Here is a 117,682-nt window from a genome sequence, read left to right on the forward strand (position 1 = left end):
AAAATCCTCAACAAAATGCTAGCAAACTGAATCCAATTTAGCCTATTAAAAGGATTTACACCATGACCAAATGAGATTTATCCCAGGAATGCAAAGGTGGTTCCACAAATCCAACATCTTTTCATGATAGAAACACTCAGCAACTAGGAATAAAAGGGAACTTCCTCAATGTGGGAAAGGACATTTATGAAAAGCCCACAGCTCACATCTTACCAGATGGTGAAAGACCGGAAGCTTTCCCTGAGATCAGGAACAAGATAAGGATGCCCGCTTCTGTCCTGCTAGTCAACATTGCACTGGGAGTTCTAGCCAGAGCAATTAAAAATCTTATTTAGGAAGGCTTCTTCTTCCTTTTTTCTAGTGTTTATCTTCGTAATTATAGCATTATATAGAACAGTTAGTTCCCTACTTGATTAGACAGTATCTGTTAGTGCCCCAGAATGAGCAATAAAAAATCAGTACATTTCCCCACCTCCCCATCTCTTCCCTCAACACAATGCAAAATGATCTCTATACATGTTTATCTTTGTATTCTTAAGTATGCTATATTAAATATATTAAACATATTGCTATTATTTAATTTCTCTACTTGCGATGATCTTCCTTATCTCCTAGCTCTTACAGACAGGGCCATCAGAGAACATACTCTATTGTCATCTTCTTTCACTCCCCCCACCCCATTTTTTACTAGATATGTCATTTCTACATTGTCATAGCATATACAAATTTACACTCAGATGTCCACATTTCTTTTTGCCTCCACTCTACATTTAAGTGCATTCAGTGCTTTCTCCTGGTCCTCCTTTTGCTGTGGCTTCCCTAGTCACCACTTGGTGGTTTGCAATTTGTCCTCTGGTAGTTTTCTCAAGAAGAGTTCATGGGAACAGTACTCCCTGAGTTCTTGCATGTCTAAAAAATGTTTGGAGCTTTTATACTTGAGGAACATCTTGACAGCATATAAAATCCTTGGCTTACCCTTTTTTCCTTAAATATTCCATGAGTATTGTGCCACTGTTTTGGCACTGAAAATTGCTGGGGCTAGCCTGATTTTATCCTTTAATGAGTGATGTGATTTGTTTTGTGGGGCCTGTCTGCTCAAAGGATATTTGTGTTATCTTTAAAGCCCAGTAATTTTATTAAGGGAGTCTTGGAGTTTTCTGTTCTAGGTCAACTTTCTCTGGCACACATAGTACCTTTTACGTAATTGAAATCTTTTATTTCAAGAAAGTTTCCGTTAATTCTATTTTTTAAGTATTTTTTGTGTTTCATTGTTTTGTTTTTCTTGTCCAGAGACTCCAATTATGTGTATGTTGGCTCTCTTTTGTCTTTTTTTCTATATTTATCATTTTCTCTCTAATTAAAAACAAAACACTTTGTACCTTTTGCCTCCTTCTATTCACTTTCCTTATTTATACCCTCCTTCTTATTTATACCTCCTTCTGATTGCTTCATTTCTGAAATTTCTGAATTTGTGAAATTCTGCCCTCAGTTCTTCCAGCTCTTGTTTCACCTCCTCCCGTTGCCTTGCCATCTCTTCACTGAGTTGTTAGATGTCTGCTTTGTGTTCTTCCTTCACAGAGGCAATTATTTTATTAAGATTTGTTAATTCATGAAACAACGTTTGGTCATATTTTTCATCTATTCCATGGTAACTTTTTTTTTTCTAGCCAGTGTTCTTTATTGGTAGGTTTAATGACCTTTCCCATCCTTTTGTGAAGTATCTTTGTATTGCTTCTGTGCTAACTCAGTGTTAAAAATTACATCTCTTGGAATGAGTTGGATTCCTATGCCCCAGCTATTGTAGAAGTTTCTTTCAGGCAGTGTAATTTTGCTGGCTTTTCCTGAGATTTGCTGTCACTGGGCTACTGTGCTATTTTCTCTGTGCATTAGTTGCCTAACTCCACCTTCCATCACCCACAATGAGGCTTCTCTGTCTCTACTCTGTGCTTCTCAGCTCTGTATGTAGCTTGTGTTGAATACAAGGGATCTAAGTTTATTATTTTAGACCAGTGGTTCTCAACCAGGGACAATTTTACCCCTCAGGGGGTATTTAGCAATGTCTGGAGACATTTTTGGTTGCCAAAATTTGGAGCGGGCAGTGATGCTGCTGGCATCTAGTGGGTAAAACCCAGAGATGCTGCTAAACATCTTACAATGCATCAGCCTGTACAACAAAGAATTATGTACCCAAAATGGCAATAGTGCTGAAGTTGAGAAACTTTTCTTTAAAATGAACCCTCAACTAAAGGTGAAGTATTTTTTGCTGGAGTTGTTTGAAATTGGCCACTCCTGGGCTGGCTTGCTATTCTGCTCTCCCACAGCCTCCACCAAGCAATTTCTGTTTCACTTCATCTTCCTAGCTTTTGTGTGAAATCTTTGCTTTTGCTAGTCTCTGTGTATTTTTGAGGGATTGGTTAATATAATAGAGTCTGCATTATTTTTTCTGTTTACCTTTTTTGCTTTTGAACATCCAGGAAAAGAAGAGGGAATTTGCTTCTTCCTGCTTCTCCATTCACACCAAAATCTCTGGGTGGATACTTTAAAACTTCAGCTTGTGATGTTTCAGTTTAATGTGAATTCAGGCTTCAAAACCACTGAGAGCCCATGTGGGATTATGAAATCTCAGGGAAAATGCTTTTCCCCTCAACCCAGTGCTAAGGTTTCTTTCTAGGTTTGAGTGGTGGCTTCCGCCTTTAGTCTCTCCTTAACCTAGTGGAGAGGCCACTGGAGGTCCAGCTTTGTGCAGGGCTGGGTCTTCTGTTAGGGCCCCACCTTGGGTGGGTTCTGGGAGTTCCCTCTTCTGTTTCTCATCTCTATCAATCAGCCCATGAGAACCAAAACCAAGGTTCATATGACTTGGCAAATGCTCTCAAGGTGAAAGGCAGCCTCCTTCCCTGCCCAGCTCTCTGGGTTCCTGATTTCACCTATTTTTTTGGCTTCCGAGTGTTCCATACTTTCTTGTCAGATCACTGATTAATTTTTTTAAAATTCTTATTTTAACCAGCTTTTAAAATTGCTTTCAGCATAAAAGTCAGTTAACAGATCTATCCCACTATAGTGCCCCAAACAGAATTTCTCTCCTTACCTCTCTAAACCTCTATTTCTTCATCTCTATGGGATGAGGGAATAGTAACAGAGGTTATCTCTAAACTTTCTGTGAGGATTAGTCAGGTTAGTATATGTAAACCACCCAGAACAGTGATTGGCAGATAGGAGGTGCCTGGCCAATATTAGTTTTTCCCCTTCCCTACTTCCCAGTCCCTTCCAGTCCCTCATTCCCCTCTCCCTGTGGTGGGAGAGAGCCCAGGGGCAGTGAATCTCCTGTCCCCAGCAAGCCCTGCTGGCCCACAGATCCTGCCAGGACCCCACCTCCTGCCCACGCCTCGGCTTCCCGGCACCAGTCCTCAGGGACCAGCTCCTCAGCCTTACAGAGCTTTCACTGTTTCCTCTTGTTGTTTCCTCCCGCCCTGGAGAAGGGCCAGAAATAATGTTTCTCGCTGTCGGCACCCTTTCCTGCCAGCCGGAAACAACTCTGTCTGCACAGAGGCACAGCTCCCTGGGTCGGTTTGGCAGTTCTAAGATCTGGCCTTGGATCTCTCTCTCTCCTCTCCCTCCGCACACCACCCCCCATACCCTGAAACAAGCATGGGGGGAGTTTTTCTTGATTTTTTTGATAACTTTTCATTTTAAAATAATTTCAGGTTTAGGAAAAAGAGGTGCAAAAATAGTACAAAGAACTTCTGTATATCCTTAGCCCTGATTCCCCAAATATTCACATTTTACATTATTTGCTTTATCATTTTATCTACTGATTTATCTATATAACCACATATGTATATTTTACACACATACCTCCGTATTATTATTTTCTGGACCATCTGAGAGATAGTTGCATATATGAAGCTCCTTTACCCCTTAGTACCCCTTCATGTGTATTCCTAAAAACAAGGACATTGTCTTTCATATCCACAGTGCAGTTATTGAAATCAGGAAATTAATATAACTATAACACTATGATGTAACCCATAGACATTCACATTTTTCCAGTTGTCCCAGTAATGTCCTTCATGGCCAAAACAATTCTTTTTCTAGTTCAAGAGCCTATCCAGGATCGCATGTTGCAATTAGCTGTCAGGTTTCTTATCTGGAACCTTTATCTTTTGTGATCTTAACATCTTTGAGGAGTACCAAGCAGTTATTTTGTAGAATGTCCCTAAATTTGAGTTTCTCTGCTGTTTCTTCATGATTAAATTCACGTCATGAATATTTAGGAGAGATACTACAGGAGCAATGTTGCTTCCTTCTCAGTGCATCATATCGGGAGGTACATGATGTGAGTTTGTCCCATCACTGGTGATGTTAACTTTCATCACTTGGTTAAGGTGCTGTCTATCAGGGTTTTTTTGTTATAAAGACGTGATTTTCCTTACTGTAATTAACAAGTATTTTGAGAGTATGTAAATATTCCATTCCTTGTCAAACTCTCACCCAGTGGTTTTAGCATCCATTGATAATTCCTGCCTGAGTCAGTTATTGCTATGATATTTGCCAACTCGTTTTTTCCTAAAACTCCATCATTTCTTCTACATTCATTAGTTGGCATTCTTTTTGTGTTTTTTGGCTGCATTGGGTCTTCATTGCTCCGCGTGGACTTTCTCTAGTTGCAGTGAGCGGGGGCTACTCTTGTGACGCACAGGCTTCTCACTGCAGTGGCTTCTCTCATTGCAGAGCATGGGTTCTAGGTGCTCAGGCTTCAGTAGTTGCGGTGTGTGGGCTCAGTAGTTGTGGCTCGCGGGCTCTAGAGCACAGGCTCAGTAGTTGTGGCACACGGGCTTAGCTGCTCCATGGAATGTGGGATCTTCCAGGACCAGGGATCGAACCTGTGCCCACTGCACCATCAGGGAAGTCCTAGCTGGCATTCTAACATAGCAAATAATTCCACCACCACCCCCATTTATTTACTTATACCAGTATGGACTCATAAATTCCTGCTTTATTCAACCCCTTATAATTGTTGCTATCAGTACTTATATGGAGGCTCAGATTGTCCCAGACTTAGTCAATGGGAGCCCAGTAGTATTTTAACTGTTCTTCCTGCGTCTAGGAGCAGGGCCTGTGTTTGTTTTGCTCACTGCCAATCCTAGCTCCTAGCACAGTACCTAACATATTTTTAAATGAATGCTTGAACTCTTATCTAAAGCGTAATTAGCAGTAACTATTACAGGTTTTTTGCAGGAAGTAAATGAGCTATTACATATAAAGTACTTAGAACACCAGTTATATTAATAGTAAATATTTATTCCCCACTTACTATGTGCCAGGTACTGTTTTAATACTTTGACATGTATTAATTCACTATACTGATTCTGTGAGGTAAGTAATATTGTTTTCTTAGTTCACGGAAGAGGAAACCGAGAGATAAAGCATCTTGCCCAGAGTCACAGAGGCAACATGCAGTGGATCCAAGATTTAAAAGCAGGTCCGTTTGCTCCAGAGCCTGCATTTCTGACCATTGCACCATATTGCCCCCTTATCCCTATCATGAGAGTGAGACAGATAAATTAATGAGCATACAGTAGGAAGGGTTTTGATACATTGAGGATGGAAAGAGGGACCAGCAGGAGGGATGTCACACCGATGGCAGAGTGCAAGGTCCAGACCCCCAAAGAGCAGCTCTGGGTCACAGCCCTCACCAGGGCTCCTTGACAGTTAGCTCCCTGCCCACTGGTCCATGACTTTGACCATTGACCCTCTGCTTCTTAGCACTGATCACTGTTGCAACTTCATAGTTATTTATTTGGTTAGTTAGTTCATGTCTGTCTATCCTGGTAGACTCTGAGACCCATGAAAACAGACATCATGTCTGCTTTTGTTGCCATTTTATCTCCTGAGCCAACCTGACACATAGTAGGTACTCAATAAGTACTTGTTGAATGTATGAATGACTGTAGCCCTTTACTTTCTTTTCTTTTTTTTTTTTTTGTGGTACGCGGGCTTCTCACTGTTGTGGCCTCTCCCGTCGCGGAGCACAGGCTCCGGACACGCAGGCTCAGCGGCCATGGCTCACGGGCCCAGCCGCTCCGCGGCATGTGGGATCTTCCCGGACCGGGGCACGAACCCGCGTCCCCTGCATCGGCAGGCCGACTCTCAACCACTGCGCCACCAGGGAAGCCCACCCTTTACTTTCTTACCCACTCTTTCATTGACTTTACCCCAGAGTTTTGCAACGGAGCATCCTCAGCTATAAAGAATGAAGGTATTCTTGATGATTCAGAGAAAAAAATGGGCCTGTTTCCAAAATCCCACAGCAGGCAAGTAACAGAGCTAAAACCCAGGCTCATTCTACCTTTGTGACTTGTGTCTCCCACTGCCCTTCACCTCAGTGTTCATGTTCCCAGCTCCATGGAAATAGCTCTGGATTTCTAGAAACCCATGCAGAAGGACTCTGGGTAGTAACTAGTTCTCAGGAAAATGAAGTCATTTATATTCCTAATACTTGTTTTTGAAATTTGTATGATTAAGGTGTTTCTGGTGATTCACACTGACACCAAGAGTGGCCTTAGAACCCATCTCAAACTGACAGCTAGACTTGGCTGTGCAGTCATGCAGGTGACCAGAAGAGACCTTTCTGGGCAGATAGTCTCACACCCCCCAGGAAGTCTGGACCCACCTGGTAATATTAGGTGTCAGGGCTAAACCCAGAAGATTAGGAGTATACCCTGGGATACAGGTGATTTGCTGTCACTGACAGGCACAAGTAGAGAGTTTCTGTATTAGGCTTACCAATAATCCCAAGTACAGACTGAATATAAATTAAAAGGGAAAGGTCCCATGTGACCCAAGCAACAAGCCAGAACTTGTGGAGAACAGCCAGGAGCAGGGTTTCTCTGCATCAGAATCACTTTGGGAGCTGGTTAAATGCAGACACCTCAATAATGCTAAATCACAACCTCTAAGCAGAATTTTTATCTTTTATAAGCACCCACCCACACAAACTGATGTGGATGACACTGGACTTTGAGATCCAGTGTCTTAGAGAAAAGACTGCACAGTGTGACCTGGAATGAGACACAATTAGTGCCAAATATATGGGTGTGGACACAGATTTTGCGAGATAATCCAACACTATTTATCCCAGGCACTAAGTAATTGTAGTACATGTTCTGTGCACAGCATGATTCTGAGTGGTAGGTTTAATGTGTGAGTGTTCCATTTATGGATTCCATATGCATATATCATGGAAGTTTTTAAAAATAAATGTAGATGCCTTGTTCCTTGGTGTTTTTTTTTTTGTGGTACGCGGGCCTCTCACAGTTGTGGCCTCTTCCGTTGCAGAGCACAGGCTCCGGACGCGCAGGCTCGGTGGCCATGGCTCACGGGCCCAGCCGCTCCGCAGCATGTGGAATCTTCCCGGACTGGGGTACGGACCCATGTCCCCTGCATCGGCAGGCGGACTCTCAACCACTGCGCCACCAGGGAAGCCCCCTTGGTTGGTTTTGATATATATGCTAGAAAAGAAACTTCAGTATATGTAATCATAGTTTGCAAAACAATAATGCTTAATCAAATACCATTCACCTGTTATTAATATTCTAAAATATTACTTTGGTCTGCCTTCAACCCCTGCAGTGGACTGGAGTAGGGCAATTTGATTGCAGTTGATATAAAAGGGGACTCCCAGATCAGGAAAGAAAAGAGAAACATCTGATGAAAGGAAAAATGTGGAGGAGCATTGAAGTGGTTTCAGTGAGTGTTGAGAGAGCTGTTCTTGAATCCTCACTTAAAGAATGAGGTCCTAAGCATAATTCACTCCCCGTGTTTCACTTGAATTAGGCAATGTCATAACATTCACTATTTCTTCATTTATTAAATGCAAACTCCCACCTCAGAACTTTCTGTCTTAGTTTTCCTCCAGGGGAATGTATAGGATCATTATAACATGGGGGGTTTGAAGGACCTTAAGTACCAAGATATTGAACTGATATTCACTAGAATGAAAGCTCCATGAAGGTAGAGATTTTTGTTTCCATTGTTCACCGTGGTGTCCCAGGCACTGAGAACAATGCCTAGCAAGTGGTAGGTGTTCCATACATATTTGTGCAGTGGCCACTACGAGATTGCAAAAGGCAAAAAGAGGAGGAGATTTATAACTCAAGATACACAGCTTTGAATTTAGAGCAAGAATCACACTGATGGGCTGACTTCTTGTGGTAGCCAGCTGTAGTGGAGTCCTCAACTGCTAGAAATTAATATGTTGGCAGGGTAGATTCCTTCTGAAGACTCTGAGGGAGAATCCATTCCATGCCTGTCTCCTAGTTTCTGGTGACTTCCAGGAATCCTTGGAGTTCCTTGGCTTGTAGACACCTACCTCTAAAATTTATGAGAATACAGATAAACTTCCATTTCTGTTAATGGCAAGCTAAATAGTTTGGATAAATCCTTCTACTGGTGACAACTTAAAAAGCTGGGTGAAATATAAATTAATTTGTTAAAAGCATTAAAAAGTTGACAAAATAATGACGAAGTATTGAGCCTAAATCTAGAAGGTGAAAACTCAAAGAGGTAAGCCCAGCACTCAAAACTATCTTCACAATGAGGTCATTTGCTAATCTAGCAGAATCACTTACAAAACTGGTAACTCTTTTCCTTCAAGTTGGAACCTCAAATATCTATAACTTCAGGATAAGGGTGAGCAGAAATAAACCAGTCCTTGAGCAGATTTGCAACTCAGATTTGCTTGACTGGGTAGCCCAGGAAATCTCAATCCTTGAACTCAATTAGGGTAATCTCAGACTGTTCATACCTCCAGGTGCCCGGCAGAAGTAAACAAAAATATTTTCTGAAGGAAAATCTTTTATGACAAAGAGCACTGCCATACTGTTCTCAAATTATTTCTACAATTAATTTTTCATATACAATGTCCAGCATGCCAAGATAACCCATTGCATAAGGAAATATGAAACAATGAGTGAGAACCAACAGAAAGAGACCTCCCAAAGACTTGAGATGTTGACATCATTAGACCCAGAGAATAAAATAGTGATGCTTACTGTGTTTAAAGAAATGAAATGTGAGTTGAAAATCTGTGTAAGAAATAAGAAACTATAAAAGTATTATAGAATATTTGAAAAAGAACCAAATAGAATTTTTAGAAAGGAGAAAATACAGTAACTACAATTGATTAACTCAGTGAATAGTTTAATTGTAGATTAGCCACATCTGAATAGGGAATTTGTGAACTCAAGATTAGTCAGAAGAAAATATGAAGACTTTAGCAAGGAAAGATGAAAAATATAGAAATGATGATAAGAGATATTAAAGGGTGCAGTTGGAAGAGCTAATGTATATTTCATCAGAGATAAAATGTAAGAAAAAGAGAAAGAGTAGGAGGCAATATTTGAAGAGAGAATGGCTGAGAATTTTTCAGAACTGAAGGAAGATACCAATCTACAGATCCAAAAAGTCCAAATAATCTCAAGCAAGATAAATGAAAAGAAATCTCTATTTGGACATATCATAGTGAAACTGCAGAAGGCCATTGAAAAAGAGAAAAGTTTATTAAAAGCAGCCAAGGAGAAAAGAAGGATTACTTTCAAAGAAGCCATTTAGACTGTTCCCTGTGCTATACAGTAGAACCTTGTTGTTTATCTATTTTACATATAGTAATTTGTATCTGCAAATCCCAAACTCCCAATTTATCTCTCTCCCCAGCCCAATTCTCCTTTGGTAACCATAAATTTGTTTTCTATGTCTGTGAGTCTGTTTCTGTTTTGTAAATAAGTTCATTTGTATCATATTTTAGATTTCACATATAACTGATAGTGTATGATATTTGTCTTTCTGTTTGACTTACTTCACTTAGTATGATAATCTCTAGGTCCATCCATGTTGCTGCAAATGGCATTACTTCATTCTTTTCTACGGCTGAGTAATATTCTGTTGTATATATGTACCACATCTTCTTTATCCATTCATCTGTTGATCCATTTATCACTTAGGTTGCTTCCCTGTCTTGGCTATTGTAAGTAGTCATGCTATGAACGCTGGGGTGCACAGAAGTAATTTTTTAAAAGGAAGTAAGTGATCTGGTAGGTCCCACAATGCCCAGACACACTTCTAGCTTAGAGGTAGTATTTGGCATCATCCCTGGCTCAGGTTATCGATCCTGTGGCTCTCCTTGGGTCACCACCAAAGGGAAGGGTGTTATATCTCCAGTGAGCCATTCCTAAGTCAGGGGCTGCTATCAGGTAAGTCAGGTGCGTGTCTGGGTGGGAAGATAGTGTGGACTGTAAGGACAGCATCGAGATGCCTTTTGTGTGCATCAGTCCTGCCTGAGCTAAAGTTGATGGATGGTGTTAGTAAGTCCCTTGTTCACACCTGACTTGTCTCAGCAGGCTTTGGCAGAGATCAGGGGCTGTCAACCCAAAAGTCTGCTCTGAACTGTCCTAACCCAAGCCAGACCTCAGTGCAGTAAGCCGAGCTGGATCCTACACCTTCTCTCCTCCCTTTTAGCATCACCCTGTGGTTGTGAGGCCAGGCCTCACCCTGACCCATGGGCTGATGCTTCACTGGACCTGCTTTGCTTGCCAAGAGAAACAAGAAGCACTGGAGGACACACACAGGTGGTGGAGAGGAGGGTACTGATGCTGCAGATGAAACTTAAAGCAGCCGCTGGCTAAACCCCTCAAGATAACTCTCTCTGCTAGGGCCTTCTAAATAAGTTCCTTCATAGCAACAGATTGGCGGGTGCCAGTACTTAAAAGGTTATCTTTTCAGCCAGCACCTGCATTAACTAGGAAAGATCAGTGCTTAACCCAAAGAGCTGAGTCCTAATTAATTTAATGCAGCTTTCTGGATCCAAACCTTCAATTGTTCCTAAATCGTCTACTGAATTCAGTACAGACACCTACTCTGGCATTCAAGGCCCTTAACCTACCTTTTCAGCCACATCTCCATTACTTCCTACATCAGCAGTGTGTTCTAACCTAGCTGGACCACTAGCTCCCCCAGGCCCAGGCATACCTTCTGCATCACACACACCTGAGTTCCAATGCCAAGAACCCTGTCTGTTCACAGTGGGACCTTGGGAAAGCCATGTCAAATCTCTGAGCTTCTGTTTCCTCATCTGTAAAGTAGGAATAAAATAGAACTGAAATGTCTTGGGGAGGAATCCCTGAGATAACATCCAGGGTGTGGAAACAGCCCAGAGCCTGGTGTGTAGTTACTGTTCACTCAGCATGAGTTCACCCTCCCCACATCACTTTCTGTTGAACTATCTCTTCACTTCTCTCAAAATCTGCACTTATTGCCCACGCTTCCCTTTACCTGGTTGGTATTTTTCTCATTGGAAACTTTCCTTTCTTTCCTGACTGTCGCATTTTATGCGGTAGCCATTGGTACTAGGTTTAGCCCACTCTATTTGCCTTAAATTTTGTTTTATTGTGGTTAAATATACATAGCCCGAGTCACCATTTTAACCGTCCAAGTGTCCTGTTCACTGGCATTAAGTACATTCACAGTGTGCGTCCATCACTATCAACTATCTCCAGAGTTTTTCGTTTTCCCAAACTGGAACTGGAGCTATTACACACTAACTTCCCGTTCCTCCCTCACCCCCAGCCCCTAGCACCCACTGTTCCACTTTCTGTATCTATGAATTCAACTACTCTAGGAACCTCAGAGGAATCACGTAGCATTTGTCATTTTGTGGCTGGCTCATTTCACTCAGCATAATACCTTCAGGGTTCATCCATGTTGCAGCAGGTGTCCAAATTTCCTCCCTTTGTATGTCTATACCACATTTTCTTTATCCATTTATCTGTCAGTGGACACTTGGGTTGCTTCTAATGGTCTCTGAAGGACCAGGGTTGGGTCTCCTGGCAGAGCCTGGCACATAGTAGGTATCATCAATCTTTCAGAGTTGTCAAGATATTTTCCTGGAACTGGAGCACAGAAGGTGAGAGAAGCCACTACCACCCTGAGGAGGAAGCCAGGGAAATTCAAGGCAAAAAGTGGGTGAGAGCAGCTTTCCAGCTGGTCCCACTGCTTCCACTCAGCCCTCCAGTCCCTCCTGTCCATGGCGGCTAATGCAAAGATCACCATGTCAATCCGTTTTCAGACCTTCAATGGCTCCCCAATGTCCTCGGGATACAGTTCAAGCTTTTGATGATGGTCCACAAAAGCCTTCATGCCAGCCTCATCCAGTCTCCATTCTCATCTCTTAGCACTCGCCACACCAGCTAAATTCAACTTCTCCTAAGTCATAAAACAAATCATGGGCAGGTACATGCAACTCTGTCTGCCTGGAACACTCTTGTTGGGGCTTAACTCCTATTCATCCTCAGAATCTGAGTCTGCCATTTGAATCCTTGCCTCACTGGGTGAGGGTTAAATGATAAGAAGCATGTTTTCAGTTGCAAGTAACAGGAGACCCAATATACAGTGGTTAACCAGGAAGGAGTGTTTCTTGTCATCACGAGAAGTCTAGGGTTGGTTAACCCAGTGGCTCAGGGATGGCATCCAGGGTCCAGATAGCCTCCATCTTTCCTTTCTACCATCCTCAGGCAATCGACTCATCCTTTTGGCCTGGCTGTCCTCCTGGTGCCAAGATGCTTGCAGTAGCTCCAGGTAGGCTCCAGACTTGTGTCTCTTTTTAGACACAAAGAAAACCTTCTCAGAAGCCCCCTGTCAGATATCCCTGAACATTTCATTGGCCAGAATGATGTCACATGCCTTTACCCCAGCTAGTCACATGGCCCAGGGAATGAGATCATGTTGAATACTCAGGCAGACAGGGACCTGCTCCCCGCGTAGGACGGGGAAGGACTCGGCACCGTGCTGCATGATGGTTGAACAAAATCATTGTCTTTTAGCAAGGAAGGAGTGCAGCAATGGCTTTTTCTTAGTCTCTCTCCTCTGCATCCCCAGGACCTAACCAGTGCTTGGTACACAGTAGGCATTTAATAATCATTTGCTAAATGATGTCACAAGCCCCAAAGGAAGGATGTGGCATCCTTTACCCTGCTCTAAGCAGCACGAATATATTGCCACCAGATGCAGGATCCATGGTGGGTCAGGGATAGTCCTTTGAGTGTTTGCATCCCATGGATATCCCTCAGGATCACCCATTCCCTAAACCGTTGTACTGCGCTCACCGAAATACTTCATCCTGTAAGCAGAAACACAAACGACCATTATATCTCATTAATACTCATGAGGGGCTGTAAGCCATGCCAAGAGAAATAAGCTACCATTTCTCTTTTTTTTTTCAAAATTCAAAAGTTTTATTACTCATCTATTAATTCTATTACATTTATTCAGTTTTATTGGGGTTTTTTATCCTTTTTTTTTACATCTTTATTGGAGTATAAGTGCTTTACAATGATGTGTTAGTTTCTGCTTTATAACAAAGTGAATCAGTTATACATATACATATGTTCCCATATCTCTTCCCTCTTGCGTCTCCCTCCCTCCCACCTTCCCTATCCCACCCCTCCAGGCGGTCACAAAGCGCTGAGCTGATCTCCCTGTGCTATGCGCTGCTTCCCACTAGCTATCTATTTTACGTTTGGTTACCTAACACGCTGGCAGAAATGAAACAGTTGGTGGCACATAGTACTGACAAGGGTTTGGGAAAACAGGTACTTGTATTCGCTATTCATTAGAGTTGAAATTGGTACAAACTTAGGGGAAGGCGATTTGATGATAATCCTTCAGAACGGGGGTATGAGTGAGCCTTTGGCCCCAGCAGTTCTCCTGGTGGGAACACAGCCTTCAGAAATCTACACTAGGCTGTGCAGAGGTGGATGTGCAGGAACATCCATGGTGCACGTTATTCATAATATCAAGAAACTAGAATCATTTGAAATATCCATGAAAGGGGGACGAGCCAGGTAAATTACAGGACAACCTTACACCAAGAAATTTGATAGCGTTAAAAAAAACTAAGTAGCTATTACACTTAATCTTAGCCAAAAGTCTGAGAAGCAGTAGTGTCCTGTCCATAGTTAACAATATGGTATTGTGGACTTCAAAATTTGTTAAGAGGGTAGATCTCATGCCAAGGAAACACACACACACATACACACACATAAACACAGGAAACTCTGGGAGGTGTTGGATATGTCTATTATCTTGATAGTTTTCATATGTCCAAACTCATCAAATTGTACACATTAAACATGTGCAGTTATTTATGTATCAGTTTTACCTCAATAAAGCAACTTTTTAAAAAACAACTAAGTAGATCTACATGTACTGAAAGGTGCCCTTGGTCTACTGCTAAGTGAAAAAACAAGTTGCAAAAACAGCATTTGTATCAAGATACAATTTCTATATTTGTCTTATAAGTATATGCTTTTTATTTGCTTGGTAGAAACAATTCTGAAAAATTTAACAAAACTGAAGTGTGCAAGTATTTGTTAAGGTAATGATAGCTGGTGTAACTAAGTGCCAAAGCTGCCTGGCATACACAGTGGAAGTTTATTTCTGGCTCATAATGTCATATACAGGTGTCCCAACCAGTGCACCTCTTTCCTCCAAGTGGTCATCCAGTTCTATCCCGAGGTCTGCCATTTTCTGTACTTGATGTCCCAGGAGGATGGCTATAGGAGGATTCCTGGGGCCAGGCTTGGAGGTGGTGGACTTCACTTCTGCTCGTTCCCATTGGCCAGAACATGTCATGTGGCAACACTGGACTGCAGGGGAGGCTGGGAAAAGAGGGCCAGCTGTGTGTCCAGTGAGAGCCAGAAACAGGTTCTGGTGGACACATTATAGGGCCCCACAGTCACACACTTCTGTGATGCTTGCATATTTTCTGTGAGCAGATATCACTTTTATAATGGTAACCATAAGTAAGAATGGGTGAATAATCCTCATGCTGGGTCTTTCTGACCCCATCAGGACCAGGACAGGGGCCCTTCCCACTGTGATAAATCACTGATGTTCCTAGCTTAGGAACTGGTTTCTTGGACATTTTGTTCAGGGTGAATCAGTTTCTCAACCCCCATGTGAAGGTGAGAACTAGACCCTGTGTTTGGTGACTCCATGGAGTCACAGTCATTCTGAGTGTGGGCAGAATGTCCCTACCCGTCAGGCCACATACCCAGGGTATCCATGTCCTAATCCCCAGAACCTGTGAATGTTACCTTACATGGCAAGGGGGAACTAAGGTTGCAGATGGAATTAAGGGTGCTACTCATCAGACTTTAAGGAAATTATTCTGGATTATCTAGGTGTGCCCTGTGTATTCACAAGGATCCTGACATGGGAAGAAGGAGGCAGAAGAGTGAGAACCAAAGAGACGGCACAATGGGAAAGACTTGACTGGCCATTGCTGGCTTTGAAGGTGGTGGAAGGGGCCACGAGCCAAGGAATGTGTGCCCTTCTGGAAGCTGCAAAGGACAAATAAATGGATTCTCCCCTAGAGCCTCCAGAAGGCAATGCAGCTCTGCCAACACCTTGACTTTAGCCCAGTGAGACCTATTTCCTACTTCTGAACTCTAAAAGAATATATTCTGTTGTTTTAAGCCACTAAATTTGTGGCAATTTGTTACAGCAGCAATAGGAAATGAATATACTGAACGTCCTGCCGAAGGAACCCGCCAGGATGGTTTGGAGCCATCTCCCTCTGAAGCTAACCATAGTCTTTGGTGGTGGAGGCAAAATGACCTGGGTTGGAATCTTGACCTCACCACCGGAGCAAGTTGCTCATTTCTCTGGGCCTCATTTTCCACACCTGTAAGTTAGGGCTGTTGTGGGTAACAAATGACATCATTATTGTATAACATTTAGGCTATGCTCCATAAATAATGGACAATAACAATGGACACACATGTCACTGGGTGGAAAGGGCCCTTCTATTACTTGCCCCTGGGAAGCCCCGGTTCAAGCCAATCAAGGCCTGTCCTTGGCCTGCCATTTTGTCTAATGTTTCGTAAGGCCTTCATGAAGTATGGTTAGAAGACATAAGCCTCAATGTACTACAAGTTCAAACAGATCACTGTGTAACAGAGGCTCTCCTGAGGTTCTGGCATTGTGGAGAGGGAGGGGCCCAGGAGCTCCCTCCTTGGCCTACCCCTGCCGGGGTCTCTTCTGCCCATGCCTACAGGTGGGTTTTGTTCCCACCCAAGCAGGGAGGCACTGAGTCTCCCATCACCCCATGCTTCTGAGGTGGCGAAACTTGTTTGTCTCTCCTGCTTGAGACTATGGTCACCAGGGTTGCTGAAACACCGCATCTACTTAATGCCTCAAAAACCCACATGACTTGGATGAAACTTCCTGATGGAGAAGATGGGGTTTTTAGCAATAAAAGGGAGACTGCTCTTCTCCAGGAATGGTGCCCCTCCTGCTTTCCAGTGCCAACTGCTCTGGTAAGGAGTTTTCATTCCTTTAATTACCGGGCACAACTTCAGCCCTGAGTGGGAGAGGCTGTGATTTGGGGTTACATTAGGAAAGCCTTTTGGTACTAATTATTGCTGTTATGGTCATTTCTGGGTAAGGAGTGTTTGCAATTGTTGTCCTTGAAATCTGGGTGAGGGGCCAGGGAGGAACCCTCACGAGCAGGTTCTGGGTGGTTTACATCTGACCAAAGTAAAATCACTCACCGTTTCTATTTCATCAAAACCTAATCCAGATAGAAGTTTGGTGAGACACAGGCCACCTCGTGAGGGCTGTGGGATGAAGGCCTGGTTGTTTGTGGCAGTTTGGGCTTTTTATTCCTAGTAAAAAGGCTGCAGGCACTCAGAGAAGCTTTAGATCCATCTAAGGTGTCCTCTGTTTGATCTACATATTGGCATATAGTGATCATTTTTTATTTTATTTTATTTTTTTTTGCGGTACGCGGGCCTCTCACTGTTGTGGCCTCTCCCGTTGTGGAGCACAGGCTCCGGACGCGCAGGCTCAGCGGCCATGGCTCACGGGCCTAGCCTCTCCGCGGCATGTGATCATTTTTTAGAACGTTCTCACATATCCCCTAAAATTAGTTGAGACCACTCCAACTTGATGACATCTCTTTTCAAATCCATATGCTTTGTTTCTACTTAAAAAGTAAATATTTTCTCATTGTAGAAAACGTGACAAATATAAAACAAGTAGAAAGAACAACCAAAAAAAATCACCAATGTGCCACTTCTGTCAATATTTTGCTCTTTTCTTCTTCCAGTTTTTTTCTTGATATTAATAGTGGCCTTATTAATTAATTGTTAATTCATGAGTAAGGTTAATTAACTAATAATATATTAAAATATAAATTAATATTAACTTTATGGTGCATGTACCATCTTATGAGCTTTCTAAAAATGATTCCGTCGTAGGGCTCCTCCTTGGTGTTTAGAATTACACGTGGTCTTGGGAGGTGGGGTGGTACTGCTTGCACCGTGTCCTGCTAGCTCAAGAGAAGAGGGAGGACAGATTGGCATGGATTTTTCTAATTATTTGCCCGTTTCAAAATTTTAAACATTATAGAAATGTGTAACTTATATATACAAAACCCCTATAATCTGAACCTCGGAAATGATCTCTACTACTTGGTATATGTTATTTCCAGATTTATCTATCCAATTACAAAAATTTACAGGGGTATATAAAATTATTACTTAATCAGGGGGCTTCCCTCGTGGCGCAGTGGTTGAGAGTCCGCCTGCCGATGCAGGGGACGCGGGTTCGTGCCCCGGTCTGGGAGGATCCCACGTGCCGCGGAGCGGCTGGGCCCGTGAGCCATGGCCGCTGAGCCTGCGCGTCCGGAGCCTGCGCTCCGCAACGGGAGAGGCCACAACAGTGAGAGGCCTAAGTACTGCAAAAAAAAAAAAAAAAAAATATTACTTAATCAGAAATATGATCTTGCCGTCCATGGAATTTTATGCCTTCTACCTCATAATAAATCTCACCTCGACAACACATGTAAATCTCTCTTTCTTTTCAATGGCTTCCTCTTCGGTTGTTTGGATATACCATAATGCATTCATTTAATCCCCTATCAACCACATTTGGGTTTTAGAAATTTTTCCTGTAATGAATGTTGTAATGAATATTCTTTCACCCGAACCCTTTTTTGCACAAGTGTGGGATTTCTCTTTGAGGAATTCCCACAAGTGGTTTGTGAATTTGAAACTTGAATCATAGCTGCCAAACTATCCCACAGAAAGATTGGAGCAATTTGTGTTTTCATCAGCTGTTTTTGCCCCACTCTTATCATCATGGGATATTATCAATCTTTTAAAAATGTTGCCAACTGGATAATTTTTATGTGCTTGAATTACTGTGAAGTTAGGTTGCGCATCTTTTTTTTTTTTTTTGCGGTACGTGGGCCTCTCACAGTTGTGGCCTCTCCCGTTGCGGAGCACAGGCTCCGGACGCGCAGGCTCAGCGGCCATGGCTCACGGGCCCAGCCGCTCCGCGGCATGTGGGATCCTCCCGGACCGGGGCACGAACCTGTGTTCCCTGCATCAGCAGGCGGACTCTCAACCACTGCGCCACCAGGGAAGCCCAGGTTGTGCATCTTTTAGTCCATATATTGGGTACTTTTATTTACTCTTCTGTGATCGCTGATTCATGTCCTTTGACTAAGAACTTTGAGTCCTTTGTTAATTAGGGATAATAATCCTTTGCTTGTCTGTTGTAAATATTTTTATTGCCTGTTATTTGGCTCTCTGTTTTATGACCATCTATTAATTACAGCTAGTAGTTTTGGAGTGTTTACCAAGTACTATTTACTAAGAAAATTACTTTACATGAATTATCTCATTCAATTCTTTCAATAAATTGTTGAGTTCAGTACTGTTATTATCACCCTCATCTAACAGGTGAAGAAACTGAAGCTCAGAAGTGTAAGTCACCTAGCGAGGAGGGGGTGAGGTCAGGATTTGAACCCAGAACCCATTACATGATTTTGTTTACAGAACATCATCTATGTGGTTACTTTAGCTTCCCCCCAGAGGTAAACCCTGAGACAGGATTTGAGTGCAGTTTATTTGGGATGTGATCCCAGGATAGGGTAAGGGGTCAGGGAAACGAGATAAGGTCAGAAGGACACCAACACAGAGTGCATTATGGCTTCAGTCGGGCTGGGGACCTCTGAAGGACTGGGTAGTATGTCACATAGGCCCACAAGAGGGGCAACAAGCAGGGTATTTATCCATCGATTCCCTGTAGCACTGACTGAGGTCAGCTTCTAGGGCCCATTAACCCCCTGCAGCTTCTGGCCTGCCCCAAACACTGTTTTCCTTGCGTCTGGAGGGAAGCCGCAGCCAGAGAAGCACAGATACTTTATGAAGCTGCAAGTCAGGGTGTATGGGACACGGGCAGGAGAAGAGTGATCTACCACAGTAGCCAAGTTTATCTTTTTCTTTTAAAAAAACAGGGTCATTTTTGATTAATGTTTATACAATAAAGGCAAGTCCTTTTCTCCCAGTGTAACATTATATATGCCCTTCCCAATAGGAAGGAGACAACAACAACTTCCTATCACCCCTGGTCCACGGCATTACCTGGGAAGGATTTCATCTTTCTTGCTCTTACTCCGGGTACTTTGCCTTCCGAGGTCCAGGAGGCCAGCCCAGCAGTTAGGCTCTAGGGACCCTTTGCTCACGAGCCTCTCCTGGGATGTCTTGGCCAAACGCCCAGGCGGGGGAGGGTGCAGCCTTGGTGCCTGTGGCCGCAATCAGTTTGGGTCAAGATTTTGAGGGAGAGAAGCTGGCTTCCCTCTGCCCTAGCCGCTCTCCCTGCGAGGACACTGTCACCATCTCCTTTTCTCTTTTCACCTCCAGTCAAAACATTCTCCCTGCAAAGGAGCTGAAAGAGGAGGGCCAGTCGCTGGGTCTTGGTCTGTTTGTGTCTTTGAAGGTGTGGAGTACTCAGAATCCGTTTGCTGAGAAAGCTTTGTTTAACCCTGGTGACATAGGCAGCTCACTGGAGCAGACGGGGTACCATCGGTGGGCCTGAGGGGGGCTCCAATAACCCCCCTTCCTAATTCACAGGGTGACAGAGCCTGAGCTCCGCCCATGGTGACGGTAGCCAGGGAGCTGTGGATGCTCGGCTGCCCCATCCTCTCCCTTCACCTCCCTCAGAGCGGCCTTCTCAGGACCACCCATCTCACCTGCCTCTCCCACCCCAAGACCCTCTTGACCAGTTCCCCCTGTTTCTAAACTTTTCTTTATACAACATATCACCACTGTATATTACTGGCTTGCTTTATTGGTGTGTGTGTGTGTGTGTGTGTGTGTGTGAGACTCTGGCATGGGGGAGGGAGTAGAGATGCATCTTCTGAGCACACGTGTCCCCCACGCTCAGGCCTGGACCTGGCGCACAGTAGCCTGAACTCTGTAATGGGGACCTGGGAACCAGGCGTCCCAGACTCTGGTCTGGACTTGGCCATGGGGTTGCCGGTGGACCTGGAAGTCTATCCTGTCGTGGTCAGGTCCCCCCGGAGCCAACTCTGAGAAGGAGATTCATGTGCAGAGCCACAGTCAGGGAATGATTCAGGATCCACACTGCGGGATGGGAGGGAAGAAAGCAGGGAGTGGTCAGCAGAGCTGTGGGTGCCACCCGCCCAGGTCACCCTGAAGATGGGTGGCCTTGCGGACTGAGGAACAAGACTTTACCCCCTTGTGAGTCAGACTATGGGCGCATCACCCAGGAAGGGGCAGGACGCTGGGAGGAGGCCCTCTTCAGCTGGGGCGCTCCCCAAAGACAGCTGACCGTGAGGTTGGGGGGATCAGTCCCCCAGCCTGAAGGGGGATCTGGGGGGCAGCTTCTACCCACAACCCTCGTGCCCCGTTTGGCCCATCCTTCTATGGGGATGGTTGTATCTCCTCTTCCCAAGCGCTCCAGGGACGCGAGAAGGCAACGAGGAGAAGAGCCTAGGTTAAAAGGTTTAGAATAAAAGTGCTCCAGGGAAAATGCACTTACTGCTTGGAATTAATTAGAAATGGGAGCCCAAGTTTGAATTACAGACAATTCTTTAAAAAAAAAAAAAAGGATTTCATTGCTCTCATTTAATTCATTCGTCTAGAAATATCTATCGCACACCTTCTATGTCCCTGGAGCAAGAGATATGGTCCTTGCCTACGTGAATGTACATTTTAGTGGGGGAGACAGACAATCACCAAATCAGCGTACAGGATCCGTTTGGGTGTTGGTCACCGCTATGAAGGGCAGAGGAGGGAGTGACAAGGCTAGGGAGCTATTTCAGAGGCTGGGGAGGGAGGCCTCTCTGAGCAGATCCGAGCAGAGGGAGGGAGGGAGGAGCCAGCAGGCGCGTGGGGAAGGGGCAGGTGCAGGAACAGGATGGAGCTCAGGGTCACCGGGCGGGAGGGCAGGCACAGGGAACGCTTTGGACTGAGATCACGAGGGGACACGAAGAGACACGAGTAACTTTTTAAGGAACACACGGAGCAGATGGAGGTCAGGGTCACTTGTAAATCACACGTTAAGTGTTGTTCTGAACGATAATCATAAGGGGCCTGGCGGAGGGCAGGGAGACTCAGACCTGGCCTGGATACCAGCTTCTTAACCCACCAACTATGGCTCGAGGGATTCTGTAATGTGATGGGGCCTCAGTTTCCTCATCTGTGAAACTAAGAAGAAGAAAGAACACACATGACCAGTATAAGGAATGAAAGAGTGGACATAACTAGAGACGCTACAGACATCAAACGAGGAAGGGGATATTATGAACAGCTTTATGCCAGTACACTGAAAGTGCAGATACAAAAAGTTCTCTGCAAGGCATAAATTCCAAACGGTATCCAAGAAGAAAAAGAAAATTTCAATGCCTCTAATCAATGAAAGGCATTTTTAAAAAAACCTGATTCCAAGCCATTTCTGGCACACGGTAGTTGTCTAACACACACAGCCATTATCATGCACTTATTCCAAATAATGATGCAAATATTTCATCATCGTCAGAAACACCTTACAGTATAAGAAAAAAATACTCTATATAGTTTCACCATTAAACCCTCTCCTATACCTACTTCTGCCCCTACTAGCCTCCAAAGACATCATCTGCTTTATTTATTATACTTGACACAAAAGACTTTCACTTGTTACTAAAAATATGCTATATACTTGCTTGTCTCGGGAGACGACGCCCAGATAAATGTACTGCAGGCTTAGACCACCGCTCAGTACAAACAAGAGGTTTGGGTGTGCAGAAGCCAGAAAGGTGGGTTACGCACTGCCCCTGAAATTCCACATGTACTCCACAATGACCTAGCAAGGCTCTGTATTCAAGGATGCTGCCAGGACATGACGCTGTAGCCAGGGTCTGAATAAATTAGCAGTGACCGGGAGTTAGTGGTGCCCAAAGGACTTTTGTCTGTCGACCTTGCCAAGATATTCATTTCAAAGAAGGCCCTGGCTCCTTCAGGCGGCTGTTCCCGTCGGTCACGTGCCTCCCCTTGCAGGACTGTGTTGCACAATTGGCTTTCCAAGCAGAGGTCAGGTCTTGTCCCTTTCCTGTCACAGCCTTGCCCAACTGAGGGAAATTGTTCCAAGCCCGGGCCATGGGACTTAGACGTGGAGAGCAGGTGGTGTGTGTCTGCTGGACTGAGCAGAGGCTGCTGGGAAGTGGCAGGGGCTCCTGTGGTAGACTCAAAGAACTGCAGGGTTGCCAGGGACCTGCCCAGTTGCATCCAACTTCCCGTTTATCAGACGGGGAAACTGAGGCCCAGGGAGATGAAGGAGTCGGCCAAGGCAGCACAGTGGGTTCTTTCCAGCCTCCTCCCACAGATGGGCACAGATACTGCCTGGGGCCTGGGCCACCTCCATGGCCTGCGAGGAAGCTCGACTAAGAGGACGGCAGAGCAAGCCTGGGAACGTGGGTGTCTCTATGGAAGAGGCCGGAAAGAACCTGCTGGTGGGCGCTGTTGTCAGGTAGAGCGTGAGCCTGGGTTGTGGAACACGGAACAACACAGAGGGAGGCTGGCTGTCCCACAGAGTCCTTTCAACGTGGGGAGGGGCTACGTGGAGAGGGTCCCCGTGCATGTCCCCAAGGGTGCTTTCCCCAGCCTGCACTCCTTTTCAGCCAGATGTCACAAAGCCTGGCATGCCACCACCCACACTCCTCTTTGGGGCCTTCCCTGCCTTCCTGTTTTAAATGCAACGTCCCAGGGGAACAGAACACTCCAGACTCTTCTCGAATTCTTGTTATGCCAACAACGCCCTAAATGCTTCCTCCCTTGTTTCCTGTGGGTAGCAGCAATCAGGTGGGCCCTGCCTCTGCCCACCTCCCAGGGTGGTTTGAAGGACCACTCAAGATAATGGCAGGCAAAGTGTTTTGAGGCCCGAAGTGCAGTGCCTGTGCCGGCATAAGAGGTGGTCCTAGTTAATGATTTATACCTGGGGGCTGTGTTTCCTGGCGGGAAGCTGGCAGAAGAGGAGACCAAAGTGAGAGATGGGAAAGCCGGAAGCCAGCGGCCGAGTTTCCCAGGGGACCAACCTGGACAGTTTCCTCAGGCAGTGTCTGTCACGGGGGGCTCGATTTCCAGCTCCATCGACACACCCAGCAGCCTCTCCCCGTTCAGTTCATTTCACAGAGATTTACTGAGCACTTCCCTACCTCCCTGCCCACCAGGCTCCAGCCCAGCACTGGCCGCAATGCTGAGAACAGGGTTAGGAGCCAAGCCAGGCTCAGCTCCTGCCCTCGAGGGGCGAAGGGAACAGGAAACAGAAACACGAGTCATCATATATGAGCATCACAATTATTGTCACTGCTGTGGCTATCCAACTGCCTCCTTCACATCCCCTTGGATGTCTAAAGGCATCTCTAACTTAGTCTGAAGCCAAGCATTCCATTTCACTGTCCCCCAGTCTTACTAAATGCCATCCGTCAGGTTACTAGAGCCAGAAGCCATTCTTGCTTCTCCCCCTCTCACAGTCACCAACTCCTCAGCAAGCCCTGTCACTTCTGTCACCCAAAGCTCTCTTCAGGCAGTCCGCTTCTTTTACCATCAACACTGCCACCCTTCAGGTGACAGCATCGTTCATCCTGATCATTGCACAGCCTCTTAACCAGTCTCCCTGCTGCTTCTCTCTCTCTCCCATCTCACCCTCATCCGCCCTTTATTCAGAGCAAAATGTGCTCTTAAAACATAAATTGGATCCCATCAACCCTCCTGCTTATACCCTTTCCCTGGATCGCTGGTGCTTTCAGAATAAGACTCAGGCTTTACACCCTGGTCATGAAGCCCTGTGTGGCCTGGCTCCAGCCGCCCATTGTGGGCTTTCTTGGGTGACGGTGCTGAGCTCTTGCTGACCCCCGGGCACTTGCACCTGCTCTTTCCTCTGCCTGGAAAAGCCCTTTCTCTAGAGCTTCACCAGGCTGGTTCCTTCTCTTTCTGTGGGCTCAACCTCAATGCCACCTCTTCAGCGAGGCAATGCAGACCCCTCCGTACCCTCCTTTCCACCAAGTGCGTCCCAACCCTGTTTGCTTCCATCACACGGGTGTTGCAGTGGGTCATCCCTCATTCCTTTGCTGGCTTGTTGGTTGGTTTTCTCTCCCACAAGTGCAGGGACCTTGTCTGGATGGTTTGCTGGGCAAATTCCCCAAATTAACTTTTGTTAACTGGATAAAGGAATGTGTTCCCTCACCACTCCCATCCCAGAAGAAGTGAGTACATTCTAGCCATGCCCCCACTCCAAGAACTGGCATGGTGTGGGCACTGCAGGACCCCAGAGCTCTGCCCTCTCTCTAGTGTCCTGATCCCCTAGATTCTTCTTTAAGAAGAGCAGCTGAATGGATTCTTGATTCCCCTGTCACTGTGGTAGGGGCACATACATCAGGGTTTTCACACATTTATTCAGTCACGCATGCATTTCTTCTGAACTTCCTGAGAACCTGGAGTCAGAAGACCTGGGCCTAGTTGTGGCCTCTGCCACCAACTCACTGTGTGTAGCTTTGGTCATGTCTCTGCCGCATCCTGTGTTCAGTTTGTTCCTGTGCCAAAAGGGAGACGATGGAGGCTGGACCTGATGGACAAACTCTTCAACTCCATCAGAAAGAGCGGCCCAGGTGGGACCAGGTGGGCTGCATGATGCCTGACTCCTAGCTGAGGCGAAACCTGAGTCTCAAGGCCTCACAGCTAGGAGACGACTGTTGGCTTCCTGCTGGCCCGTGGTCTGTGTCCAGCCCCAGCTGGTGTCTGGGAATGGAGGGAAGCGGGACCGGAAGTGCAATGTGGGTCACCAGCCCACCCAGCCTCCCCGTTCCACCACCCACGTTCCCAGGCTCGCTCTGCCTCCGTCTGAGCCAAGCTTCCTCACAGACCATGGAGGTGGCCCAGGCCCCGTGCAGCATCTGTCCCCATCTGTGGGAGGAGGAGGGAACACAGGGCAGGAGGCCTAGCCAACTTCCCCCAATAGGCCCACATCTCTTCCCAAGTGAACAGAATCCAGATAATGCAGCCTTCTGAAGTTCAAGGCCAAGGCAGGGCGGAGGTCCCAGCAGAAGCGGGTCTGAGGCTGGGATACAGCAGGAACAATGATGTGCACTTGGCAGGCAGAGAAGATTTTTCCTTTCAGGCACTTTAGGCGGATGCCTCTTACCCTGCCCCCCACCCCAAACCTCCTGCAGGGAATTTCCTTGGGCCAAGGACCAGCAGACCCTGGAAGAATCTGCGTGGAAACTGGGCTCCCTGGTGTCTGTCCCAGAGGTCAGATCTGCATCCTCGCTCCGATTCCAACAAAACAAAACAGGATGGATGAATTCCCCTGACGCTCTAGGCTCAGGCGAGAGTTTTCCATGGTGTGAACCTCTTTCTCCTACAGACTTGATCTCGCTAGAAACTTCCCTTCCCCCTTTCAGAGACAAGTGGTTTATGAAACTAATTCATACTAAGGTGTGAACAGCACCCTGCTGGCTTTCACCTGCCCTGTGTATTTGACTATGAACTCCTAGAACACAGGGGCTGTTTTACTTCTCTTCGTAGCTCCAGTGCCAAGTACAAAGTCGGTGTAGCATGGATAACCATAAAGATGACGGCAATGGCAATAATAAATAATAACAGCTAACAAGTACTGAGTGTTTTCTAAATGCCACACAATCTGGTAAGGGCTTTATGTGTGTTACCTTATCTTCACCCCAAGTGGTAGGTTCTCTTCTTATTCCCATTATACAGAGGAGGAAACCGAGGCTCAGAGAGGTTAAATAACTTATCCAGAATCTAAAGCGATGGAAGTAGGGTTTAAATCAAGGCAATCTGACTCCCAAATGCACACTATTACCTAACAAGCTAAGTTCTAACCAAGGTTAATTAGGCACGCTCTAAAGTTCTTCTATAGCACTTAACATGCCCTCCCCTCCGAGATGTGTCTCTAATGATGAATTTTAGGCTTCCATGAGTGTGGGGGAGTGTAGTTTCTTCCAGGAAGTCCCCAAATCCCCATCAGAGTGATTCGGGAAAGGATTGGAAAATGTCAGTGGATACGGTTGTCCTCCCTACCCTACCTCCTGCTCCCAACTGCCTGGTGAAAATCCGGGAGCCCCTGGGATGCCCAGCTTCACGGCGGCCTGGAAAAGGCTCAGGGAAGCCAAGCCTTTGCTGGAGGGTGGGGAACCTCACTCTGGGTTTGCTCTAAGACCCCATTTTCCAGAGGGCCCCTGTTTTCCCTTTTCATGGCTCCGTGGTTTCCCTAGGCTCACTCAGCACAGGCGTTCAGTCAATCATGCCTTTACTAGATCGTCTCCCTCACCAGACACTGTGCTCCACAAGACCAGGCTCTGTCTAGTTCACCAGAGGATCCCCAGGCAGGGGCACCCGGTCTGGTGCACAGTAGATCCTCAGAAAGTGGCAGCTATTTTGAGAACTGACCCTGGAGCCCAATGCTCCCTACCAATTCCAGCCCTCTCTGAGGCCCCAAAGCCGGGAAGAAGGTCCTAACCCAAACGATCTTCACCTAGACCTCTCATTGAAAGGGAAGCCCACAGACACGCAGCCTCAGGGTGAATGTACCTGCAGAGGCTGCCACCAGCCCCGAGCCACAGCCTCCATGTCCATCTCCATCACCTGGGTCCTGGTTCCCCTCCTCCAGGAAGCCCTCCCTGATGAGCCCCACCCACATGCCCTGCTTTTGCAGCTCAGGTTCCAGGAATCTCAGGGCGGCCACACACACCCTATGGGGAGAAGACTGGAGAGAAAGACTCAGACTTCTTTAGGGTTCAGAAGTGGGCTTTCAGTTCAAGATCTCAGTTTCTGGCCTCCTCTCTCTTCTTCTCACACAGAGGCTCTCCCATTCATCCTTCCTTTTCCCTCTCTTTTTCTTCCTTCTTTTCTCTTCTTGTCTCTTTCCCTTCTCCTTCCACCTCCCCCTCATTTCCTTCCTTTACTCCAGCTATGTTTCAGGGAAGGCCTGAGGCCACTGTTACCTCCAGCCCACCTCCAGACCGCTGGGTGTTCAGACTGGCCCAAAGTCTGCTCACAGGAATGCCAAAAGCAACACCAGCCTTAGGTGCTGCTGGTACTTCCTCTGGGCTGAGGGTCGCGACAGGGCAACCTTGGGGGTAACACTCAGCCCCAGCAGCCCACACCCTACCACCCACACTGCTGGGCCAGCACTGGAACCAAGGCGCCCCTCCTCCCACCCCCCGGCAGGTGCATGAAGGAATCCTGGGGCCGAGGAAAGAGCACTGGAGTAGGCGTCCCGAGACTGAATTCCCTGCACGCGTGGCCCCCATTTATATCCCCGGGCACAGCATGCAGCCAATGGATATTTGTGGAGTGACTGCCTGAAAGCCAGAGACTGAAGTCCCAGCGGGCTGCCTCATTTCAGATGCATCCCTTCACCTCTCTGAGCCTCAGGACCCTCGGTTAAAATGGGGAAGGATGGCCTGGCCCTTGTCCAGCAGGTGTGACGGTGCCTCCAGTTGTAAAGCCCAGGCCAGCAGGTTGTGTGGGTGACAGTGGGAGCAGGTGGGAGAGGGCTGAGCCGGGGCCCAGCTTTGGGGATGGAAGAGGATCGAACACTCTGTGCTGAATGATCCCAAGGAAACTACCGAGCATGGAAGAACTGCAAGTTTCACGTTAGGGATCCCTCCTTCCACCCCAGCAGAACCCTTGCGGGGCCTGCCGGCAGCGCCCCAGTCGCTCTTCCCTACCAAGCCTCCCATTGCCCCGGCCCTCCCAGGGCAGGCGGGCCAGTGCCACCGGGCTGGTCCTCGCTGGTCTATCCCTGGTAAGTCACGAACTCGACTTTCAGGAGGAGCTGGTCTAGGTTAGATTTAGCCAGAAGGCAGAAGACTGCTAGCAGGTTCCAGGGTGGGCAGGCTGTAGACCCGTCAGGCCTCGTGTCTCAGCCTGGGACTCGGGCCTACTCAGCTCTGCTGCTTGCCAGCTGTGTGGCCTCGGACAAGTCACTTTACCTCTCCGAGCCTCAGCGTCCTCACTTGCCACGTGACACGAATCCTTGCCTTGGCAGCCACGCCGTGAGTGTCCACAGAAGATGAACAGAAAACCTGGCAGGGAGAGGCACTGGGCGATGGTGGGTGTCTGCTTGGCTCGGGGGAGCCTATCCACGCTCCGCTCTCCCCTCCCCCGCCTCTCTTCCGGCCCAGGCTCGGCCAGATGGTGGGAGCAGGGAAATGCAGGCGAGCTGCGTGCTTCTGGTCTATTTTGAGACGCCTCCTGTTTCCTTTACTGCCTGGGGCCATGTGGTGGCTGCGGGTCTCTGCTCCCAGGATGGGCTCAGAGATGGACCTTGTCCTTCCTCTGCCCTTCACCCCCAGCCCTTCCCTTCCACCGTGGCCTGGGCCCTCTGAGCCTCCACATCCTGGCTCCCAGCTCAGGCACCACAGCCTCACCCAGTAGGGGCAAAGGTCAGGTGCCCAAAGGGGCTTTGGGGTGGTGGCTGGTCGCTTGTCAGCAATATGGAGAAAGTGGGGAGCTGGAGCTGGCCCCTCATTGCCAGGCCCAGCCCCTGGCAGCTCAGCCCCCGCTTCTGTAAGCCTGGGCCTCCACGGCTGTCAGCATCCTCGGTTGCCCGGTAGCAGTTACCACTGCTGGGGTTGAGCGTTGGGTGGAGTCATCTGTATTCCACACACAGCTCCCTTCTGAGCCACCTGGGGGGCCCCCAGAGAAACACAGCCACCCAGAACGCTGGCCCGGCCAGGAGGTCAGGCAGTCCCCTGGCTTGTGGCCTGGCTCGTCTGAATTCCAGGCCAGTGGGGAAGCCGAGGACCTACGTCCCTCAGTCACCTTGCCAGAAACCTGACAGCCACGCTTACCTCCGCTCCCACCCTTCCTCCTCCCTGCACAGAGCTCTGACCTGGGTGTGCCTGGCTTTGAGTCCCACATCCCTCACCTATTAGATCCATGACCTTTCACCTCTCTGTGCCTCAATTTACTCATCTGTGAAATGGAGCTAAGGGGAGTCCCTATTTCATGGGCCTGCAGGGAAGAGATATTGAGTTAATACTGGTAAAGTCCGTAATTGCTCAGTAAATTGTAGCTCCTGTTATCTGATTGATCAACAAAGTCTTCCCACTCCAGTTCTCTTACATCACTTCCGTCTTCTCTACTGCTATCCTAGTCCAACCTCTCCCGGGGCGTTGCCAAACCTTCTCGCTGGCTTCGCCACCTCTGTTCTCCATCCCGCTAAAGCCAAGGGCATCTTTCGAAGTAAAAAGTCTGATTAGCGCTGCAGGGTTTTGAAATTAGTTTCATTCATTCACCCCCAAAATATTTGAGGGCCTACTCTGTGCTGCTGCAGTAACCTAAACAAAGTAGGACTCATATTCTACTGAGTTCAAGTCCCTGCTCTCCAGCTGGGTGGTGTTGGGCCAGTTGCTAAACTCTTGGAGCCTCAATTTTGCCATCTGCAAAATGGGATCACAGAGAACCTGCCCCATGGGCTTGCTGTGAGGATTCAGTGTTAGCAGAGTATGCGGCTCTACAAACGTAGCATATGAAATATTTTCAGAGTGGTAGCTCTGGAATGAGGATGGTAAGGATGGTGTCATTCCATTCCTCACAACCTTCCAAGGTTCATGCTGGACTCAAGCATGGTGTTCAAGGCCCTCCATGATCTGATCCCGGTAGATGTCTTCCCCGTCCCCCACCAACCCTTTCTCTAACATGCTGTTCATGGTATTAGGATGCCTGGGCCACCCCAGACTTCTCACCACTCCCGCAACAACTGGGCCCTTTCTCACCCCTCTGCCTTTTCCTGAAGCCTCCTCCTTTCTTGGAATTTCTCCCTCCCTCCCCTTCTTTTCTTTTCCACTCCCTCCTCTTCTCAAGGCAGCCCCAGTTACCTGCCACTGCTAGGTAATGTCTTTCCAGCCTCTCAGACAGGACGAATCCCTCCTGGATCTGGGCTCTTTCCACCAGGTATTCACGCCCCCAGTACATCCCTTCCCGTGGTCATCCTTACTGTGTGTTCTCAGCCCCTCGGCAGGAATGTGTCATATCTACCTCGTGCTGTCAGAGCCTGGCACTGGCTTGGCATATCGTGGCACTCATTGACATTGGATGAACGTATGCACGGCTGCCGAGATACCTCTGAGGATCAGCCTCAGGTTAGCCAAGGTGAAGGTGGGATCAGTGTTAGAGATTCACACTCTGCTGGAAGGGAAGGACCCTGACAAACGCCGTCCCCACTGCCATCTGCAGCAGAGGTGACCTGAGAGGCTTCTACGTGCTGGTATAATGGGACGTGTTAGCGAGCACAGACCACAAAATGTCCGATGGTGCGCACACCATGGAAGGCTGAGGGGCGTGCTCCGGTCTGCATGTGGCTTCCTCCACACCGGGATCTGGGGATCCTGGCTCCCTCCATCTTGAGGCCCCCCCCCCATTATTTAGGTCCTTGTCATCTGCATCCAATGGGCAGAAAGAGAAAGTGAGGATGTGGAGGCGGTATACAGCTACCCTTCAAAGCCTCAGCTCGGAATTGGTACAGGTTGGTCCCATTGCCTAAAACCCCATCACATGGCCACCCCGAGAGCAAGGGAGGTGGGAGATGGAGGCTAGTGTGTGCCCTGGGAGACGGGGAGGATGCGGATTTGGGTGAACACTGACCATCTCTGCCAACGCAGCCACCAATCTAACTTCATTTTTCCAGCTCCTGTGTTTGCGTGGAGACTGCAGGGCAAACCCTCAGGCCACAGTGGAGGGCGCTGGGCTACTAGCCTGGCTGCCCGCTGTGCCACACCACGCTGGACTGGAATAACTGGAGCAGGTCGTGGATCCCAGCCCCTCCTGGTCTGTTGGGCAGACAGAGACAGAGGCTGCGCATCAGTCAGGGCGGAGGGGTGGGTAGCTCAGGGAAGCCTGTCGGGTTGGAGGGTGTCTCTAGGTCCAGCACCCTTCCTGGGGGCCTGAGGGCTCTCTCGGGGGTTCTGGGACAGGGTTTTGCAGCTGCAGGAGTCCAGAGCCCGGCAGGCCGCAGCTCTCCTTCCTTCGTGGAGTGGGCCGGGCTGAGTCCTGAGTAATGTCCCGGCCTCTCAGAGGGTCACAGCTGCTTAGAGGGCAAATTTCTACCGCCCCAGCACCAGCCAGTGAGCTGAGACCAGGCATGTTTCCACAACCGAGTGCACTCAGCTGCAGTTTGAAAGGCCCTTTGGAAGCTGAGCCTCCCTTTCCCCCAACACTTGTAAGCCACGGAAAGCAGAAGGAGCCCCCTGGCCAGCGCCTGCCGGGGTGAGCAGCATGGCTTGGCCAGGACACCTGGCACCCCACTCGGCTCCTGCCCTGCCTTCTTCTCACTCCAACGCCTGTCCCCTTCTCAGCAGGTCCCACGCCAAGGTCAAGAATCTAAGGAAACCTGGGAAGAGAGGATTCCTATTGACCATCTAGCCCAGTGGTCTTTAGCAGGGATGTTCGGAACTCAGTGGGTACATTTTGGATGGCTGCAGAGACGGGGTGGGGGAGGGTGGGCACTGGCCAAGGATGCTCTGGATTCTGGGCTGGGTAAGAACTGTCCTGCGTCCCACACAGCCTCTCCGCACCCAGCTGCGTGCTCCTATAGGGCAGTGCTTCCCAAACCTGGACACACAGGGCCTGAAAACGCAGATCCCTGAGCTCCACCCCAGGTTCCTGATTCATCGGGTCTGCGGTGAATGTGTGTTTCTAAGAGTACCCAGGGGATGCTGACACTTCTAGTCCAGGGACCACACTTTGAGAACCACTGTTGTCGCGGGAAATCTGTTTTTAAGCATCTGAACCTGGAATGTAATTCTGTTTAACATCTAAACGTACTTTTTGCAAAGCACTTTTTGCATTTTCATATTCACTTAATTTTTCTGGATTGCAGCTACTATATATATTAATCTTTTTTGTTCTGTTTACCAGAAAATGGAGTCCTCCCTGGCAATGCCACTGGAGGTATCTGAGTCGCTGATTTAACTCTCTGTGGTGGTTTGCATTTGCAGCTGGGATGTTCGCGGTCATCTCTCAAATGTATACCTTCATCATGCCTTCAGTGTAGTCATACCATTACTGAAATGGTTTTGAAATGGCCATGACTTTAGTATAAAATATTTTCCTTTTATTCTCCCTTATATTAACATTAGAGCAGTGTGTGTGTGTGTGTGTGTGTGTGTGTGTGTGTGTGTGTGTATTTCAGTTTAGTGAGTGGATAGTTTTTTGTTTCCAAGAATTTCATCTTGGGAGGTAAAGGGGATGTTACTAAATATTTACTATAAAAAGGGGGCATCGGGCTTCCCCGGTGGGGTAGTGGTTGAGAGTCCTCCTGCCGATGCAGGGGACATGGGTTCGTGCCCCGGCCTGGGAAGATCCCACATGCTGCGGAGCGGCTGGGCCCGTGAGCCATGGCCGCTGGGCCTGCGCGTCCGCAGCCTGTGCTCCGCAACGGGAGAGGCTGCAACAGTGAGAGGCCCATGTACCGCCAAAAAAAAAAAAAAAAGGGGGGCATCGCATCCGTATGTCAGAATTGAGACCACTGCTTTAGTCCAACTCCCACACTGGATGGAGTAAAATACACCCCAGACAGAGGGAGAGGTGGGCACGGTGGTACCGGAGTCCCTGCCCCTACCCGGACCCCTAGTGCTGCAGTCTTTCCAGGCAGAGGAGAATGAACCCCCTTGAGAGCTTGCTGGGCACGGCACCAGGTGTTAGTGGGGAAGGGAGTGGGTGTCATTAAGCCCATTGTTCAGTGAGGACTCGTGCTCAGGAAGGTTAGGTGACCTGCCGTGTCTGTTCCGTTGTGGCATTGGGATGCCAACCTGAGACTCTGATCCCACAGCCACTAAGAAGGCTGCTTTGTCTCCATATTGGAGGACGACGTCTTCATGTCGTACGTGTGATACTCAACACACATTGAGGACATGCACGAGACCCCAGACAGTTCAACAGAACTGATTTCGTGCCTGTCCTCAGGGAGCTTACCTTCTGGTAGAGAAAACAGAGCATAAATAGCTCGTTGCCATGTAGATGTCCTAAGAAGGTATAGAGGACAAGGAGAGTGTGTCCCAGGGAGCATGACCTGACCTGGGAGTGAGGGCATTGGGGCTGGGAGCGGATTGGGAGGGCCAGAAGCAGCTGGTAAGTGAGGAGGCGGGAAAGAGAGGTGAGCTGAATTTAAGAGGAGGGAGGCCAGGGAGTTTGGAGCACAGAAAGCAAGAGGGAGAATAAAGCAGGAGAGGTGGCTGGGCCAGACCTCAAAGGAACAGAACGGCCATGGGAAGAGGTTGGTCTTTATTCTAAAAACAAAGAGAAGCCTGTTTAGGGTTGAATTGTGTCTCCGCCTCCCCCTGCAAAAGATGCTGAAACCCTAACCCTTAGTACACGTGAATGTGATTTTATCGGAAATAGGGTCTTTGCAGATGATCAAGTTAAGATGAGGTCATTAGGGTGGGCCCTCATCCGATATGACTGATGTCCTTATAAAAAGGGGAAATTTGGACATGGAGACAGACACAAGGATGGGAAAGACCTTGTAGAGACATGGGGAGAGCCATCTGCAAACCAACAGATGCCCAAGGCTCCCAGAAGCCTGAGGAGAGGAGAGGCATGGCACAGATTCTCCCTCACAGCTCTCGGAGGGAGCCAACCCTGCCCACACCTGGTCCCAGCCCTATGGCCTCCAGAATGGTGAGACAATAGATATCTGTTGTGTAGGCCTCCCGGCTGTGGTTCTTTGTAATAGCAGCCTCAGGAAACGATACACCATGGGTGGCTTTTAGCGGAGGAGCAGCATGACTAGCTTTGGTGTTTAGAGATGGTCTTGCTTGGTGTGGACCATTCTCCATAGAGAATGGACCCGAGGGACGTAAGTGGCTGCGGGGAGACCTGTCAGGAGGAGACTGTCACATTCTACTGACAGTTGATGGTAGGTCGGTGTGACTGGGGCAGATGGAAATGACCAAGTGGACAGATGTGGCAGGCAGATGCTCAGAAGATAGAGTTTATAGGGTGCGTCAAGGATGAGTCCTAGGATGCTAGCTTCTGCTAAGGAGTGGACAGCGGTGCCAGTCCCTGAGCTGAGGGACAAAAGGGCCAGGTTTGACGATAAGCATCATGAGTTCGTGTCGGATTTGAGGTGCTTTTAAGGCATCCAGTGGAGCTACAGGTTCTGTCCCTCAGGAGAGTTTGGACTGGAGATAAAGTCTGGGTCCTCATTTCAGATGTTTCCAGAAGCCTCTGGCTTGGGGACTCAGCTAGGGCAGCTTTGATGGGTCTCATTGGGGAGACTCATGTGCTCAATAGAAGTTCTCTGCCTTGGCTTCACAGTATACTCACGTGGGGAGATTTTAAAATCCCCGTGTCCAGGCCATCTCCTGGACCATTAAACCGGAATCTCTGGGGGTGGGACCCAGGTGTCACGGTTTTGTGTTTCGTTTGTTTTACTTTTTTAGCTAAACAAAGGGTGCCACATTGCTGTTTCACTGTGGGCTGGTCTGGTTGAACTGTTTCTGGGAACCCCTGGTGTCAGTTTCTTTTGGTTTGTGGGAGTTCCAGAGAAGATTCTTCCAGGTTCCCTGCATCTTCTGCTAGGGTGGGGTCAGGTGGGCGGGGCAGGTCGAAGGGAGGTTGCCCAACAGCTAGGAATGGGAACGGGATCAAGGACTCCACCTGCTTTTCTACAAACCGTCAACCAATCCCTTTATTTCAGTCCTCCTCTATCCTCAGCCCCACTCCCTCTTCCAGAGACCCTGGGGGCTGGCCATTCCCAGTCCTCTAGGGGATTCTGCAGTGCCAATCAGGTTAATTCTCTGCTTTTCCCCAAGTGCTGCCTTAGGATGCAGCTTTCTGGGGGTCTGCTGAGTCAGCTGCAACCTGTTTGCCTGCCTATCAGCTGCAGCCTTTTTCATGCCGTTTTTCCCTCTCCTATTCGCCCTGTCCTTGCAGTTTTATGGCTAAAAAACATCCCTTGACTATCGTTTCAGTGCGGTTTGGGGAAGAATGAAAATTAGAGCGATGTGTTTAAACTTCACCCAGCCAAGAAACACGTGTGAACACCTTGAGATACAGATCACCTTTTGCCAATGGGTCCTCGGGAAGCCTTCTGGCTGCGTGTACTAGGAACCCCAAGGAACAATGGCTGAAGCAAATGTGTTATCTCACACAAGAGGCTAGACTTTAGCAGCTGAAGACTTCGGTTCAGGGGCTCAGCAGTGCTGGTGGCTGCCGCTCTTGGCCTTCCTTGCCTTGCGCGGGGAGAATGTGTCCCTTCTCCATCACCTCTGGAGGAACAGGCAAGGGAGAAGGGGCCGCGATGTGCTGGGTTGGCCATCCAATGGCGTCTCTCTCTTGCTTACCAAATCGCCGTCAGCATTGCATGGTGGTTAAAAGCATGGCATCTGGAGTTAGACAAAGCTTGGTTTGAACCCAGTTCTGCAGTTTCTTAACTGTTTTGAGCCTCAAATCCCCCACGTGTGAACTGGGGGTGACAGTAGGCCTCACAGTCGTGATGGTTGAATGAGACAAGGTATGTGAACAGTTCAGCCGGCAACTGTCCCATGGCAGTGACTAAATAGATGCAGGTGCCCCATGTCATCCTCACCAGCGTGTACAGACGTGAGCCTGGTTAGAGCTGGATTGCCACAGCCCTTTAATCCTCTACTTGACCGTGTGAAGGAAGTGCAGTCAGCCCTCCGTATCCGCGGATTCTGCATCCACAGATACGGGGGCCCACTGTACTACGCCACTTTATAGAAGGGACTTGGGCATCTCGGATTTTGATATCTGCAGGGGCGGGGGTGGGGGAGACTGGACCCAGTCTCCCATGGATACCAAGTCATGACTGTACTGTCAGCCCATTTCACAGATGAGGAGGCTGGGTCACAGGGAGTTTAAGAAAATAGAGCCTGGATTCAAATGTGATCCTGGAGCTTGTCCTTATAACCTTCACTTAAGCTGCCCCTTCAAGATATAGTTGCCATTATTATCGTTATTCAAACATTAACTAATCACCTGTTTTGTGCTAGGTCCTGTCCTGGTCATGGGGGTCACAGAGGCATATGTATAAGATACAGTCCCTACCGTCAAGGAGCTCCCAGTCTTGTAGGGGAGACAGAAAGAGAAACAAACAATACTGAGCCATGTGGAAACCAGGAACCATTTTACCAAGCAGAAAAGTTGGTGAATAATACTCATTATTTGTATGCAAAATGAAATCACAACCAGGAACTGTACTTGCATCCAGGAACAAAGGAAGCTGCCCAGCCCTGGGTGGCGATTTGCTTCCAAGCTTCCCCAGAGGTTTTTTTCCAGCTGTTCAGTCTTGTGCTATCAACAGCAACAAGCATCCAAAGTTTTAAAAAAAAATGGAGGAGAAATACCCAAATTATTAAAATTGGGAAATGTTGTAAGATTCTGGGGTGAGGCTGTATGGAAAAGAATGGAAGTGGGAGCTTCGTCTGCTGTGACTTGCTGGTGGCAGAGTCTAGCCTCAGTTTGTCCATCTGTTCAATGGGATTCATTCGTGCGTTCCTGTATTCATTCAAGAAAATAGGAGATCCGCTCCCCTACCTTCAGAGCTGATTTATAAATCTAAACTGTAAGAGGACAGACAGGAGGAATTATACAATGGAGGCTTGGCTTCTGCCTTAGAATCATGGCTGGGGTGGGAAGGAGGGAGGTGGAGGTGAAGGGGTGAGCATGAGAGTGTGTGTGTGTGTGTGTGTGTGTGTGTGAGGAGGCCACGCCCTGCTTCCCCACAGTCTCCCTCCCCGACCCCCTGGGTGAAAGGGCCCAGGAGGCACCAAATCCCTTTTTGCCCAGCATCTCCTCACCCCACTACAACCTGGTGACAGATCCTCTCCGAGCCAGAACGGCTCTTCCCAATATTAATGGCTCAGGGAGGGGGCCTTGGTGGCCGCTGGTCGGGGAGGGGATGGGTTTGCAATTAGAGGCTTGGTTTTTCTTCCACCTGCAGGCGAAGGAGGTGGGAAAGCGCCCCTGCGCCTTGGTCCCTGCTCGTGGGCCAAGGCGACACAGACTCTCCTCCCTCCTGTGTCCTGTGGCCCCAGACCACTTGGGGTGCATCCGGTGGGCGCAGAGACGGGGGCAGGGTGTGGGGCTGAGCCTCCCCACACTGCTCTGGGTCGTGTTTGAACCTGGCCTTGAAGACTCATCCCTGCAGATTCCTCCGCAGACTGTCCCCCACCCCCTCCATGCTGTGTCCTGCTTGCACCCAAGTAGAGGACATAGGACCCCTGGGAATGACTCACTCACAGGAAGAATTTGCATCCCCAGATGGTTTTCAAGCAAAGCTGATGGCATGGGGGTCTCTCTGGCTTCTGTTTATAACTAGTCCTGACACAGGAGGGCCAAAAGTCATCCCTGGGGCCAGTCCATCGTTTTACCGCTCATTTCCCAAGAGACTGGGCCTTGGGAACTTCCAGTGACTTCGGAGGCTATAGTCAGGCGATCACTCCCCAAGGGCCACTGCCCCCTTACTCGGGTGGGAGGGGCTCTCCTAGGCCCTAACTGGCACCTGGAAAAGGGCGGTTTGGGAATCTACCTTCCATGAGTCTGAATGCTGTGTGACATCAGGCAGGCTATTCAACCTCTCTGAGCCTCAGAATCCTCACTGGTAAAAAGGGGATAGTCACCTTACCTGGAGTGATTTTTGTTGTGGAGACTAAATGAGGTAATATGCAAAAAACCCTGACAAGGCCCCTGGTGGAGAAGCTACTCAATAAAAGGGAGTGGCTGCTATGGCCTTGCTGGGGGCTGGAGGGGTCCGCATGGGGCACTGTGATGGTGGCCCGTCCCAGTGTGGGTTATAGCATGACGTTCCGGGTTTCAGCAGAGAAAGGCCCTGGAAAGAACTTCTCAGGGCCTTTTCAGCCATTGCCAGCTTCTGCCCGCTGACTTTCCACCTGTCTTGGAAGTTCGCGTCATGGAGAGGCAGCCTGGGAAGTTTCCAGGAGCTCTGACCCTGCTGCTGCCCGTGGGCTGTGGGTCTGGGTTCTGCCGGGGGGGGGGCACCTGTCACCCACCAGGTGGTGAGTGTCTCACTCTGGAAGGCTCTCACCCTGTAGGCAGCAGCCCGTAGCAGGGAGCTCCTCCCTCCTGGAGAGAGGAAGGTGAGGGCTCCTGGGAGAGGCTAGGGTCAGGGTCACCAGAACCAGACATCTGGGACCCTGAGCAGAGACTGCCTAGCTCCCTGCAACCTTTAGTTCTGATTGGTACTGAGGACCAGGGATAGAGCTGAGCCTGCATGTAGGAGAGGGAAACTGAGGCAGGGTGCTCCCAGGAGTGAGTCAAGTGCAGGAGGGAAAGTGTCCCAGGCAGCTGGAAGCACGTGTACAGAGGCTTGGAGCCAAGAGAACCAAGCAGGTCAGTCAGGGGATGGGCGTCGATCGGGCTGTCCTGGGCCAAACTCTTTTTCTTGGTGCCTGCCCATCCATGTGCCTCCCTTGGGGACCCCCAAACCACCCACAGACCCCACGATTAAGAGGTGGGAGAAGCAGTCTCACCAGCCTGTTCTAAAATTTAAGCTCCGCTGATCCCTACCCGCATCCAGGGCTTTCTGGGCCAAGCTGAGGTCCGGCCCACTCCCCATAAATGTGGTTTTGCAGCTCCCAAGGGTGTGTTCACAGCAGTTTCCCATTCGTTCTCAGAGCAGCCCTGTGATGCAGGCATGATATCCCTCTTTCCCGCGTTAGGATAAGGAGGCTCTGGGAATTGAGCGGGCTTGCCCAATGTCACAGAGCAGGAAAATGACCCCAGGGGTCTTCCCCTCCCTTCGCCCACCACATCCCCAGAGATGCACTGAAACCTCTCTCCTCAAAGTGTGGTCCAAGTCAAGGGCACCGGCAGCATGTGGGAGCTGGTTAGAAATGCAGAATTTCAGGCCCCTCCCTGGACCCCCAAATCAGAATCTGCATTTTAGCAAGAACTCTGATCATTTGCAAGCACTTTACAGTTGGAGAAACACTGCTTTAGAGAAGTTCTTTCCCTGTAGGGTGATGCAACTTCCTGCAGGCAGGAGAGGGTACCTACCTACTTCAGCAGGGTCGACCCCTAACGCAGGACATTCGGACGCTCGCAGGAGATCTGTTTTACGGGGACACACTGGGGTGACGAGGGTGGCCTTGTCTTCAAAGACCCTTCCCTCCTCGCCCACCACTTCTCCCCTGTGCCAGCCTGCAAGCGCACCCCCAGCCCTTCATTGTACAGGACAGCTGGAGGGGAGCCGTTTCAATAGCTGCCTCCCCAGGACTCCCAGTCTTGCCCTGCCCCCAGCTCCCTGCCTGGTGAGGCTGATTGTCCCGTTCAGCACCCCTCCCTGCATTGGCTGATGGGCTTTCAAACCCCCTCGCTGCCTAGTTACCGCCGATCAGGGGCTGCACGTGCAGGCTTCTGTGAATAAGTGATTCTGTAATTACTGCTTGCACCCACGCTGCCTCAGGCGGGGGCGGAGGGGAGGGTTCTGAGGACAAAGGGATTTCACTGTGGGGACAGGGGGGGACCTGAGGGCAGCACCGGGCTTTGTTCAGCTCCTGGGCTTGGGGGCTCAGGAGGCAGATGCCCTGTGCTGAGGCCGGGCTGATGGAGGGAGCCACAGCTGAGGAGGGGCCGCTAATGCAAAAACAGCTTTTGTGCATTGGGTGTGTTCTCGGCCAGGGTCTGTGCTCCGTGATTTGCATACCAGATTTCATGCCAACTCATCCTGATTGCCCTGGGACGTTCACAATCTTCACGCATCCCCAGAACCCACCCACCTCTACCAGTTCCAGCAAACCTGGACAGACGCTCACACTACAGCTAATTCTCTCAACAACTAGAAGAGACAGCAGGCCCCTTAACCCCATTTTACAGATGGAGAAACCAAAGCTCAGAGAGGTTGAGGATTTTGATCAGGGCCAAACAGCTGCTAAGTGCCGGAAGCTGGACTTGGACCCAGGCTTATCTGATTCCAAAGATCCAGAGGGCACGGAATCTGACCAAATGCCAAAGTGCAGAGGAGGGCAGGCCCTCGGGCCCAAGTATGCAGTGCATGGCAACTGCCCCATCTTTTCTTTGAACCCTGGCCTAGGCCTGTGGCCCTCACCCACCCTCCGCTGGCTGCCCATTAGAATTTCCAGCCTTTCTCTGTACAGACTGTCTCTCCTGGACCTAGGACTGGGCCAGACTCAGAAGGTGTGGACCGCGCAGAGCCGGGACCTGACTAGACCCTCGGGGACAAGGTGCTCAGGACCAGGGGCAGAGCTCTGGCCTCAGAGTCTGGGTGATCGAGGCCTGCACCTACCACCAAAGTGCAGCACCAGAGGCCCAGGCTCCTTTATGGCGAGGAGAGGTGGGCTTGAAGGCAGGCAGGCAGAGGCCCCTTCTAGGGCTGCGCGCCAGCTGGACGCAGCTCATCCGAGTGGCTGAGAGTCGGTGTGCCTGGCTTTGCAGCCCTAGCTGACTGTGTGACCTTGGGCAAATTATCTAACTCCTAGGTGCTCCCCAAAGAGGGGATAATGATGTTGCCTGCCTCTTTAAGGTCTTAAAGAGACAATGCATGGGGCTTCCCTGGTGGCACAGTGGTTGGGAGTCCACCTGCCGATGCAGGGGACACGGGTTCGTGCCCCGGTCCGGGAAGATCCTGCATGCCACGGGGCTGCTGGGCCCGTGAGCCATGGCCGCTGAGCCTGCGCGTCCGGAGCCTGTGCTCCGTGACGGGAGAGGCCACAACGGTGAGATGCCCGCATACTGCAAAATAAATAAATAAATTAATTAAAATTAAAAAAAAAAAGAGACAATGCATGGAAAACTCTTACTATGATGTCTGGCGGAAATAATAGCTGGTTGTTGCTATTCTTGTTGTTATTATTTTTAGTGATTTCCTTCTCCCTGGGGTTGGGGACTCAACCTAACATCTCCCCATCCCCACCCGCAGGCTGCAGCAGGGTCCTGGCAGGCCTGGCTGCTGTTTGAGCCAATGAGAGCTGAGGGGAGAGACCGACACTGGCCCAGGGACTAAAATAGAGACAAAGCTGTCTCCAAAGCCAGGCTTTCCAGGACAGTTTTGCCCATAGAAGGCCAGAGTCGGTGCCACCTGGCAGCCCCTTGGGGCAGGGAGCTGCGGGGCAGACTGCCTCAGGCCTGCTCTGGGTTTGGCCAGATCTGCCTGGGGCCACCCCAGTCACATGCTCCTTCTCCCTCAGATTGATGGCTCTCTGGGGGCCGAGTTTTATTGGAAATCAGTTTGAGAGAAGCAGCCCCGGGGCTCCAGGCCCCCCTCCTGGCCAGATATGCCAGAACCTGGATGGGAAAGAGGCCCTAAGGCCCAAGATGCCCCTCTTGGATGTGGAGCTTGCAGCCATTGCTTCTGGGAGTGTCTGGGCGAAAGCCGGGGCTTCAAAATCTCCCCTAGAAACAGACTTCCAGGCGGCCGTGCAGTCATGGGCCACCTAGGTCCTCTTAACCAACTCCTTGATTTTTTAGAGACAAGGCCCTGGACTGAGTTCAAGAAAAGGCACTTGAGTGTAGTGGGAAAGACAGCATTTGAGATCTGCCTCTGCCATGCAGAAGCTGTGTGACCTTGGCCTAGGCACTCAACCTCTCTGAGCCTCAGTCTTGATTTCTGGTAAATGGGGATAATAATGCATGCCTTGACAATGTGTGGTGAGGATTAAATGAGACGATGGCAGGATGGAATGAACAAGCCCAGGGCTGGCATACAGTAGGCCTTCTGTGCACGCTCACCCTTGGTCACAAGACGTTATGGGCAGGAGTTTGGATGGTGTAGTGAGATTGGTCTCAATTCCTTGAAATAGCACCTAGGATTCACCTCTCCCTCAAGGTAGGTCAGGCACCTGAGTGTAGGAAGAAGGTTCTTGCACAGACAGCATCCACCCAGCACTGTGTGTGTACGTGGGACACTGGTCCAGCCTGGAGGGGGATACGGCAGCGGATTCTCCAGCCAGTTTCCAGGCTACTGTCTCATTGCCCCATCGAGCTGGACATGCCAATACTTCAGTGCCCCAAGGGCATCTCCCAGATGCTTCTCACACCCCAGGCTGAGTCATCCTCTGTGGCTGCCACTTACTCCAGACCATAAGCAGATGCTCTCGGTGGTGGTAGTGGGGACCCTGACCACTGCAGGAATGAGACCCTTCTTCCCTGCAGGAAGCTAAGAGGTGGCACAGCAGCCACAGACAGCATGGCCGAGGAGCAGGGCCTGGAATACAGGGGCCTGTTCACGCTCTGGTCGGTGGGCAGCTTGCCTCTCGGGGACCTCCTTCAGCTGTCAGGGGACCTGATCAGCACCATGGGGACCATCCTTATTCTGTCATTGGGATGAGCAGGGCTCATCTGAGCCTTGTTTTTCTTATCTGTAAAAGGGGAGTTTGTCCAGACAGTGAGTGCAGGGGTTTAGAAGGTGGGCTTGGGGCCAGCCGCATGAGTGCTAAGTGTAGACCTCCCACATGTGACTTGTGTCCACCTGGGCAAGGTATTTAGCCTCTCTGGGCCACTGGGTATGGCAGTGGTGATAACACCTGTCTCCTAGGTTTGCTGCTTTAAATGGTCCGAGGCACCTGGTAACGCTGCTGACCACCCCCCTGGTGCCAGGCACTGCCCGAGCGAGTTACCTGTACCAGCAAGTTCCATCTTCCCAACAACCCCAGAAGTAGGTGCCAATATCAGCCCCGTTTACAGAGGAGGAAACCGCGGTCCAAGCTCCCATAGCTAAAAAGTATCGGGACCAGGATTCAAAGCCAGAGAGTTTGGCTCCAGAGCCCACACGCTTAACAAATAAATGTCAGCTCTCATTGTTATCGCTGTTGTGTTATTAAAATTAAGCACGATGCCTGCTGCTCCATAAGTGCAAGCTTCTGTTGTTGATGAACAAGACACGAGTGACATGGTCTCAGTGGCCCAGGCCTTTGCTCCCCCAGCTGCTGGAGAGGTTTCCGACGTTTCTTCCCTTCCCCAAACACACAGGAGGGTCTACGAGTGCCTGGCCTGCTCCTTGGGTCTAGGCTAGGACTTGGTTGGAGGAGGGGGATTAGAAGAGCCAGGAGAGGATTGCCAGAGAATATAGGTGTGAAACAAAATTGGGGGAAGACAAAACTGTACGTGGAAAGTGACACGCAGAGCTTACGAGTTGGTTCCTCTTAAGCACCCTTTAAGAAATGTGAGTTTTAGGGACTTCCCTGGTGGTCCAGTGGTAAAGAAGCTGCCTTCCAACGCAGGGGACGTGGATTCCACCCCTGGTGGGGGAACTAAGATCCCACATGCCGCAGTGCAACTAAGCCGGCACGCCACAACTACTGAGCTCGCGTGCCTCAACTAGAGAGCCTGCGTGCCTCAGACTACAGAGCCCATGTGCCCTGCAGCCTACGTGCCACAACTAAAGAAGAGAAAACCCGCACACCACAACAAAGAGCCCACGCGCTGCAATGAAATGTCCCACATGCCTCAACGAAGGTCCCACGTGTCACAACTAAGACCCAAAGCAGCCAAAAATGAATAATAAAATAAATAAATAATAAATAAATAAATCTTTTTTTAAAAATGTGAGTTAAAAAATCTATTAAATGAATTGTGAACCATTGAATTGTACCATTTGAATCCAATACCACTTAGAGACTGAGCCATGTGGTCCCGCCATCAGCAGGGTCATGCTTCATGTTGAGTGCAAATGTATGCCCAGGCTTCAGGGGACGCTTTGGATGCACAGGGAGATGAAGGAAGAGGGCTGACCTTTGGTGCCTCCAAACCACCCTTGAGTCTTGACACTCTCATGAATACCTTCCCCCTTAGTGAGACTACACACTCCACCTTCCCTTGTTCTACAGCCTTCTGAGGTCTACGGGGGCTCAGGCCCCTCCCGGGGACGGTAGACATGAAGGAGTATCAGCTGCATCCCAGTGAGGTCTGAAGCAAAGGCCCTCTCCAAGCAGCCTGTGGTGGGCAATGAGGGCTGGAGTCCAGGGCCGCTGCGGGGAGTACAGCCCCATCAATGTCCGGGTCGAAGGCCCAAAGAGCCCTTGTTCTTAACACTCTGGGGCAACCAAGAGGGGACTGTGAAGGACAAGAGCCACTGGGCAAGTGCAGGGCCTAGGAGTGGCCAGGGGAGCAGACAGCAGAGCTGACCACTAAGGCCAGCGTGCCTGCATCCCCAGTGGAGGGCCACGGTGTCTTGTAGGGGTTGATGTGCCGAAAGGGGGTGACTGGTGGCATAGTGTTTTAAAAGTGGATCTAGGGGCTTCCCTGGTGGCACAGTGGTTAAGAATCCGCCTGCCAATGCAGGAGACATGGGTTCGAGCCCTGGTCCTGGAAGATCCCACATGCCGCAGAGCATCTAAGCCCGTGCGCCACAACTACTGAGCCTGCGCTTTAGAGCCCACAAGCCACAGCTACTGAGGCCCACGCGCCTAGAGCCCGTGCTCCACAACAAGAGAAGCCACCGCAATGAGAAACCCACGCACCGCAACAAAGAGTAGCCCCCGCTCGCTGCAACTAGAGAAAGCCCGCGCGCAGCAACAGAGACCCAACACAGCCAAAAACAAACAAATAAATTTATTTTTTTTTAAGAAAGGGAATCTACTATCTATTTCCATCAATTGTAAGATAAACCATTGACTTTATCCTAGTTCTTTGGGCGACTAAAAAAAATGCTGCCTTTTATATGTGCATGTAAACTGGAAGGCCCAGTCAGATATCCAGGCTATTACAATGTGAACAGATCACGCATCTTGGAATCTGGGGGCTCTGGCTGCTCGCAGCAAGGCATCCCTGTGAGTGACGGATTTAATTTGTTATCTAAACCCAGAACCCTTTCCATGTCTTCCTAGAAATTATCTGGTCTGGAAAATGGCAAAAGAAAACTGGAATATAGAAGAGAGAACAAGAGGTACGAACAAGAGGGGGGTTTTGCTGACATGAAAGCCCAGATTGAGGAGTTTGCACTATATTTTTAACAAGAATCTGTACACATATCCATGTACGTTACCTCTATCCTTAGTCTGTGAAATGGTGACTCAGGAGAATTGCGTGATGGAAAAGCTGGGAAATAAAAGTCCAAATAAGTTGAAATATCGTGTTGCCCTCAGGGTCTGTAATCTGGGGCTCTTTCAGTCTCTCCACCCTTTGGAGAAAGAAACACAGGAATCCCCTACACCTCCCTTGCCTGTGATTTGACTTCTTAAGTATCTCTCAGAGGGTTTCCCATCTCCCCATCTGCCCTGCGAGCTATTTAGTCCATGCTGCCTTCACCTCTTGCCTGGACATTTGTTCAACTGGCATCTTTGCCCTGACCTCCCCCTCTCAACCCCCCCCATCAATTAGGCTAAATCCCCCATTGCTGGCTCTGACACTGGCTCTTCTTCATAGCACTTATCGTGGTCCTAACTGTGGATTTATCACTGAGCTTGTTTAAGTAATGGCTGCCTCCCTCCACTTCATCAGTGTCCTTGAGAGCAGGGACTACACCTGTTTTCGCTCATGATTCTGTCCCCTGCACTTAGCACAAAGCTAGGAAGGGGTTTGAAATGTGTTTTGACCAAGACTTTGTAAACATGTCCATATAAGTTAGCTCTGTCCTTACACCTAGCCTCTATCTCTCCTTATCCATAGCCATGGAAAGTGCTCAATAAATATTTGTGGAATGAATGGATAAATGAATAAACAAGCTTTAAACATAAAAAAAGAAGTAAATAATTTTTTACATGTATAAAATCAGTTTTTCTCCTCCCCACAAAACAAATGCTGCAGAAATATTTCAAGACCGTCCATTTGGAAGACATATTGGCCTGTTCAGAGCTCACATGTGGGTGGTGGAGACCCTCACAGACCGTGTGTGTGTACGTGTGTGTGTGTGTGTGGTTGAGAGGCTAAAAGAGTATTCCCTGGGGAGTGTAAAAAAGAGGAAGACAGTGAAGATTCTATCTCTATCTCATTACCTATTAAGATACAAATACATCCAACCAAGAATCCTGGAGCCTTATACTAAGTAGAAACCTACTAAATATTTGTGCAATGAGTGCAGATGTGAGGGAATCGCTCCCCTGGTGCTGATGCTATGCGAGGGTGCAGGAGAAAAGAGTCTCCCTTACAGTCTTTTCTCTCTCCAACTTGCCAAGGTCTTCTCCTGGGTGACCTGTGGGCTCCTGTGAGGAGGTGATGGCCCAGGCAGTGGTCAGTGGGGCTGGTGTTTGGCTCTAGATATATCCCCTCTTTATACCCACTTTGTGCTCAGTCCTCCATAAAGACCTGGTGCTGGCTAAGTGTGGCAAACAGGGTCTCTTATATACTCTTTTTGGGAGTATAAATTTGATCAACTTTTTGTGGGGCAATTTAACAATATCTGTCAAAAATTTAAAGACACATATCCTTGATGGGGGAAAATTCCCTTCCATGAATCTATTCCATGGTTATACTTGAACTTGTATGCAGAGATGGATATATAAAGATGTCCATTGCAGTGTAAATTATGCTAGCAAAAAGTCAGAACAATTAAATGTCTAACAATAGGGAAATGGCCTAATACATTGTGGTCCAGCCATACCGTGGAATATTATAAAGCTGCAAGATGGTTTTCTCCATGTTACACTCTCTTGGTTCTTCCCAACTTAAGAATGTTGCTTCTTAGTGTCTTCTTTTTGAGTTCACCTCCTCCCAAATGTCAATAGTGCTGAGGTTGAGAAACTTTAGGCTAGAACAGTGCCTGGAACAGAGGAAACAGTCACTACATATGTGATGAATGAACAGAGCCTGATATGTAGTAGGTGCTCAATAAATAATTGTTAAATGATTGAAGGAAAGAGAATGAAGTAGATCCATATGTGCCAATAAGAAAACGAGTTTAAGACACATTGTAAAAAAGCAAAGTTAAAAACAGTACGCATATTACTATCACTTTGGTGTTAAAAAGAGACATAAACAAATGGAAATGCTTGTCTATGCATAGGAAATTCATGTAAAAGAACATAAATAAGTCTCCATAATGGTTATCTCTATAAGTGGGACAGAGTTTGGAGTGGAGAATAAGGGAAAATATTGGCTTTTCATTTCATAGTTTTTGAGCTGTTTAAATTTTCTATTATGAGCATATAGTGATTCTAGAACAACCACCACCACCACCAAACCCAGTTTAATTAAAAAAAACAAAAACAATACCACAGGACTGCTTGGTACACCTTGGTTGCAACAAGACCTAGATGTAAAAAGTGGCATTTGAGGCCTTGCGGAATAAGCCCTCTAGGTCAGTAACAGCTGAATGTGAGTTTTTCATAACCTGCAGCTGTTCAGAGCCTGTGACCCACCCCCAGCTCTGAACTCATCTCTGTAGGTCTTCGTATCAACTCTAAGAAGAAGGCCTCTCTGTCATCATTTTTACTGCTAAGGAAGCTGAGGTCCAAATAATTTAGTACCTTGCTGAGGGAGAAACATCAGAAAAGCACCTTTGCTTTGACCCAGTGGGTGCTGGTTGGGGAGGAGGCATGTATTAGTTAGCTAGTGCTGTGAAACAAAATATCCCCAAACTGTATCTTAAGATAACCGACATTTAATATCTCACAGTTTCTGAAGGTCAGGGTTTCAGGAGTGGCTTAGCAGGTGATTCTGGTTCAGGGTTTCTCAGGAGGCTGCCATCAAGCTGTGGGTAGGGGCTGCCATCATCTGAAGGCCAGACTGTGGGGGTGGGGGGTGGGGATCTACTTCCAGACTCACTGTACGGTCATGGGAGTCCTCAAGTTCTCAATCGCTCTTAGCCAGAGGTCTCAATTCCTTTCCACATGGGCCATAGGCTTCCTAAATATCATTATGACATGTCACCTGGCTTCCCCCAAGGGGATGAGCCGAGAGAGAGAGAGAGAGAGAGAGAGAGAGAGAGAGAGAGAGAGAGAGAGAACCCAAGACAAAAGCCACAGCCTTTCATAGCCTAATCTCAGAAGTGACATGCCATCATTTCTGCCATATTCTACTGGTCACACGCACAGTGTGGGAGGGCACCACACAAGGCTGTGATTCCCAAGAAGTGGGATCACTGGGGGACATCTCGGAGTCTGTGACCACAGGGCAGCTCCTGGTAGAGCCTTATGCTGAAAGTCTGGATTCCATCCTTAGGTGGCCCCTGGGGCAGGAGCCTAAGAGGACCCACCTGGATGAGTCCTCTGGTACAGTGGGAGGCACCATGGAGAGACACCTGTGAGGAAGGAAAGGTGTGGGCCTGGGCCTCCAGAGCCCTTCCCCGACGTGGGCTCCTGCTCCAACCCCAAGAAGTCACAGGCAAGTCATTGTACTTCTTGGGTCTCAGCACCCTCCACCCAGAGCCAGTGATGACTCAACTGCCTACCGCCTTCCCTCCTCTCGGGGATGTGGTGATACAAATGCAGGGGGCACGCTGGAGCCAGTGGGCACTGTCAGTGCCATAATTACAGGCATGAGAGAACTGCTCTAGACACAGTCTCATCACGCTGGCCGTGTGATAGGTGCTTGATAAGCACTTGGTAATGGACTAATGGCTCCTTCTGTAAACACATGTATTGAATGCTTACTGCATACCAGGTCCTTTGATAGGGCACAATGCATACCAGTGTTTGTCCCCAGCACACCCAATAAGGTTGGTAACCACAGTAGTCCCATTTTGTAGACGGGAAACTGAGGCTGGGAAGGGTAAGCACGTTGCCTGTACACAGGACTTGCACCCAGATCAGCCTGGCTCCGAAGCCTCTGCTCTTGCCTGTGATGTGGCCCTTCCTCCTACCTACTCTCCTCTCATGGGAATCAGGGACTTCTGATAGAAAACATGAGCCTGGGACCTGTAAGGCACTTTATATAGGCCTCCAGGCCCTCTATTCCTCACTAAAGAGGAGGAGAAGGTGCAGTTCCCAGACAAGAAACACCTTCCCTCCTTGAGTGGGGAGGAGAGCCCAGACCCAGAGCCTCCTAAGAGCCAGGCCAGTGGTCTTTCACTTCTGTCTGCAAGCCCAGACCTGATAGCAGATCATGTCTGGGTTCACTTTCAAGGTTGGAACTGATTCCCAGAAGGGCAGCATGCTAGAATGAGCCTGGGCTGTGGCAAGAGGCAGACACTTGTTAAAATCCCACTCCTTTGTCCTTGGGCAAGTAGTTAATCTTTCTGAGCCTCAGTTTTCCTATCTGTACAATGGGGAAGTCACACTCATTTCTGAGTTCATTGTGAGGCTTAAATGAAACAGAAACAGTAAAAGTACCTGGCATGTTGTAAGGACCAAATCATATTCATTTCTTTGTTTCCTTTGGTCTTTTTTTGGTCATATTGTAGAAGCTCCAACTCTCCCTGCAATAAAAATGTTCCTTTTTGGGGTTGAAACAGGGGCCCTCAGTCTAGCCTGCTAGGTTTTTTTCTCTGTGGGGTCCTAACATCCCCAAACACCTCTTCCAACTAGTGAAGACCTGTACAGCATTGATGGGAACTTTGTATTCTGTGCCTTGATTAAAGCCAGGCCTGAAGCCCCCAGGAAAATGGGGCCTTGATACAGCTGGCTTAGTTTCAGCCAATTGTCCCTCTGGTGGACCGGGTCAGGGGAGGTTCCTGCAGTATTTCTGGAGTGGAAAAACCCCAGGTTGCAGGCTGGTGCCTGTGACAGCACTGCTGGCCAGCTTAGTCACTGGGGGCAGGCCTGGGAGGTGGTTGGATTCCAGCAACAGAGGTCCCTTGGGGAGTCTCTGCTTCTGTCCTAGCAGAGCTGGGAGAGGGGCCACGGGAGAGCAGACGTTCTAGAGACACTCAGCTAGTCCCCAACGGCACTGGAAGGGTCCCAAATCCTCTCCTAGCGACTTTGACCTGAGGTTTTAGGGGAAATCAGGGTCCTATACTGCTCGCTTGCTCACAGATGGTTGAGTTAATAGAACCAGAAAAGGATAGTTTCCATTCCTGTGGGAAGGCTGGCTCTGGGCAGAAGGTGGGGGGCGGCCCTCAGTAACTGAAGGGTGGCTGCACCAGGCCTTGAAGGTCCTTTCCAATCCTGAAAATACCAGGATTCGCGATGCAGGGCTTTCCTAGGGTTAAGCAGACAGGCGTGGGCGTTCAGAGACAGACCTGCTGCAGCATTTCTGGGGGAGAAGTGGGGCCGAGAACCAAGACCCAGGGTGGTCGGCGGAAAAAGCACTGGACGGGTGGGCCAAGCTCTGACTGCCCTTGTGACTCAGAGCAAACCGCTTCCCTCTCTGAACCTCAGTTTCCCCACTTATAAGATGGGGAGGGCGTGCTCTTTCAGAGAACCCCTCCAGCTCTGAAATCTCTGATTTGTTTCTGGGGTTTTTGCTTCATCCTTGGTAACCTGGAGACCTGCCAAGGCACAAGTATTTATAGAACCCTTGGCATCTTGTCAGGTGAGGTGGGAGAAACAAGTAATTTCAAAGCCAGCCTCTGCCCTCCTGGAGCACTTCAAGGGTGCTCAGATATATACAGGCTCACCCACAGAAGTGGCTACTCAGTACCCAATGGACAGTACCTATCTATGGGGGACCAGAGGAAGAGAGATCAAGGTGGCCTGGGGTGGTCCAGGAAGGCTGCTTGGAGGAGGGAGAATTTGAGCCAGGCCTTGGAAGATGGACAGAATTCACTGGGTTAAAAGAAGGGAGCAGGGTGTCCCATGCAAGGCCTGGTCAAAAGTCAGGGCTCACATATACATACAATTGTGTGGTATGTGCACTGCTCAACTCTTGGAGTCACCAGTCACATGTGGGCCATGTGACTAGCACTGCCTGTGTACAACCTATATGGCCTCACGAAAGTCCCTGGAAAAATTGCTGGAATAGATGTCTTCCAGGGCCACAGGAGTGGGGAAGAGTCTCTGCCCATTTGCCCCTTGGCGTGTGAGGTGGTACTATTCTCCCAGCCTTGGGGATCAGCCCTGCTCATTCACTGAACAAGGCTCCAAGTGTCATGAAAAGAGTATATATAGGATGGATACACAACAAGGTCCTACCGTATAGCATGGGAAGCTATATTCAGTATCTGGGGCAAACCATAATGGAAAAGAATATAAAAAGGAATGTATATAAGTGTATGACTGAGTCACTTTGCTGTACAGCAGAAATGAACCCAACACTGTAAATCAACTATAATTCAATGAAAAAACAAATTAAAAAAAAAAAGAGTACAGTCAAAGAGATCAGGTTCAGATATTTCCTCCGCTGCTTCGTGGGATCCTCAGTAAGTGACTACCTCTCCAGGACTCAGTTTCCTCCTTGAAAGCAGGCATCCTAAGAGTCCGTCCTTACTGGGTTGTGGAGGAGATGAAAGCAGATCGTGTACGTGAAGTGTCCAGCCCTGGGCTTGATAAATGGTACACGTTATGGTGACTGACTTGGGGGACAGAGTGAGAGAGGATGGGTGGAGTGGTGTCTGGAAGCTGCTGGGTGCTGGGGAGGGACAGGGTCGGAGTGAGCAGCTCACGCTGAGGCTGGGCATGAGCTATTGCCAGATACCGATGATTTTGCCAGAAAGTTTTAGCTGGTTTCCAGGGCAGCATCAGGGTCTCCCGGAAGAAGGAAAAATGTTTTGTGAAGAACCTTGGAGCCAGGGACCCAGGGGACCAGAATTCTTTTCCTCGCCCACCAGGGACCTTGGGCCACTCCCTGCATCTAGGCCCCTGTCTGTCCCCCACCCCTACTAGGGGAAGGACCCTCACAGTGGCTGGGCCCCCTGGATTCCCTGAGCACTGCCCAACCCAGGCTTGGTTAAGGAGACTGAAGATGCAGGTGCCTGGGAGAGGTGAGCTTCCCAGGGGTATCACGACTCCAGGCAGGCGGCTCCGCCAGCCTGGGATGTGAACTCACAGCAGCGGGGTCTATAACGGGAGTGTTAGCTTCACCCCACTCACACCAGCTCTGAAGACACAGGGCTGAGCAACAGGAGGCCCCAGCTCGCCCCAGCCCCACTCAGGTTTGCCCTCCTGACACAGGAGGCTGTGGCAGGCAGCACAGAAGCTTCTCGCACGGGCTTGGATTCAGCGCAGGCTCGACTTCCTCTTTCCTGGCCTGTGCAACCAGAGATTGAGGACACTTCGCCTGGTGGGGGCCACCAGCACACTCAGTCCTTTGAGGCCCATTATAGAAGGGTTTCCAGGCTTGGGGACAGGATAATAATAGTAACTAATCATCTTTTAATAAAGCAGCTTTATTGAGATATAATACAGATCGCAAAACTTACCCTTTAAAAATATACAGGTCAGTGGTTCTAAGTATACCCACAAAGTTGTGCAACTGTCACCATGATGTAGTTACAGAACATTCTCTTCACTCTAAAAATAAATTTATAACAATTTTTAAATTAAAAAAATTTTTTTAAAAATTTTTTGGCTGCATCACACGGCATGCGGGATCTTAGTTTCCCAACCAGGGATAGAACCCAAGCCCCTTGCCGTGGAAGTGTGAGTCTTAGCCGCTGGACCACCAGGGAAGTTCCAGAAATTTGTAACCATTAATAGTCATTCTCCATTCCTGCCTCCCTACTGCCCCTGGCAACCACTAATTTACTTTCTGTCTCTATGAATTTGATTATTCTGGGCATTTCACATAAATGGAATCATACAATATGTGGTATTTTATGACTGGTATCTTTCACTTGGCATAGTGTTTTTAAGGTTCATCCACATTGTTGCATGTATCAGTACTTCATTCCTTTTTATTGTTGAGCAATATTCCATTGCATGGATATACCACATTTGCTTATCCATTCATCAGTTGAAGAACTGGATTGTTTCCTCTTTTTGGCTATTATAAATAACGCTGTTATGAACGTTTGTGTATAAGTCTTTGTATTCACATATGTTTTAAATTCTCTAGGATATATACCTAGAAATGGAATTGTTGGGTCATATGATGACTCTAAGTAAACTTTTTGAGGAACTACCAAACTGTTTTCCCAAGTGGCTGCACCATTTTACAATCCAATCAGCAGTGTATGAGGGCTCTAGTCTGTCCACATCCTCACCAACGCTTGTTATTGTCTGTCTTTTTCATTCCATCCATCCTAGTGAGTATAAGCTGGTATCTCGTGGTTTTGATTTGCATTTCCCTAATGACTAATGATGCTGAGCATTTTTTATGTGTTTATTGGTCATTTTTATATCTTCTTTGGAGAAAAGTCTATTCAAATCATTTGCCCACTTAAAAAATTGGGTTATTTTCCTTTTATGATTGAGTTGTAAAACTCTTTACATCTTCTAAATACTAGAGTCTTACCAGATGTATGATTTGCAAATATTTTCTCCCATTCGGAAGGTTGTTTTTCACTTTCTTGACAGTGTCCTTTGGTAGCACAGTTTGTAATTTTGACGAAGTCCGATAAAATTTTTTTCTTTTGTTACTTCTGTTTTTGGTGCTGTATATAAGATATTGTTACCTAACCCATAAAGATTTATGTCTAAGTTTTCTTCTAAGAGCTTTATAGTTTTACCTCTTATATTTTGGTCTCTGACCCATTTTAGGTTAATATTTGCATATATAAATTAGGGGTCCATTTTCACCCTTTTACATGTATATATCCAGCTGTTCTATATCATTTGTTGAAAAGACTATTCTTGTCTCATTGAAAAAAAATCAATTGACCATAAATGCAAGGGTTTATTGTTGGAGTCTGAATTCTACTTCATTGATCCATACGTCTACCTTTATTCCAGGACCACACTGCCTTGATTACTGCAGCTTTCAGTAAATTTTGAAATTAGGAAGTATGAGTCCTCCATCTTTGTTTTCTTTTTAAGGATTGTTTTGGCTATGTGAGGTTCCTTGCATTCCCAAATGAGTTTTAGGATCAGCTTGTTAATTTCTGCCCAAAAAAGGGGGTGGGGGACAGCTGCGATTTTGATAAGGATTATGTTGAACTCGTAGCTCAGTTTGGGGCTTGTTGCCATCTTAACAATTTGTCTTCCAATCTGTGAACATGAAATGTCTTTTCATTTATTTAGGTCTTTTTACATTTCTTTCAGTGAGGTTTCATAGCTTTCAGTGTACGAGTCTTACACTTCTTTTGTTAAATTTATTCCTAAGTATTTTATTCTTTTGTATTGCAAAAACAGTTGTGAATTTATTTTCTTAATGTCATTTTTGAATTGTTCATTGCTAGAGTGTAGAAATATAATTGATTTTTGTATGTTGATCTTGTAGCCTGCAACCTTGCTGAATTCATTTGTTAGTTTTAATAGTGTGTGTGCATACGCGTACATGCATGTGCATTTTCCTTAGATTTTCTATATATAAGATTATATCATCTTCAAATAGAGATAGTTTTGCTTCTTCTTCTTTTTTTAAATAATATAGATGTCTTTTATTTCTTTTTCTTACTTAATTGTCCTGGCTAGAACCTCCAGTACAATGTTAACAAGAGATGGTGAGAGCAGACATCCATTTCTTGTTCTTGATCTTAGGCGGAAAGCTTTCAGTCTTCACCATTAAGAATGATGTTTACTGTGGATTTTTCGTAGATGCCCTTTATCAGGTTTAAAAAGTTCCCATCTATTCCTAGTTTATTGAGTGTTTTTACCATGAAAGCGTTCCACAAGGGAATGACATATTCAAAGTGTTGAAAGAAAAAGACTGTTGAACATGAATTCTATACCCAGCTAAACCCTCCCTCATAAATGAAGGAAAAATTAATATATCCCTAGATTGAAAACAAAATGCTTTTTCTGTTTCTATAGGACTATCATGTGGGTTTTGTCCTTTGTTCTATTAATATGGTATATTACACGGATCGATTTTTGGATGTTAACACAAACCTGCATTTCTGGCATAAGTCTCTCTTGGTCATGGTGCATAATTCTTTTTATATGTTGCTGGATTGAGTTTGCTAATATTTTGTTTAGGATTTTTCCATCGATATTCATAAAGCATATTGGTTTGTAGTTTTTTTTCTTGCGCTGTGTCTGGTCTTGGTATCATGATAATACTGGACCCTTGGGATGAGTTAAGAAGTATTCCTACTCTTCTGTTTTTTGGAAGAGTTTGTGTTGATTCTTCTTTAAATGTTTAGTATAATTTATCAGTGAAGCCATCTGGGCCTGGGCTTTTTTCTTTGTGGGAAGTTTTTTGATTACTAATTCAATCTCTACTTATTATAGGTCTATTCAGATTTTCTATTTATTTCTGAGCCAATTTTAGTAGTTTGTGTCTTTTTAGGTATTTGTCCTTCTAGTTTAAGTTATCTAGCTTGCTGGCATACAATGTTCACAGTATTCTCTTATAATGTTGTTATCTTTTCAAAGAATCATCTTTCGGTTTTGTTGATTTTCTCCAGTGTTTTGCTATTCTCTATTTCATTTCTTTCTGCTTTATTTTTTATTATTTCTTTCCCCCGTCTGTGTTGGGTTTAGTTTGTTCTTCTTTTTCTAACTTCTTAAGGTGGAAAGTTAGGTTATTTATTTGACATCTTTCTTCTTTTTTAATATGTGTGCTTACAGTGGTAAATTTCCCTCTAAACACTGCTTTAGCTGCATCTCATAAGTTTAGGTATGTTGTGTATTCATTTTTATTTCTCTCAAAGCATTTCTAATTTTCCTTGTGATTTCTTCTTTAATCCATTGATTATTTACAAGTGTGTTGTTTAATTTCCACATATTTGTGGATTTCCCCAATTTTTTTTTTTTTTTTTTTTTTTTTTTTTGCCGTACGCGGGCCTCTCACTGTTGTGGCCTCTCCCGTTGCGGACGCGCAGGCTTAGCGGCCATGGCTCATGGGCCCAGCCGCTCCGCGGCATGTGGGATCCTCCTGGACCGGGGCACGAACCCGCGTCCCCTGCATCGGCAGGCAGGGCTCTCAACCACTGTGCCACCAGGGAAGCCCTCATTTGTTATTGATTTCTATTGATTTTCATTGCGTTTAGAGAACATACTTTGTATGATTTCGATAATTCTAAATTTACTGAGACTTGTTTTATGGCCTAAAGTATGGTTTATACTGCAAAATGTTCCGTGTGGGCTTGAGAAGAGTGTGTGTTCTGTTATTGTTGGGTGGAGGGTTCTGCAGATGTCTGTTAGACCTGGTTGGTTTATCGTGCTGTTCAAGTCTTCTATTCCATCGCTTATCATGTGCCTACTTGTTATATCCATCATTCAAAGCGGGTATCAAAATCTCCAACTATTATTGTTGAATTATGTGTTTCTCCCTGCATTTCTCTCATTTTTTTGCTTCATGTAATTTGGGACTCTGCCGATAGGTACATATATGTGTATAATCATTATGTCTTCATGATGGATTTATCCTTTTAATCATTATAAAATACCCTTCTTTGTCTCCAATAACAATTTTGTCTTAAATTCTATTTTGTCTTATTTTAGTATAGCCACTCCAGCTTTCTTTTAGGTACTCCTTCTATCTTATATCTTCTTCCATCCTTTTACTTTCAATCTATTTATGTCTTTGAATCTAAAGTGTGTCTCTTATAGACAGCATAGAGTTGGACCATGTTTTTTTTTTATCCTTTTGAGTGTTTAGTTCATTTACATTATTTTAATTACCAATAAGATAGGGTTTACATCAGCCATTTTGCTATTTGTTCTCTATGTGTCTTATGTCTTTTTCTTTCTATATTCCTCCATTACTGCCTTCTTTTGTGTTAAATAAATGTTTTCCGGCATACAATTTTAATTTTCTTCTTGTTTCTTTTACTGTATATCTTAGTTATTTTATTAGTGGTTTATAATCTTAGTGGATTATAATTAACACCTTAACCAATTTTAAAACAATCTAGTTTGGATTAATACCAACTTAATTTCAATAGTATATAAAACTTTGTGCCAGTATATCTTCATTACCTTCCCCCTCCTTTCTACTATTATTGTCACATGACTTACATCTTTATACGTAAGATCTTCAGTAGTTTTGTAATTATTGCTTTATACAGTGTCCTTTAAATCAGGTAGTTAAAGATAAGTTATAAATTAAATACAACCTTTATGTTGCTTTTATATTTACCTATGTAGTTGCTGGTGCCCTATATCTTCATGTGGATTTGAGTTATTGGCTAGTGCCCTTCCATTTCAGCCTAAAGTGTTCCCCTTAGTTTTTCTTGTAGGGCAGGTCTGTTGGCAATGAATTCTGTTTTGTTTTCAATGTAGGGATGTATTGATTTCTCCTTCATTTATGAAGGAGGGTTTAGCTGGGCATAGAATTCATGTTCAACAGTATTTTTCTTTTCAACACTTTGAATATGCCATTCCCTTGACTTCTGATCTCCATGGTTTTTGATGAGAAGTTAACTGTTAAATCTTATTGAGGACCCTTCGTATGTGAGGAGTTACTTTTCTCTTATTTTTAAGATTCTTCCTTTATCTTTTGACCATTGGACTATGATGCGTCTAGGTGTGGAACTCTTTGAGTATATCTTACTTTGAACTTGTTGAGCTTCTTGAATGTACAGATTAATGTTTTTCATCAAATTTGGGTATCTTTCAACTATTATTTCTTCAAATATTCTTTTTGTCTCTTTCTCTTCTCTCCTCTTGGACACTCATTATGCATATATATTGGCATACTTTATGATGAACCACAGGTCTCAGAGGCTCAGTTCAGTTGTCCTCATTCTTTATTCTTTCTGCTAATCAGACTGGATAATCTCTATTGATCTGTTCTCAAGTTTGCTGATTATTTTGTCGGATCAAATCTACTGTTGAGTCCCTGTCATTTCAGCTATTGTGTTCTCTACTTCAGAATTCCTATTTGGTATATACACAATTTCTATCTCTTTATTGATAGTCTCTATTTGGTGAGACATTGTTCGTATACTGTCTCTTAATTCTTTGTAGTTGGCTTCCTTTAGTTCTTTGACTATATTTATAATAGCTGATTTAAAATCTTTTGTCTAATGCTATGGTCTGAATGCTTGCATCTTTCCAAAATTCATATGTTGAAATCCTAATGCCACTTTGATGGTATTAGGAGATGGAGCTTTTGGAAGGTGCTTAGGTCATGAGGTAGAGCCTTCATGAATGGGATTAGCACTCTCATAAAAGAGGCTTGACAGAATGCCCTAGCCCCTTCTTCCATTTAAAGATACAACAAAAAGTCTGCAACCTGGTAGAGGGCCACACCCAACCATGCTGGCACCCTGATCATGGACTTCCAGCCTCCAGAACTATGAGAAATAAATATGTGTTGTTTATAAGCCAGGCAATTTATGGTATTTTGTTATAGCAGTCTGAACAGACTAAGACATCTAATCCAACATCTGGGCTTCCTTAGGGATAGTATTCGTTGACTGCATTTTGTTCCAGTGTATAGGCCATGCTTTCTTGTTTCCTAGTGTCTTATGATTTTTGTTGTTGTTGTTGAAATGTAAACATTTAAAATAATATGTGACAACTCTGCAAATCAGATTCTGTCCCCTCACTGGTGTTTGTTATTGTTGCTGTCTGTTTCCTTAGTGACTTTCCTGGATCAATTCTTTAAAGCCTGTATTCTTTATCATGTGTGGCCCCTGAAGCTTCTGCTTTTTAGCCTGCTGGTCAGCTAATAATTGGACAGAGATTTCCTTAAATGCTAGATCCAGTAAGTCTCTCAGCGTTTGCCATGGGGCTCTGCAAATGTGTACTGGAGCATGTGTTCAGTGCTCTAGCAGAGAGTTTACAGCTTGGCCTTAGCCTTCACTTCCTTCTTGTGCAGAGGCTCAAGGTCAGCTAAAGGAAAGAGGTTAGGGCCTCTTAGATCTTCCCTGGGTGAGCTAACAGCCCTATGCATGTGTGGATTTCTAGATTCCCAGGGATACACTGGCACTTTTCACAGCCCCTCTATGGACACGCCATTCCTGTTTTTACTATTAAGCTTCTGCTCTGAGTGGGACTGGGGGAGGGGGAAAAAAGGGGGGAGGGAAAAGGAACTACGTTTGATAAACACTTACTGTGTGCCAGGCTCAGCTTTCATTGTAAACCTCTTTACCTGATTTTTATAAGGATTCAGTTGGTTCTTTATTGGAACATTTACTTTACAGATAAAAAACTAGGATTCAGAAAAGGTGAAGAAATGTGCTTAAGGGCACATAGCTGGTTAAAGGGTGAAGTCTTTTTCTGCTTCCAAAGCCCATGTCTCTCTACCAGTGCTTCTCAATCATGAGATGATTTGAGGTAACATACAGACAAGCATTCAACCACTGTAATTGCGTGTTTGTGTGTATGTATAATTTGTACACCCAACCCATGACTTTGTGCTTAGGATGAGGCATAAATCAATATCTAACTTTTAAAAGTTAGTCATTCTAAAAACAATTATTAAGTAAGATATGGTTCATGTGGTATGTTGTCAGGGCAAAAGCTGGGAATGATGGAAATTGGCATGACACCACATACTACCCATAAGCCCTCCACTCTGACATTGGGAGTTCCATTGGGGAGGGCAAGAAGGGTCGTCAGAATAGCACTGTCTGATAGAATTCTCTGTGATAATAGAAATGTTCTACTATCTGTGCTGTCCGTTATGGCAGCCACCAACCACATCAAGCACTTGAAATGTGGCTAGTGAGACTGAGAAATTAAAATTGTTAAATTTATTGTATTTAAAAAATATTTTTACAGTGTATTTTTTTGATTAATTGTATTAATTGTAATTATTTTAATTTGAATTTAAACAGCCATGCATGGTTAGTTGCTACTGTACTGGCCAGTTCAGCCACAGACCAAATTCATCACAGCTGCTCCAAAAGTCATCCTTAATTGAACGGAGAGTGTGGCTCAAGGGGGTCTTGCCCGGGGCGGGGGGGGGTGCCCAGCGGACATGGCTTCTACCTCGAACTCCTGGATTGTGTGGTTGTGCAGCCTTGCCTGAAACACTTAGCCTTCCTGTGCCTCAGTTTCCTCATCTGTAAAAATTGGAATAATAATGCCTGCTCCACATATCTCATAGGCTCGTGATGCAGGTCATGTGGAATAATACAGGGAAGAATGTTTCATACTCTGTAAAGTAGTAGAGAAATGAAAGAATTTGTTTAAAGAGTATTTTCAGAACGGATGAGTCCATTGGGACAAGTGTGTTCAGGCTGGGCCAGGGTGTGGAGATGTGGTATGAGTGAATTTGAGGCAGTGGAATGTAACATAGCCTTGACTTAGGCTGTTCCTGCCACACAGCCTGGGGCTGAACTTGGATGTGGGCTGCTCCAGACTAAATGCACCAGATGATCCGTGAAGGCCTCAGGGACCCGATTCTGATCTGAGGCTGGATCCACACACACAGTCCTGATCTTCCCCTCAGATTTACTCCTTCCATGGTTTCCTGGCTTCAGTAAATGGCAAGTCTGTCTTTCCAGTTGCTCAGGCCAAGGCCTGCATCATCCTTGATGCCTTTCTTCCCCTCCCGCCCCATGTCTGATCAAGCAGCAAATCCCGTGACCTTGACTTCCACCCAGCATCCAACCACTTCTTACCATCCTCACACCCTTAGCCATGTATGACCACCTCACCCTAGGGTTACTGCAGTGTCCTCCTATCTGGTCCCACCCTTGACCCTCTACAGCAGCATTTTCCCCACATGATAGAGGGATCCTTCCATATGCTAAATCAGATCAAGTCTTGCTTAAAACCCTGCAAAGGCTTCCTGCCACACTGTGGGGAAGTCAAGCTTCTTCCAGTGGCCTACAGAGCCCACCTGTTCCACCTCTGACCTCATCCCCAAATACTCCACTCCAGCCATCCAGCCTCTTGCTGGTCCTTGGACACACTAAGCCCCAGGGCCTTTGCACTCACTGTTCCCTCTGCCTGGAATGCTCTACTGGATATCCTCACGGCTCCCCCTTCACTGCCTCCAAGTCTCTGCTCAAATGTCACATTATCAGAGGGGTTTTCCGTGGTATGCCTGGCATAAAGCAGTCGTCTCCCACCTTGCGCACCCACCTGCCCGTGACAGTGCTTGGTGAATAACTGGTGCTCAGTCATACTTGTTGGACGAATGACATTCTGGGCAGAAGGGGTCACTAGCAGCTCTGCAGCACAGCAGCGTCAGGAGACTTGCTGTGTGACATGGACAAGCTGCTTGTCTTCTTTGGACTTCAGGTGCCTCAACTGCACAATGAGGCCTAAATAAGGGACTCGACAATCTTGAAGATTCTTCTTACTTTCAAAGAGCCCATGATCCTGAGCTCCTTAGGCTCCCCCAATTCTACCTGCAAGCTTGTCCTATGGCTTGGCGAGCTGGCCCTCCAGAGGAGCGTTAGATCTTGGGCTCACCAAGGGACCACTTAGGAAGGAGGATGGAGTCTAAGCTGGGGCCACTGGGGCAGGGACGGAAAGGGCAAGGGGACAACTTTTGCGGAAGGCGGGCCTCTTGGAAGTGGTTCCATTGGCTTGGATTCATTTCAGACACTCAAACCAAGGTCCCCTGGGCCTTGTTTCTGTTTCATCCCTTTCATCCCTGTTTCATCCCTTCCCTCCTCGTCTCCAAGCCCCAGAAGGGGCTGCCTGATGCTTAGCTATTTTTATCCCAGGAGCCTTCTCAAGGAGAAAGCAGTGTGGTCCCCGAGCCAAAGCACGCGGCTGTGTCCCTATGGAAAACCTCCCCTCATGGGGAAAGAATCCAGGGGATTTTTTCGGGTCCTGGCTGGAAGCCTCTGATTTTTGTTTGTCCCCTGCTCATTTGTCAAGGTTTCAGTTTGTTGGTGTGTTGTTTTCTTATAGGAATAAAGGCAACACCACATCGTGAATCAGGTCTGGATATCGACTCTTGTGCAACTGTGATCAGCCTGGGGTTTGGGATTTTCAAAAAAGTGCTTATCTCATTTGTGTCAATAGCAGAATGGCAATAGTGTGGTGTAATGGAAAACTGGCTGGCCTAGAGGTGGGGGTGTGGGTGTAGGGGCAGAACTAATATGTATTGAACACCCACTAGCTCCCGACTCCATTCGTTATGCTTACAGGGTCTCTAGGAAAAAGGGATAATTAGTGTCCAAGTTTGGGGAAACTGTGGCTCAGAGAGGTTAGGTAACTTGCTCAAGGTCTTCCTGGAACACATGAAAGAGCAGGGATTCACACCCAGGATTTGGGAAGCACCTGACCATTCAGCTTCCCTCTACCTGGATTTAAGTCTCAGCCCTGCCACGTGGTAGCTGTGTGACTTGAGGCAAGTGGCTTCACCTCTCTGGGCCTCATGTCTTCACTTGTAAAGTTAGGGTTGTAATACTGGCTTTATGGGCATTGGAGAGGGTGCAGTGAGATGCTGTGTGTAAAGGGCTTGGGCAGAGACGAGAATAAATGCTACCTTGTCACCCCAGCCCCCCTCCCTGTCGCCATCATTCCTTCTGTGGAGGCTCCCGGGTCATGTCAGTTCCTGAAGAGCCAGGTGTCTGTCTGCCTCCCCCAGGCACGTCTGTGGCGGTTCCTGCACCTTGTTTTCCTTATCCTTGGAGTTTCCCTCTTCTGTGGCCTTAGAGCTTCTGAGGTCTGGAGGGTGGCGATCTTTGAAGATGCCTTTTCTTCCTGAGAGGAAAAGCATCTGGACAGAAACAAAAGGAGGCATCAGGCCGAGGTTCCATGTGTTCGAATCTCAACTTTCCAACGTGTTAGTTCATGTCCTCCGAGAAGCAGACGCCAAAATGGGATTCAAAACGTAATGTATTAATTGGAGGAAACACCTGTGAAGGATAAACGGGAGGGAACAGGAGTGGGTGGGAGAGCCTTTAGGCTGTGGTCCTGGTAGAGAAGAAAGAAGCAAGGGGCCTGAGGCAGGAAGAGTCTTAGATCGCAACACGGTTCCCAAAAAAGCTCAGCCCCGTGATGGGGAGTCCTGGAGCTAAAGTAGGCTGAGGGGGGAAGTCCGCACCTCCTAGGACCAGGCCTGTGCCAGTCCCCCTGCCACAGCCCACCACAGGCTGGGCGCAGCCCGCAGGGAACAGGAAGCCTGCCTCAGTGAGGATGCGATGGTGGGCCCGGCGGGACAGAGCTGGGCTGTGGTCCACTCGGCTCCCTCAGCGGGAGATCCAAGTGGTTCACCTTTACCACATTTGCTCACTCAGTAGGCAGACTTGGGAAACATACTCATGCTCTCCGAAGCTCGGATTCACCATCTGTAAAATGCGGATGATAATAATAGCTTAAAACAACACTGATTTATTCTCTCTCACAATTCTGTGGGTCAGTGGGGCTCAGTCGGGGGGCTGGAATGTGCAAGGTGGCATCTCACCCCCCAGGTGCTCCCTCCACAAGGCTCGTCACCACTCCACAGCCCGGCCTGAACTTCTGTGCAGCATGGCGGCTGGCTTCAAAGGGCAAGCGGTCCAAGAGGACAAGCCCCAGGGGCCAAGCACTTGTCAAGCCTCTGTTTGCATCATGTGGGCTAATGTCTCATTGGCTGACTCCTGACGCATGGCCAAGCTCAGAGTCGGCACGGTGGGGGAGGGGGCACTACACAAGGGCATTCATTGTGGTCTCCAGTGTTACAGGCTGCCACAGGGCTACGGGGGTGGGGGTGGGGTGTGTGTGACAGGATGATGTTGCTAAGTGCTCAGCACAGTGTCTGGTCCGCCTCTATATATGTGCCCAGGACACAGTGACTGACGGGATGAAACCTCCCTCTGAAAGGCTCTGGCTCTGAGGAGAACTTAGCAGAGTGGGCTGATTGGAGAGGGGACACTTGGGTCTTGTCCCTGCCCAAGGATTCCTAGGAAGAAGGGAAGTGCTGGAGCCCAGCTTTGTAGATTCTGGGTTTGGGGGAAGACGCAGGTCAACAGAAGCCCAGTAGGTCAGAGCAGGCCTCCCAGGGGATGAGGAGAAGACTTCCTGCCAAGAAGATTCCCAGTGGGAAGGAACTCACAACTGTGGAGTAACTGGGAGAAAATGTCCTGTGGAAACTCTCAACCCATCATCTCTAGGTCTCCCGGGGGAGAGTGAGAGGAGTCATCTCCTTCCAGAACATTCCGTGTAATGACTTCAGTCTTGGGAGACTGGCGGGCGCACAGTAGGCCTCAATAAACATGGACTGAAAGAATGAAAGTTGAGATGATCGGGGGAGGAATGGTGTGGTGGACGGCTGGGCAGAATTTGGCAGGGAGAGGCTCAAATTTATATTCATCATTTCACATAATGCTATCCATCCCTCTTTCCTCACCTCTCTTCACAGATGAGGAATTGCTGTCCAGAGATGCTTAATAACTTACTTACAGCCACACAGTTTCTAAGTGGCTGAGCTGGGATTCGAACTTGTGACTTGACACCCAGACTCTTGACAACCACTCCATATAGGTCACACCACACCGCACCATACCTCACTCAGAGAAAGGGACATTTCAGGGGATCACAGCAGCCAACAAGGTCCAGACAACAAGCGGATGAGTTCAGAGCCTGCCAAAGCCAGACAGCACCTTCCCCCCGGGGAGCAAGGCCACCCAGTCACCCCATGGTTGCCATCTCCTGCCTGCTCTCCCCCAGCACCCCCAGGGCTGAGGACACTCAGTCTCCCTCCCAGAACCAGGGCTCCTGAAGGGGGCCCCTTGGCTTTGAAGTGTGGGTGACAGGAGTAGATAGTGTCCATGGATAATGTAACAAAACCCTTTTCTTTGTGCCCTGAGCAGTATCCTGGGTCTTGGGCAGAGGGAGAGGGGGGTGGCTGGAACAAACTCCTCTTTGACAGCTGAAGCAGAAAGACGCTGGGGAAAAGCAAACAGAAAGCGCCCAGAAAAGACTGACTTAACTGAGCCACAGCTCTGGTAAGGAGAACAGCTTATTCATATTTGAAGAGGTATTGAATGCTGGCAGCATACTAAGTACTGGAAGGAAGGGAGATGCTGCCATCGAAATAGATCAAGGCAAAGTAATGAGATGGAGAAGCCAGAGGAAAAGGCATTGGCAGGTGGGGTAGCGGGGGCAGGAGGCTGGGGAGGGAACGAATGGGAGGGTGAAGGGGGCAGTGGGCCGTAATCGTGCTTTCCCTCACAGACCTACTTTGTTTGCCTTAGAATATGATTCTTCATCTTTGGGGGATTCTGATGAAAGCCTGGTCCTCATCATTCCTATAACAGCAAATGTACTTGCAGAGAAGATTCGGAGTGGGATGAGAGGTCCCGGGAGGCCCATCCCCAGCCCCGCTAAGACAGCATTGTTGTTGTTGTTTTTCTTGGCCACGGCACACATGCGGGGGTCTTAGTTCCCAGACCAGGGATCGAACCCGTGCCCTCTTCAGTGGAAGCATGGAGTCTTAACCACTGGACCGCCAGGGAAGTCCCAGACAGTGGGTTCTTTTTTTTTTTTTTTCTTCAATATACCAAAATCGATTGTATTTCTATACATTTGCAATGAACAATCTGAAAATGAAATTAAGAAAACAATTCCACTCACAATAGCATCCAAAAGGATAAAATACATAAGAACAAAGTCAACAAGAGAAATGCAAAATGTATCTCTGAAAGCTATAAAACATTGCTGCAGTAAACTAAAGATCTCAGTAAGTGGAAAACATCACGTATTCACGGGTAGACAACGGGCTCTTAACGAGTGGCATTCATCCCCATGGTCCACCCCAGAGTCTCTGGGTCAGCGAGGCAGAGGTGGAACTTGGCACTGGTTTGGGGAAAAGCTTCCCAGGGGACTCCGACGTGGACCCTGGTTGAGAATATTGTCCTGGGGCTCCAGGAATCCCAGATGAAGACCTCAGGCTTTCAGGGAGCAAAAGTGTTCTACTCTAGCATTGAGAACAAGTGAATCCAAGCCAGGAGTGGACCTCACACAGCCCCCCAGGTGTCCTGACTGGTTTGGGAACCTCCAGTCAGCCCCACAAGGCAGTTAGTCACTCAGATACGAGCTCAAGAAGATCTGTACTGTCTTCCCATGTGCTCAGAATAAAAGCCTAAATCCTCATCAAGATTTACAAAACCTTGTGAGATCCTTTCCTCAAAGTCAGCAAATACAAGTTCTCACCTCAGGGCCTCTGCACTTGCTGTTCCCTTTGCCTGGAGCTATTCCCCCAGAGATCCATGTGGACTCTCTTTCAGTTCCTGAGGGTCTTTGCCTAACTACCCTATCCAAATAGCATTCCTTCTTGCGCTTAATCCCCTGCCCAACTTGCATTTTCTTTATAGCACTTATCCAACTCTGTTGGTTTATATACGTTGTTCATTTTCTGTCACCTGTTTTAGAAGGTAAATTACAAGAGGTCTGCCCCTTTTTGTTGCCTTCTGTGACACCAGTGCCTAGAACGGTGTCTAGCACATAGCAGTGGCTCATTAAGTGTTTGTTGAATGAATGAATAGTGATAATTCTTTCCTCTCTGTTATCCCACAGGACACAGATGTCACTTTCAAATTCGGTTAAAAACTCCCTGGAAACACAGAGCTGCTTTTTAGAGGCGTTTTCCCATGTAATCAGCAAATAAGTAAACAAAAAGCAGCTCCTTGACACCTACTGTATGCTCAGCCCCCATAGGCTAAAGGGAGGTACAAACAAAGAGTTAGTCTCTCTCTTCAAGGTCTTTACAATCCAGCTGGGGATGAGTGCTCCCGTCGTAGAATGCCTAAGCAGACAACTGCTCAGAACCTTGAAGGATAGTCGTTGGAGCTCTGAGGGGCTGGAGTGGTCAGAGAGGCTTTCTGGAGGAGGGAACACCTGCAGTGCCCTTTGAAGAATAGGGCCTGCTGGGTAACTGGTTGGAAGAAGAATGTTCCCCAGAGGGCAACCAAGTGGCAACCTTCTTCAGGTCCTGATGGAGGAAGGTGGGTTGAGCGGGTCACAGCCACCATATCCTGACATTATGGCGTTCCTGCTCCTCAGGCTGTCCACTCCAGGTCACCTCATACAACCTGGAGACCAGGCCAGACCTAATGGAATCGTTAGGGTACTATTGCTGTGGCCCAGGAATCCAGGAAGAGAACACATGGGATTCAGACACACCTGGAGTCAGGCCAATGCCAGCAGCGTGAACTTGCACAAGGCTGAGGAAAACTTGCTGGGCCTCAGTTTCCCCATCTATAAAATGGAACCAAGGACACTTTCCTCATTCGATTGTTGGGATGCCCAGTATGTGAAACTCTGGATCCATGTCCTCAAAGAGAGCCCATCACTATGGACTCTCAGGTTCTGGCCACAAGTGTGCATGGGCCAGGGTTTTCTCAGGTCACCTCCTCTCTGGGCCTCAGTTTCACTGCTGTCTATCTCTGAGATGGGTCAGGGAACCCTTTGCAGTTTCCTCCCCTCTTGTCTTCACCTCTGTGCTTGCCAGGCTCCTCTTTCCCAAGTGAATTTGCATGTGGCCAGGTGGCTATTTCAAAGTCCAGGGAACTGAAATCAAGGGAGCAAGGGTGATACAAACCAGGGTGGGAGCGAGGGAGGGCAGGTGCTCAGGGCAGCTGGGTCCGCGTCCTTGGGGGAGGAACTAGGTCTTTTCCCCACCTCCCACTGCCTACCTCCATGCTTTCCCCACCAGGAAAGAGGACTCAAGGGCCTTCTAAATGAGGCCAAGCCGGACACTGGACTTGGAATCTTGCTCTGCTTTAGCCCGAAAGAGCTGGGGAGGAGTGGGGAGTGGAGCGAGGGAACAACAGCGTTCAGCACATCTGGATTCTAATCCTACCCCCGAGGTTTTCTAGTTGTGCGACATTGGCGAAGGCACCCAGCCTCTTTGAGCCTGGGGTCCTATCTGAAAAACAGATCCTAGGAGACCCTAAGAGCGCAGGGGTCGTGCTGAGTTAGGTTGGGATGGTATTGCCGGGCTCGTCCGGGCCCCGCAGTCGGCGCGAGCTCGGTCCCAGCCTTCCGTGCGCGCGCGCCACGCGGCCGGGGCGCTGGCTGCTCTCGGAGGGGGTCGGGGCCTTCGCCCACCTTTCCTCCCGTCCGCGCTTTCTCTGCGTCTGCAGAGGCCCCTGCCCTGAGTTTTCCGCGCCAGGAAGGAAAATAGGGGTTTAGCGACCCCTCTTGGCGAATGCATGTTACAGCTGTTGTGGTCGCAGGCGTCCCACAGGCAGATGATGGGAAACGCGGGAGGTTGGGGGAAATGAGGGTTTTCCCTCTGGGCAAGTCTTCATTCCACCGTCAGCAGTCACCTGGCGACTGCAGTGATTGGTTCCTTCATTCCCGTCCTCAGTCACTCATCGAATTGCTACCAATAGTCGTCAACAAACACTGACCGAGAACCACCTCTGTGCCTTGGAACCTAAGAAGCTACTGCCCAGAATGGACCCATTGCATTATGGTATACATTCGTTCGTTCACTCGTTCGTTCCTTCCTTCATTAATTTACCCACTCGCTCACTCATTCATAAATGTGGTTGAGCTCCCCTATGGGCCAAGCACCATTCTTTACATTTGAGAAACAGTAAGCAAACAAGCAAAGACCCTTGCTCTCATGAGCTTTAAGTTTTAGAAGGGGGCACTGAAAATAGTGCACATAATAAACAAGGATCGAGTACATGGGAAGGAGAAAAGTGCTAGAAAACATGAAAAGTGGAATGGGGGGCGCTGCAGTGTGGCAGGGGTGGAAGCAGGTTGCAGAATGAGGTAGGTGGTCATAATAGGCCTCCGAGAGAAGGTGATATTTATGCAAAGAGTCGTAGGAGGTGAGAAAGGGAGCCGAGCAGGTATCTGGGGGCGGAGCAGTCCAGGCATTGGAACCCAGCTAGAGCAAAGGCTTTGAGGCACTGCTGTGCTTTATACTGTAGGCATGAGCAAAGAGCCTGGGGATATAGGTTGGGGCCCCTAAACCTGCCTAAGGAGTCAGGGAGGAAGTTTCCTTGGAGGAGGTGACATGCAGGCATAGACCTGAAGGAGAAGCAGGAGTCTGCCAAGTGGGTAGCTTTGTGAAAGTGCTCTCTGAGTGGAGGCAACAGCACATGGAAAGACCTGGAGGAATGAGAGATGATGGTGTGCTGGGAGCGATACAGGAGGTTCAGTGTTTTGGGGCTGTTGGTGGTGGGGGAAGAGAGGTGCAAAGAATGAGACTAGGCAGAAATTTGTGATTGATTATTCTAGAGGTCTGGTATGCCACACGGAAGAATTTGGATTCAGAGGTTGCAAATTGATGGCCGAGGGCTGAAATCAACTGGTAAAACCATTTTGCTTGGCAGTGCTTGCCTTTTTTTTTTTTTTTTTAACTTGAAGGCATAGAGGAGGGATATGCAGGCTTCTGTTAGTCAACAGTCTCCCCAGTCCTCCCCTTTGCCTTAAGCCAGCTTTGCACATTTGTTACCATTGTGTCCTTGAAGGTATTTGGGCTTATAACCCCTGTAAGATGAAGGGGAGCCACTGAAGGATCTTGAGCAAAGATCAGACTTTTCCATTGGAAAATGTATTCTGGGACTCCTTGAAATCGGGGAACTTTTCCTTTATTTTGATAGTCTCACGGTCTAACACAGGGCTGGGTACATGATAGGTGCCCAGTGAATTGTTTTTTTGAGTGGGGAATGAACAAATAAATGACAGAAGAGGTGGGTCGTCAGTGCAGGCCAGGCTGTGGAATACGTGAGGTCCTAACGCTCTCGGTAAAGTGCCTGCCCACTGCTCATGCGTCCTCTCAGTGTGGAGTCCACGAGGACAGCGTCTCTCCAAGAGGAATCCAGAATCACCTGCCATGTTTGTTTTAAAATGCAGACTCCTGAGCCCAATTATAGACCTACTGGATCGAAATCCCTTAGTGGAGCCCAGGCACCTGCATTTTAAACAAGCACCCACTGAAGTTGGAGGACAGGCACAAGACAGGGTATTCCTTTTTTTTTTTTTTTTTCTTTTTTTTTTTTGCGGTACGTGGACCTCTCACTGCTGTGGCCTCTCCCGTTGCGGAGCACAGGCTCCGGACGCGCAGGCTCAGCGGCCATGGCTCACGGGCCCAGCTGCACCGCAGCATGTGGGATCCTCCCGGACCGGGGCATGAACCCATGTCCCCTGCATCGGCAGGTGGACTCTCAACCACTGTGCCACCAGGGAAGCCCAAGACAGGGTATTCTTGAACCACAAGCTGCTTTTGGCCTTGCTTCTGTTTGTCGACCCTCAGGGAAGGCAGACCAGGAAGCTCGTTCACCTAGGCCATTCCCATCGCCCTTTGTGAGGTAGTTTTCATGACCTCCCCCTTTAACAAAGAGAAACTGAAGACCCCGAAAGGCTCAGTGGGTTTGCCAAGGACACACAGTCAGGTAGGGCTAGGGGGATTGGGACCAGCCCTCCTGGCAAGCACTCCAGTGCTTCCTTGTCAAGCTGCCCTTCCTGCCTGAGATTAACCCACTGCAGCCTGCTCTCAACTGTGACCTCCGCAGAAACGGGAAAGGTTAGTAGCTCATTTGTGCTTTAATTGAGGTTCCCTTGCTCCAGTTGTTCTCAGACATTGCTAAGTATCCAAATCACCTGGTGGTCTCAAGATACTACTCAGGCCCAGGCCCTCGCCCACTTCCAAGAGCCTTCCTGCCCTTTATGAGCCCTCCAGGTGATGCCAAGACCTTCAAGGTTTGAGAACCACAGCTCCAAACTGTGGTTCTCCCAGGTGTGGGCATTGCTGAGCCTCTCTCTGTAATGGTGCAAAGAAGAGTCCATTTTATTCTGAATTTTTTAATCTCCATCCTGTTTTCCATAATGGCTGCACTAATTTACATTCCACTTCTGGGTGTTTATCTAAAGAATACCAAGACACTAATTTGAAAAGATACATGCACCCTTATGTTCATCACAGGATTATTTACAATAGTCAAGATACGGAAACAACCTAAGTCCCATCAATGGATGAATGGATAAGGAAGATCTGGTATAGGTATACAATGGAATACTACTCAGCCATAAAAAAATGAAATCTTGCCATTTGTGATAACATGGATGGACCTTGAGGGTATTATGCAAAGTGAGATAAGTCAGATGGAGAAAGACAAATACCGTATGATTTCACTCATAGGTGGAATATAAAAAAAAAACACGAAAATAAATGAACAAACCAAACTAAACAAACACAGAGAACAGAGTAATGGTTATTAGAGGGGAAGGGTGGAGGTGGGGTACGAGTAAAGGGGATCAACTGTGTGATGACAGATGGAAACTAAACTTTTGGTGGTGAGCACACTGTAGTGTGTGCAGACGTTAAAATATAATGTTGTACCCATGAAACATATAACGTTATAAACCATTGTTACCTCAGTTAAAAGTAAAGCAATAAATTAAAGAAATTTTTTTAAAAAGAAAGGCCATTTTAGGTAATTGAGAGCAGCTGGGGGAGATCCCTTTGGAAAGGGCAAGGTGGATCTTGTCGCCCTTGAAATCATCTGGGCTTAAAAGCAGAGCATGCAGGCCCAAAGCAGTAAGCAAGCCTAGTGGGAGGAGGAGGTGGTGGAGGGGTCCTGGGCCCCAAAGATTAAGGACAATTTCATCAGACATAAGGATTTTATTTGTTTTTGGTTTTGGTTTTTTGCAGGACGTGGGCCTCTCACTGTTGTGGCCTCTCCCGTTGCGGAGCACAGGCTCCGGACGCGCAGGCTCAGCGGCCATGGCTCACGGGCCCAGCCACTCCGTGGAATGTGGGATCTTCCCGGACCGGGGCACGAACCCGCGTCCCCTGCATCGGCAGGCGGACTCTCAACCACTGCGCCACCAGGGAAGCCCAGACATAAGGATTTTAGACCAGAGAAGAAATGAGTGAAAACAGGGACGGAGGTAAATGCAGGGTGGCTCGTTCGGGAGCCGCGGCTGTGGAGTGAGAGGGGGCTTTAGGCCAAACATTGCCGGGCTTTACCTGGGCCCCTGGACCCCCAGTGGGGTGGGGCAACGATGGACTTAGGGGGCTTCTGGATCCCTGAAAGTGAAAGCCAAGCTTTGAGGGGATACGCACCCTTCCAGCAAAAGCCTCAGGGAGGGATAGTTAAGAGGGCAGTGGGGCCTGGGGTTCAAGCCTCCCTTTCCCATCCTATTTGTGTGAGCTTGTGTGATTCACCTCCTGCTTTTGAGCCTCTGTTTTCTCATCTGTAAAGTGAGGCTAATGGTGGTACCCTCCTAATGGAGTGACTCTGAGGATTAAATCACGTGGGGCATACAAAGCATCCAGACCAGAGCCCGGCTCAAGGCAGCACCCAATCAGTGTAAGTTGTTGTTGATAATGGTGCGGTTTCGGAGGGACTGTGACCCCCAAAATAGCTTACACTGTTCATACTCATTCTGGGTGTGTAGGGGGGCTGCATTAAATTCAACAGACTATTATTATGTCCTCATTCACCCCATCTGAAAGTTGGGGATAACACCTCTAGGATTAAAGGAAAATGAAGCTGCATGTGGTTGGGGGTTCCAGGCAGTGCTAGGCTCACTCATTAGGTGAGTGCCCCCGGTTGAAAGTGCTGGTCTAGTGTTCACTACCGAAGTCTGGTCAGCATATATATGCAACATGGGTGTAGCTGCATCCCCATAAAACTGTATTTACCAAAGGATGAATTGGGGCCCTAGCCTATAACTATACTCAATTCTCTTGTAGAACGTCTGTTAATTCTTTTGCGTCTTCCAGGTAGACAGTAGGAATCTGTAGATAGCAATCATCCAGATTCCCTATTTTTAACTCTAATTTCTTTCCTTGCTCAATACTTCTGGCCGAGACCTCTGGTACAATGTTAGATATTTCACAGTGATCACGGGCAGCCTTAGCTCTTGTTCATGAATTCAAACCCTTCAGTTTCTAGATTGAGTAGGAGGATGGCTTTTTGGCTGAGAGATGTCTTAGTTAAAGAGGTAGGCATTCATGGCATCAAGTTGTCTAACTCAAGAACGGGTATCTGGGCTTCCCTGGTGGCACAGTGGTTGAAGAGTCCACCTGCCAATGCAGAGGACGCGGGTTCGTGCCCTGGTCCGGGAGTATCACACATGCTGCGGAGCGGCTGGGCCCGTGAGCCATGGCCACTGAGCCTGCGCGTCCGGAGCCTGTGCTCCGCAATGGGAGAGGCCACAACAGTGAGAGGCCCACATACCGCAAAAAAAAAAAAAAAAAAAAAAAAAAAAAAAAGAATGGGTATCTAATTCTGTCAGATGTCTCCATAGCATCTATAGATCAAGTGACTTTTATCCCCTTAGGATCTATTAATGAAAAGTTACTATAAATCATAGAATTGAGCTGTCCTTCCATTCTCAGTATGACCCCACGTGGTTATTTTGTTATGCTGATGGATTCTGCTTGTTAGGTGCTATTTGTCTTCTAAGTATTAATAACCTAATCATAGGTGAGATTTGTCCATAGTTCTTCATATAAACATCATCAAATCTACATATCACTGTTTATTTGATTATGAAATGTGGATGCTTTTCCTTTTTTCTAGAACAGTTTAATAGCACTGGAATAGTATTCTCCTTTAAGTACATGGTAGAATTTCCTTATGAGACCCTCTGGGCCAGATACTTTTTTTTTTTTTTTTGCCATACGCGGGCCTCTCACTGTTGCGGCCTCTCCTGCTGAGGGGCACAGCCTCTGGACGCGCAGGCTCAGGGGCCATGGCTCACGGGCCCAACCGCGCCACGGCATGTGGGATCTTCCCAGACCGGGGCACGAACCCGCGTCCCCTGCATCGCCAGGCGGACTCTCAACCACTGCGCCACCAGGGAAGCCCTGGGCCAGATACTTTTTAAGGGAGCTAGCTCTTTGATAACTTCTATGGAAACTGATTTGTTTAGATTTTATTTCTTATCTGGAATTAGGAATAATAAGCTATAATACATTTTAAACTGAATTATCCATTTCTTCCGGACTTAGGCATATCCATTAGAATAGTTCAAGATACTCTTTAGTTCATCTTATTTCCATGCACGTGCTTTCTCCTGTTTTTCTTGACTAAGTTAGCTTCTGCTTGCATTCTCTCTCTCTCTCAAGAACTGTCTTTTCATTTTTTTCTACTGTAAATTAATTATGCAAATATCCCTCTGTATACTTGGGGCCTGTTCCCATACTGGTCTTTACACTTGAAGGGCTAGCATTGGAAATGAACTCATTTAGCTATTTATAGTCTAATAGAGCCTTAAATTAGCTACAGCTGCATTTTAAAAACCTACTTATATATAGTAAAATTCGTAAGTGTACACTTTGAGCTTTGACAAATGGCTATAGCTGTGTAACCATCACCCTATCAAGATATAGGTCATGTCATCTCCCCAGAAAGTTCCTCCACCCCATTACAGTCAGTTTCCCAACCTCCTGTCCAGGGAGCCACTGTTCTGATTTCTATCACTACCGATTACTTTTGCCTGTTCTGTGAGTAGAACTGTACTGTATGTACCTTGTCTGCTCTCTATCACTCAGTTGGTTTTAGCTTTTAAAGGCAAACCTACTTGCTCTGATTAGTAGTGTCCTCTGCAGTAAATCCAGCCCCTCTAGGGGGAGAAATTGGTACTACCTATTGAAATGTTGATCTTGTGATGGCTACAAGATTCTAGGTTGGGAGTTATTACCTTTCAGTATATTGAAAATAGCATTTCACTATCTTCAGGTGTCTGCTGTTGCTAACACCAGCTTTTGGTCTATTATTCCTTTTAAGATAACTGTTTCTTTTTTGCTTGGCTGCTTTCAAAGTGTTTGTCTTGTTTTTTTGTAGCTTCACCATGATGTCTTTTTTTTTTTTTTGTAGCTTCACCGTGATATATATATATATACATATATATATATATATATATATATATATATATTTATCCTAATTTGCACTTGTTGGGCTTCTTGAAGCCATGCTTTGGTGTCTGGTTATTTGGCACTGATAAAACATCTTATTCAAATTGCTTCTCTTCTGCCCCATTTTCTCTTCCTTTGGGACTCCAAGCGAATGTGTATATGTGTATGTATATTTTAGATTTTATATCTTTTGTCTTTCTTTTGTGTCTTCATGCCACACTCTAGAAAGTTTCTTCAGCCTCTTTTCCCAGGTCACTAATTTTCTCTTTAGTTGTATCTAATATGCCATTAAACCCTTCCACTGAGGTTTAAAATTTTTGATCATTGTATTTTAACAACAGGAGATCTAGAATCTCCCGTTTTCTTTAAATCTGTCATTTAAGTAACTTCTAATTTTTGTCAACTTTCAGGCTTGGGTTTTGTCTCCTTGAACAGAAAAGCAATTATTTTACAATCTACTCCTAGTACCTCAAGTCCAGTTGGTCTTTGTTGTCTGTGCTGGTTTTAGCTCATGCTGTTTATTCATGTGTCTGGATTTTCTGTGTGCTCGACACTGTATTTGAAGAATTATCCTTTTTGAGAAATCTAAAATCTAAAGTATACTGCTTCCAGAGTACTTGTTTGCTTCTGCCCAGGGACTTTGAGTCACCAACAGTACAGGATGACAATATTGTTGGATGAAGTTAATCCAACGTCAGAACTTGAGACTTCTGGGGCATCATGTGATGTGAAGTCAGGCTGTAGTCTGTGTAGGTGCTGGTTTTCTGCCAGTTCACTCTTTTTCTAGGAGTTCTGGGCTAAAGTCAGAGGGCTTAGGTTTAAATCCTGGCTCTACTATGGGACACTAGAAGTTCCTTGTCTTCACTGAGCTCCAATTTTACCTCCAACTGGGGTAAGTACCTTCTCATCTTACATGAGTAACTGATACCCAGGGGAGATAATTCTTCCAACATCCTACAGTTGTTGAGTTGCAACTACAGAATAGAATCTGGGCTTCTCCAGGCTGCTTTTACCTGAGTTTTCAGTTTTGCAACTTGTATTTAGGCATCTGTATCCCCAAACACCTTGCTTCCCATGCACATAAAGAAGACTCGACAATCTTTATCATAATTACTACATTGAAAAGGAAGAATCTTAATTAGGTTAGAGTACTGAGACTCCAGGGGAGGCTGGTGCATGGCAAGGGGAAGGAAGGCCAAAGGGCAAGATAGAGCTAGAAGGGCTTGTAGGGCACTAAAAAAAGACACAGAAGTATCCTGGTATAAATGGTATACCCAGGTACTGGCATCCCAAATGAACAGGAGACAAGCTTGTTCCTAGTTCACTTCCCATGTTCTTTCCCCATTCCCAGTTTCTACTGTTTTAGATCTTTCAGCTCTTATCAGAGGGCACCAGCTGGGCTGGTTCTGAGATGCTGCTTCTATAGAAGGGCCCTGAGTGTGGTTTGGGAGGTAGATGGTTGAAGGATGAGAAATACTGAAACCAAGGATGTAGCCAAAAAGACTTAGCCAGACAGCTTAGGGCTGAGATCTAAGGACATTATGGCCTTTGTGGAACAACATCATTACAATAGACTTTTCCTGTGGAAAAGGCAAGTTTTGGCAGAGGTCCATCTTCTAGGTTTTCCCCCTGGCCTTGCAACATACTCAGTTCCTTATCAGAAAAAACATTTACCAGGAAAATACACTTTTTGCAGTTCCTTGCCTTGGCCCCACTTTCTGCTCCTTAAGCCCACCTGGAGAGGTTCTCATTCCACCTTCTTTAAACAGCCTCCCTCCTCCAATGGCTTGTTGGGCCACCTGGCCTCCAGCTTCCCTGCCCCATCCTGATCCCTGTTTCCTGTGAACCTGGAGTCCCTGGCTGAGGGCTGGGTGGATGGGACAGAGTAGTGAGACCTTGGTAACAGCAAGGACTTCCAGGATAAGAAGTCCAAGAGACTCCCTAATCCAGCTTGACCTGGAATAACTTAAATCCTGGGCCCATGTGCTGCTCTATGGAGCTGTCACATCTTTGATATTATTATTAAGGTAAAACAGAACAAACACACTCCATATGTGACATCCCAGGCCTGGGAGAAAGCAGAAGTGCCCTGGTGACAGCTTCTTGCCCATAGAAGGGAGGTCATCTCCACCATCTTGGCCCTTCCCACAGGCACTGATCAAGACCAATAAGGATGATGGGTACCACCTTTTGGAAGGCAAAAACAAAGGAACCTACTCACCTCCAGAGTTGAGAGCCCCGTTGAAATGACCCTCTTACTTCTAGGGGATGGAGCTTGGGCCAGAGCAAAGCTTTTGCTTGTGAAACAAAGGGTGAGTCTGGGAATAGGAGCTTATATTTGTTCAATTTCTTTCTAAGTATGTTTCTAAAAGTGGTAAGTAAAGTTCTTTGTATCACTGTTGATGAAATGTTGACATCCTAAGTCAAGACTTGGTACCCCTTTGTCCTATGGCTTCATCTGGCTGTTGCTCTGTCTTCCATAGCTTAAAGTCTTCAGTCATGGTTCATCTCTTTACTGACTCGGCCACATCCTTGTGGTTATGCCTCTCCCAATAGTTACCTATGTGCCAGGCACTGTGCTAAGGATGTGATGACGAAGTCTGACCTGGGCAGATACTGAACAAGTAACAAAATTAAGCGTCATCACATAGAAGTATAGGTTGCGATGGGAACATCACAGGCAGACCAAGGATGGTTTGGAGAGGTTGGGCGGAGTGTCTAGTACTTTGAAATGCTGGTGCCACAAACTGGTAAAAGAAGTAACAAGGTTTTGTATATGTGGGGGGAATGTAAGGGATGTAACATAGAAAAAGAACTTAGAAGATGGCATTTGGTGGGAGATGTGTAAGTCTAGATTCTTAGAAAAAGAGGTCTCAGTGACTGGGCATATGAGGATTGTCTTATAATGAATTAGAGGCAACTGTCAGCCTCAAATTTTCTTACCTCCTGGCTTCTTAATATCTGATTTTTTTTTACTCTTTGAGGCTTTATAAAGGTGTTTCTCAAGTCTTATCCAGCATTTTGACTTCTTTTCAGACAGAAGGTTGGTCTGAATAGTTAGAGGTTCGGAAAGTATAGTCCTAGGAACTTCGTTAAAACTGCAAATTCTTAGGCCCCACCCCAGACCTCCTGAAACAAAGTACAGTGATGAGGACTAGCCATTTGTATCCTCACAAACCTTCTAAGTGATTCTGGTGGACTTTAAAGTTCGAGAACCATGTATCTCGACCATGGTTACTGGTGATGGAAGTCCAAGGCAGCTGTCACCGTGAGCAGGTTGAAGGCATTTACAGGAAGTAACACAAAGTAGGAGCTTTGAACATCTGGTACGGCCAACTTGGGGAAAATGGCAAAAAGAAGGGCTGACGTTCTAGAACAAGAGCTGGCAAATGTCTTCTGTAACAGGCCAGATAGTAAATATATTAGTCCTTGTGAGCCATGTGGTCTGTGTCACAACTATTCAACTCTGCCGTTAAAGTACAAAAGCAGCTATAGATAATATATAAACAAGCAAACACAGCTGTGTTCCAATAAAACTTTATTTACAAAAACAAATGGAAGGCTGGTTTGGCCCTTGGGCAGTAGTTTACTTACCCCTATTCCAGCAGAATGACTTATTCAGCGTTTTGGTTTGGTGTTTTCATTTTTAGCAGCAGAATCCCTTTTCTTACTTAGAACTCTACAGAGCAGGAATTGCTCTGCTTGAAGAATCCACAGTCTACCTGTTCAGTTTCCCCTTTTTCTCTAAGTGGGCCCTAAGGCTCTTCCCCAGAACATATGTTAATGACATTTATGTACAGCGCTCCAATATCTGGGGTTGGGGCCACTTAGGCATTGCCCTTGAATGAGCAGGTAACTCTTCCTGAATTCATTTGGGCCTACAACCAAGGTGTGGAGGTAGGAGGAACTAGCGACCAGCCTGAGATCAGGCCCAGACCTTTGCTGCAGCGCATGGACTCTCTTTCTCTGCAGGTTCCAGCCAGCCTGCTGAGGCCAATAGGAATACCCAGAGTATGAGTGGCCCATCAGACATGCCCTCCATGCCCTACGGCCAGATGAGGGACCAGGCCCTCGGAAACCGTAGCATCCACACCCAGCTGATGGAGATGGTGCTGTCCTTGCGGCAGACGGTGGAGGATAACATCACGCAGCTGATGACCAGGCACCAGCAGCAGGACCTAGCGCTGGAGAAGCAGAGGCACAATCAGGCCGTCAGGGACCAGGAGGCCTTCCTGGGTCACAATGTTCCAGATGCTCCACTACCTGCAGTCTGGGGCCACAGGTGACCGGAGCTTCCAACCACATGACGCTTCCATGGACTCTAGGGTCGATGTCGGAGGTGGGCAGCAGGCCCAATCATCCAGGCAGACTTGCCAGATGTTTACCAATGGAGTGATTTTGAAGATACACTTATCAGCTATGACCTGTCCAACCGTGGGATTGACATCTCTGCCTTATACCACTCCAGCTTCCAGGACTACACCTACCAAGGAAACAAATACCACAAGGACGAGAACACCCTGGTGAGGATGGGGAGACATACTCTAGGGGCCCCATCACTAGGATTTACTGAGTCCCGTGTCACGTACTGTGCACTCTCACTGACTCTTCCAGCCCCATGAAGTAGGCACTATTTTCTTCTATAGGTAAGGGGATGGGCACGGAAGTAAGGTGATGTGGCCAAGAAAGTTGACAAGCTGGGTCTGGTTTCCCCTCCTGTCCCAGCTCTTACCCACTAGGAGTCACTCTGGTCACTGTGGTAAGTGAACCTACCCTCATGGAACTCAGTCTGGTGATGGATATCGTCGGCCATTGGGGAAATGAATGTGAATAATGTTTGCAAGAGCGCTAAGGGGATGCCTGCTTTGGGTGGTCAGGGAGGATGTTTTAAAGGTTGAATAAGCCAGCCATGTGGTGGAAGTCGGGGTGGGGGTCCTCCAGGCAAGAAGAACAGCATGTGTGAAAGCTTTAAGGTGGGAAGGGCTTGGAGTGATTGGACAAGGAGACCCATGTGGCTTGAGAAGGGACAGTGAGCACTGTGACAGAGGTATGGATGGGATCAGGCCATTGTGAGATGTTAGGATGTCATCCTAATGGTGGTGGGAGCAGGAGGATGCTCCCAGCAAGGGAGGTTCACAGCAGCTCTCCAGCCAGAGGGCGGAGGACCACACGAGCCACACCTTTCCTTCTGTTCCCATCTAAGTGACGTGTGTCTGGTGGCTGTCTGCTTTTCTGGGGGCCAAGAGAGGCAGGTATCCCCACTGGCCTCTGAGGGGTCATACCTCTTCCAGTAACTTGAAGGGTCCATCCATGGAAGTGGAAATAGCAGAGATGGATACACGCAGGGCCTGTGCTGGCTAAGGATCCAGGCTCTGGGGCCAGTCAGGTGGAATTCTGCCCATCACCAAGGTCACATGGCTAGTAGTTTATTCAACATTTCTGGGCTTCACGCTCTTTAAGTCGAGATCAGAATAGAGCTTTATTCTCAGGAGTTGTGAGAATGAAGGCAATTCACAGGAAGCACTTAGTCTAGTGTCTAGAACATAGGAGCTCAATGAATGATAGCTGGTACATAATACAACTATTATTATCTATTGGGCTGGCCAAAAAGTTCATTTGGTTTTAAGTAAAAATAAAAGACATCTTTCATTTTCACCAAGAACTTTATTGAACACCATATTCATTAACCAAACAAACTTTTTGGCCAACCCAATAAATGGCTCGAAAGAAGGAAACTTGCAAGCTGTGAGATCTTTAGGGTTTGTAGAATTTTATCTAATATTAAAGTTGTCAAACATGGATTGCATTGCCTCTTGGAGCAGGGAGACCCCCATCTGGGCTTGTCCAGCTTAAGTACTTGTGACCTGGTTAAAGGCGTCCATGTAGGGCAGGGCAAGAGGACTGACCTTAGATTCCTTCCATCTCCAGGGCTACATCAACCTTGGTACCAGTGAGAAGAAGATCTGTATTGATCTGCTGGCTGAAAGGGTAAGCCATGTTCCAGCGTGTGCTGGGACCCACCTTCAGGCCCAGGCCCCCTAGAATGTTCTTTGGCATGTTGTAGATACAGGAATAAGACTTAGAAGTTTGGGGAAGGGAGTGGGGAAATAGCTTCTAGAATAGCGCATCCAACCTCCTGGTTGGGCTGTGTTGGGAGGTGTTCTCTGGATGGATATATGATGGGTAAGCTGCTAAGGGAGCCTCCGGATCAAATGTAGGGTTGGGGAAGTTGTCAGACACTTCCCAGTGGATAGCTATTTGTATAATCTTTGACAAGAAGATTGAAGCCTCCGTTCACCAGGGAACATGAAGCATATATGCCCATTTCCTTCTGGGAGGCCCTGTGTTGCAGGGCAAACACCCATATGCGTCCTAGGAGCAGGCTGAAACTTCTTGGGCATCCCTGGTCTGGCTGGGCTCATGCTCTATTTGTCAACAGTTGACTCGGACTGACATGCTGTACATTGATGAAGACCTACTGCAGTATCCTGATTGGAGAGGGCAACCATAGTAAGTAGCCCCTTACAGAGCTGGGGTCTTCTGGTCCACAGGCACCTGTCCTCATCCAGGGAAGGACTCAAGGTGCCAGATTCTCTGCTGGGTGCCTACCTATTTTGGGGGACAATGACTTCTAGAAAATGCCTAGCCCAGAATATCATAGGAGGCAGGCGGGTATCATAGAGATAGCACTGCCCTATAATTCAAAAGGCCCAAGTTCTTGTCCAAACTCTTACAGTTAATATCTGTGTCGCCTGGGGAGTTGAGAGCCTCAGTCCCCTGTTAACCCTGTAAGGACCCTGAGGTTGGATGCTTTGCTCTTTCAAAAAGACCCAAGTCTAGACTATGGGGAAAGCCCACAGGCAGGCCTGGGAAACACAGGTCTCTCTGGGTCTGTCCACAGCCTGCGGAAAGAAGTAGCCCGGTTCCTGACCTCCGACTGTAAGGCACCTGCCCACCTTGACCCAGAAAATGAGTCTCTTTCCAGCCTTCTTGCCACCCTGGGGAAAGACCATATTCTTGGGGGCCTCTCTGCCTTTCCAGCACAGCCCCTCAGAGCTGGGGCAGAGTGAAGGCCAATGGGTCCTAGCTGAGGAGACTCCTCATGTCTGTCCTCCCAGGCGGAGAGAGACGGGGGAACTATCCCTCTTACGTGAGGATTGGTTTTCGACTTCTGCCTTCTGTGTATCTTCTTCAGGTGGTCGTTCTAAACGGCTGCTCCTCTGTCTTCTCCGGACTAGCCATGGTTCTGTGTGACCCAGGTGGTAAGTCAGTGGGCTCTGCGTTCCCTCAGGGAAATAGCAGCATGTGGGCATGAGTGCATGGGCACTGGGCCTTGGGGGAGAAGAGCAGCTTGACTGAAGGCCTTTCCCCTAAAGAACTGGGGTGCTTCCTGCACTGGTTAGAACGTCTTCCTACTCTTTGTGCTGGGGTGAGGGATTTGGATTCCCATTTAATATGGACATGTGACAGTCCTCAAGGAGGTCTGCCCCAGGGATGGTGACAACGGGAGCCAACTCATTACAGTATTAGTTGGACTTTTGGTCTCAGCTCCAATCCAGACAGCCCTAGTAAACTAGACAATATAGATCTCCATCTCCTCAAAAAACAAACAAAAACACCAAAATCAAAAACTGAGTTCTGGACCAAATAAAGCTTGAGAGATTTGTTCTCAGTCTCCTTCTTAACGATGCCTCCTCACAATCTGAAATAAGAATCTCAGATTTCTTGATGAACCTACTGTATGGGAGACTCGTTACCGAGACGACCATTTCACTTGAAGGGGTGGGTCCTTGATTAGCCCATTAATGAGGCCGAATGGACAGGAAGAAAAGAACTCATGAGATCACCAGGGTCACATGACCTGAGCCATGTAGAGAGATGAGAGCCCTCCCTGTGCGTGGACCTCAGCCTCCAGTGTCGGTATGGAGCTGACAAGACTTGCTGATGACCCGTGTTCTACCTGCTAGCAAGCCTGGCTTGAGTCCCGGGATTCCAAGTCACTTATAGCAGTATTCTTTCCTTTCTCCTCTAGTGTACCTGCAAAGAAGAGACTTGAGTGTTGTTTCCCCAAATAATGTTTAGAAGAGTGGGTTACTTTTATAGAGGCTGTGCCCCAAATCATTCATCCCTAAGTAGGAGGGATTACCCAACTACCCTTCTCTGAGTGTAGCGTTGCTGCTGGTCTGAGGGTCCTGGCACGTTCTGACTGGGAGACCCTGGACTAACAGCTCTGTCTCTCTGCTTCCAGAGGCCTTTCTGGTCCCCACCCCCTCCTATGGTGGCTTTCTCTTTAGTACTCACCTCTATGCGAAAGTTGAACTGGTTCCTGTCCACGTGGAGAGCCAGGTCAGTGAGGGGCCCCTTCCCTTGCTCAGCCCACCCAGGCGATGGAATGATCTTGGGGCATTTCCAAGGTGTAGGGGGTTCTCGCTTTTCTCCTACATAAATTATGGGAGAAGGATGGAGAAATCGGGCAAAGAGGGTATGTGGGACTAGTGCCCTGGGTATGAAGGTAAAGGATTGTTCACGGTTTATAGGAGTGAGGAATCAAGGCTTGGAAGCTTCCAAACAGGTGGTTCTCAGGCCGTGTTTGTCTTCCAGGTCACTGAGGCGAGCGCCTATCCATTCCAGCTCACTGTGGACAAGCTAGAGCAAGCCCTGCTCGGGGCTAAGATTGAGGTCAGGAGAGAACAAGGTCTTCAGGGTGGGCACTGCCACCCCAGAAAGGGACTGAGTGTGGACACTCTGGTATAACTTGTTCAGCGAGGCGCTGTGGGCACCTTCTTCAAAACAGATAGTGTCCCAGGGCACGTCACCCGAGGAGCCCTGGCTATGGCGGCCCCCAGAACTCCTTCCTGATCCCCTCTGTGGGCAAAAATATGATAGTTGCTCCTCCGAGAGCCCACTGAGGTCTCAATTAGGTGCTCGATACTCGGTGCCCTAACCTGATCTTTGGCTGGACCTGATGTCGATGTGAAGGACTTGTGTTCACTTGGTTACGTTTGCTTCTTTTTAGGAGAAAAAGGTCAGAGGCCTTGTGCTAATTAACCATCAGAATCCTCTGGAGACTTCTACTCCCGAGACTCAGTGATGGAATATCTGGAATTTGCCAAGAAGTATGAGTTCTACCCCCTTGAGACTAGATGAAGTCTGTAAGAAGGGTTCCAATCACTCGTAGTCAAGGAGTCAGAACCAGAAATAATATACCCTAAATATTCTTACTGCGTGGTATACTTTGTGACATTACGGACAGCTAACTGAAATTGAAATGAAGGAAAATGCACCCACCTGCTCACTACTTCAAACTGTGCCATTTCCTTTCTAGCCTTTGTCCATGTGCACATACCTACATAACAGTCATCATATAGTTCTGTTGCTTTTCCACCTCTTGTAGCATAAGCACTTTCTTCCCGCATCCATTTCCCAAACTACTTGGCTTGAGGTGCCGAGGAAGACAGCCTCTCAGACCTTGTGGGGTGAAGATGAGTCCCTGTAGAACTTTCATGTCTCATTTCTAAGAGCATGTTAACATGTTATCTCTGAAGTCTGGAAATAGCCCTCTGAGGGTAGATAATCTTCTTCTATCTAGAAGAAACCCTTATTCAAACTTCATAACGTATCCAGACCAATTAATGGCAGGGCAAGGGATAAGAGGAAGAATGCTGGGGGAGGTCTACACTCCAGCTCTAACATCTGCTAGCTGAGGGAATTAACTTTCTGTCTCAGAAACTTAGTTTCTTTCTGTGAAATAGAGCTAACAGTACTGCTTCAAAGGGCTGTTGGGAGAATAAAGGAGATGAGGCACATGAGCACTTAGCCTGCTTTATAAACCTATTTGATTCAGATCTTGGGTGGCAGATCCTGACTGTACCAGAAGAGACCTCTCTGGGATGCCCAGTCCCTTCCCACTAGTCTCTGCTTGATGGTTGAAGCGTGAGGTTGAATGTTCTCATGCATGTCTTTTGGGTTCTCTTCCTTCCTAGTATCCCCAAGTCAGGGTGAAAGGTCCTCTCTGGTGAAGGAGAGACCCTCTTCTACGTTGCCACACCTCCTGGAAGGGTTGGATGGGCTGCTGGGGCAGTAGGAGTGTCTGATCTGTGTCTAGAGAGGACCATCAAACGAAGCAAGCTAACAATTGGGGAGAACCTGGATATCGTCCTCCCTCTTTCACCCAACCTACAGGTACAACCTACATGTGATTATAGATGAGATTTACATGCTGTCTGTGTTTGATGAAGCCATCCCATTCCATAGTGTTCTGAGCCTGGAGAGGTAGGTTGGTCTTGGCTGGAATTGGGAATGAGAACCATGAAGTTCCTACTTTGCAGGGTGAGTCCATGGGCCATCAACTTAATTGGCTGCATGCCAGGAACTGAGCTCAGAGCCACTGGGAGTGTGAAAGTGAGCAAAGCATCATCTTTCCTCCCAAGTGTCTTCTCCAAACGCCATTTTGTACATGAGATAACTTGAGGGAGAGGTAGCATATGCATTGTCAAAAGTCAAGTTGAAGCCCTCCAGAAGGTCAGGGTAGGAACTTCTTGAGAAGTAGGGCACAGGGAAAGAATAGAAATAGAGCAGAACTTTCTTGAGGGTAGTATTCGGCCCTAGGATAGGATGCGGCAGGCAAAGCAAGAGAAGAGCGTGCCTGGAGGAAGGAAGAGCTTCGCCAAATGCGGGGCAGTAAGAAATAGGTGAACACATTTTAGAAATGGGGGGTGGCCCACTTGTGTAGGAGCCAACTGAAGGTGGCTTTGGACCAGCTGTGGGAAGACCCCGAGCCAGGCTGCGGGCCCTGGACTTCATTCAGTGGGCACTTGAGAGCTGTCCCATCTGGTTCCACGAGGATACCTTTTGTTGACTTCCTGGCTTAACTGGGGCAGCTGTTTCTTGACTGTGGGTCCCATAGGCCCTTCTGTCTAGGAAGGCCCTCAAGGCCACTTTCACCTTCCCTTCATAGACCCCAAGTCTTCATCCTTCAAATATTTCTCCATAATCTTGACTGTACTCTCTCCTCTCCAGTTTGCCTGACCCCAACAAGACCCATGTGATCTGGGGCACCAGTAAAGTGAGTCCCTGCTGCCTGTCCTTGGGTAGGGAAGGAAGTCGATCCAGGAGCAGAAGGCAGACCAACTGGGTATTTCCTTCCCTACTTCTCTTCCTCTAGGATTTCGGCATCTCTGGCTTCCGCTTTGGCACTCTGTACACCCGCAACAGGGAGGTGGCCTCTGCCGTGAGCTCCTTTGGCTACATCCACAGCATCTCTGGTGTCACCCAATACAAGCTGTGTCAGCTGCTCCAGGACAGAGGTACTGAGCCCTGTTCAGGGCCAGACCTCGTGGCCACGGGGAATTCCTGGGTCTGCTTGGGCCTCTGACATGCCTTCAATACAGTGAGACCCTGTTCACTGTCTTGGGTTTAACAGTGGCAGGACAGGAAGTTTACAGGAGGGCAGGCTGTAGCTCAGATGATGCAGCCGGGTGTTGACAGAAGATGGAGGTGCTGGTCTAAAACACTGGCCATCTGGTAGCTCGTGCTCTGCTTGGAAAGGGGATCATCAACTGTACTCTAGGACTTAAAGGTGGGAACTTCAGAAATGAGTCTTTATGTAAAGGTCAATTTTCCCTCCCCCAAAGCTGGCTTGCTTCAGGCAAAGATTACAAAGGGACACCCTGATTCCTCGAATATGATTTAACTTCATCTTCCAGTGTGGCCAAAGGAGAGCTGCCATTTGGGCAAGTTGGTGTGGCTACATCTATGGCACCTGAATTCACCTTCCCCTTGGATCTTAAGTGAATGCTGGCTTCAGAGGGAATTTCCCCCCTTTTATGCCATGGTATAAGGGCTCCTTTTTAAAATTCCCTGTAATACAGCAGATGCCAGGCCCGAGGATTTAAATTAAAAGCAGAGATATAATGAAACAAACTAATGTAATCAGATGATCTGGTTTAGAAAACAATTTGCTTTCAGCTTTGGGTGGAGAAAGGGGTAGGTAGGAGAAATCCAGCTGGATGCCTCCCTGCGTGGTGCCAGGCCCTCTAATAGTTTGGTAGAAACCAGATTCCCAGCTCCTTGAACGCTGGTTCTCAGTCTTGGACGCACATGGGAATTACCTGGGAAGTTTAAGTACTGATGTGTAGCCTGTATCCGTGAAGATTTTGATTTAGATGTCTGGGGATATAACCCGGGCCATCAGGCCTTTTAAAAGCTTCCCAAGTGGTTCTAAAGTGCTGCCGATGCTGAGGATAGTTGGGCTAAGATCATCCCCAAGCACGACGACGAGGTTCTTCAACGTCCATTTGTTAGGGTCTAAGGCAGGAAGTAAGGGAGCTATGAGTACCTGCTACTTGCCCAGTTGACAACAGAAGCATCAACCCCATTTAGGGGACACCTCAACTTCTTGCCTCAAGGGTGTAAACTCAAACAGAACTTTCCTACACAATTATTGAGAAGCCCAATGTCTCCGCCTACCTAGTGGAAATGGGTGTGTTGGGTATAAGTCAGCTCAAATATAATACAGTCAGGCTTGGATAGAATCGGCAGGCATGGAGCCCAGGTAGGGAGCATCTTGTCAGGAAGCCTCTGGCAGATCTTAGCCCTGAGACGTGTGACAGCCCTCTTCCTCCACCCATCCAGAATGGGTTGACAATGTGTACCTGCCCATTTATTGCTTCTGGCTGCAGGAGGCTCACAGGTACATTACTGACAAACTGAAGGTATTGAAAGTCCCTTTCCTCAATCATGGCTCTGGCCTCTATGTCTGGATCAACTTAAAACAGGTGAGTTCTGGGAATGAAGACAGGTGTTAAAGGGCAGATCTGCCTGATGGCTTTTGAGCTCAGCTTTGTCCCTCTGTCCTCCCCAGTACCTGGACCCATGCACATTTGAGGAAGAGCTGCTCCTCCATTGCCACTTCCTGGACAACAAGCTGATTTTGTCCCGTGGCAAGACCTTCGTGGTCTAAACCATCCTGGCTGGTTCCGCCTCATCTTTGCAGCTAGGCCCCTCCTGCTAAGAAGCGGTGAGTGGGGCTGACCTCCCAATCCTGGCATCCTTCAAAGATGCTCCAGCCACTCCTGTATGACGCAATAGCAGAGTCGTCCTTTTTTTGCCTTTAGCAGCCTATAGCTCCAGCCCTTCTAGGCCCTCTGTTTCCACTTTCATATCTTTAAGCTCCTTTGTAAACAGGAACTGACAGGCACTTGAGGTATATTATACCTTTTGGGTGTTTGGTCTGTGTCTGCCATTGAGCAGGTCATTGGGACTGTAAGCTCTCAAGAAATGGAGCTCTGCCCATGTGGGACTTGCTGGCTCCTAGGTGAGATAGACAGGGAGATGACCTAGAAGTCCCTGTATGCTATACTGTGGAGTTTAGATTCTCCTCTGAAGGTTATGGAAACATGACATTCATTTTATCTATTGTATCTCAATACACGCAGGTCACTGTTTTACCTGCTGGGAACATAGCAATGAATAAGAGAACATTTATGTTACACAAATATCTTTCGGGCTAATGTGGAAAATAGACCAAGTGAAGGGCCACTAGAGGCAGAGAGAAAATGATGAGGCCAAGGCCATCAGCTAGGTGACAAGATTTGATCTGAGTCATGAAGGTAACTGGCAGGCAGGGGCTGTGATGATGAAGCCAAAAAGAGCCATGGGGGATGCGGCAGGTCGACTTGGAAATCTATCCCAAAGAGGGGACGGCTCAAGTCCAGCATCCCTGAACGAGAGGCTCTGTGGTGGTCTACTAGGACCTGGCTATATCTGGGGCCTACAAGAAACCCACTAAGTATTGTTCTCTGTCCCCATTTGGACCCTCTAGCCATTCAGCGGTTCCATCAGGTGCTAGTGGAGCAGGGGCAAGATTGGGGAGTGAAGCAACTGGAGGATGCAAAGAAGGAGGAAGTGTCTACCTCCCAGCCAGCGGCTCCAGCCAGTCTCACTCTCAGGAAGTCCTGACGTCAGCCTAGGATCTGGAAGGCTGGTATACTGACCTGGAGCTGTGACCAAACAGACAGTGGGCTCCTCTAGGCATGAGCTCGTTTGACTTACCATCAGCCCCCCTAAGCTGAGCATCTGTCATTTTTGGAAGCTTTACATCTTTTTAGTCTTCTAGCCATTGTGTGTGTGCAAGATGCTTTTATGGCGATTCCGGTGGGAAAGCCTAGAGAGGAATAAAGGGAGGTCTCTGGGTCCCTATTTAGATGGGTTTACTTTTATATTTGATATCTAATAACTTCCATATTCTTGTAAATTCCAGGCCTGTTTTGTTTCTTATTCACGTGCTTCATATCACCTTTTGAGAGCTAGATGATTTTTAAATTTTTGATTACACTTAATTTAAATTTAATTAAAATTTAATTAAAAATTAAATTTAGGACTTCCTTGGTGGGGCAGTGGTTAAGAATCCGCCTGCCAATGCAGGGGACACGGGTTCAAGCCCTGGTCCGGGAATATCCCACATGCCGCGGAGCAACTAAGCCCGTGCACCACAACTACTGAGCCTGCGCTCTAGAGCCCAGGAGCCACAACTACTGAGCCCATGTGCCACAACTACTGAAGCCCGCGTGCCTACAGCCCATGCTCTGCAACAAGAGAAGCCACCACACTGAGAAGCCCGCGCACCGCAACAAAGACCCAACGCAGCCAAAAATAAATAAATAATTTATTTTTAAAAATTAAATTTAGTTTTTAAATTCTAAAGCAGGTTATATGTGAAGAACACTTCTGGGGCAGATCAGAAAGGAAGGGAAACCGTGATGCCTAATTGGCGGAGCATTTTCTAGGTGTTGGGTGCAACGTCCCACAGGATCCTTTCACAGTCACGACCACCTTATACACGAGTGGCTCAGTGGCAGGATGGGGGCATAACTCCAAATATGAGTTCTTTCCATTCTTGCCTTTTCGAAAGGCTTTTAAAGTGAATCTCTGGTGATAAGCCTGAGGCCTTCCATTTTCATCTCTAGTGTTTCCAGCTGTTCAAATCATACCTCCTGTGCATTTCTCTGCAAAGCCTTTGTACATCTGAGCTTTAGTCTGAGCACCAATGCTGTGAAATGGGCAGAGTGGGGACTACCACCATTTTATAGATGATGGAAGAGCTGTTAGCACCCACCAATGGCTTTGGTCAGTCGCTTGGGTTTGGGACCATTCTTCCTCTCTTGGGTAGGTTTGCAGCCTGATTCTTCAAGATGTTTTACACCAGAGAAGTTGTTTTAGAAATCGACTTGACTAGCAGACACAGAAAGGGAATTCATTGGATGCATGAGGGAGCTCATGGGACCAGAAGAGAGGGGGAAGTTAGGAACCAGAGCTGCTCTTGGCATCTCTGCTACGGGAGCTCATAGCCAGTCTCATCAGGGCGCTGTCCTGGGAGGAAGATATGATGCCTTCCATGGAAGCGATAGGCCATTGCCATCTTCTTTTCCACTCAAGATTCAAATGGTTGACTGGGAAGAATTTAATCTTTTCCTATCCAGGAACACAGAATATTCCTCCATTTATTTAGGTCTTTAATTTCTCTCAGCAAGGTCTTTGTAGCTTTCAGTGTACAGGTCTTAGGCATATCTTATAAATTTATCACTATATTATGCCTTTCATGTTATTTTCAATGTATAGATTATTAATTTCATTTTTAGTTGTTTGTTGCTAGTATATTGAGACAATTGATTTTGTATCTATCAAGAACTCTGAAGGCTCTGAGGTTTTACCTTACTTGCAAAATAACAGGTTTCATGGATACTGGTGGAAGGCATGAGAATCTTGGGTCAGAGACAAAGGACAACTTATTAACTCACAGCAATAGCAGTAATCAGTATTGGCTTTTGGTTTCCCAAACCCTGATTCCTATAGGGCAAAGTGAAGGGGACCAAGGGATGCCTGTACATGCAATGGGGTGTGTTGCAGGAGAGGATAACCCAAGCTTAAGGAACCTAATTCTTTTCTAATGAGCAGTAAACCTGCCTGAACTTTGGCTCTGAGGGAGAAATTATCTTTATTATACTTAGTAGTAAACAAACCTACCCTTTGCTCTGGAGGCAGACACTATCACTACCATCCAAGGTTGGTCACTGTACATATATGTGCACATATACACACACACGTATGCACGTACATGTATGCACGTACATATATTCATGTACTTACACACATATATAATCCTATACAGCCCAGAACAAAGGCAGTCAGTGTCTCTGCTTGCAAGACAGGCAGAAGCATGAGAGACCTGGGAAGAACCATCTCCTGACAGTACCTTGAGACCTTGCTAAATTCATTTCTTAGTCCTAGTCGTTTTGGAGGGGGATCTCAGTGAATTTTCAATGTACACAGTCATGTTGCCTGCGAATAAAGATGATTTTCCTTCTTTCTTTTCCATATTTATGTCTCTCATTTTTCTGTTCTAATTGCAAGGCCTAGAACCTCAAGTATAATATTGAATAAAAGAAGTAAGAGGATATTCTTGCCTTGTTCTCAATCTTAGCAGGACTGAGTTCTGTCTCTCATTCTTAAGTACTGGACATATTTTTCATACTGCCTTTACCAGATAGAAGAATTTCCTTCAATTCCTAGTTTGCTGAGAGATTTACCATGAATGAGGGTTCAATTTCTGTCAGATTTTTTTTTTTTTTTTTTTTGCAGTACACGGGCCTCTCACTGCTGTGGCCTCTCCCGTTGCGGAGCACAGGCTCCGGACGCACAGGCTCAGCGGCCACGACTCACGGGCCCAGCCGCTCTGCGGCATGTGGGATCTTCCCGGACCGGGGCACGAACCCGTGTCCCCTGCATCGGCAGGCGGACTCCCAACCACTGTGCCACCAGGGAAGCCGAAACACCATATTCTTAATCTTACCATTTTATCCAGTCTGATGATCTTTTAACTGGCCTTTGGTCATTAATTTAATGTAATCATGGATATGGTTGTACTTAAGTCAATTATCTTGCTATTTGTCTTCTCTTTGTGCCCTATGCTCTTTGTTCATTCTTTCCTTCCTGCATGCCTTTTGAATTAATCAGGCATTATTTGGTATCCCATTTATTCTTAATTATACCTTTTGACTTTTTTTTAAAAAGTGTTTGCTCGAGAGATTACAATATATATCCATTGCCCTCAGTGAGAAGTTCACAGTCCTTAACAGGGTTTATTAAGATTCATGACCTGATCCCTGATCGTATCTCCCACCTTTCTCCTGAACCCTGCAAGCTCCGGGGGTCGGTATTAGGCTTGTTGCAGTTCATTAATGTTCCACACGGACTCTAACCTTCAAGGCTCTATCAAAGGCTTTCTTCTGCTTCCAACACCCCACACTCCAGCTAGCTAACTAGGACTTGAGCATCACTTCCTAAGTGTTTAGGGTGAATGAATGTGTGTGTAAGGCTTCCTGTATGGGGCCAATGCATGTGTGTGTGTGTCAGGGAAGGAGGCCGTGGTGTTAAATCTCCCTGCCGCATGCTTCCCAGGCACCCAGTAATCTTTCTGATTAGTTAGCACATTTGTATGTCTGCCTTCCCAGTCAACCATGCAGGCCTGCTGTTTGTTTTGCCATCACTGTATCCCAGCACTCTGCAGAGATCTTGCACGACACAGGCATGCAATAAGACTACTTACCTGAATTAAACAGAATGATATGACTTAAATGGAGAGAACTGGCTTATTTTACATAGAGTAACAAAAAGTCTTGAGAGCTGCTCAAGGTCACAATGTTAGTGGCAAGGCCAAAGCGAAGACAAGAAGTGGAGTGATCCGGAGACAGCCAAGTCTTCCCAGCCAGATCTGTACTGATGGATCCTGCTCATTGCTTTTCATGGGGAAAAGGAAACTTTTCCTACTCAGAGGCTCGGCGCGGGCGTGGGACCTTGGTGGTCTAACTCATTGCCAAAGTCCCGGAATGTGCAGGGTCCCAGGCAGAGTTCACCAGATGTTCTGTAGAACGAAAAGAGGAGAAATTACAAACTCAGGTCAAAAGCTTTCATAGGGGAAGGATGTTTTCAGGATGCCCTTAATCGGAATTAATGTAAGTCCGGAAAGCCTTTTCCATGGGCCGCACCCAGGCATACATTTGTCCAGCAACCTCGGTGACTCTGCCTGTAAATGGGGACACTAAGGCCGGGAGGCAGAGGGAGGGGCCCCCGTGTGCCAGGGGCGGGGAGACCGGGGCTGGAAGGCCGCCAGGGCGCTGAGGCCGCAGAGAGCGGAGGTGGCAGTGAGCGGCCCGTCCCTTCCAGGCGGAGCTCTGGCCCTGGGCCCCCTCCCCTTCCGCGGCGTCCCCTCCCCGCCCCACGGTGCTGCAGCGTGTGCGCTCCCTGCGCGCAGGCCACACCCGGGCGTCCTGCGGCCTCGGGCGCGAGGTGACGAACTGTGCCCGGAACCTTCTGGGAAGCCCGACCCGGCGTGGACGGTCCCGAGTGCGAGTGCCTGGGCCCGGGTGCCCTGCGCACAGCGGCGGAGAGCGGGTCCGGGCGAGGATTCGGACACAGACTGCGCGTGCCTGAGTGCCGGCGGCGGCTCCTCCAGCTCCGCAAGTAGGTGCAATCCACGCTTTGCAGAACAGGGGGCCCGCGGGGTCTCCCTTGCCCGGGCTCGAGGCCTCGCTGCAGAAGTCCCGGCCCTTCCGTCTCGAAGCCCTCGGCCAGACTTAGACTTCCTCCTCCCGGAGGCCGGGAGCCGGCGCCCGCGAGGCGCCCGCCGCTCTGCAGGGGTCTTGCGCTCTGCCTTCCGCCCTGTCCGCCCTCTCGTGGATCTCCGAGGCCCGGCCGCGCGGGTTTCGGGCTCTGGACTCGCCGCCGCCCCGCTGGACGCCCCGAGCCCGCCCTTCGCTCCCGCACGGCGCGCGCGGAGCCGGGGCCCCGCCGGCCCCCACCTCCACCCCGCCTCAGCCCCTCTGACCTGCCGAGGGCCCAGGCATAGGATGAGGGGGGGCGAGGTGAGGCTGGGGAGAGCCCAGTCAGTTGGAGGAGACCCCAGAAAAGACTTAGTGGAGCAAAATTTAACCGAGGAGCCCCCTGGGTTTCTGGGCCGCTGGTTGGTCCCCCATCATTTGGTGTTTGGGGCTTGTGCATCAGGACTGGGGAAAGCGGCGAGGAGTTATAATAACGTATTTTACTGAAGTTTGTCCATGAGCCAGGATTTGTTCTAAGCCATTTACACTAACATATATTTATGTCCTCACTGCTACCCTATGAGGTAGTTACGGCTACACCCACTGTGCCCGCGAGGACGCTGGCTTAGAAAGTGGAGGAGTTCACATCTGAACGCAGGATGAGACCAGCCCCTCGCAGCGGCCACGCCTCCCCCACTTCGAGAGGGAGCGGGGGTGGGGCCTTGGGCTCTGCTCAGGGTCGTGCACTTGCACTTGTGGGAACCCCACTTGCTTCTTCTCAGGCCCCACCCATCATCGCCTCGAAACAACCAGATAATCTCATTTTATCCTTTACTTCTATTCGCAACAGTCACCACAAGACCCCTGGACTCCAGGCTCTTTCTACTTTAAGTCAGAGAATTTTAACTTGGCTTTTTGAAATTGACGTCGGCAAGAATGGAAAAAGAAGCTGGTGACTCTTTAGGCTGCAGAATGAAAAACTTCCGCAAAAGTAAAACAAGCTGAAGCAGCCATTTATTCAAGTTGTAGAAAAGTAGCAAGTACAGCCCCTGTCTGTAGATCCTTAGCAGAGTTGATGCCTTGAAGCGATTGCGCACATGGTTACAACTAGTAAGGGACACAGGAAGTGATGAGTATATAAACTTGAAGGAAGGGGCAGATAGAGAAGGAGGAGGGCGCCGTGACTCCCAGTTCATTTTTGTTGCTTGGTGCTAGGAAAGCCCTTGATCAGATCAGGCACTGAGTGCTTTTGTCTTTCTGCAGATGTTCCCACTCCCTCAGAAGGACTCCGGGACACCTACCACCTCTCCGGGTTCAGTCTCCACACAGGGCCTGCACAGTAACCATGGGGATGGTCTGGAAAGAGAATGCTCCGGAAAACCAGACCAGAAGCCGCTGAAGCTCTATGGAGTGGGTGATCCCACCGCCGTGTGCTCCTCTGACAGCCCCTACCTGTCCTCTAGAGGAAGCATCATTAAATGGTTCTGGGATTCAGCAGAGGAGGGCTACAGGACCTACCACATGGATGAGTATGATGAGGATGAGAACCCCAGTGTGAGTGAAGGCCCCCTTCCCACTGGGACACAAGAGAGCACGGGGGGTGATGGGGGGTGGGTACCCCACCTTGACCAACAGGGCAGCACACAGCTTGCTATTGTCATGTTGGAGTTGTGCCCCTTTGACTCCCAAGGGGGTGTCTTATGTTGCTCAGAGAGGCCCCTGTATATTACCTGAATCAGAAAATGGCCCATTTATAATTAAGGGAACCTTAATTTGTGAGGGAGGAATTCAAGAACCGTGGAGTGCTCTTACATGGATTCTGAGCCACAGCCCATCGACTATCCAACTTTAGATCTGGGACAGAACTAGTGTTCAGGTTGCAACTGTTTCACTTTTGGGTTGTGTATTCTTGAGCTAATTACTTAATGTCTTTGAACCTCAGTTCGTCTCTATAATGGGATAGTAATACCTCCTCTATAGAACTGTCACAATTAAATGAGATCAGGTATGTAAGTTACTAGCACAGTGCTTCCACATAGAGCATTCAATAAATGGTAGTTGCTATTATTATTAATATTACCTGCCCCAATTATTATAACTTATTACTAGTAATACCTTCAGAGGGTAGAGAGCTCTCATGAATAACCCTTTAATAATCTTTATTTGTTGAGCATGTACCAGGTGCTGGCACTGTTCTATATACCAGGGTTACAGCCGTGAACAAAAATAAAGTTCCTGCCCTCATGGAGTTTATAGTCTAGTATGGGAGACAGACATATATATATATATATATATAAAAAATATGTTGGGATAAGTCTTGTATGGAAAAATAAAGCAGGGTAATAGGATAGAGACTGGTGGGGTGGGCTGGGGATATTACTATTTTATGTGAGGTGGTCATAGAAGGTCACTTTAATATGGTGACATTGAAGCAGAGACCTGGAAAAAGTGAGGGATTGTATTAGTTATCTCTTGCTGTGTAACAAAGGACTTCAGGTCTTAGCAGCTTAAAACAAACAGTTCACAGTTTCTGGAATTCAGGAATCTGGGTGGTGCTTCAGGCTAAAGATCTCCTGGGAAGTTGCAGTGAAGCTGGGGCTGTGGTCTCATTTGAAAGCTTGGTGGGGTGGGGAGATGATCCACTTCCAAGCTCACTCACATGGTTGTTGGCAGGCCTTGGTTCCTCACCACGTGGTCTTCTCCATGGGGCTGACAGGGCCTCTTCTTGCGGTACATTGACCCTTGTTCCCGTTCCTGCCAGAGCACCAGTTTACTGTGTACATTCTTTCATCCTGTAAACTGAGGCTCTTGAGAGATACAGCGGTGTCTTGGGCATGTATCCAGCCTTCAGGGACTTCCCATCCAGTGGGGGAGATAAAGCCTGTACATCAGACCCTGTGACCTGGGACAGAAACTGACTAGTGCCGTAAAGGGGGACAGATAAAGTGCTTTGGGATCCAGAAGAAGAAAAGATCCCTTGCAGGTGGGATTTTGAGGAAGGCTTCCTGGAGGAGATGGCATTTGCACAGAGCTTTAGAAATGGGAAGATAGGATCAGGGAGCCATGTGGAGGGCATGGCTTGAGCAAAGGCCAGGAGGGGTGGTGGGAAGGGCGGGATTGCAGAGAGCTTCGCTTTGCTGCCTTGGTGCGCCCCCCGGGGCCTTCTGATAGCACCCTCTGCTGTGCTCACATGGCTCTGTACCTCTCACCTCCAGGGCATCATTAACTTGGGCACCAGTGAGAACAAACTCTGCTTTGACCTGCTGTCCAGGCGGGTAAGTCCCGGTGCACCTCTGGGTGGCATCCCCAGCTGCAAGGGGCTGTCTTCTCTGGGATTCCTTGGAACACTTCCCCCAGAGAGCCTGCTGCTTGCTTCAGCGGCCTCGGGGACCACTTTCTCTGCCATCTTGGGAGAGTCACTTCCCCACTGTGATCCTCCTTCTTCACTTCTTCTGGCTCTTTCCCTCCTCAGTTCCTCCTGCTGGCTGGGTCCCTGCTCTCAGGGGGAGATACTCGGTGATGTGTGGTCAGTATTTAACAACTGGCCCTGGGAGAAAGGGGCCCCTGATCGGTAGCTTTTCTGATTCCCATAGTGTAAATGCCCCCACTGTGGCCGATATCAGGCTATTGCCGGGACATCACTGCATGCAGAGCTGGGAAGAGAGGTGCAGGGGCACCATCACGTGGTAGTCCCACCATGCAGACACGTGGACGGAAAGAACCTCCAGAGCACAGATGAGAGCAAAGTGGAGTAACATAGACAGGAGCAATATTGTTTGAGCACTTTTTAACCTTTGTTTTTACATAATTTATATGTATAGTTTATATAATTTAATTTTTGAAAATGGTACAGTTTGCAAAATTCCTGAAATCAGATTTCCTTCTTTTATTTATTTTTTTAAATTGAAGTATAATTGCCGTACAGTATTATACAAGTTTCAGGTATACAGTAGAGTGATTCACAATTTTTAAAGGTTATACTCCATTTATAGTTATTATCAAATATTGGCTGTATTCCCCGTGTTGTACAGTATATCCTTGTAGCTTATTTTATACCCAGTAGTTTGGACCTCTTAATCCCCTACCCTTATATTGCCCCTCCCCCTTCCCTCTGCCTGCCAACTCACAGATAGAGAAGATAATCAGATTTCTTGAGCTGGTGTGAGCCGTCTCTAGTAAACTGCTGGGACTATCTGATGAATGTGTCTCTCGAGGCCTAAGAGTTAGAGTTGGGAACTGTGGAGAGAGTGATCCTTAACCCAAAGGAACATATTTCCAAAGGGAAACATCTAAGCTGCAAGGGGAGAGGGGTGTAGGGAGTGGACTTGAAAAGCCTGTTCTACCTGAAGCCAGCTCCCCACGCTAAGGCAGCTCAGCGCCATGCAGTAGAAATAAACCGTGAGCCACGTATATAATTAAAAATTTTCTATTAAATAAGTACAAAGAAACTGGTAAAATTCATTTTCATCATGTATTTTATTTAGCCCATTGTATCTAAAATACGGCTATTTCAACATGTAATCAATATAAAAAATTATTAATGAGCTGGTTTGCATACTTCTTTCATATAAGTCTTCAGAATCCAGTGTCTCAATTCAGGCGAGTCCCACATAAGAGCCACATGTGGCCAGAGGCCTCTGGATCGGACAGTGCAGCGCTCAAGGACGAAGGAGAGATGGAAGAGTCTGGGGTTATAGACACGTGCCTCATTCCCTTTCTTCCTTTTGGTCCTGCCGCCCAAGGCTTCTGCCTTCCCTCGACTTTGTGGGTGTGATGCCCTGGGAGTCACTAACCCAGCACCCAGGCAGGGTGGGGATGGTCTGGAAATGGCCACATTTTCCAAAGTGTGAGGTTGAGCTGAGCCTGCAGGAAGACAGTGGCCTGAGTCCCTCCATGACTTAGAGCCGAGACCGAGGTAGGGCACCTAGTTCTGGGACCTCTTCTGTCACCCCGTTGGAGGAGCTGAGGTGCAGGGTCTCCTATCGCTGCCTCTGCAAATCCACCCCTCTGGTTTTGTTGGCGGCGGTGTTGTATAAAGAGCACTGGACTAGGAGTCAAAAATTCTGGTTTGTTTTAGCTTCGCCACTGGCTGGTGCTGTGATGTTGGCTGAGCCACCTTTTTTTTTTTTTTGGTCGTGCCGTGCGGCTCACGGGATCATAGTTCCCTGACCAGGGATTGAACCTGGGCCCCCTGCAGTGGAAGTGCACAGTCTTAACCACTGGACTGCCAGGGAAGTCCCACACCCGACATTTTTAAGTCTCAGTTTCCTCATCTGCAAAATGGGCATGAGAATGCTGTCCCTGGGCTGCCCCTGTCTCAGTTTCTCTGATAAGCAGACCAAGCCCTTGGCTTTAGAAGCCCTGGTGCTGCGTGGATGCAGGTGGCAGGGCTGGCCCTCACCATGAGTGTGTGCGTTCCTCAGCCCTGCTCTCCCCTGTCTGTCCCCAGCTGAGTCAGAGCGACATGCTGCGGGTGGAGCCGTCCCTGCTGCAGTACCCTGACTGGAGGGGACATCTGTTGTAAGTAGCACCTGTAGGCCAGTGGTTCTCAACCCCAGGGCGGTTTCCTTCCCCAAGAGACAGGTGGCAATATCTGGAGACATTTTTGGTTGCCGTAGCTGGGAGGGGGTCGCTCCTGGCTTTTCTTGGGTAGAGGCGAGGGAAGCTGCTAAACCTCCTGCAGTGCCCAGGACAGGCCCCTCCACAGGAAAGAATGATCTGGCCCGAAACATCCATAGTGGCGCTTGAGAAAGCCTGCCCTAGGCTGAGGGCCTAGTCCTGGGGAGCTGGCAGTCGTGGGGTCTCCTGGAGCACCTGCAGGGAACTAGTGCCTCCTGCTCAGCGGCTCCCTGCTCAGCGGCTCCCTGGCTTGGTTTCTCTTGAGTCTGAGGAGTGGAGAGGGCCTTCAGGCCAGGAGCCTTGTCTCCAATTTCTCAGTAGCTTTAGAGGAGCCAGAATCAGCTTAGGAGATGGTTGGGGCCTTCTGCTGGTAAGATGGGAAATAGTAAGTAAAACTAATAAGAGTTTATGTTTATTGAGCACTTGCTAGGGCCCAGATGCTGTCCTAAGGATTTAGTGCTGGAGCTGGACTTGATTCCAAGAGTAATTCCAAGCATGTGCTCTTATAATAATTAGGATGGTGGCCCTAGAGACTGACCACTGGACTTGAGTGTGGACTCTGCCACTAACCAGCACGTAACCTAACTCCTTCAAGCCTCAGTTTTTTTGTCTGTAAAATGGGGATAATAATAATAGTAGTTGTGTCATAGGGGTTTTATGAAGAGTAAATGAGGAATATTCTCTAAATAACACCTGCATAAGGTAAATGCTTGTAAATATTAGCAATAACTATGATAATAGTTATTGTTATAATAATAATTATATTATCCTACATTATATTATATATTTTATTATATTAATGTGCTATTATTACTATTAATATTAGCTAGATCTGTATAGAGACTGTTACTTTTTGATATCCCTGCAGTCTGCTGATTAGGTGGGGTCAGGTGTCCTAGAACTACTGGAATGGAAGTTTCCACACATGCGGGTAGTGTTGGGACCGAGGAGGGAGGTGGGTACCAAGGAGTGGAGACAAATCGTGATCGTATTCCCATCGTGGGAAGCAGAGAAGGGTAATGGCAGCTGCCTGAAGATTCACCAGAGGAGCTTTGGGATGGACTTGGGGTCGGAGCCCCTCTGACAAGCACTGCCCATCTGTCTGTCTGATCTCCAGCCTCCGGGAGGAAGTGGCCAGGTTCCTGTCTTTCTACTGCAGGAGCCCCGCACCCCTTAAACCAGAGAACGTGAGTAGCCCCCTCCCCTGCTCCTTCCTGATCTTCTGCCCCCTCCCCAACTTTTGGCTGGCCAGGGGTAAGGTAGGGTCACTTAGTTTTGATTTGGAATTAGGAAGACCCCCTCCCTTCTTTCCCCTCATCCTAGATATTTAGAGTTTGGGTATAATTTCTGCCCTGCTCTGTTCCGTGGCCCCTCTTTGCCTCCACACCTTCGGGCAGGACTCTGAGTGACCAGCTCCCTCTTCCTTGCTCAGTTGATCTAGAACAGGGTCCCCACGAATAAGCCACACAAATGGACTTGGCTGTCAGTCAGGGTATGACCTGGCCCTCCCTCTGTGCCCTGGCCCTCCCTCTGTGCCCTCCTGGGTTAGAGGCTGCAGGCCCTTGCACCCTCCTGGGACAGATTCATCTGTGTCCCATGGATGTGTCACCCTCAGGTCGTGGTTCTGAATGGCTGTGCCTCTGTCTTCTCCGCTCTGGCCACAGTGCTGTGTGAGGTGGGGGGTAAGTAGGCCGCAGCCCATTCAGTACCAGGGGCTGCCCTGTGCCTGCAGTGTCCCTAGCTGCCTGTCCTCGAGGGCTGCATCAGGGTGCTTTTGCCATAATAGACTGCTAGACCACAGGGGGCTTAACTAAGGGGCCTGACAAGACACCAGGGCTTGGCAGTTCCAGGGGAAGTCAAGGTGATGCCAGGGTTCTGGGCCATTTCTCTGTGACGACCTCACGTGACAGCATGTCCTAAAGCAGGAAGAGAGGGAGGCTGTGCTGTGCCTGTCTCTTTTTTACTGGGAGGGAGGAAATGGGGCTACTCTTTCCTGGAAGAGTCCCCACAGGGCTCCCCTTGCATCTTTCTGGCCAGGACGGACTCACAAACCCATTCCCAAAGCAGTCCCTGGCGAAGGGGAAGAGAACCCTGGTTGGCTTAAACCAAACTTGCTTCATCCCCCGGGGCTGGGGGAAGGTGCACCTTCCTTGGACTTATTGCTGGTCGTAGCTGAAAAGTCTGGTGCTCTCTTAGCAAGGAAGAAAATTGGAATGGCTGTTGAGTGTCTAGCCAGCAGTGCTTGCTGCAAGAGCCATGGTCAAATCAAGGACATATTGACCGTAGTCATGGTCAGGGGCTGTTGGTTGCCAGGAACAGAGACCCACTCATATTAGCTTAATTAATAATCATAATTTAGAAACATTTATTGACCACATACTACGTTTCAGGCGCTGGCCTAAGGCTAGGCATAGTCTGTCGTTTAATCCTCACTCTAACCCCGATGAGGTAGGTTCTGTGCTTATTCCCATTTAACAGATGAGGAGATTAAGGCCCAGGGGTTAAGTTACTTGTTAAAATAACACAGAGAGACGTAATAACCAAGTTTTGAACCCTGAAAGGAAGATTCATCACAAGGATGTAATAGGCAATTTCCTACCCGTTCTAGAACCATCAAGAGTAGAATTAGCGTCACACTCTCTGTCTCTCACTGGCGTGTGCAGTCCCCCTCCCCCACTTCTTATGCAGGCCTCTCTCTGGACCCTGCTCAGCTCTGTTTGGCCCAGGTTGTTGGCTCAGCTCTGACTCCACAGGACCTTCACATTCAAGTGCATGTTCTCATCTCACAAGGATCTGTGCTGCTTGGAGCAAAGTCCTGAGACAGAGAGAACGTGATGGGTGTCTGGCCAGCCAGTGCATTGGCTCCTGGGGTCATTTGTCTACCTCTGGCCCAATCCCTGTGGCCGGGGGAGGGAACATGTAGGGCAAAGTCCGCCCCTTCCAGAGATGCGAGGCGGGGGTGGGGTTGTGCTGAAGGGAAAGCTGGGAAGGGAGCAGCTTGACCGATGCACCCTCTTCAGAGCTGGAGGAGCACCTTTACCTCTGCCTTAGAGCGGACCTTGGGCGTCATCTCATCAACCCCTGTGTCCACAGTGGGAGTCTTCTGCATGACACCCCCTCCCCACTGAGCGGTGTCAGCCTTTGGCTTCAGTGCCCCCAGCGGGGGAGCATTCACTCCTCCAGAAGCAGCACGTTCTGTCTCTGGGCAGTTCTGTGTCTTGTCAAGTTTTCCCATTTGTCACACCCAGATCATCACCCTGCAGCTTCGACTCCTGTTCCAAGTCTGTGCTTGCAGTAACCCAGCATGTCGTGTGCTTCCGAGGGATCTAAGCTTCAGTTTCCTCATCAGTAAAGTGAGGATAATAATAGGACTTACTCCACAGAGGGATTGTGAGGATCAAACGAGATTAAAAAAATAAATATTTAGCACAGATCCCCATACATATTAAGTGCCCGATAAATGGTAGCTACTAATTATTAGAAAAGGGACTCAGTGGATCCCAGCTTTAGAAAGGGTTTGGGGAATTGAGAGAGGGAGCGTGTTCCCCAGATGTTCCCCAAGCACACTGAAGGCTTGGAGAGGCGTGGGGTCAGTGAACGGGGGTCTGGGTGTTCCGGCCAGAGGGTGACGGGCCCTGGCCCACTCCTGCCCCCAGAGGCTTTCCTGATCCCTGCCCCTTACTACGGAGCCATCACGCAGCATGTGTATCTCTATGGCAACGTCCGACTGGTCTGTGTCTATCTGGACAGTGAGGTAAGAGTCCCTGGGACCCCAGGTTGGACCTGGGCCTTCCTGTAGGCCGAGGTGCTCCTCTGTCTGAATTTGAGGGTAGAAATGAGAGGAAGTCCATGCCGAGGCCTCTGGGGTTATGGCTGAAAGGAGGGTGGAGCCTTCTGTTGGCCACGGCTGCCCTTGCCTAGGTGCCCTGGGGACACCCGATCTTCCACCTCTGAGATCCCTGGGGTTGATGCAAAAGCCAAGGGCAGCCCAGGGAGACCACACCGGAAAGGTGGGGTGAGAACGGGGCAGAGCAGACCTCAACATGGAAGCCCACGGACCCCAATCAGTGGACCTCAGGGGGCTCTTCCCCAATCCTAGGAGCCGTGAGGGTGTCCCTGATGTGATGGGGTGGGTGGCAGTGAGAGAGGAGTGACCCCCCTGTGTTTTTCTGAGATTGTTCTAAGAGGAGGCTGGAGATGACAGGGGTAGGAGAGGCCCCAGCGTCCAGGTCTGGGGGGGAGGGTCACTGAATTTGGCTGGTGGCCCCAGAGTCCAGGTCTGGGGGAGGGTCCCTGAATTTGGCTGGAGGCCCCAGCGTCCAGGACTGGGGGGGAGGGTCACTGAATTTGGCTGGTGGCCCCAGCGTCCAGGTCTGGGGGAGGGTCCCTGAATTTGGCTGGAGGCCCCAGCGTCCAGGTCTGGGGGAGGGTCCCTGAATTTGGCTGGAGGCCCCAGCGTCCAGGTCTGGGGGAGGGTCACTGAATTTGGCTGGTGACCCCAGCGTCCAGGTCTGGGGGGGGGAGGTCACTGAATTTGGCTGGTGGCCCCAGCGTCCAGGTCTGGGGGGAGGGTCCCTGAATTTGGCTGCTGGCTTTTGTGGATCTTCTTCCAGGTCACTGGGCTGGAGACACGCCCCTTCCAGCTCACAGTGGAGAAGCTCGAGATGGCGCTGGAAGGAGCTAATTCTGAGGTCTGGGGATCAAATTAAACCCAAGGCTGGAAGGCGGGGGGGCCTGAGCAGGGCATGGACCCCCTTCCTGTGGCTGATCTCCCGGGAGTAGTGGTGGCAGTCCGTGATGGGGACGGGGGGTAGGGTCGTAGCATGGAACTGTTCTGGGGGTCAAGCAGGAGCCTGCCCATGGAGGGCTTCCTGCTAGAGAAAGACTGAGACTCTCAGTGTACAGAGAATCAACTAGAGAGCTTGATTAAAAATACTACCCCCCCGGGCTTCCCTGGTGGTGCAGTGGTTGAGAGTCCACCTGCCCATGCAGGGGACATGGGTTCGTGCCCCGGCCTGGGAAGATCCCACATGCCGCGGAGCGGCTGGGCCCGTGAGCCATGGCCGCTGGGCCTGCGCGTCCGGAGCCTGTGCTCCGCAACGGGAGAGGCCGCAACAGTGAGAGGCCCGCGTACAGCAAAAAAACAAAAACAACTACCCCTCACTTCTCCCGATTCTGACTCAGCAGGTCAAGCATGGAGCTTAGAAATCTGGTTCAGCAGTCTCTCTGGTGATTTGGGGAGGTGGTCCCCCTCACTCTGAGGGGATCTGAGGCCTCCCGAAGAAAGGCATAGACCAGCAGCCCTGCAGTGGTTCCTGTCCAGTCCACTTTTCAGAACTCTATCAATCTGTTTGTTTTTTTTTTAACCTTGGTCATAAAATCCATATATGCCCGCTGTGGGAATTTTAAAAGCACAAACCGCCACCCATAATCCTACCAACAAAGGCAACTTCTACTGGCGTTTGGGCATATTTCTCTCTGAGCTTTGTTCTCTGCATTTGTTCTCTTTATGGCTGATACGATGCTGCAGATACAGTTCTTTGCCCTTATTCGTTTTGTGTTGGGTGGTGAACACATCTCCCTGGGATCCGGCCCAGTGGGACCGTGTGGCCTTGGGGAGGAGCTGAGGGTCTCCTGTCCCACTGACGGTTTCAGGGTGTGAAGGTCAAAGGCCTCATCCTCATCAACCCCCAGAACCCTCTGGGTGATGTCTATTCCCCAGGAGAGCTGCAGGAGTACCTGAAGTTCGCCAAGAGGTGAGGCACCCCACGCTCACCCCGTAAAGCGTGTGACGGATCAGGGTTCTGATGTGAGCTTTGGTGCAGGTCCTGTTACCCCCTTTACCCCACTGTGGGTTTCTACCTGCTTTGGCCCTTCCTGGCAGTGGAGTCAGGGGGTAGGGCTTGGTGGGACGCTCCTTCTCTCTTGCTTTTTATAACAGCAGCTGCTATTATCGCCCGCTCTAGGGCCCCCGCCCCCTGCTAAGCACCCTGCGTGCTCCAGCTCATGTAATCCTCCCAGCGACCCTATTAGGTACAGATACTGTCATTATCCCATTGACTGCGGCTTAGAGTGAGGGGTGGAGCCAGCCGTGCATCTGGGTCCGCCTGTACGTAACTGTCTTGCACTTAACTGTGGCTGGAGGTGCCCGAGGGCTCCGCCTCCCCCGTCCCCCCACATTGCTTCAGAATCCCCACTGTCATCTGCCTTGTGTGTGCACGGCTTCTTGTTTGTTTGAAAGAAATAGACAAAAGAAGGGTGTTCCTGGAAAAAACAAGTTTGGTAACCCTGGGCTAGACCGTGGTCCTTCTGGATTTCTGATTCACTGCCATCCCACCCTGGGGGATGCATTTGGTCTACCAGCCAAGCTCTCTCCTCCCCCCGACCTGCCCTCCAGGCATGAGCTGCACGTGATGGTGGATGAGGTCTACATGCTGTCCGTGTTTGAGGAGTCGGTTGGGTACCACAGTGTCCTGAGCCTGGAAAGGTGAGCTGACTCTGCCAGTCCCGCGCCCCTCCGCCCACCCAGGACAGTTCCCCTTCCTCCCATCTAATCCTACTCTCCTCAGGTCCCCTAAAGAGAAGAAGGGAGGCTGGGCCAATCGGTGGTTTTCAGATTGTTCTGTGGTGGTTCTGAAAGCTCCAAGGAGTGGTCTTAGGATTCCTTGAGGGAAGGCTGGGAGGGTGGGAAATGGGCCTCCTCTGCCGTTTCCCTCATCTCCAGAGTGGCTCCATTTTCATTCATTCACTCATTCACTCATTCATTCAGCAGATACTTCTGGGGCCCCCTGCATGTGCCAAGCCCTTCCAGCTGTCGGAGCTTTTTCATTAGATGTAGTTTGAGTCAAGAATGTGTGGCCAGAACACCTTTGGAAACAGTTGGATCGGATCATCTGTAAAATGTGCACATCTGGCATTTAGGGATTCTGACAGTTCCTGATACTCGTTGAGATCTTTCAGCCCTGCTGAGTCCTTTTGTTACCGGAAGGGGGACCCCTTCCAGGACCCGAGAGTGGGCTCTTGTCTAACACTCCGCAATGAATTGTCTGAGGAGACACACGTACTGACAAAGCAAGAGACTATTGGGAAGGGGCACCTGGGTGGAGAGCAGGAGGGTAAGGGAACCCTGGGGAACTGCTCTGCCACGTGGCTCGCAGTCTCAGGTTTTAAGGTAATGGGGTTAGCTTTCCAGGTAGTCTCGGGTCCATCATCTTGCTTGTGCCCATACTGGATCCAATTCAAGGCCCTTCCTGGCGGTGCGCACATCTCTCAGTCAAGATGGTTTCCCGTGTGAGGGTTTCTAGGAGGTTGGTAGAACATATTATGGGCTGGTGCCTCCTCCCTCCTTTGGGCCCCTCCTAAAGTCTTCCGGCTGGCGGTAGCTTGTCAGCTCCATATTCCTTAGCAGGACCTCTTGTTGTGAGATATTGTGCAAGTGGTGATTATCCTGCCTGGCCAGGGTGGGTGGTTTCAGTCAGTGGTTCCCGAACAGTTTCCTTTGCTCTGCTCAGGCAGTCCTCGCAAAGCTCTGCCAGGTGGATGGCACGTAGGTTGTTCCTCCCCTTTGCTTATGGATTAGGAGAGTGAGACTCAGGGAAGTAGGGATTTGTCACTTCCTGTGGGCCAGACACTATGCTGTGCTGGACATACATCCATGAACAAGAAAGATATAGACCCTTCTTACGTGGAACTTGTCTTTCTAGCTGGAAAAAAAAACATCAAAAAACCCCCCCAAAACTTTTAGCAACTAGATGCACAGCTAATCATTTGATGATTGAAAAGCAGACGTCTGGAGAGCCAACAGAGGATCTGCTTGGGGCACCCAATTGGCCTGGTGTACTGGGAGGGGGTCAGAGAAGGTCCGCTTGAGGAAGCGATGCTTGAACTATGCTCTGCATCAGCGGCTGGCAAATATTTGTGGATCAGATGGCAAATATGTTAAGCTTTACAGGTCATATGGTCACTCACTCAGCTCTGCCATTGTAGCATAAAATCAGTCATGGGGGCTTCCCTGGTGGCGCAGTGGTTGAGAGTCTCCCTGCCGATGCAGGGGACACGGGTTCGTGCCCCGGTCCGGGAAGATCTCACATGCCGCGGAGCGGCTGTGCCCATGAGCCATGGCCGCTGAGCCTGCACATCCGGAGCCTGTGCTCCGCAACGGGAGAGGCCACAACAGTGAGAGGCCCGCGTACCACACACACACACAAAATCAGCCACGGGCAGTACGCAGGTGGGAGAGCGTGGCTGTGCCCCCTTAGAGGTTCGTTTACAAGAACAGGCAGGAGGCTGTAGCTGGCTGACCCCTGCTCTAAAGGATGTGTAGGAATTGGTGATTCAAGAGATGAAACCAGACTCATCTGTCTCCTCATTTGTTCAACCAAACATGTGAACTCCGACGGGTCTGCCTTGCGTCTGTTCCCACCCTGTGCTCTCCGCAGGCTGCCTGACCCCCAGAGGACCCACGTGATGTGGGCGACCAGCAAGGTGGGTTCCTGGCTGGCCTTGGGGGTGTCAGGGGGAGGTGAGAGGGCAGAGAGGTGGGTGGAACCGGCTTCCTCTGGGAGGGATGTCTACCTCCCACAGTGCCTTTCTCCTTCAGGACTTCGGGATGTCTGGGCTCCGCTTTGGCACGCTGTACACAGAAAACCAGGACGTGGCCACTGCGGTATCCTCCCTCTGCCGCTATCACGGCCTCAGTGGCTTGGTCCAGTATCAGATGGCACAGCTGCTCCGGGACCGTGGTGACTGCCTGGGCCTGGCCACCTGAGGATGGGGGAGGGTTGTAGTCAGACTGGGACTGGCCAGGGGTCATGGGTGCTTCTCCCATGAGATGAATTTAGGGTGGTGTTTGAGAGTGCCAGCTCTGAGCCCAAACCACGTTCATATCCTACTCGGTCACGTCCCAGCTATGTGGTCTATTCCTTCACCTCCCTGAGCCTCAGTTTCCTCTTCTGCAAAACAGGGATCATAATGGTACCTGTCTTGTAGGGTTGGTGTAATTTGTCATTCAATTAGAATAGCACCTGGCATACAATAGGCACTTAATCAATATGAACTCATTATTATTAGCTGTGAGCACTTGAAAAAGAGCAGAAGCTACTAAGGGAAGATTGTTATAATGGAAGTGTCTCTTTCTGTGCAGGTCTATTCTGTTCCTGGGTTCAGATAGTGAGTTTAGATAGCAAAGGTTACCTGTAATTGCCACCATTCATTGAGCTCCGCGAGATGCTCTCAATCTCATTTGTCCCTCCCCAGAATCCTAGGAAGCAGGTGTTTCTGGATTTTCCCCATTATTTTATAGATGAGGAAAATCAGGACCGGGTAGTACACACCTGCTATAATAGCTAAATTTAAAAAGCTCGTGATAGTATCATGTGTTCCTGAGGATGTAGAGCAGCTGGAACTCTCACTGCCAGTGGGAATGTTAAGGTGGAACAGCCACTTTGGAAAACGACTGAGCAGTTGATTATAGAATTCAACACACACTTACCAAATGGCCCAGATATCCTGCTCCTAGATATTTGCCCTTATGGTCACACAAAAACCTCTCCATGGATGTTTATAGCTGCTTTATTCATAATCACCCTAACCTGGAAACAACCCAAATGTCCTTCCACAAATGAATGGAGAAACAGACTGTGGTTCACCCTCACACTGGAATACTACACGGCAATAAAAGCCATGAGGACACAGACCCATCTCAGAGGCACTGTGCTGAGTGAAGGAAACCAGTCCCAAAAGATTACATTACTGTATGATTCTACTCATGTGACACTCTGGAAAAGGCAAAACTACAGTGATGGAGAACAGACCAGCGATTGCAGGGAAGGGGGTGTTGTGACTTCAAACAGATAGCACAAGGGTGTTCTTTGGGGTGAGGGAACCATTCAGTATCCTGCCTGTCATGGGGGTTACACAAATCTATGCGTGTGTTAAAATTCATCGAACTGGACACTGAAAACAAAGGTCAGTTAAAACAATGGGGATCAAGGAGGTGAAGTTGCCCAAGGCCTCACGCCTAGTCAGTGGCCACACTGTGATCTGAGCTTCCACCTGGGTGACTCAGAAGTGTCACTATGTAAGTGGGTACACCTCTGGTGAGGGTCTGAGTCCCGAGGGACTTTGTGTCTGGGCTCCTGAGAACGTCATGCAGGCCCTGGAGCCCTCAGGGCCAAGGATCTGGATTTAAGGTGCTTTTCACTGAATATTCCCGTTGCCCCCAATCAACCAGCTACAGGAGGGGCTCACCCAGCTTTGGCAGCTCATGGCCTTTTTCTTTTCAGCATTTAGACTCTCAGGCCAGAGCGGAGGGTTGATGGCGAGGTTGATCTTCTGGCTTCTCTTTCACCCAAACAGACTGGATCAATCAAGTGTACCTGCCGGAAAACCACGCCCGGCTCAAGGCTGCTCACACCTATGTCTCGGAAGAGCTCCGGGCCCTGGGGATCCCCTTCGTGAGCCGTGGGGCCGGCTTCTTCATCTGGGTCGACTTGAGGAAGGTAATGCAGGTGGAAATGCAGGTGGTGGGGGCAGTGTTAGAGCTCCCCCCAGCAGGCAAGGGCAGGGGGTCTCATTCTGCATCCTGAGCGCCTTTCACCCTCCCAGTACCTGCCCGCGGCCACCTTTGAGGAGGAGATGCTGCTCTGGCGCCGCCTTTTGGATAACAAGGTGCTGCTGTCCTTTGGCCAAGCCTTCGAGTGCAAAGAGCCGGGCTGGTTCCGCTTGGTTTTCTCTGACAAGACCCACCGGCTTCGCCTGGGTAAGCGGTCCACCTGCTAACTGCGTCCTTCATTCTGCCCTCCCTCTTCTGGCCTCACCTGTGGCCCCAGCAGCCAGAGCTTGCTCGTCCCCACCCCCCCAGCATCCGTGCTGACCCTCCCTTCCCCTTCTCACATCCCAGGGATGCAGAGGGTCCGGCGGGTGCTTGAGGGCAAATCCCAGGTGGCAGAAGACGCCCCTTCCTGCTAGACCGAGGAGCCGAGGGGTCCGCACAGGTGAGCTGGTCGCTGTCTTGTGGCCACAGGGCCTGGCAGCCCCTGTGAAGACTGATGGTGGATGAGCCGTTTGCCAGGCAGATACCCTTCTTGGCCTTGCCCTTGAAGAAGAAGTGTTCCTTGCTCTCCCGGTGGCAGCGAGCCACGCCTTGTCGTGGTCCATTCCCCTCCCCGGCTATTAAACAAAACCGGGAAAAAAACTAGAAGCCTCTGCTCTGAGTCATCTACGGAACAGGGGGAGTCGTGACTGCTCCTCCCCACAGCCCTCAGCCCCCCAGGACATGAAAACAAACTACCTGTACCCGCTTTTGTTGCTGCCTGCATTCTTCTGTCTTTGTTGCCAGGGAAACTAGTCAAAGGAGCAACACACGTTAAGAGAGCGTTTGCCCCCAAAAGAAAAAAGAGTGATGATTTCTACAAGGAGAAAGGAATTAATTCTGTATGTTCAGATTACTCTCCCTGCACATAGGATGTGTGGGCCTACAGCACACCTGGGACCTGAGACCTGGGACATGGGACCAGCCCCCGCGTGGGCCGAGGTGAACGGGTCCCCGGCGGGAGTCAGGAGGGGCGACCCTATCTCCGGGATACTCTTCTTCCTGGGAAGGAGCTGCCTTTACTGCTGGTTTCGAACCAGAGCGACCTAGCCGTGACTGTGCTGGGAGATGATGGGGCCCTGAACGGAGGCTGCAATGGGGACAAGCTCTGACCCAGGCTGGCCTTTCCACCTTAAGCATCAAAGGGCCGCTCACTCCTTCCCCAGGGGTGCTTTAGTTCAGAGCTCCGAGGAGCTTTCTGAACCAGCCTTAAAGCTGTGGGCTGAGGACCCTTCTCGGGTGCCGACACTCCTGTTTGGAAAAGCTATCTTCCTCTGTTCTTCTGTTTAGAGCATGTTGGTGAAATCAGCGTTTACTTTCTATAAACCATGCTCTATGGCTTAGGATTTGTCTTCCTCTTTCTGCCTTTCACTCATTCCTCCTTCCTCCCTGTCTTTTCTTGAATACCTTGTACGTGCCGGACACTGTGCTAGGTAATTTACATGCATCGTTTCTAACTCTAACCACCGTGGGAAGCTGGCATTATTAGCCCTCATTTTAGAGATGAGGAAACTGAGTCTCAAACAGATGAAATGATGTTTCTGAAGTTACATAGCTAAAAAGTGTCAGGGCCAGGATTCAAGTTCAGGTTGGTTTGGTTCACAACCTTTCCACTCCGCCAAACCACAGTCCCAAAGGATTCTTTGACTTTTCCAGTCCTGAGAACCAGGCTTCATGCTGTCATCGTTTCACCTTTCATTATTTTTCAACATCGTTGGCTAAGTAGCACTCGTTTCTACTCCCACTTCCAGGATACGTTGATGCCAGGATTTGCTGTACTGGGATGCCTGCCGCTTTTCCGGAGGTCATAACAGAATGGCCACGTTGACGGCCCTACACATCCTCTCCAGAGACCTCTGTTGTGATGCTGCCACTGTTATTGAGGGTCCCCTGTGAAGGACCCACGTGATGAATTCCATTTAGAATTTTCAGAAGGATGACTCCTAGCTCTCCCTTAGAGGGAATCCAAGCAGGTTTCCTAGCAGAGGCTGACTAAACTAGGAATCTGGATCTGAACTGAGCTCATTGGTTTGAGTAGAGCTGGCTTGTGCTCTGCTGAATGGCTGTGTTCCATATGTCTCCCTTTCTGGAGCATGGACTGGACACATCCTACACCCACCTCACATCTTCTCTGCTCACCTTTCTGCTCTGCCAGTTACTACAGCCATCAGGTTTTGTGTTCTCTCCTTCTCTTTTCCTCTGTGTGGCTTCATTTTCAGACATGCTCCATTCAGATGGTGGCAAGATGGCTTCCAGGCAGCTCCAGGTTACATGGTCCTTGTAGCAGACACCTACAGGGTATTAGCAAGATAGACACCCTTTCTTCCTCAGCATTCATTTCTCTCCTGCTATAGGAGGCCAGCAGGCCTTACCTCAATCATCTGCCCATCCAGGGGAACCCAGGTTCTATTCATCTGTCCACTCTGCCATCCTTAGTGGGTTGGCTTTTCCCCTTCAAGCTTATTTCCTCATTGTCTCAATATGGCTACAGAAGCTCCAAACATCACCTCCTCACCAACCACTTCCAGACACAGAAAAGAGAGTATGTTTTTCTGTTGCCTCCTTTTCATTTTATTTCATTCATTTAAAAAATATTTGTTTAAGCCTCAGATTTGTAGGAGTTCTTTGTATGTCTGGAAATGAGTATTTATTTTGCCAGATACTCTTCATTTATTAACATTCACTTTATCATTTTCTTTATTCTCCTCCTGAACATGGAAATGACCTTGGAGCACTTAACTCTCACTCCTTTATTTTCATCTCCTGCCATATTGTTGACTAGTATTTTAGTTAATGCCTCTTTGTTGTAGTTGTTTTTTTCTTCCTCTGGAAATTGTGCTTTGAAAAGTCATGACAACCCCAGTTTGGTCAAAGACCTGGTCAAATAGAACCTCCAGTTCTGATGTGAACATTTCTAACAACAGTTCTAAGACTCTCAACAGGATATTTAATGTTTGACACCATGTTTTCTTAGACTCCATCACCCTAAGTCAAAATTTAGGGCATTGTTTTCCCATAAAGAGTCTGAAAAAGAGTTCAAAAGAAACTGAGAATAGTAGTTGCCTATGGGGTAGGGAAACTGGGAGGATGGGAAACAAGGACAGGAGTGAGAATTTTTACTCTTTCTTTCACTTTTTTGGTTCTCTTGGGTTTGTTTTAATGCTTTTTGTTTTTAAAACCACATGAAAGCTGTATACAGTAAAAAAAGAAATAAACTTAAAAATTCTATTTAGGGAAGGTACCTAGGAGAGTTACAGATACCATCTAGGTCTAGTACTGGTCTCATGTCTTTTGAGCTTCTGCTAAAACACTGCATTCAATTAATTTTTAAAAACTGAAGTAAAGTTTACCTACAGTGAATTGGGCAGATCTTAACTGTAAGATTCAATGTCCTTGACATATGTATATACATCTGTGTAACTAATATCCTATCCCCGTCATGATGTGGAACAGTTCTATTACTGCAGAGAGTTCCTTCAAGCTCTTATGTAAGTCTCCCAATCTCCTACAGGCAGCCACCACTCTGATTTCTAGCTCCATGCATAAAGTTTCCCAAAGGGATCATATAGCTGTTCACCTTTGTGTCTGGGTTATTTTGCTGAGCTTCATGTTTTAGGGTTCATTTACATTTACATGTGTCAGTACTACATTCTCTTCTCTCTATGTGGTAATATCCCCTTTTCACTCCTAATAGTGGTAACTTTTGCTCTCTCTACTTTTGTTTTTGTCATGAACAGTCTTGTACTGGTTTTATCAATTTTACTAGTTTTTCACAATGAACTATTACTTTTGTTAATTCTATTGTATTTTTGTTCTCTAATTTGTTAATTTCTTTTCTTTAGGTGTTTATGAGAGTACATGGGACCTATAATTTTTGTATAAAGGGAAAATCATTATTTTTTGCTCCTTTCTTCTGCCATTACTTTTCCCCCCTCACCTGCCAAAGCTACTGTTATTCCCTAATTTAAAGAAAAAGTACAAAATATGTGCATCTTACTGTACATACATTTTATCTCATAAGAAAAAAGGAACTGCAAAATATTGATCTCTAGTTAATGATATGCATTCAATAAAATATTCAGATGTAACTGCTGATATCTGCAACTTATTTTGAAATGTAGCAAAAAAAATGATGGATCAGCAAATGGATAGACAGACATGTGACAATACTGTAAAATATTAATTGCATAATATAGACAGTAGATATATGGGTATTTGCTGCAAAATTCTTTCCATTTTTTTTTTTTTTTCTTTTTACCTTTCACCCCCTTCACCCATTTCTTCCACCTCTGGCAACTACCATTCTCTTCTCTGTGTCTATAAGCCAGGTTTTTTGTGTGTTTGTTTTGTTTTTTAGATTCCACATATAAGAAAGATCATATGGTGTTTGTATGTCTCTTATTTCACTTAGCAGAATGCCCTCGAGGTCCACCCATGTTGTCACAAATGGCAGGATACCCTTTTCATGGCTGCATAATATTCCATTCATCTGTCTATAGATACTTAGGTTGTTTCCATATCTTGACTAGTGTGAATAATGCCGCAGTGAACATGGGGGTGATGCCTAGTTTTTAATCTCCAAATTTGTTGTTTTTATTTTTATAGTTTTATACAGCCAGTATTTGTTTTGATTTACCTATGAGTGTATCCATTTCATTACTTCTTTACTTCATCTCAGTACTTTCTTCTGGTTTTAATATTCTTTTTCCTGAAATACATCTCTTAAGAAATTCTGTTAGGGTTTACTGATGGTAAATTCTTTCTATCAGTGTTTGTCTGAAAATGTGTTTCTTTCGTATTCTTGAAGGATGGTTTCACTAGGTCTACAACTGAAATTGACTGCTAGCTTCTTTTGGCACTTTTACCAGTATCTTATGACTTCTGTTTTTTGTTTTTGTTGAGAAGCCCACTGTTAGTCTTATTGTCCATCCATTACAGGTGATCATCTCTGTCCAATAATGGAAGATTCTTAGCGACTGTACCCTTGGAAACTGCTTCTACTGCATTCTCTCTGTTCCCTGTTTCTGGATACATCCTGGGTTTTCTTCCTTTATTCTCCCTCTCTTTCAACCTCCCTGTCCTATATTCCATCTCCTTGTTTTTTCTTGAATCTGCATTCTGGGTAATTTATTCAGATCTATATCTCAGTGTATTAATTGAATCTAAGCTGTGGTTTAACTTATGCATTGAATTTTTAATCTCAATTTTTATATTTAGTACTTTTTCAATCTCTTCCGTCTTTGGGGAAAAAACCATCTTGTTTCTTTTTAATATTTACAGTTCCATCTTTTAAGTCTTTGAGCACCAGAAACTTACTTATTTTATATCTATTTCTCCTTATCCGGTTATCTGTAGTTTCTGCAGGTTAAATTTCTGCTGTTTGTAGTTTCTGCTGACTGGTTTATTCTTCATGCGCTTTGTAATTCCAGATTGTGAGTTGATGTTTGTCAGAATCCTGGGCAGTTTGCCTTGAGGGCATGACCCTCCAGAGGGGATTTATGTTTCCTTTGCTTCAAGTTACTCTTTAGGTGGGGAACTTCCTGGACCATGCTGGCAGTATCCATTCAAATCCCACCTTGTTGTGAAGCTTGAAATTAAAGCTTCTCAGCAGAGACTCTTCTTTTCCCATTCTCTGGACAAGACAGACAAGTTTTTTTTTTGGTTTGTTACTGATGTTGAGCACATTTTTCCAGCCGTCCATCTCAATAGCCTAGCTTTACATGCTTTTCTCCACATCTTCCCATCTTGTGTGCCCAAACTGTACCTTCAACACTCAATTTTCTCACTTCACCTTCATTTTTGGCTCCTTGTATATTTTCTTTACTTCTTTTGTGAGCTCAGTATCCATTTGAGAGAGTGTTCATTATATTTGCTCTGGTGTTGATAGGTGTTTTCTGGTCCACCCAGGCTGCCTGCCAGTGTCGTATAAGCTGACCCAACGTGAAATACCACAGAACAATTCTTTCACGGAGTCTTTTTTCTTGGGGAATGTACCTTTCTCCATACTTACAGACTGCTATCGTGTAAAGGAAGTGGTAAAGCTGGCATTCATCTCCACACTAGCAATTGCTCTTCATTGTAAACTCTCTTTCAAAAAAGTGGCTGATGGGGCTTCCCTGGTGGCGCAGTGGTTGAGAGTCCGCCTGCCGATGCAGGGGACACGGGTTCGTGCCCCAGTCCGGGAGGATCCCACATGCCGCGGAGCGGCTGGGCTCGTGAGCCATGGCGGCTGAGCCTGCGCGTCCGGAGCCTGTGCTCCGCAACGGGAGAGGCCACAACAGTGAGAGGCCCATGTACTGCAAAACAAACAAACAAACAAAAAAACAAAAAGTGGCTGATGATGCCACTTTCCTTGAAAACCACACGCTTTTTAACGCTCACTTGCACTTCTCCTGGCTCACTGGGTACGCGGGACTCTGCATGGTCTCTGCTTTCTCCTGTACCTTCAGAGCAAGTAATGAAATGTCTTTCTACAGTCTCTCTTCTAACCACCGACCACAAGTACTTTTCTACCTTCTGAGACTTCAGGTCCTGGCCCACAGTTTTCTTTCTCATTCTTCTCTGCAGTCGCTCTCAGCTGCTTTAGCATCACGTAACTTCTAATATCACAGCTTCTTTACTTTCTCACCTCCAATTCCTTGCATGGTTTCTACCCCTAGAAATGTAGCCCCACCGTTTGAACCATGCTGGTTTAAAAGACACTTGCTCTTTCTGACTGCTTCTCCTTCTTTCTCACATCTGTGCCTTTGCTCATGCTTTTTTTTCTCTGAGGGAATGCCCTCTTCGTCCTCTATTTGTCAAAATCCTAACTGTCCTCCAGGACCAGCAAAAGTGTCAACTCTTGCGTGAGGTCTTCCTACATCTTTCCAGTTGGATGTGATCGCTTTCTCTCTTGAACCCTGTAGCACAGTGGTCCCCAACCTTTTTGGCACCAGGGACCGGTTTTGTGGAAGACAGTTTTTCTACCGACTGGTGGCAACCAGTACCGGCCCGGAGGTTGGGGACCCCTGCTGTAGCATTTTGTGTACATTTTCCTATGCCACTCTCCATCCTCTGCTTTGGTGAATCTTACTTGTGCATTTGTTTTCTTTCTATTGAGCTCCTCCCAGCGTCTGGGAGGACGCTTTATTCATTCAAAAACTTCTTTCTATTGAGCTCCTCCCAGCGTCTGGGAGGACGCTTTATTCACTCAAAAACTACTCATTGAGCACTTCCTATGTGCCAGGCACTATGCATATTTAGGGTTATAAAAAGTGAATAAGATAGGCAGGTTCTTCAAAGGCTATGCCTAACACGGGTCTTTAACACAGAAAGTCCTCATTTAATGAAAAAATAATTCATTTAAAATGTTTACAGAGAAAGACAAAGAAGAAAGTGAAAATGCTTTCCACTTATCCGTTTCTCAAATGTGGTGTATGTGTGCTAACATTTCTTATCATTTTTTTTTGGGGGGGGTGTGGATTTGAAGAGCAGAGCAAATGCTCTCTTAGATGTGGGGAAGCAGAATGTGTTTTCCTGTCTTCAGAATATTCTCATCCCAATCTCTCTGGATCTTTGTTAAGCAGGCATTAACTCACAAGAATATTCTTGGAATCACTGTTGCTGCTGGAAGACCAAGTGGGTCTCTAGACTCAGAATCATCCCTATGAATATTTAAGTTCTAAGTGACAGCTTCCACCAGATGGTGCTGAGGTACAGCTGAGTCCAGATGGATTTCGATTCTGCAGCCGTTGTCTGTAAACTGCATAGGCTCAGTGGGGTCATTTCATTAACTTCTCAATAACATCACTCTGCATTTTGATTGAATTTTTTAGACTCCACTTACTGTCTTATGACAGGGGTTTTGCTGTGCATGTAGGAGGCTAGATCATGTAAATAATACAGAAACAAAATGAAAATGAAAGTTTTTCTCCCCCATTTCTACCTCCACAATTAATCCCTCTAAAACTGTTTATTGCTTCTTGAATTATTTCCAGAAAAAATGTTATATA

The 117,682-nt window shown here is 48.0% G+C and overlaps 2 protein-coding genes across 2 annotated transcripts; both read left to right on the forward strand.

Annotated features, from left to right (window-relative positions):
* Positions 1 to 42,552: 42,552 nt before the first annotated feature.
* ACCSL (1-aminocyclopropane-1-carboxylate synthase homolog (inactive) like) lies at positions 42,553 to 88,844 on the forward strand (the record flags this gene model as incomplete). Its single annotated transcript, XM_082845009.1, is given in 20 exon segments — positions 42,553 to 42,603; positions 42,963 to 43,020; positions 78,834 to 79,125; positions 79,127 to 79,263; positions 79,266 to 79,408; positions 80,814 to 80,873; positions 81,325 to 81,395; positions 81,787 to 81,856; positions 82,081 to 82,147; positions 83,134 to 83,231; positions 83,487 to 83,564; positions 83,902 to 83,944; positions 83,947 to 84,001; positions 85,068 to 85,157; positions 85,905 to 85,950; positions 86,050 to 86,191; positions 87,519 to 87,661; positions 87,748 to 87,840; positions 87,843 to 87,903; positions 88,708 to 88,844. Coding segments are annotated over 20 exon segments (1,935 nt in total).
* Positions 88,845 to 93,725: 4,881 nt separating this feature from the next.
* On the forward strand, positions 93,726 to 113,041 carry ACCS (1-aminocyclopropane-1-carboxylate synthase homolog (inactive)). The gene is made up of 16 exons (XM_082844136.1): positions 93,726 to 93,805; positions 94,745 to 95,035; positions 96,697 to 96,756; positions 98,931 to 99,001; positions 100,218 to 100,287; positions 100,716 to 100,782; positions 102,757 to 102,854; positions 103,714 to 103,791; positions 104,756 to 104,856; positions 105,498 to 105,587; positions 107,539 to 107,584; positions 107,700 to 107,841; positions 109,457 to 109,599; positions 109,706 to 109,859; positions 110,001 to 110,094; positions 111,443 to 113,041. Exons 1-15 carry the CDS (start codon positions 93,791 to 93,793, stop codon positions 110,066 to 110,068), a joined length of 1,494 nt encoding a protein of 497 aa, XP_082700262.1. The 5' UTR covers positions 93,726 to 93,790; the 3' UTR covers positions 110,069 to 110,094; positions 111,443 to 113,041.
* The last annotated feature ends 4,641 nt before the right edge of the window (positions 113,042 to 117,682 follow it).

Source organism: Leucopleurus acutus (assembly GCF_964270905.1).
Source record: "Leucopleurus acutus genome assembly, chromosome: 8".
Lineage (NCBI taxonomy): Eukaryota > Metazoa > Chordata > Mammalia > Artiodactyla > Delphinidae > Leucopleurus > Leucopleurus acutus.

Coding starts and splice junctions, on each gene's coding strand:
- ACCS (XM_082844136.1), top strand. Junction 102,855..103,713: donor GTGTCTATCTGGACAGTGAG/GTAAGAGTCCCT, acceptor ATCTTCTTCCAG/GTCACTGGGCTGGAGACACG. Junction 107,585..107,699: donor TGATGTGGGCGACCAGCAAG/GTGGGTTCCTGG, acceptor TTTCTCCTTCAG/GACTTCGGGATGTCTGGGCT.